The following is a 144,179-nucleotide window of genomic DNA, read 5'->3' on the forward strand; positions in this document are numbered from 1 at the left end:
CACACAATGAATAATAATGTGTCATAGCTGCAAGTAGTTAGAGCTTCCTTCTCACTTCTAGCACCTTGCCTAACAAACTCCTCTACTCCTACACAGTTTTGTGTCAAAGGGCTGGATATATTTATACACTTGCTCTCATCTAACCAAAGCAGAAATCCTTTCCATTCTAGAGCTTAGCATACAAAGTGTTCATCAGCATGGTTGCCCTATAAATATCCCACTTAGATACCTTACAGAATGAAATCCCAAAGGTGGGCATGGGTATAATACAGACCTAGCCCAGAGTAAACATGAATCAGTTTGCTAAAGAAGGAATGTATAAGATGCAGGTGTTTCCAGTTTTCTCCAGTAAGGTAGAAAAGTGGTACCTCAGATGTTTTCTCTGTGTTAGTATTAACATATTCTGGAACTAAATTTGGATCTGTGAGTACGTTGCCTAATGCATTTTCTCTTTGCATAGAATTGCCCAGTCATTATGACAAGTTTTTGTTTGTTTTGGGGTTTTTTTACTGACCAGCAGGCTTATGACTGACTCATAATCCTGCCATACACTGCCTCCCACCTAATACTATAGTGGCAAGCTGCTGGTTTTCTTCTGTTCAAAGGAAGTAAGAAAGAGAAATAAAGTCTTTTGAGAAATGTGATAGACACTGATATCTTGATATGATTAAGCTGACATGAATGGTGCTGACTACCTGAAAGAAATACTCCGTACCCCTGCAAGGTTACACATGAACCTTAAACATTTAGCATGTGCTATTTTCTGCTATATTAGTAAACAAGCAAACAGTGTTCTTGTTTGAAAGGATTTTAAAGATGGAGATGTATGGGAGTTAGGTGATTAATGCATTTAGACAAAATCTGTAAATCACAGGATGTTCCAATCCACGTGTTTAAGCACCTGAATACCTTTTAAAATCTATCCTAAAGGCTTTGTTTCTAGAATAAAGTCAGGTTTAGTGATGTTTTGATGTCATTCAGTAAACCTTGTATTGAAGAATTTCAGCAAGCTCAAGTTTTTATGTGCACAATAAGATCGTCTCATCTTAAACACATTAATTTAATGGGTACAATGCCAATGCTGCTCTGCCTACAAAGATGCAGAAAATTCTAGACTACTGAGTTCAAGGACCAGTCTGCATCTACCTCTTATTCCAGTGTATTCTTTTGTAGGTTTAACAAGTATTTATTTTGCAATAGTTACAAGCTACTTTATTTTAGAATAGATGAGAAATTTTCTCTGTGTTGTAAGTCACAGATGTTTGCAAAGTTCTTTTATTAAAATATCAATTCCTACAGTGTTTTGGCCATAAAAAAGTGCCAACTGATAACATCTAATCATTACCATATGTCGTGATAAACATGTATGTACACAGATACATAGATGTACCTGTATAAAAGGCAGAAACAAAACAATCCTTGATTCTGTGGTAGTTATGCAGGAAATGAAAGAGCTATTTCAACGTAATTCTGTGATTTTAATAACTATTTGCATTCTTAAGAGAATGTTACAGGAAAATACTTGTGGAAAAAATTAATCACTTTGGAACCATTTATTTATTGATTTTTTAAAATATCAGTTGATATATTTTCTTTGTTTTTATTTTCCTAAAAAAACTGAGGGGAGGGGCAGTAATTTCAAATAAACAAACAAACAAAAAACCCAAACCCAACAAGTTAACAAAATAGGAGTAGCTTGAATTATCAGTATTTTTTTTTTTAAATTTATTTGTCTTTAATTATCATATTTCAGGGGAAAGTTTTTAATATGATGTTGAAACAGCTTTGTAAGTTTACTTTTGCATTTAAATTTCTACTTTGAACCTAAATATCTCTTCTCTTCTAAATTTCCCTTCCAGAAAAGGTATTCTAGTAAAATGGACTGTATGTACTTTAGGACCACAGAGAGTTAATTCTGGCTTCCAGATCTATGCCTTCATATATGGAGTTATTAAATGTGTTTTCCAAAAGTGATGATTCATTTTAGCTGGCTCGTCTTTGGAGAACACATTTTAAATGGGGCTGGATTTAACAAACATTGCTGCGTCTGCTTTTGAAAATAAGGCCCACTTGAAACATTTTAAATGAAAGCCCATATCCCTTGACCTCCTGATTTTCACAAATGTATTTGTGAGCAATTTTTGGAAAATTTGAAAACTTTAGCCTAGTATTCTAGCTTTATCAATATAACCCCTACTTATTGTTCAAATACTATCAGTACTGTAATCTTTGATGCTAATATTACTTCTTGTCTCTTAAATTATATGTATTTTCATTAGCATGTTGAAGATAATTTCCACCATCATGCACAAAAGAGTGCAAAGCAAATGCAATTGGAAGAAAATGCAGTTTCAATCTAAGTAAGTGGAAAAGTGCAAGGAGAGAGAAATTGAAGGTCTGAAAAACAAACAAAAAAAGCAACTGGTACAAGTATTGACCAAATCGAGACCCCTGTGTATCACCTATTGGTGGGGTTTTTTTCCTGCTCCCAAACAATCCTATAATCATGATGTGCAGCTTCTTACAATATTTCATTCCTTGCAGGTTTTTTATCCTCTTCATCACCAGAAATAGTTCCCTTAACAAGAAACTCTTCCCTAGATCTTGATGATCAGATCTGATTCAGTAAGGTGAGTTTTGATTTAAAGCTGTACCATACCCACTGAGTATGAAGTTTGGAGAGATGGTAGAAAAACTGAGTCTAAAGTATCATTGATTGAAATAAAAAAAAAAACCAACATATATACTTTAAATAATCATTATTCTTGCCATCATTTTCACCACTTGTGACTGGAAGGATATCCTAACTTCTTATCAGGATTTCTAACATGCAGTCAATAAAGAATGAGAGATGTTCTCAACCACAAGTTCCTTGTGGAACTTCTCAGAGGATCCTATCCCATTGGGGACAAAGATGTTTATTTGTATTAAACCTATTTCCTCTTATTGTCTGCAAAATATAGAGTTACATTTTCCACTTGTAACCTTTCTAGAGCTTAAGTGCAAATCCAGTGCAAATGGGTCTGGATTATTCTTCCACCTATACTGCTGGAACTCCCTATTAAGGAATAATCTTGTATTCTCTTTAGAAGTGACACCATAGTGGACTGGACAGACTATTGGTCTGTTCTGGAGTGTCCAAGTAAATTCCAAAAGAATTTAAAGAGGCTTATAATTGTCTTGAAGTTTTTCATCCACCTCTTTAAGATGTTACTAAAAGACAATTAGATATTTCACATTTCATATGCTCTTTAACCTATGTACAATTTTTATGGGAATGTGTAGATCGAAGGGAGAGCTGAACATGGCCTGAGAAAATCTGGGGTACTCAAGGTGGTGATTGGTCTTTAACTTATATTTCTGTGCTGGCTTTGGCCGGGATGGAGTTAATTCCCTTCACTGTAGCTGGTACAGTGCCAGGGGCACAGTGATGCTTTCGTTGCTGTTAAGGAGCGGCTCAGTGTCGCTAAGGAGCGCCTGTAGCAGCCAGGGGCCTTCCCAGCTTCCCGCTCTGCCACGAGGGCAGGAGGCCGCGGGGGCGGGGCCACAGCCGAGACCGGCCAATGGGATGTTCATTCCCTACCGCGGGGCGCCGGGAGCAGGACATTAACGGGGGCCGGTGGTGTGGGGTGGTTGTGGCTTGGGGACTGGCATTGTTGGGTTGGCAGGTGGTGAGCAGTTGCGTCACGTGCGGTTTGTTAACGTTCCCCCTTCCCTGGGTTTTGCCTCTTGTTGTTTTCCTTTCCATTATTATTATTTTTGTTGTTATTGTTGTTTTATTCTAATTATGAAACTGTTCTTATTTCAACCCATGAGTTTTCTCACTTCTACCCTTCTGATTCTCTCCCCCATCCTGCTGGTGGGGAGTGAGCGAGCGGCTGTGTGGGGCTAAGTTGCCAGCTGGGGCTAAATCACAATTTCAGAGCACTTGTGAGTATAAATATGGTGCCTCCTGCCTTCATTTATAGCTAGGACCTATAGAATTCCCTGACTTTTTCATCCATCTATTTTGAGGCAAATTCTGTCAAAGTACACTTATATCACAGCAGGTTCAGGGATCTTTAAATTACTTAATATCAGGTATTGAGTGCTAAAGTACAGAAAAGAATTATAATTATTTAGTGGAGTGGGGTCCTACCCTCTCTGCTACCTTATATTTTTCCTGTTTACCTTGCCTGGTGTAGTGCACATCATGCACTGACACAACTGTGAAACTTTACTCTTCCTAGTCCAAGTAGTGGTGAGTCTGTCCTGTTTAACACGTTCAGTAAGTATTATTTTCATTTTACAGGTTGGGTCACAGGTGTGCAGAGAAATCAAATAATCCATCTCGAGATAATGCAGAAATTCTGGAAATACAATCCCAGTGAGTCCTGGCTATGCCTCTTTTGATGTCCTCATCACTGGCTGCAGTCCTGCAAGCATTGATGGTAAGAAAATAAGTTCTTATGTATGTTATGTTCATTATAGTATTTTGATCCATTTCAATTTAGATAAATCTGGAAAAAAAAAGTTTCTGTTCTTTTCCAATGGCCAATGATAAGCCAATATTAGTTTAAGAAGGAAAAAAAAAAGGAAGAGTTGATAAAATTCACTGTAAAAAGTACCTGGGGTTTTTTCACATTACCCATAAGAGCTAAGTGAAAATTTGTCTGATATGTAAATATGATCTCCAGATTTTGGGTATAAAGGATGCTGAAGATATTTAGTTGAAGTAGTTTATTTAAAGAGTTGTAAGTACCTGTAAATAGATCTTGAAAAGAAAAGTTATTTCATTGACTAATGTTATTTGTGCAATGAACTTTTCTTCCATTTTGCCAATTATCTCTGTCAGTCATCTCTTTGCATACAACTTTTCCTCCCCATTTTATTGAAAGTTATAACTTTCTTTAGGAACTTGTGTACTTAAAGCAAACTATTATATTTTTTGCATTAAAAATTTAGAAATCTGCTATGTTACTTTTTTCTTGGCTTAGAGGTTAAACTGACAGTCTTTTCCCCACACCAGAATTTCACTTTGAATAGATGCTAAACATGAAGACAAGGTAGAACAATATGGCTTGTAGTCTGTTTCTCAGTAATGTTTTGAAACATATATAGTTAAGATTTTTTCTCAATAAATGCAAATTGTATTTTCCAGTCACAATAATGCCACAGGAGTCTGATACATTCATCTCTATATCAGGATATCATACTCTTGATATTTAAAATTCACTGAAGAAAAAAAGAGTAAAGATATTATTTCCAAAGTGATAGTTCATTCATGTCCAAGTCTAGTTGTCTATATTCTTAAATTTTATGTTCTTAAAAATTCAATTTAAAAGAAACAGTCCTTCTTTTTCACTCTACTGACATTTTCCAACCTAAATGATTCTATGAATCTATGATTTACAAAACCAAATACATACTGGATTGGGCATGAATATAAAATGAAGCGCCATGTTCTATTCTCATCTATGCCTGCATTAATCTGGAGACACTCCATTGAAATCAAAGGACTTATTCTTCCCAATGGAGTGAATTTACAACAGTTTAATGTCAGTGGCGCTAAGTCCTAGAAAGGAGAGAATTTGTTTAGATTCAAATTCTAAGACTAAATTAGTGCCATAGGAAAATGGCAGAATTTGGGCAATTTTTCTCAGGACTGTTTTAGAGTGAAAACACCTGAAATTTTGTCTAAGCCATTTTGCAGGTGTCATGCTTGAACCCCAGCCAGCAACTAAGCACCGCCCAGCCACTTGCTCAGTACCCCCACAGTGGGAGGGGGGAGAGGATCGGAAGTGTGAAAGTGAGAAAACTTGTGGGTTGAGATAAGAACAGTTTAATAATTGAAATAAAGTGAAAAAGTAGTATTAGTAGTAATAATATAAAAAGCAAGTGATGCATGATACAATTGCTCACCACCTGCTGACCAACACCTAGCCCATCCCCAAGCAGTAATCACTGCCCCCCAGCCAATTTCCAGTTTATATACTGAGGATGACATCATATGGCATGGAATACCCCTTTGGCCAGGTTGGGTCAACTGCCCTGGCTGTGCCCCCTCCCCTCCCAGCTTCCTCTGCACCTGGCAGAGCATGGGAAGCTGAAAAGTCCTTGACTAGTGTAAGAACTACTTAGCAACAACTAAAACATCAGTGTGTTATCGACATTATTCTCATACTAAATCCAAAACACAGCACTGTACAGCTACTAGGAAGAAAATTAACTTCATCCCAGCCAAAACCAGGACAGTAGCTCAGATTTTTAAATACTAATTTCAGTCAAAAATGTTCACATTTTGTAGGAAGCTGAAAAACATGACCATTGCCAAGAACTGGAAATTGGAACAGGAAACCACAAGATCTTCTTTATTATTATTATTATTAATAATAATAATAGTAGTATTGCCCAGCTTTTGGTTTTTGCTAGGGTTACTACCCATTAAAATCATGCTTTGCAATTTGATTTTGTCATAGGATAGGAGTTTTGACATGTACTTCTTCCTAATCTGGTCTAATTAGTTTAACTAAAAATAGGTATAGGATGTGAAAAAAATACTACTGAAGGGCTACATGGCTACTGCTACAGTAAAGATTAAGAGTATTTCAGAGAATATATCTACAGTCTGTTTCTAACTAAATGAAGGTGAGTTAACAGTGATTTTATAAAAATGCATTTGTGTGTGTGTATTGTGAGGAGCTGTTTGTGACTCAGAAACAGTAAAAGCTTTGTCCTTCATTGCTTTGGGAATAACATTAGCAAAAAAGTGAAGATTAATGTTGATCTTCAAGATGCTGAGCTCACAGATAGAGTTTGGAATGGACTTCAAAATTTAAAATCACTTGAAAAAAGATGCTCTGTAAAATTGTGGTCAGCAGAAGTTTTGTCATTGACCTCAGTGGAACCAAAATTTTTCTGCTGGGTACAAAGGAAGCCTTTGCTTTTTTAATATGTAGTCACTTATTGAATACATGTATACTCTTAATGTTAAACTCTATGAAATGTTAGATACCCTAAAGTTATGCTACAGTAAATTTAAAAGTCATTACCAACCCTAAAGAGCAGGTCTTGATAGGGACATAATTCTGTAAATGTTCTAACACTAGCTCTGCGTGTGTATATATATGTAGGTCCTAGTTGGAATTGTAACACAACAGTCCCAAGAGCAAAGTTAGGAAAACTGTAACTTTTTTTGTCAGTAGGTTTTTTTTTTCATATTATTTTTCCTCAAAACAGCATTTGTTTTAGAAAAAAATCTCCTCTGCTAGTTCCGAGTTGAATGCTAGGCATGTAATTCTCCTAGGCACAGAGGTGAATAAGAGAATCTGAGAGCAGATTACAAAAAAATATTTTTACTAAATGAGTAAAAGGCTCCTTACTTTCCTTCTATGTAAATACTTCTACAAACTACTAAATTAGAGTGTCATAAAATGGCTGAGGGTGGAAGGGACCTCTGAAGGTCATCTGGTCCAACCCCAATGCTCATGCAGGGTCACTAAAAGCAGATTGCCCAGGACCATCTCCAGACAGCTTCTGAATATCTCCAAGCGGAAGACTCAGCAACTTCCCTGGGCAACCTATTTCAGTGCTCAGTGACCCTCACAGTAAAACAGTGTTTCATGATGTTCAGAGGGAATCTCCTGTGTTTCAGTTTGTGCCCATTGCCTCTGGTGCTGTCACTGGGCACCACTGAGCAGAGCCTGGCTCCATCTTCTTTGCACCCTCCCTTCATGTATTTGTAGACATTAATAAGATCCCCCCCACTGAACCTTCTCCTGGCTAAACAGTCCCAGTTCTCTCAGCCTTTCCCCATAGGAGAGATGTTCCGGTCCATCATCCTCACGGACCTTTTTTGGACTGTCTCCAGCCTGTCCATATCTCTCCTGTACTGTGGAGCCCAAAACTGGACACAGTATTCCAGGTGTGGCCTCACCAATGCTGAGTAGAGGGGACAGATCATGTCCCTCGACTTCCTGGCAGTGCTTTGCCTGGTGCAGCCCAAGATACCATTAGCCTTTGCAGCAAGGGCATGTTGCTGGCTCATGTTCAGCTTGGTGAATTGGTTGAGTTTGCTGTAATGGAAACACCAACAGTACAGGATTCAGTTCCAAAAGCAGAAATTCTAGAAAGTCTTTCTAGACAGTAGGTTGCTTTTCAATTATGGATTGTTAACATTGAAGATGAAAATTTGTAGAGCAACTGGTAGAACAATTCTAAACATGTGCTGCTAACCTGACTGGACAATGAACATACAGGAGTTCTGGGAATATGGTTCCTTTCAAATGTAAACACCTTAATGAAAACCACCATTCAGTTCCATCTTTACCAGAAAAAATAGATATTATGATATTGTGGAGAGACGAGTTTATTGAACAGTCACTTGAACTTCTGTGTGCCAAAATCATATGTACTGCAGTTTTACCCAAATTTTCCTGAAAGGCGGATATATTTTCTTTTACTTCTTCCAAGCCTCTGTGACCCAATAGAAATTACCTATGAAATAAAATTTCTCACTAGAACTGTAAATATCAGAACAAAGATATGTGAATATTAATGAATGAGGCAGTATTGTAGTCAGCTGCTAATTTTGATGGGTTTGAACCTGACTTTAGTGGTTTTCATATTAAAAACATTCAACATAATCAGAGAAATCACATATACAGGAAAATATGTACCATGAGCTTTGATTACATTACAAAAAAATCACAACCCCTGTAAGATTATGTATGACATGTTTTGTATAGTCTGAGATTTTTATGATCTTTCTTGAATCCCTAAATTAATTAATGAGCTTGATCCTAGATCTGTGCAGTCAAAAGTATGTTTGTCAGCGTTTTTTGTTCCCTTTTGAAAGTAGTAAGCTATAAGAGGATTCAAGTACTGTCTCCATATGCAAGCAGCTTCTTGTTAGCAATGCTTAATAAAAGCGAAGTAATAATATGTTCTATAGCTTCCTTTATGATTTCTTCATGTTTATTTAAAAGGAAGACAGGGCTGTCACTGAGCTAGAACAACTTGAAACCGCTTTTCACTTTACTTTGTATAAGCAAACTGGTTTGGTTTCACTCTTTTACTTAAACTTTGGTTATGCTTATTCAATTTTGAAGGTTGTCTACTCCTTTATCTACAGGTCAGAATTCTCTTTTCTTAGGCTTTATCATGTTTCTCTTCCAACAAATGACTGACAATTGTGAATATCTAGTCTCTTCCAGTGCTAATCACACAGAGAACTTTGGTTCTTTAAGTCTCATCATCTGTCAAGAAGGAAAAGGTGTGTTATAACAATCTGTTGTTGTCCATGTTTGTTATGTAAAGATTTCCCAGTACGTACATTTGAGTTTTGTTATCCTCCTGTACTGAGGATCAGGCAAGCTTGTACCATTATATGAAAAATAAAGTTCCTTTGCCTGTCCATGTTTAGTTTTCTTCACAGTTCACCCTTTTGAGTCATGATGATTTTGGTCCATAAGAGGAACCAGGACCCAGTGACCTCCACTGTGTGTTTGGGATTTTGTGCCGTAGCAGCAGTGACTATTCTGCAAGCTGTATGGTAGCACTGCCAGGGCAGCTCCCAGGCAGGGAGAAGACCAGGTAACAGCTGCTCTTAACACTTGGTGTCTACCTGAGTGTGCCCAGTCGTGGGGAATGGGCATGAAGGATAGCAATTCCCTAGTTTAGAAACTGACCAAAAGGACCCAGGATATTTCCTCTGTTTCACCTTGTCAGTTCTTGTAAAGCATTGCGTCATGTGTATCATCCAAAGATTTCCATGCTGCTTTCATTTTGAATTTCAGCTCACCATGCTGGATGACTTTTGTGAACTGTTATGCATGTTTTTCTTGCCCAGAAAACCTGCAAAATAAAAGATTGAAGGCAATATACAAACAGTATTGTTTGGAGGTAGCAACATGCAATGGTCTGCAGGAAAAAAGTCACACAAACAGTTCTGTCCAGTGCTAATGATACCCTTTTAACATTTGGTTAGTAAATGACTTATTGTGATAATACTAAAATATTTGTTTTAAATAGGTTTCACACATAGGTGGCGTGTGTGCTTGTAAAGCAGATAATACAATTCTATTTTTTCTTTTGCTTAGTAAGAGGACATTTGCCTTTCCATATAGCATGCAGTGCCATCTCATAAATATCACAAATTAGTTTGCTTTAAAGTTATGTTCTAAGAAGCTAGTCACTCTATATTCTATGTTTATTGGTTGATAATGCATAATTGGTATATTAAAAACAACAAACTTTGAGAAGATTATATCATAGCCTACAGCACATTACAGTCTTGGTACTGATTTTGTGTTTAGTCGCATCTATGCCAGCAAATATATTATCTTTGTGTGTGTATAAATATGGACATTTATTTAAGTGCTGGAATCAGTTAGAAATGTGTATTTTGATTACATTAAAAATACAGATTGTGCAAATTGCCATGAAAAGTGAAATATTGTTTCTATCCCCAGAGATACTCTAGCTATTGCAGGTGCTTGTGTCTTAGATTTTGGTTAGATCCCAAAAGCTGTGTGTCTTCTGGTTTTGATGCCCATATATATATTTAATTCAGTTACAGAAACCTTCAATTTTGCTCACAGGTGCTTTAATATTAGCAGGAAATTGTTGAGGCACTTTTTAAAGAAACAGTGGAGCGTATTAGGCTATGATGTTTTTATCCTTCTGGGAAAAGGCACAACTTCTTTGTGTTTTTTTGGATTTTAAGTAGAAAAAAGAAAAAGACTCTTAAGACATTCATAGGCCCAAAATATCCCAGTGGCATCAATGAATCAGATGGAACAAAGTAAGCTCACCAACTGAGAAAAAGGTTGTTATTTGTCAGAAACTTCATCTCTTATCACACTTTGCAGCTTTCTCCAAAAATCCCCAAAGTCTTTTTTAGCATTCTTGAAAGGCCATTATGTTTGGGTAATTCATTATTACTACACACTAAGTCTTTCACCCATTGTAGGTAATTTGTGTTTGCCATTGATTTCAGTGATAGTGAGATCAGATGCTAAATGATCTAACAGTGATTAAGGACCTGGTTCCAGTTGCTTAACTTATATCTGGTAGAACTTTCTCACCCGAAAGCCCGCTGAGTCAGTAGAATAAATCTGAAAGTCAATGTTAATGATTCAGTAAGTGTTATGTGACTGAACTCAGCTAGCTTATGGATTTTATAATTCCAGAAAAACTTACAATATGTCATATAACTTAAAAATTTATTTTATTTTCAAGTATGCTGGTTTCACACCAAATATGAAGGCTAAGTAAGGATACAAAACATAACTTGGCTATTTGAGAGAGGACTGAGCAAAGAGCTAGCTATATTATTGCATGCATGGAATAACTCAGAGTTACTGCTTAATATATGAAGTTTTCTATAATTACCATGAAAGCGCCTGACTAATTCTTTTTTTTTTTTTTTTTTTGGGGGGGGGGTTGTGTGGAGGAGTTAGATCTATAAATAATTTCTTTCTGATTTTGAGGGAGACAAATGCCAGCACATACATCATCCATATACCATTTCCCTTCATCTTGGAGAGGGTAGCGAATCTAACTTTATACAGGCAAAGTTTTCTGTAAAATATCTATTGAATTCAAGTCCCTGAAAAAACAAGACACAAGTCCAATTCTGAGCATTTTAGGCAACATACATAAGTACACCTAACATACCTTGTTAGTGGGTAAGTACATAACAAACATGTCAGTACTTTACTAGCCCAAATTAGGGAGCTGGTTTAGAAACCTCAAAAATCCTGATCACAAGTCATTCTAATCAAGCTGCAGCAGATTTGACAGGTGAGCCTAGATATTGTATTGTTCTGTTGCTGTCACTTAACAGCTCACTGGAGCCATCAAACCCACTGAAACCTTGAAGTACCTCATAGGGCCTCATAGAAAACACCTGCCAAAATTGAGTTTTAGGAAACTTGTATGTGTATATAAGTTTTAAACATACATTTACTTCTGTAATTAGAAAACAGATTGTCTTTCCATGCAAATTCTTTCCACTGTTACATTTTTTGCAAAGATAACTTTATTCCTTGTTTCATTTTATTGTCATTCCTCTGCATCTGTGGCTGGAGTTGGTACCTGTGAATACTGAATGTTCTGTACTTCTTTTGCAAAAACAACTTTATACCTTATTTCATTTTACTGTCATTCCCTGTGCTTCAGCGGCGAGGCTGGTACCTGTGAATACTGGTTGAACTGTCAGAATCAGGCAGGCTTTTAAGAAAATGAGTTTTGACATTCTTTTCCTTAAGACGATCCCTTGTTTCTCAGTCACTGCTTTCTGACTTGAAGATTTCTTAAGGTAGCCCAGCGTTTGTTCCCAGATTGTCAACCAGGTGGCAGCAGTGCCACGTCGGAGTAGCTCCCATACCCTTTCCCTGACATCAAGTGTTAATGCAATTGACCAATCAGTGCTAAGATGATGGGAGGTAATTGGGTAATTGTATTTTACTGATCACAAGCAGAGAAGGGGGGGGCGGGGGGGAGGAGAAGAAGGAGAAGAGGAGGAGGAAGAAGAAGAAGAAGAAGAAGAAGAAGAAGAAGAAGAAGAAGAAGAAGAAGAAGAAGAAGAAAGGGGGGGTGGGGGGGGAGAGAGAGAGAGAACGGAAGGGGAGAAGCAGGAGTGTAGCCAGAAAGGCTGGCCCTGGGACATTTGCAAATCCTAGGGTGCCACTGAAAGGTGGGGAGTAAGAGAAAGCCAGAGCGACAGAAAAGCGGAGCTACTCCCAGCAGCAACAGCATCTGTCAGGAACTGGATATATACATACATGCGTACGTACATGCACACACAGGGGGAATTCGAGCTGAAGCTAATGGGAGGGAGGAAGGGTTTCGGCTGTGCAAAGGACTATGCATTTCAGGGATGAAACTAAAAACTGAAGGAAGCGGTTGTGCTCCTGGGAATGTGTCATCTTGTAAGGGAGGCAGGAAGGAAGAAAAGGGAGAAGATAACTGGCATGTGGAAAAAGATGGGAGACTAACTCGCTGCTGTGCAGAAGGGAAATCCAACTTGTAGATCTGAAATACACCAGGCTAAGCTTGGAAATGAGATCAGACCTGCACTGAAATAAAGAAAAGGAGGAAAAGGGAGGCAGAGATTGGAAAGCTTTTATTCTTCTTCCTTTCTCTCATTCCCTCTCCCTCCTCAAAGAAGAAACAGAAGTTTATCCGTCTCGGTGCTGCTGGATCTGTATAGCTGCTGGACAAAAGGAGAGGAAGCTGAAATGAAAAGCAAAGGGTGCTTGTGAAATTTACAGCTAAGAGGACAAATCACGCCTCGCTGGGCTTCTTTTGTGCCCCATTGGGGGAGTTTTAACATCAGAAAGATTTTTGAGAAGTGTGGGGGCCAAAGGGGAGAGTGGGCGTTAAAAATAGCCGTCCCAAGTGTTTAAAAAAATAACAAGGGGATGGATTTATTCTTGACAGCTGGTGGGAACCTTGAATTTTTCTCTACTCCCTCCCTCCTTCATTCCATTTAATGTGAGATTATGAAAATGCAGAGGAGTTGGAGGGAAGGCAAAAGGATATAACGTGGAGTTTGAAGCGAGGAGAGGATGCTGATGCTGTGGATTGCTGGCTTCTTGCTGAAATCAAAAATCCAATTGCGCACTGGGTTGTGATTGGAAATCTAATCAGATCTTTGGAGAGGGGAGAGAGAGACTAAAACTTTATTGTTTTGACAGACACAAATAAAAATTTAAATGCAAAAGGAGATTCTTTTGTAAAGGAGTGAGGAGGATAGAGGAAAAGAAGAATGGGAATCCCTGTTCTAATGTGGAGACACACAGATTGGATAATTGATAGTGCAGCAAAGAAGGGGGAAGAAGAAAATTGCCTGGCAAGACCTGGATCTTAACAATCACAACAAAATTACATTAAAAGAATACAGATGGAGGGTTGCTTATAAAGAAATACAGCCATTTCTGTTCTCCAGAGAAAAAACAAATAGTGAGCAATGGAGAGCAGTACATCCAGAGAGGCAGAAAATCTCAGAAAAAGGAAACTAGGGAAAGGATCCACAGTGGAATGAAAAGTTTCAGAAAGGAGAAGGACCATTCATCATCTGCGAGGATTTTTTGTTTTTTTCCTCTTATTTTAAACTACTCTTCTCTGGTGAAGGCAAACATCAACATTACCACTACAGAAAAGTTGAAAGCCACAGAGAAAATAAAGGACAGAGAAGAAGAAAGGAAAATTGCTGGAGGGGGAAGAGTTCAGCAATGGGTTGGATTGGCACCTGTATGGACTGAAATTGCTGGGAAATTACAGTTGGATAACCTTTATTTTTATTTCCTTTCTTGTTTTTAAATTTGATTTGGTTGCTGAAATGAAATAGTTTTCTAACCCCTCCCCCACGCTGGTTTTTCATAACCACTTGGATTTCCGGCTGGATAGTCTTTGAGGATACAGTAAGTACACTTTCTATTTTATTATTTTTTGGAAAAGGAAATATGTCCCATTGCCTCTCTTCTTTCTTAACCCTCTTTTCTTGGTCTTTTCCCCCACCTGAATAAAGAATCTGGCTGGATTTTGATAATGGCTGGAGAGGGGTGATTGCGAAGGGAGAAGGGAAGGAACGAGGACAGAACTGAATTCTCACAGTAGCTCAAATGTTCCTGTTAGTAAAATTCTAGGCTTGGTAGGATGTTGCAGATGCCTGCCTCTGTGGTTCTGAGGTGTTTGTAAATGTTCACTAGCAAAGAAATCTTTTGAGAAAGCCCCTGCAGTGAGTGGGGGGTGCTGCCTGATTGCCCAGTCTGTACAAATGGATGCAAGTTGCATAGAATTGGATGCATGGAGGAGGTTTATTTCTTTGTTTAGTAAGTGTTTAAAATAGAGAAATGCTCTGATTTGAATGCTGGCATCTAGTCTGACATTGCAGATGAATATGGTCTGTTAAGAGGAAAATTTAATAATCAAGCAGGGAGGTGAAGGATGGCTTTTGGCGGGAGCTGGGGGCGGGTAGGACAAGGGGTTTTAATGGATTTTGAAGAGGCAACTCTGAGAGAAATGGCATGTTTTACACTCATTGCTAAGAAAAAACAGTAACAGGCAGAGAGAGGACATTCTCCTATTGAAGGGGAGTTTAGGAAACTGCTGTACAAGCCACCAGTGTCCTCCAGATCTCCTAGGAAATTCTTTGTGATTTTGTGGTGAATCCTTCAGGCTCCCCTAGGACTTTCATGGCAGTTGAAAGCAATTTACTTTGATTGACAAGCAATGAGAGGATACTGTGGTGTTAGGAGGTTTTTGTTATTATGCTGATAATGAAAATAATTAAAATGTGGCTTGTAGATGGTGGGGTTCACAGATTAGCAATGATGTGTAACAGACCAGTAAATGTCTCTCCCTTTCTGGAGAAATGTGGCGTGGGGGTGTGGAATAAAGGGAGGATAACATGGTGTTTGAAATAGAAGTCCTTGTTTTCCTGTGAGGAAGAGTGCCACTTCCGTCCCCTCTCCTGGTATGACTGCTTTGCTTGTAGATAGGGAGTTTTCTTTCTCTTTCTTCCCCTTCTCTCCTCCCTCACCTCTGTCTTCCTCAACCTTGGCCTTCATATGTAGAGGCTAAAGCTGGAAGTATTAGGCCCAAACTGGTGGAGAAGGAGAGAAACAGCTAATTAAAGAGGCATTGAGCAGATATGTATATTTTTTGGCAGGCAAGGTGCAAAACTAGCTTTGCCACTTGCTTTACTTTTCTCTAGCTGCAATATTCTGGAGGAGGGGAGAGAAGGCAGGGATGGGAGAGGTGTTAGTAGAGCTGGATTTTAACATTCTTTTCTGGCAGCATTTCCCTCTTCACAAGCTTCCTGCATGAAACAACGCAAACCAGAGCTCTAACTTCCCTGGATAAATACATAAATAAATATTAGCAGCATCTTTTTTTTCTCCCTTTCTCCATTCACTCACATCACTTTATGTAAACATCCTGAATCTTTTGGCATAATGGAAATAAGACCTTCTGCCTCTCAAATGTGTCCCATGCGCTTCTGTTTGGAGGTCATGCCGCTTAAACATTAGCTACTTCTAAAGCATTAAGATTTAGGGTGCAGTCCTGCTCCTAACGAAATCTCTGGGAGTTTTTGTTTCACCACCTGAACAAATCAGACCCTTTGTGCTGTTGTGTTTAGAAAAAGAAGGAAGCATGCACAGCAAAAATTGTTCCTTCCAGCTCCAATTACTCTCATCTTTCTCAGTATAGCTAAATCAGTTTGGTATGAAGTGCTTTAGCCTCATTTATTTCTCTGGGCACATTTCCTGGTGGGACACTAAGTGGTTAATAAGTTTGCCAGCATCTGAAAATAAGCACAAAACTCTCTTCTCCATTCCTTCACGTATCATTATAAGTCTGTGCCCTATTGTGGGCTACACTTACATCAGCAGTTGCAGTAATAGAGCAGCTAAATCTATGTTAAGCTGCTGCTCAGTAATTACTGAAGGAAAAAGAAGCTGGCTAAGGAAAAGGCATCTCCAAGCTTTTCCCTGGACTGCTGTCAACTGAACATATAAACAGAATATTTGATAGAGCAACTCCAGGTTTTGACAAAAGAAATCTGCCACAGGTGCCTCATTCATTTTGTACAATAACTAGCAGGAGGATTTTCCTGATGCAATAAGGAAGCACTGGGAAAATTTAGCCACCAGTTTGGGCTGAAATAGGCAAACCTTGTCAATGTTAAAAAGCTAGGGATGCGTGTCTGCTTCTAGAGAGGCAACAGTTTCACACTTCAGTGAATCATTCACTTAATACAGTCGCCGAAAGACAGATGGAACAACCCAGAGTTTAACTCATTCAATCTCAGACTGGGAACGACTATAGAATTTCTCAACATTTGAGCTGGGGCTTATCCAGAGCCCAAAGGGCTGATCATAACATAAATGGCCAAAAATGTCAATCCAAACATCCAGCTAAATGACAACAACAAATCTCCACAAGGAGAGGCAAGAGCTGGCTGTCTCTGCTACTTCCCTCGCATGTGCCTGAGCACAGGTGTATCATTCAGCAGCACATGCTGGTCTTGTGGGCTGTCGCTTCTTCAAACCATGGACAATCCGTTTGGTAATGACCCCAGGCAGCTGGGATTTTGGCACTGTACAAGAAACCATTATGTGTATATTTAGGCACCAAATGCTTGTACAGAAGGAAAGAGAAAGCTATATTGGAGGGTCCTACTGTATTTGTTCTTATTGTTCTCTGGAAGGTCAGATATCATGCATCTCAAACTTCAGGTATTCTTGGCAAACTGTAGGCTAGCAACGCAAGGGGGTAGCTAGTCCATGTCTTTCACGTCAGGAATGATTTGTACTAATGTAGAATAGGAGCAGGTTCAGTTTGCTGGAGCAGCAGATTTTGTGTCACAGTATCTCCCAGCTTGATAGCACTGACAAGTGAAAAATGGACTTTCAGATTGGTTGAGACCCAAGAAAGAGTGCTCTAGATGTGAGCCATCTGTGAGCAATTTTGTGGGACTGAAGGAAAAGGAAGGGATTCCCAAGGTGCTGCTGTGACTTCCTACATATAGGACTTAAAATTATTTGCCTGTGGCCTAACAAACTGTCTCCCATTTGACATGAAGATTCTTCCTATAGCAATATGAAAGACTTTGAAGGGGGCTCAGGACAGGATTTTAGCACATTTTGAGAGAGCTTTGTACTGGTGAAAACTCACAAGCCAAGCTGTTCAAGAGTGAAGTTACAATATATTCACTGAAGGAGTGCACTGTGCACAGCAGCAGTGTGCGAGAGCCTCCATCTCAGTCTTGCCAGTGTGCCTTCACTTCTGCTTAGAGATATCCCTTTTTTTCTGATTGCTAGTAAGGGAATGAGGAGAGAGAGAAGGGTGTTGGAATTAGTGCTACTTGCAGTCTGGGAGGAAAATTACTCTGAAGAAGTGCAGTTAGCCCCCCTCCAAGTCGTTTCTAGAGTAGTCAAGCTGACTGGACTTTGGGCTAGGGTGCAAAGCAGGGCCCCCGTTAGCAGGGGCCCTCCTTCTGCATCCCCATCTATCCTTTTACCAGATGCTCTATGAAAATCATAATGAAAACCAAGCCTCCTTCAGTTATAAAGTGCTACCCTGCAGGACAACCCAGATGAGAATGACTTAATAATAGCAGAAGCCACAGTGGTCTGGAGGGCAGCCTCTTACAGCATGCTCAAGTCCAGCAGCATGGGCAAGGAGCTCCCCTTAGAAATGATCCTGCCTTCACTTCCTGTAATGGCAAAAGACTTTGGGTCTTGGCTTGTGACGTCTTGGAGTGGTTAATTTAATTACATTGTTCAGAAAAGAGGGGTGCCTGCTATTTAGCTGTATTATCGCAGTAAGTTTTTCTCTTGGGGGATAGGAATGGGGATGCAAGAAGGGAGACAAGTGTGCTACTGGTGTGTTTTAATTGCAGATTCACAAGCTGCAGCATGTGGAAGTGAATTAACACATAGTTCATGGTAGGGGGCCTGGATACTTTGCTATCTGTTAGAGGAAAAGGCAAAAATCAGACGCTTGTGCATGCACACAATAAAAGAGAATCAGGATTTACATTTGGTATCCAAGGAAGCAAGAGCAGAATCCTGCAGGGCTTTCTGTTCATTGTTTAAATGTTGCCATAGCAATATCTCAGGGCACAAGTTACATGTTTTCCACTTCTGGAGTTGAGCTTTTCTTCCCTCTCTTTCTCTGTTTTTCTCTCTCTTGAGATACACAACAACCAGGGGTATCTCCACAGAACTTTGCACAACAACAGGAGAAGGTTTTTGAAGGCTGAGTTATCTGTTCACATATGTCTGTTTGTATGTTCTTCCCTGTCATTTGCTAATACGTTGGAAAACCAACTAGGAGGAAATTTTTGGATAGAAGTGGAGTGTGAGGCTCTTGTTGTTAGGACATCAAGCAAATTACAATATTTTGCGTAGTGGTGATATGTTAATTGGATAGCTGCAGGCAAGCAAAGTGTAGCAGTCGCTGACAATTAGAAACAACAATGAACTTCCCAGGACTGAATATATTCCTTGGGTAGATTAAAATGCATTTCAGGTATATACCAGAGCTGCTGTAAATTTAAATACTAATACCACTGTAAGAACTCTTGAAATTCCATTTTCACAGTGCTGAGACAAGATTTACCCTTGCTGCTTGTGAAAGGGAGAGAGAGGCAGCAACAGACCACTGAATAAAATCTCCCATAGTATTTGCTGCAGAGCTTGTACTTGTTATGTCAGGACTGTGGGGGAGCAATATAACCAGGAAACCACGAGAATTTAAAAGGAAACCAACCCACCCTCAAAAAAAGCAAAAATCTCCTGCAACAATGGTTTCACATGCATCTAGATAAAGCTTACTCAGAAGTATCACAACAAGATAAGTTAAATGAATGAGATTTTGTTTGCAAACCAGCGGCAATTCAGAGCATTTAGTAATGATCTTTGTGTTTGAGGGATCTCTCTCCAGTTATTTGACAGCTATGGGATCCATACAGTCCTGTGCATTAAAATAATCCTCAGAAATATAGATGTGGTTTCCATTCATGTTTATATGAATGGTATAGTATGAATTGACTTCTGGAACACCTAGGAGTTGGTGGTTTTCCTTCACTACACGTGTAAGAGTGTTTGCGCTGAGGGTCAGACCTAATCCTGAAAGCCAGTGATAGTAATTTTGAAAAAAAAAAAAAAAGTATTAGTGTATTTTAGATCCCTAGCACATTTTATTTTTGCTTACACACCTTTCTTCACTTTCATGTCAATAATGTCTTCACTCACATGGCATGTGAGTGAAGCCAAGCACGTAAAGAGCCTGTTTATTGATGAGGGGAGTGCAGCATGAGTAATAACAGTACAGGCTTCCTCACACTGTTTATCATTGTACCTCTGTTACGATCCTAAGCAAAAATTGCCTTAAGACCTTAAGCAGGCACCAATTCTGTTCATGTACATTGAACTTTCCCCAGCATCTTTGAGATGGCAAAAAAGGTGGTTAGCTGTGATGGGGACGGGAGGTAGCATGCTTCCCATGCATTGTACTACTGCCCGCTCATCAAATTACTGAAGCCCATCAGATTCCATTGACTTGACTGGAATTTGAAGTAGGGTGCTAGGGATGAAAGTTTCATCATTATAGGGTCTTCGTCAGCTGTAGACCAATAATTTACTCTCTTTTTAATCTCTAAACCCAACTATTAGTGGGCAGGTGGAAGAGGCTGGAATGACAGTCTCTCTGTAAACTGGTATAAGTGAGATTTCTGTCTTGCAGAGAAATAGTTAAAAGGTTTGTTTTGATTTTTATTCACTAATGCCCATTTTCTTGTTCTAATGCAGCACTGCAACATGTATGAGCTAGTCGGTTCTGTGGTAACTCTTCCATGCAACCAGTTTCATTGCTTTTACATTTCTTTCCCTTCTCATCTGTCATTGTGCAAAGATAAACGCAGTTCTGCTCCCACTGATCTCACTTGGAGCTTTAGTAATTACTTCAGCAGGATTGATCCTGCTTTGGTTTGTTTTTGTTTTTGTTTTTTTTTTTCCTTCTCCTAAAGGAAGTACAAAACCTGTTTTAGTTCCAGAAATAAACAGTAGGATAAGTATTTCTATTTACAGACATAAAAAGGTGATCCAAATACCATTTTGAATTAATGTGCCATAAACTTCTAAATTTCTAAATCTTCCATATTCCCTTTGCAGTACCTGATGATATTTCAGGTATTAATGCTTCTTTTTCATCAGTGTATAATGTAATAATTGATGGATTAACAAAGTAATCTGGGCCTTGTTGCTGCCACAGCAAAAACTCAATCTATATTAACAAACCCAGATATTTTGTAAAATGTCATATTTTAGGGCTGAATTCTCAGTCACGGCTAGGAGAATTTGGTGATGCTGTCGTCTCTGTGCATTGACTATTCACATCAGTAAGTGGATATTGTGACATTTTATAACTAGTTTACAAAAAAAAAAGTTATAGTTTACTTTTTAAAGGCTACAGAAGAGGATCTACAAGGACAGAAAAGGGTTAAGCTAAGGAACCATAGTTTTCCCTCCCTCAGTGCATGCAAGTTTCAAATGAAGTGTGCAAAAATATATTAAATTCCATGAGCTTTGCTAAAGGGCATACGTGTTGTGTTAAGGGTTTTTTTTTTACTTAGCTGTTTGGTTTTACAAGAATTTTCTCTGCCAGTACTCTATTTGTAAGCCCTTATTGGACAGGCAGGTTCTTCTACAAGTAGTTATATATTATTTTTCCAGAGGCAAGCTTTTTATATTTGTTACATCATTTAAAGAGCTGAGGTTCATTTTTGTTAGGGTTGTTGATGACACAGCTACTAAAGGGGAAGGATGGCGACCCCATTAGCCTTTCAGGCTGCTCATATGCAGTGCACAGTCTACTACTTCAGTAAGAGTTTTATTGTATTTAACGCCCATGTGAATTTTGACTGTATATGGTGCAGAGAATTAAAACCATAATGGATTTCTCTTTTGAACTGGAATGAGGTTGAAAAAACTCACCTTCAGTGAATGTTCATGTTGATATCCCTCTTTCTGTAATGTGCATTTCACTGAGTAGTCTGGTACTGAAAATTGAGTTATATACATTAAGTAAAAGCCTGGAGGTATCTGTTAAAGATGACTAAATCAAACCATAGCAGAGGACGATTTAGTCCTTAAGTAACTTTCCATAACATGTGGAAAAATAATTGTATTTTTAATGGGAAATTTCAGGTTTGGGGATATGTATGAAAATCCCATGCAGCAGTAATAGAATGTCATTAAGAGTTGTAGAGAAATATAGATAATAATTTCCTATCACAAAAGGTATTGTATCTGATTTCAGGCATTGTCTAGATAAGCTTTTTTTGTGGCAAAGAAAGATTAAGTTGATGATTACCTATAGCAAATGGAAGATAAAACGCAGCCAATGATGCTGCTTCAGAAAGACATATCTTCTAAACCTGAGGAAAATTATGAGAAAAATTGATTGAAGAGAACATATAAACAGAAGGCTGTGAATATAAACTGGACAGTTTCTAGGAATATATTGTTTTGCCAGAGGAAAACCTAAATCATAACAGAGTTCACATTTGACTATAAGTCTGTCTGATACAAGGGAAAATGAGGCCAAAATGTAGCATTTAAACCAAAATGAAAATAAACTAGTATATACTAGGTAAAAAAAGAGGAAAACAGATAACAACCTCTATTAAAATAAAGGTATAAAATTAGCACAGTTGATCTGATAGAAGTGTTGATGTTTGGTGGTGGGCTTAGGATATAACAGAAGTGGGGAACTATTACTGTACATATTGATGCTTTTATTGGAGACATCCTATGAAAAGTTACTGGCAGTAATGATTCAGAACTGACAGGATTATTCAACTAATATTTCTATTCTGTATCTGGAAAAATCATGATTAAAAATTCTTACCATGAAAAGTAAAAGCAAGTGAAAGGATATTGGAAAACATCTATTAGGTGTACATTAGATCAACAGTACTGTTATTCTTTTCCCAAAGGGTAATCCAGAGTATATGTCTAGAAAACATTCCAATGATACAAGGGTGATGAACTTGTGGTGATCATTGACCATTTAGTCCAACATAAATTTTAGGCAGAAATCCAGAAAATCCAACACAGGATTCAGCTGATACAGAATTAAGGCAGGGGAAATGTTTAATGGCAATAGTATGTTATTATGGGAAGTATTTTTTATCAAGCAAACAATCTGACTCTTTCATGATACCGCAGGGTTGGTAGATATAAGTTACCATGAAAATATAGTGCATTTAAACTTTGAACCACATGCATGGGATACTTAAGTAGCTTAGAAGTACTGGTCAGATATTCAAAACTAAGTATTGTGGGGAAATATGTTTGAATGGATTATAAAGGTATTGTAACTCTTTTTACAACATTTGTACCAATGATCTAGACAGATCATTGACAGAAAATTACGCTTAGCATAAGTATGGGGCCTCCAGCTGGCAAAATGACCTAGATAACAAAGGCTGTTAGGATGGGAATATGAGTGTAAACTGTGTAAGATAAGTGAGTTAACTGCGAAAATGTTTGCCCAAATGGATAATGGTAAAGAGGAGAATTTAAACAAAAAGCACCAAAAAGCTTATGAAACAAAGCTTGGAAAAAAGGGTAAAAGAAGCATGAAACTTTTTAAGTGTGAGTGGCTGGGCAGGTGAGAGAAACAGAGCAAAAAAACTTGTTTAACACTGACAGATGTTGCTCCATTTCATTGCAACCTTTGGCTTGGTCTGACCAAGCTGCCTCTGCACTGGATACTGTGAGGAGCCAGCATTCAGCTAGTGGGGTGATCACACAGTGTGTAACAAGCAGGGACCCACATTTTGTGAGTGCATGAGTGAACTGTGAGTGCTTTCTTCCCAGCCTGGGCATTAGCAGATAGCATGGGACCACACAGAGTTGGAACACCCATGTCTCAAAAGGAGGAGTTAGCAAGTAGGGGAGCCTGCACTCCCAGAACTGGGGATGTGCTTGTCACCAACGTCATCTGTGAGGATACCTGAATGGTATGACTTTGGGGGATCAATTATATAGTTTAGAAGTTTTTAGGTGTTTATTGTCATTTTGTAAGTATCTAGTATTGTGGTTAATCTGTCGTATTGCTGATCCTGAGCTGGCAGTGAGTGCCAGTTAATGAAATGTTGTTGGTTATAGTGATGTGATTTAAATCACATGAATTGAGAAATTTTTCTTAGCGACAGTATTGGCAGCATGGTAGATAGGACAGGCGTGCAGAGTGATTTTTGGATCCAAAATCTTATGTATAAGAAGGACAGATTCTGAAGGTATATCCTGTATGAGGGACATTCATCTGTAAAAGCAAGTCTGAAAATCATTTAAGGTCATAGCAGGCAAGAGATTCCACATGAGCTCCCACAATGATAGCATTAAAAAGGCTATGTCATACCACTGGATAAATAAGCAGATAAATAGAATAGTGATTTTAACAACGTCAATGGGAAAACTGGAATGCTGTTTACATTTCAATTTGTCCACATTTTGAAAATTATGTTGAAAAGAAAGAAGAGACACAAGAATACTCAGTGCTGAAAAAAAAAAAAAAAGAAAAATTCAGTGCTCAGATTTTACTCTATTGATTAAGAAACTTGAGAACTGTTGTGATTAGTGTGGGGGAAAATAGGTGTTTAAATGTTTTCTAATATAGCAAATAAAATTCTAAGAAGCAGCAATAGTTGGAAGCTGAAGTCTCATAAATTCAGATTAGAAATTAAGGGTAGATTCTTAATGGTGAAAATAATTCATGATTTTTAAAATTGCTTGGAGAAGTGGCATTTCCCTGTGTCTTCAAGTCCATGTACACAGATTGGATATTTGCGTGGAAGGCTGTTGTAGTGAAGTACGCATTATTGTGTTTTGTATATTGTGATATTCAGAAGGGCAGATGGTTCTGAGGTCCCTGTACCCTCAGCCTGTGATTCTGCATGTAGAATTAATGTACCCTGGCATTCATAACCAAGCTTCCAATCCCATCATCAACAAGCCCGTCTAGCTTGCAATGCATGAACACCCCAAAGAATTTCACTTCCCAGTCGATCATTTCCTCTCTGCTGAGTTTGTTAGCAGAAGGCCCAAGAAGTTTCTGGGTGATCTGCTTCTCTGTGGCACTCTGACTCAATCTCAGTACCTCAGACTTCTATCTCGTTAGTTGGAAAAACGTCTTTTGAAATCTGTTAATTTGTCAAATCTGAAGTGTTTTATAAAGGTTAATTTTGAAAGCTGTCCTGAGGGTGGAAAAAATACTCACTGTGCATATTTACTCATCCACTCAGCAGCCCATCCACTAACTTATTTGTGTGATCAAGATTCTACTTACCTTCGTAGTGGAGAGATTTGCAAGCTTTGAGTGTTGTGCTTCTGAAACACTGGCTTATCAGCAACCTGGGCCTCCAGCCTGAAATGTCCATTTGTTTAAGCTGAAACAGGAGTTCAACACCTAAATCAAAACCAGCCAAAAGGTATTGTCTAAGAGCTTTTTTCTAGCTTAGGCTTCCAGATATGCATCCAGATATGAACTTCTGTGATAGTTGGTCTTGGTGCCAGGCTTCTTTCCAAGCCTGAGATGGACTAAATATAGGGATGTCAAAGTTGGTATATCCTTCTCCCTGTTTCTCTCTGCTTTTTGGCCACTAAACATTGCTCTGTCCACATTTTTTCTTGCTGTGAATGGCTGTTAAGCATTTTAGACTAAAATGTAGATTTCTGTCTTCATAAAATAACTCTGCTTGTGGAGTTGATTTTTACATGTTTTCTTCTTTTGCTAATGTATGTACTTAGTTTGGGTAGACAGAGAAGAGGAAAGAATGAAGTTAGCTTGACTCTGCATCTCTGCTTAATAGCCTTTGGGTAGTGTAGGTTGCAATTATATGCAGTCACAGTGAGTTGTCTTCTCACATTTCTAGTTACTCTTCACCTGATTTCTTGGGCAGTTTGTTCTAAACTATTCTGAAAAAATTACTGATGGAAATCTAAAACAAAGATACATATTTTGTACTTACAAGTAAGGTTGGTAGTCACTTCCTCTGTTTAGTTCTGAGTTTCATAGTCCAAGTAAATTTTTTTGTGTAAACTGTGTTTCTTGCATTCAAGAGCCTTCCTGGAGTAGTGGACAATTTCATTGTTACAGCTGATGTAGTTAGCCTGAGAGGTCATGGCCTGTAAGAAAGTGTTCTCTGAGGTAGCAATGGGCTTTCCTTTGGAGGTTGCTGTCAGTTGCTATTCAATTGCTGTCAGCTACAAGCTGTTGACAGATTCTAAGGACTGGACATCTCAGGACATACTTCTTTCACCTTTTCTGAATACTCACCAAAACTGCAAGTCTTAAGAGATCTTGTCCTAATTAGTGCTTCCAGAGTGCATTCTCCACCTGTGATACTTCTGTTGTACCGGTGTGCAAGAGACATATTTTGAAGGGATGGGTTGTAACAATTATACTTTCTTTTTCATCTCTAAGCTTCTGTTACTTACTGCTCTCCACCCATGCTATATATATCAACTGCAGCTAATGAAAACAAAAAACAATGGTATATTCTTTGACACTAAATTTCATTGTCTCCCCATTACTGCTTAGGCTGTCACTGAGTAAGATAATAGGATGTATTCTTCTAGTAATGTGGCTTAATGAGACGCTGTTCAGAGTTACTGTGTCAGTGTATCCAGAGGAAAACTAAGACTTATTAGGCCTGATTCTCCTTGTGGCTTGTGTTGTCATTTATCACTGAGTGACATTGGAATTCAGACAATGCAAAATTGGAACTGTAGGATTTTTATGCTCTCCTAACAGAGGTGGAAATGGCTGTATACAAGATAGTGAGAACTTGAATCCTTTGCAGAGGGAGTCATGCCTTTGCAATACTGCAGGGACCACAGAAAAGGCTACTGACTTTTCAAATATTCCTAATTTCAGGAAGCTTAGGATGAGGTTAGAGACAAGGTTGTACTTCTGACCTTGCTATTTTATTCTATATTGTGCTCCTTTTTGCACCCTTTACTGTACCCGGGCTTTGGATAGATAATCTTACTTTTGCAGAGATTATAAAAATTAAGTGACCTCACATGCTTGCTTATGGGAGGAAACAATGTGGATGGCATGAGTATAACATGCTAACCTGCACTAAGTTTGCACTAAGAGCGCTGGCATAGTGGCTGCCTGTTAGGTTACATTATACAAAAGCAGTGTTAATACTGACTAAGAACATCTGTCTGGGTAGTCAGTACAGTAATAAACATTTTGAAAATTCATAACCTTCTTTAATCCTTGCTCTTTATTCCAGATGTATGTTCCAATTAGTGTGGTCATGGATTTTTCAAGGAAGAAGGTTACATGTCCCTTGCTGTTCCCTTATGGCTTCCACAGAAGCCAGCAACTTCCCCAACTATTGAAATCCTACCAAAGTGATCATCTAGGATAATTTTCTTGCACGTGCTTTATGCAGTTTCATTCCTTACATTTTAAATCAAATGAGAGATTAATTAAACATAGCTAAAATTTTGCATCATCATTCCATTAAGTTATTACAATTAGTGGCCATTTGGGAATTGGAAGAACAAGGCCTAAGTCTAGTAAATACTGTCTGGGATGGTCCCTTTCTCATTTCTCTCTCCCAGCCCCTTCCCAAATTCCCTTGTCAGAGGTTCATGTAACCACTTCTGAAACCATTGACGTACTGTGGGACCAGCCAAATGATTACAGAGGCCACATGGATTCAGTTTGCTTACTATGAAAACTAAATTTGGTTGGGCTGCTCCTCACTCCTTGAATAGAGTTCCTTTGGAAGTTGTCTATCAATAGTTCGTCCCCTCCCAGTGGCAGCAGAGTTCAGAAGCTCTTTTCTCGTGCAGAGCTTCTAAAGAACCCTTTGGTGCTAGAGGTGTCTTGAAGACTTGGACTATGACTGAATGATCATGGCAATTGGGAGAGGTGTCTGAGGACTGGAGGAAAGCTAACAGGTGCCTGTTTCTAAGCATTTCTCTAGCTCTTTTTAATGAAAAGTTTAAAAACTTGCAAGATACATTGTGTTCTTGCCAGTTTTTCCATGCAGATGAAGCTATGGACCAGAATGAAGCCTCACTGAAACTAAAGCAAATTCTAAATTGAACAAAAAAAAATGTACTAGAGGAGCTGCCAGATTAATTTCATTGGTATGAGTTGAACTACTTCCACTACTGAAGCTATGTGTTCATGTAAGTGTAGGTATGTGTGTTTAAGAGGGTAGATTGCCCTTGAAAGTTTTAGAGCACATTTGGCCTTATGACATATTAAAGTGATGATTCTTTGAACAGGTGGTTGGATTATAGAAAAATAGCAGGGAAATATATTTTTTTATATATTTAGGAAAATGCCTGCTTCCTTATATCTCTCTGTGTAGGAGGGAGACAGAAATCTCCACACATTAGTCATGTAGATCTCAGAAGAATTATAACATTGACTATATGGCAGCTAAGTAAAAAAGTAACTGCTTTGAGAAAGATTTAAGAATGAATAAGGTTTGGGTTTTTTTCAAAACAAGTAATGAAAATATCCTACACCCCCCAAAAGCAAGAAAAAATATCATATCTTGTACCACATCATTCCCCCTCTACCATTTCAAATGATACCTTTTAAGGAGAAAATGCAATTAGGAGAGACATTTAAATATATTAGAATGGACAAGCTTGTGTATCCTAGTGGTCACGACTAGAGATTCCTTGACTGTGATCTTTGTATAGTCTCTGACTCATTTTTTGAAACAAATAAGGCTCTATGTGCTCCATTTTTACCTCTCTGTAACTTAAATTAATTTTGCATATTGCAGACAGATCCTTCCTCAATTTATGCAACCAGGATGCTCTGTTTGTAAGAGTTCAGACATCAAAACCAGTTTAATATAATTTAGGAAGTGGGAGTAGGATTTAAGAAGAGGTATTGTGAACTTAGGCTTTCAAGCAGTGTGAAAGGACCTTGAATAAAAGGCATTTTCTAAGCACAATTTTTATTGCAATCAGTATCACTATACATAAACCACAGTGTTTCAGTGCAGCATAAGAGATGAAAACAACCCACATCTTTTATCCTTAAATATTCCATTAGTGAAACAATTCCGGAGACATAGGTCAAAAAACTTCTTACTTATCCTTCCATTTTTAAGAAAGGTTTTTCCTGATCTGCCAGCAGTTTTGTGATACCACTAACTATTTTATATTCAGACTGTTAGTGATTTTTTTTTTCCTCCTGACCTATTTTACCTCAGGCGTAAATTGAATTCAACAAACAAACAAACAAAATCGCCTTCCTTAAGGTTAAGCAAGATCACAAGCCTGCCAATTCTTACTCTTAAGAGTAAATACTTGTAAACATAAGCTTATTCAAATATTGCTTTGATATTCTAGCTCTAACCAAGTGAATATGGAGTATTCAAGTAAAACTTATTCAGGCTTTCTACATGTTTTACACTTACTCATTTATTTTAAATTTATATACTGGCATGGTTGAAAAGCATGGTGCCCAAACTCTCTTTTCCCTGGACGCTGTGAAATTTTACCTACTCTGTCAATGTTGCAGTTGTTCACAAGCTTTAAAGCTATAAAGTTCTTTTTGTCATAATTCACAATTTCAGTTGCTTCCATTTGACTTCTTGATGTGTCAGTTTGTTGTGTGTTTGGTAGATGAACCACTTAAAACTGCTAGATGAAAGGTTTCCATAGTGCCCCATGAATATATAGATTTCCTTTCTTCCTTGAACCCAGGGCATTGACTTCTTTACTTTGTCTTAATTGAAGGTTAGGACCAATTCAGTGTCAAAGATCTGGACAGCTAATTGCCAAGTATAATATATATATGCAAGTGGCTGTAAGAATTTTGGCTGTTAAGGACTAGGACCTGATGCAGCTAACCCTAACTTTTGTGGAAGGTGTTTAGTCATGACAATACTTGCTTTGCTTCTCTCATGTTGGATTTGCTTATCTAGTCATTGCAAACTTGTATGGAAAGGCAGAAAGTCAGCAACTGAGATTATGTATTGTTTTTGAACAGTAATGAATTCTCCAATATCCAATCATCACCTTTCAACCTACCCTCTATTTAGGAGACACTCATCCCTTCCCTCTGCAAAAGAGCAGATAGAGATCCTGGGAGAGTATGTGGACTTTGAAATATGACTCAGAGGTCAAGAGGTTCAGAGTCTCAGGAGGAGAGTGAAATTCACAGCTAACGACAATATACTGTGACCAACCTGCCCCTAGAAACCTCCCAGCACAGCCAAAGGGCTTGATGATGTCTCGATTTCTCAGACTGTCAGTTGCCGTGAGTTTGCAAAGGAAGCCATGTTTCCTACCAAATTAGAAATACTCTGAATAAAAACTCTTTATCTGAGAAAGGCTTAACAAGAGCAGATTTTTGGCTGAATTTAAGGCTCCTATCAGTTTCCAGTGTTACTGTTCCTATACATGAATCACTGCTTATAAATCGCAAATTCAGTAAAATTCAATTCAGTTAGATGTCTGGTATGGTAGGGGAAAAATATAGTTCCAGGTTTGTTTTTTTTTTTCTTTTTCTTAGAGCTGTCTGTGGAGGTAACAACACAATTAAGACACCTAAATCGATATCACCAGCGTACTTGCCTTTTCTTGGCACATTAGGTATCTTTTAAGAATTGTGTTTAACAGAGTCTTTGTCTTTTTGTTTTGAAAGGTGCTTTGAATAGCTTTGGCAAATTGCTTAATTATTTATTCATCTCATAATTTTTCAGTTTGTTATTCCTTCCCCCCCCAGCATTACTTCATCTTCTTTTAAGATTTTATATTAATTATAAAATTTTATATTAATTTTTATTAGAAGTTTACATTAATTCAGATTTTCTTATCAAAGCTTTGTGCATTGCTTAAATTCCATGTTGCTGGAGTGATAAGGATAGAAGTTATATATAAGTACCTCAGCAGTTAATGAACCGTGTAAAGGAGAAGTTGTCCACATGTTCAGAATTCATTTCTCACATTGGAGGCAGAAAATAGTCTTGGTGAATTTTGCAACAGGCTACTCCCACGGGGTCATATTTTATTAAACTGAATAAATTGGATGAGTCAGAGTCATGACTGTCTAGGAATTTAAAGAAAATAATTGACACTGTCTCTCAAACATACTGTATTTTTCTTTATTTTTGTGGTGGGTGTTAGGTTGACATGTCTGTATAAACTCCAGTTGATGAAGAGAACAAGATGATACTCTTTTTTGCATTTTGCTTTGGTTTGCATTCCATAAAGCAGATCTGCTTCAGACATGACTTTCCTACACCATATACTCCGTTCCTTTACTTTTCATCCAAAAATCCCTGACAGTGCTCATCAGTTTTTCAAATCCATCTAATTTGCCTTTTCTGTAATAACAGATTTGTTCCACTATTATGGTAATAGTGGATGTGCAACACTGGACTGAAAGTAGAAAGCTAAAGGACTGCTTCGAATTTTAGCATGGCAGGTTTCCCTCCACCTTCTGAGTCCATAAATGAAAATAATCATGCTGCAATGCCAAGAAATTAGTATCCGACCACAACTCCAGAAGGCTGTGAAAACAGAGCATTGCATAACTGTGATTCCACTGAATGGTATCATGATGACTAAAATTATCTAACATGGTGTTGCCTTTTTGTTCATATCTGGCAGGAATCAGGCTATTTCACCATGTTACACAATATGGTTTCTAAATATGGGTGAAAAACTAGAACAATCTTCAGAATAAGTATTGCCTAAATACAACAGAAGTGAATGGAAAATGCTGGCCCTAGTAAGTGATACATTCTTGCATTGAAACATGATCAGCATATCAGTCTTTAGAAGGAAGTAAGCTTCTGTTACCAGATGGAAAATAAATTAAATTGAACATTTCTCATCCCTCAAAAAGTTGGTGCCAGGGTAGAAATGTATACATATTTTAAAAATCCTAATCTGCAATGTTTTGAAAGAGCTGAAACTAAAAAATTACTATTAAAATGTAAATTTCCTTTCAAAGATCATTGTATTTTGCCTCATGCTACTGATAAACTTACCCAGTGTAAGTTTCCTAGTCAGTTTCACTTTTCTTTAATAAATGTGAATGAGATGTGAGTGAATGAGAGGCAGTTGTTATGCACCATGACTAAAAGCAAAAAGTGATGGTCCAGGTTCAATTCTCTTCAGAGAACAAGGGTACACAGGATTAGTGCCTTGGGACAAAGAATCCTCAATTTAAATTTTATGGACTTTGTTTTTCAAGTTTCTTTATTGCCAGTATTCCAGAAGGCATGGAATTAGCTACCACTATTATCTGTGATAGCAGAGGGTATAAACTGAAGTTCTCAAACTTCAGTTCTTTGGGTAAGACAATTAAACCTATACCTGAACACATTTGTTTGCATACATAGTCTGCCTTTGTGAAAGAATCTCAATAGCTGCAGTTCTCATGGACTTCAGCTTCTGGAACACCTTTAAAAATGTTCATTCCTAACATAAAGTAAATCATGTATTTCGTCAGACCTGTCTTTCAAGTAAAAAAGGATTAGTGTAGTTTGGTTTTACATTGGCTTTTTCAAACATTGTGTTGCTAGATTATATGCCAGTGTGCTTGAATAGATGAATGATCACTTTGCAGTCCTATGGTACAGGCTATGCAAACACTTATTAAATAGAACTAATAAATGTAGTTTATCTTAACTGTGCAATTGCCTTTATTGCTAGATCAAATCTATATATACACAACACACATACCCTACTCCAGTCCCGCTGTGTAAGAATATATTAGTGATGTGCACAACATTCCCATGATGTGCTTTATCTTTATTGCTTACCTGATTCTTTTACAAAATCTACTTCAATTTTGCTGTGATCAGAGTATTACGGAGAACATAGATAGTAAATCACTCGCGGTGTTAGTAACTCTCTGCTTTGCACTGAGCAAAATATAACCCCATTTAATATCAAATGTGCAATCAAGAAACAGCTGGGTTTCTTTTGCAGTGTCCCAGAGCTGGCCAAGACAGGTAAATTCAAAGTCATTTAGTAATTGTCCTCATTGCTTATAAGGATGCATTAGATCTTAAGTCCAAATGGAGAGCTGTGATACATTAAAAGAACCATTTCCCCCTTTCCTCCCTCATCCTCCAAATGCATTTAATATAGTGTTCGTTCTTGGAAAAAGTTGTCATTTTCTGTAATTTTTTTTTCCACAGCTTCTACTACTGTTCTGAGTGGTTGTACAAATAAAGTTGACTGAAGGAGTTCAGACTCATTAAGATCCAGTAACCCAGAGATACTAATGTTAAATGGTGCTCTTTTCCTAAAAGGCAAATATTTCATGCCTGCTTCTGTGTAAGGGAGTATAAGTGCAGCAAAATTTAGTACTGCTGTTACATGTATTGTCAATATTATATATGATTATTTGGCTAGAAACCTGTTGTTAATTAAAAACAAATGGAGTTACAAACAAAAAACACTTAAACTAATGGTAACTCACTTAAAATAACAGTAGCTTAGATATAGCTATAAAAGAAAAAAAAGTGTATTAAAAGTATAATTAATTCATGACCATAAAATTCATACCCATATGAATAACCCAGCCTGAAAATTCAAATTATTTTATTATGCATGACTTCACAATAGAGATGGGAGTAAATTAAAAGCTAGACTGAACAGTAGGGGAAAGAATATCCAAGAAGAATCCCAGGAAGGGAACTGATTTAGTTACAGTTCCAACTCAGACAATGCCTTGATCCATAAGGAAAACAATTTATTGCAATTTGTTTCATCTCACTACTTTCTTTACACAAGCCTTTCTCAGCTTGCTTTTGTGTTTGGAAGCAGTGTTAAGACTCTTTCTTCTATTCACTTCTTTTATCATCTTTACTGAAAAGGAAATACCTAGAGACTCCATGATCTTGATACGAGCTGCAGGAGTCAGGATGCTTTACTGGATCAGGAGTAGGTCTCTCTGCTGTGCAGGATTGAGCCATAGAAGAGAAATTCAAGCTGCTATAATAAGCCAAGTGCAAAATTGGATTATGAAGTCATTAGAGGCTGTAGTTGTTCAGCACCCTTTAGGCCCTTGGGAAAGATTATTAAACAAATGAAAATGGTTTTAGAAGTAAGTATTCTCTTCTTTCCATATAGTGATTATTATCTTTAACTTCTAATTATTGTGTATAATATTGGAGTATATCACATAAAATTTAGTTTATGACACTTATAAAAGTAGATCTGTGCCTATGTAAGAGCATTAAACCATGATTTTTCCCCTCCTGTGTCTATTGCTGTAAGTTGGAAGTTTAGATAACAAAAAGCTTTTTTTTTTTGCCTTTTTTCTAAGATTTTTGGACCTTTTTTCAAACCAGGGTGCCTAAAAAGACCCTTCAAACTACCTGAATTTGTTAACATTTCTAATTATTAATTTTTTGCATATTTTAAGTCATTAATTGATTTTATTGTGTATTTAAGAGAAAATATTTGTGAACATGTCTGTGCAAGTGTTTCTACTGTTATTACTTCATAGAATCAGGAAAATATTGTTTGGAAAGGACCATAGGAAATCATCAAGATTGCCTGCAGTGGGGCTATCACCAGCACTGCATCAAATTAGGCCTTGCTTTGTCTAGTTTAGTTGTAAAATCTTTCAAGAATTTCCCACAGCCCCTCTTGCTCCTGTGCTGTATCACTCTTCTAAGAGAGAATTTTTTTTCCTTATGCCTAGTCTTAAATACTATCCTGCAATTTTTGGCTGTTGCCCCTTTTTTGATCTATCACTCCTGAATAAAGCTTGCTGTGGTTATCTTTGTAAATTCCCTTAAATGACTGTAGGCTGCCAACAGAGCAGCACCCCTTAACCTCCTCTCTGCCAGACAAAACCAGCCCTACTCCCTCAGCCTCTCCTAGAAATGTGCTCTAGACCCTGACACTCTTGGTAGCCTTCCTCTGAGCCCTCTTCAGTTTCTGCACGTCCTTCTTGAAATCTGGGGCCCAAAATTTGATCCAGTATTTTAGGCGCAGCCTCACAAGTGCCAGGTAGATAAGGACAATTAATAACCTCCCTTGATGTGCTGGCCATTGTGCTCCTAACAATCCAGTATGTGGTTTGGCAAACTTGCACTAACAGTGGGCAACACTCAGTGAAAGTGCCTGTGTTCAGTCTGGCATCCAGTCTGTCCTCCAGGTTTTTTCCCTCAGGACTGCTACTCAACCTGTCAGATCTCAGCCTGCATTGAGCCATGGTGGTTGCAGCCATTCGCGTGTGTTGAGCTTCAGGATATTTCTGTTGACTCAGTCCCTAAGTTTCTCAGAATCCTCTTCTTCCAGGAGATTAAATAGATAGTGGCATTTGAAGATATGGTTCTAGGTTTAGATTGCTTCTTTCTAGATTCAATAAATTAGACTTCGTTACCCTTTTCACTAAAGAAAAAAATCTGTGATTTTTTAATATATGATTTTCTCTGTGTTCCTTAGTAGAATCACATAATTTCTCTGTTTTGCGGATGTATGTTGAAGATTAATGTAGTCAGTATTTTGATATGGCTGACCATTCCAATTGTAAGCATACCATCAATGGTAATTATTGTTGATACGTTTCAGCTGCTGGCAGGAATTGAGTGCCTAGGCCCAGGACAAGAGAGCAGAAGGATCCAAGAGCCTCTGAGACAAGTTAGGCTAAACCATTTGGCACGAGTCAATCATTCACTTATCTCACAATACCTATCCCAAGAGGTGGTAAGGGTTATGTGAATTAGAAGGACAAGAAAACCACCAAATTCTACTCAGAGTAGACTGCCATATCTTATCCTTTCTTTGCATCTTCAGGTAAAGTATTATTTCTATCTATTAATATGAGCTTTCACATTAGTTCTGTCTTGGTGCACTCAACACAAAATTGTCTCTTGTAGATGTGTCAGGTTTTGTTGTATTAGGCATGGAAAATATCAGGAAAGATAACTGGCATCCCTAAAGATTAATGTATTCAAGCTTTGGACTTGCAGTTTTTCAGAAATGCACTGGGCTGCACTGGAAGAAACCGCAGCAAAGTTTAACACACGACAGAATAGCTCATCTAGCCTGGTACATCAGAATGTATTTTTGAAATAGCCAGCAAATGCTTCTGCTTTGGTTGCAATGTCATTAGCAGGTGCTTGCTACAGCTAGACAATATTATTTGACTGTTTCTTCCTTCTGCCCCGAACAGAAAAAATGTATAGATCAGAGCTGAATAAGATGTTTACTAATTTCTTGTCAAAATTCTGTAACTAGTTTAAATTTTTAAAAAACATTTCTTCACATTTATCAGAAAGAAAGACAAATATTGTGGCTGGATTTTTTTTCTGCTTGACATGACTTTTAACTTCAAAGTTTCCTTTCATTGTATTACAAATAAGCAAAACCAAACTATCAAATATCTGTAGAATTCAAATAAGATTAGTGTTTCGTGGGGACTAGCAATACTTCAGTAATATTCTGTGTAATGTTTTTTCTGAAACATAGTTCAGCACATATAGCTTTTCAGGGGTATGCAGGTACATTTAATTCCAAGTACTTTTTGTAAGTTCTCCCCTCCAAAGTTCCTGCTCCATGCAGGTTCCTATGGCGCAAAGCGTCAGTCAGCAATGAGTTTGTGGCACTACACACTTTTTTTTTAACTTTCCTATTACCGTAAACCCTTTCTATCACTTCTTTCCCACACGTATGCTATGCAGCTCAGCCCCAGATATGCAAAACCCCTGCTACTCCATTCTCAAGTATGTCTTGAGTGCAGTCTGTCAATTGTTGATTCCCCCCAGATTATGCAGCAATTAAGATGAATTTAGTAAATGTGTGTGTGAGAGAGGGTGAAATAGATAGGTTTAAATCATGCTTTCAGACTATCAATCAAAAATATTATTCTCCTGGAGTTGAAACAGGAGGGATGATAAGAGCTCCTGAGAATTTTAGAAAAAAGTGCTTAAATTATGCCTCGCATTTTATTGTGTGTACAGAAACAAACTTAAACAGATTTGCATCCTTTAAAAGATCCTGGTCTTATGCACCAAACACTATCAGGTCACTTAAACAACTATGTTTTTATAAATATATTTCAGTTGCACAGACTCCACCAAAAGGCAGTAGAGGCTCTTAGATAAACCCCCACTTAACTATTTTATTACAGACCACAGGTAAAATGCAGGTTGGGCAAACTGAATAAAATGTGAAAATAATTTTTAATATTATTTGATTTCTCATTTCTTTCATTGGGACCAAAATCTTTGGTGTTTTGCTGAATGACAAGAAATTCCCATTTGTTAAGGTTGAGCATTGAGGGGACTGAGATAGTGTCTTGTATTTCAGACGCTTGTTGCAAGAGACTCTGAAAGTAGATAATGATTTTTGTATTGGAAAAAAATTATAATATAAACATTTCATAAGAGTGTCAAGGAGGATACCATTAGTGGAGAATTTCAATATTAGCAGCTATTGACAAAAATACAGTATTAGGATACAAGTGACTACCTTTGTATTTTCCCTCCTTTTGCCTTTGACATTTGAAAGTGTTTGAAAAAAATATATTAAAAATATGAATGTGACTAAAAAATCATAGAAATTCACCACACTTCCCCTTTAGCAGATACAAGGCATTTCAACAAAGATTTACAGATGACAGATATTTCTGGTATTTAAAATACAGTTTCATGGTAAAGGAAAAACTGTTTTAATTTTTTTGGAGCAAGGAGAGATAAATATTTATTTTCTTCTGTCATCAAAAGCTTTTGAATCCTACTTTCTAGACTTGTGTTAGCATTAAATCTCTCTTATAAAATGCTTGAAGGCTTGTAGGCTTGCTTTTTTTTTTTGCCTACTTTGGAAGAACCTTAGCCTACTCTTTGTGAATGAACTCTGTATGTGGATGTGGGGATGTGGTAAACAGTCATGGTACTTAGCATTTTCCCCAGCCCAACTCTTTCTTCATCCATTCATCTGTTTTTTTTTAAGGTCACTGAAGTACTATTGTGATAGGTGACCTTAAAAAATCATGTGGCTACAGAAAGCTAAATCATAAAAAAGGAGTGTTGAAAGCTGTGTCCAGATGTTGCTTAAAGTAGGTTTTCAGATATAAAGAGTCAAATATGAAAACATTAGGGTAACCATAGTGGTTATACAAATACTTCCTTTAAAGCAGAAGGAAAAGGAAGGGAAATGAGGTCATGTCTATTTTGATAACCCTTTTAAAAAGAAGAGGAAGGGAGAATGGAGACAAAAGAAAGAGGTGTTAAAATGCGATGCTCCAGAATGACTAGAAGAAATAATCTTAAAGACAAAAAAAGGCAAATATAGATGATTTAGCCTTCTGTGTGACCAGTATACAATTGTTTCTTGCTGTCTCATGCTTTGTCTACTCTGTTTCCAAATGTTCTCGCCTTACAGAATTATGTCCCTGTTGGATAGATTTCAGACTCATTAAACGTTTTGCTCTATTCAGCTTATTACTTTAATTTTATACTATTGTTATTTTCTTGGAGTTTCGTCCTCCCTGTACCATGCTAAATAAAGATTTTATTCCTCAACACCTGTCATCTTCAGATATTCATAAAATCTCATCTTTTTATTTAGCCATGTTAGACTAATCTGTCCCCCTAAAATAAGTTTTTCTTATCACTCTTTCATCTCTGAATATACTCTTTGGCATTATCATTTTGATTACAAGATTGCTAGACTTAGGGTGATTTTGCACCCATGATTGCATCAGAGTCATGCAGGGTACATGGTGAAGATGATGGACTAGGTTAGTGCGACCTATCCTGGTAAAATTTCTTGGTCATCCAATATTGCTTTGAATCTAATATTCCTTCAGGGGCAAGAAATATACATGATCAAGGCTGTGGTGACTGACAGTGTCTCCTCCTCGGAGACAATAATTTCTTGTCAGGGGAAAACAGCAGGGGCAAGGGACAGTCATTTGGTCTCCCTCTGCCCCGAAGGCAAAATTTGCTGAATTTGAGAGAAATTTCTGTTTTTGTCAATTACCTTTAAAACATTGTTCTACACAGTTTCTTCCCAGTGAGACTGCCATTAATGCAGCATAAATGAGATTGTGTATATCTGTATTAGGAATGCATATTTATTTTAAAGTTGGAAGTTATAAAGTTATTTAAAGCTTCAAACATACTTTATTTAAATTTTGATTAATTTAAATGAAAAATAATATAAGTAACAGCATAAGAAAACTTAGCAGTTCTATAGAATTCCTTTTATGAAATATTTCATGTATGTTCACTAATTATGATTATACAACTCCTTAGAAGTTGGTTAAAAATATATGATCCTTTCTTAAAGGAGTAGATTGCCCTACATTTTTTTAATAGTCTCTGTTGGGTGTGTTGGTAGATGAGTAACCAAGTTTAAATTCTTGCAAAGTCTGAATTTACAAAATGCTGCTGCTACATAACTTGGAGCTTACTGGGAGTTCAGTAACCTTGAAGTTCAGGCCATAAGGTTTCCATCACTGGGTACCTAAAATCAGAAGTTAAAAGAAGCACCTTAGTTAATTTCTTTTTTCAAAAAACCCAACCAGCCAAGCAAAACAAAGAAACAAAAAAAACCCTTTGGCTATACTTCAGCCCTTTAGACCCCTGGACTTGCAGTATAGCACCAAGGTATGATTACAGATATTTCATTAATTATATCACATTCTTTATATAATCATGATTTTATGTGTTCAGATGAAGAGTATTCATTGTGAGACTAATTGGCCTAAGCTGCAGTGTTTTTTCTTGTAGCAATATCTGTAATGTGATTGATACTTTCCAGAAAGAAACAACAAATTCAGTCTCGGCTAAAAAATTGAATAATGTATATATTTTCTATTCAGTAAATTGCAAAAGAAGGACAAAGAGTCAATGTTTTTTGTATTTCACATAAAAATAAGAGAAGAAAATAAATGAGCAGTGCATTAAACAAGTAACCCAAAAATATATATGCATATTCAGAGTATTGTGCTGCCATCCAGAGGGACCTTGAAAGGCTGCAGAAATGGGCTGACTGGAACCTCATGAAGTTCAACAAGGAGAAGTGTAAAGTCCTGCACCTGGAAAGGAACAACCCCATGCACCAGTGCAGGGCCAGAGGCCTCTTAAGCTGGGGGCTTGAGCAGGGGGTTTGAAGCAGATGGCTTCCAGAGGTCCCTTCCAACCTCATCCATTCTGTCATTCTGTGATATTCCAATATGCTGTTCTGTGTAAGCACTATATTAATGAAATTACTATGGCCCAAATTTCACTGCTCTCTTTATGGAACTCACAGTGACTATTATCATCAGGTCAGGCATTTCATGACAGCTGATGACCATTTGGAACAGTTGAAGCCATAAGTATATTTGGCCAGTTACAGTGGAGAATAGCCAGTCTAAACTTCATTATTGGTGTTCAGAACCATCATAATTAATTGAAATTTAAAAAGTACTCATATTTCCTTTTTTCCCCTCTTAAATCTTCTATGTCTCACAACTTTAACTTTCTTTTGGTTATATATTATATACATATATGCTATATATATACTTACACAAGGTGGGGTGTCAGCAGAACCACTAGCATGGACTTCCAGAGGGCAGACTTTGGCCTGTTCAGGGCACTGATTGAGAGAGTCGCTTGGGAGGCAGTCCTGAAGGGCAAATGGGTCCAGGAAGGCTGGGCTTTCTTCAAGAAGGAAGTCTTGCAGGCACAGGAGCAGGCTCTTCCCCATGTACTGCAGGATGAACCGGTGGGGAAGACGACCAGCCTGGATGAACAGGGAGCTTCTGCTGGCACTCAGGAAAAATAGGAGAATTTATCACTTTTGGAAGAAGGGGCAGGCAACTCAAGAAGAGTACAGAGACCTCATTAGGTCTTGCAGAGAGAAAATTAGACAAGCAAAAGCCCAGCTAGAACTCAGCCTTGCCACTGTTGTAAGGGATAACGAAAAATATTTTTACAAATATGTTAACAACAAAAAGAGAACCAAAGAAAATCTCCATCCTTTACTGGATGTGGAGGGGAACATTGAAGCTAAGGGTGAGGAAAAGGGTTGAGGTACTAAATGCCTTCTTTGCCTCAGTCTTTAACCATCAGACCAGTTATCCCCAGGGTATTCACCCCCTGAACTGGAAGGCAGGGACGGGGAGCAGAATAAACCCCCCATAATCCATGAGGAAGCAGTTTGTGACCTGATGAGCCACCTGGACCCTCACAAGTCTAGGGGCTGGATGGGATCCACCTGAGAGCACTGAGGGAGCTAGCAGAGGAGCTTACCAAGTCACTCTCCATCATTTATTAGCAGTCCTGGTTAACAGGGGAGGTCCCAGGTGAACTGGACGCTTGCCGATGTGATGCCCATCTACAAGAAAGATCTGGGGAACTACAGGCCAGTCAGCCTGACCTTGGTACTGGGGAAGATTATGGAGCAATATATCTTCAGTGAGCTCACCAGGCATGTGCAGGACAACCAGGGGATCAGACCCAGCCAGCATGGCTTCATGAGAGGTAGGTCCTGCCTGACCAACCTGGTCTTCTATGACCAGGTGACCTGCCTAGTGGATGAGGGAAAGGCTGTGGATGTTGTCTACCTGGACTTTAGTAAAACCTTTGCCACTGTCTCCCACAGCAACCTCCTAGAGAAGCTGGCAGCTCATGGCTTGGATGAGTGTACTCTTCGTTGGGTAAATAACTGTCTGGATGTCTGAGCCCAGAGAGTTGTGGTGAATGGAGCAAAATCCAGTTAGTGGCCGGTCACGAGTGGGGTTCCTCAGGGCTCAGTTTTGGGGCCAGTCTTGTTTAATATCTTTATCAATGATCTGGATGAGGGGATCAAGTGTGCCCTCAGTAAATTTGCAGATGACGCCAAGTTGGGTGGAGTGTTGATCTGCTTGAGAGTAGGAAGACTCTGCAGAGGGATCTGGACAGGTTGGATCAATGGGCCAAGGCCAATTGTATGGAGTTCAACAAGGCCAAGTGCTGGTTCCTGGATTTGGGTCACAACAACCCCATGCAATGCTGCAGGCTTGGGGAAGAGTGGCTGGAAAGCTGCCTGGCAGAAAAGGACCTGGGGGTGTTGGTTGACAGTTGGCTGAAGATGGGCCAGCCGTGTGCCCAGGTGGCCAAGGCGGCCAACAGCATCCTGGCTTGTATCAGGAATAGTGTGGCCAGCAGGGGTATGGAAGTGATCGTGCCCCTGTACTCAGCACTGGTGAGGCCACACCTTGAATATTGTGTTTGGTTTTGCATCCCTCAGTACAAGAAGGACATTGAGTTGCTGGAGCGTGTCCAGAGAAGGGCAATGAAGGTGGTGAAGGGCCTGGAGCACAGGTCTTATGTGGAGTGGCTGATGGAACTGGAGTTTTTTAGCCTGGAGAAGAGGAAGCTACCGCTACCTGAATGAAGGTTGTAGTGAGGTGGGTGTTGGTCTCTTCTCCCAAGCTACTAGTGATAGAACAAGAGGAAATGGCCTCAAGCTGCATCAGGGGAGGTTTAGATTGGATATTAGGAAGAATTTCTTTACTGAAAGAGTGGTCAGGCATTGGAACAGGCTGCCCAGAGAGGTGGTAGTGTCACCATCTCTGGGGGTGTTCAAAAAACATGTAGTCGTGGCACTTCAGGGCATGGTTTAGGAGGCATGGGGGTGTTGGGTTGACGGTTGGGCTTGATGATCCTAGAGGTCTTTTCCAACCTTAATGATTCTATGATATATATATATACTGTTATATATATGCACACACATATATATGCTGTTGCTATATACTTATATACATATATGACATGTACAAAAATAAAGGGAATCAAAAAAAAGCTTGCTTTGTGTGTTCAGTGTTGCAATAAGTTTATAATAGGCTATGTTCTATAAAGCAGCATTACCACATGAAGTAGTAGGTGGTAGGTTACTAACATAATATATATAAAACCCAAGGATTATAATTATTCCATTAGTGTTACAGTTGGAATTAATGCCTCTTCAGCAGACCAATAACCAGTAGGTGAGAACTGTTGTCACAGATGTGACTGTATATACCACGCTGTTTATTGTGAATGAGATTCTTACTGCAGAAAAGGTAAATGCTTGCTGGTTTGCCTAGCACATTACTTCTTAACTTTAAAAGATTGGTTTTTTCAGCTGAAATCAGGAGGCTTGGCCCATCATTGTATTTCTCTGAGCCTTACTTGCTTTGTCTTTATCTTGCTTTATATCACAGGATCAAGAAATCCAAGAGGATATTTTTCACCCAAATTTATTCTTGCATTTTTTTGTCCTTAAGATGATGGATGAGATTACTTACTGTATTTCTAAGTGGACTGTTGCTTTTATCATACCCTTCTCAGGCAGGAAACAGACACTTGTAAATTCTCAAAAGCTGCATTTGGGGTGGGGAGAGGTATCATCTTTTCTTAGATTTCTCTATTCTGCTACTGATCAAACTACCAGTTACCCTCACATATCCAACAGCTTAGTTCTTATTGGCTGCTTGGTAATATTTGAGTGTCATTTGAGTTTTTCTTTTTTTTGATTGGCATGTTTCTTTGTCATGCAGACCGAGTTTTCTGAGATACAGAGTTCCCAATATGTTCTAATGGGAGTCACTGGGAGTGCTTGTGTTTAATTTTTCCATCCAACTTCCTGTGACTGGGTATTCCTGATGGGAGTAACACAGTTGTCATCAACTTGCTGAAACTTTGTTTTCAATTTTTGTATTTTTAAAATTCCATTTATTATGTTTGCCTGTTATACTGATAGTTGCTTATATGTGTTGAATACGTATCTGAAATGGAAGTACGTGTTTAGACTTGGTATAGGTGTTTGTGTATGGATACAATATAGTTAAAATATCAGACAGGCAGATGAAATTAATAACTTTGATCTTCTGATTCCCAGTTTGGTGACCAGTCCACATGAACTTCTATAAAAATGACAATTTTAATACAGAGATTTCCTTTTAAAATGAACTTGGTTTTGACACTGTGATTGTAGTAAGTAGCTAACGGCTTGTTCTTCTTTTGTGCTAAGTATGCTTTTGTCTATCTGATTTTGCACTGAGGGTTTCTAGGACTGATCCTGAATAAACATTTTTATTAGGAATTTAATTCTGTAGAGTGCTGAAAATCTTCTCTTCCCACTGAATGCTACTGAAGGTTGCTAGGCACCTCAAAGGGTTAGTGACAATCACAGCTTGCTTAGCACATGGTACTACATATGTCACTTGCAATCTCTGAGTAGAACAGACTTCTACTGCTGTCACTATAGATTGTTCTGTGTGGTTTTGGTGTTGTTTTGCTGTGCTTAGAATGTGAGTCCATCCCTTATAAAATGGTAACATTCTATGATCAGGATGTCTGGATCCAGCAAAAAGAAGTCACTGAAGATGTAGGAAAAGGAAAGACTTGAGATTTTTGTATACTAGCAATAAAAATAGGTAGTCCCTTGAACATTCCATAGAAAATCTCTCCAGAACATCAAACCAGTCAATGACTGAGGCAGTGTGACAGAAATAATCAATCTTAATTTTCTTACCGGATTTGTTAGGTCCTTGTTCTTTTAATGTTGTTGTGACATGTGCATTCCCACATACTCTGTGTAATGCCAGCAGTGTACAGGATGCACTTACCACAAAATAAGCGTATCCCCAAAGCCTCAGGGCATTGAACTGCCCTTTTGTTCCGTGTAACCTATTGCAGAACTACTCACAGAATGACATGCTTTACTGCATGTCACCTTATTGTTTTATTATTAGCCTTCATAAAGGTCAGATGGGCCTGACTCAAATTCATGAAGAAACAATGCTGTACAAAGTTGTTTTTCCTCATTTTCCCTCTACTGAAAGACCTGCAGATTTTTCTGAGGTCTGCAACAGTATTTTTGATACCATGTGGAAAGCAGAGAACTGTTTTGAATTCATATTGTGGTAATCAATGAGATGTAAAATTGCAGCAGTTCCGTGCTGCCTAAAGCCTCTCCTGACAAATCTCGTTTGGTTTGTCAGAATGCATAAAGCACTCATAAGACCATAGCTTTAGCTCTATTTCTCTCTGATGTGAATGAGCACAGAAAGAAACCAGCTCTTAAGGAGACATTTTCATTTGCTTAAATAACCCTGTCATGGCTGCAGTACAGCAAAATCTTTCTACGCTATGCATATTTCTTAGGATGGGAATAGGAACCATTATCTGTATGTGTGATACAAAAGGGCAATAAGCCCATGGACTAGCTCAATAATTATTTCATTTCTGAAAATGTCACCCACACATAGAAAAAGTCAGTCAAGGTAACAGTCCGTATTTGTGACTACTTAGAAAAGTTACGTTTGTTGCTGTGCCACTGTCTGTGATCATCTGGAACTCAAGGAAGATACAATGTAAAATTTGCATCCTCCTTTTACAGAAACAGAGAACTCTTTCACCTGAAGTAAAATAAATTTTATAGACACTAGCATCTCTAAGCCTTTAAAAGAAATAAGTGGTCAGGAATCAACTGTATTAGAAATACATAAATTCATTTGGTAGTTCCTTAGAAAGTACTTTACATCATGTAAGTTTTGGAGGTACCTGGAGTATAGCATATGTAAAAAAAAACAAACATGTTTAGCCACAAAATATTTTTCCTGTGGGTGTCATTATAGATGGAGTGATTGGGTAGCTTAAGGCATTAGCAATGGGCAAGAATCTTCTTGTCTATGCTTCTGATGCAGATAACTACCGGTATCCCTTACTGATTCCTTGGAGGTGTTTATAAAACATTCTGTTCCCATTCTCTTTGCTACTGGAGCAAACATCAGTTTTGTATAATGGCATTTCTCTTGACTACCTTAGCTGATAAGCAAAGAATTGAATGAATGTTTGTGAGGTATTCTTTCTCTGCACTGCTTATTCTTTTAGCATAGACATTAAGGAGATTGCAAGTTTCTATCTCATTCTAGAACTGGTTTCCAGAACTATATGTCCATTTTCTTTACTTTCCTTAGTGTTGATTTTCTAATGAATAAATGTGAATAAAAAGGCAGCAACATTGCCATTTCCAAGCTTTCATAAATTGCTTTAAAATTCTTGGCAGCAACAAAAAATAATGATCCTGAACGTCATTCAAAATTGGGATTGTGTTGTAGTTTAGGGATATGTGTTTCAAGTATTCCAGCTACTTTCTCAACTAGCAAGACAGCAGAATATGAGTTTTTGCCTCATGACTGGATTTCATGGTCTAGACTTAGGAAAATGCAGGCTTTGGAGGCAGTAGCATATAATATCTGCCAAGAGGATAGGTGGAGAGCTGGATATGTTGGAATCACTCTCTCCATGTGATTGTGGCAGGACCTCAGTTGCTCTAACTCACCAATTGTGAATTCTGGGCCACAGGTTGGGGGGAAATGTATCAGGGAAAACGTGGAGAATGATCTGAAAAGAAGAGGTCTGAAATTCTTCCTGAGAGAATTTAACAGTTCTCTTAACCACTAAAACCAATCTTAGACAATGATGTGTCACAAAAACTATTTTCTCTGAACTTCTATTTCTGAAGTCTGATAATAGCAAAGTCTGTTTGGTTTGTATTTTTTAGGGGTTTTTAATTGCTTAGGTACAAAACTCTGCTTCCCAAGTTGAAATTTGTCCTCATTATACTGGATCTCAGCCAAGGAATAAATTTTATTCTCGAGAGCATTTGAAGAAAGAGGGGCAATAATGGGTTTTTTGTTTTTAAGTTTCACATTTGTAGAGTTATTTTTATAGCAAAAATCAGGTTTCTTCTTTAATACTTCGATACCTTGCTGAATTTTTGCTGCATGTAGATTGTAACTTGAATTAGTGGTTTGAATAGTTTAGAAAGTTCCGTAACTTTTTGTACCTAGGTGTATTCTTTTATTCTTATTCTTTGCACTCAGGACTTCAGTGCAGCTATTGTGGATTTTGTTATGGTACCGAATACAAGAGTATAACATGGTTCAGATTTTATTTTATATGGTGTGTTCTGAACTCTCTCCCCTGGTCCCGTGTTCATTGGTGCCAGACAAGTTAATCAGGTCTACAGCACAATTACCTGTTCTGTGGAGAGGCTATCCTATGAGTTCCTGTACAGTACAGTCCTGTACAACTGCAGTCACACAAGGTGTGATTATATTTTCTTTCTTTTTTACTTTTCCTAATCTTGGATAAAAATAGCCTTTCAAAGGAAATGTTATGAAAGTTCAGATAGAAATTGAAACAGTGGCGAAGCCTATAATCATTTAGGTAATATTTATAACAGTCTTTTTAGGACATCAAAAACACTGAAAATATGGTAGAGCTCAGTGAGGTCTTCTCTTCATCCTTCTCAAAGTATGACTAGGCAACCAAGAATAAAAAGCAGAATTTTTGTGTACTGTAGGTTTAATTGTGCTTTAATGTCTTCTTGAACTCTGTTCAAAAGTATTCATGCTTTGAATATGCTGTTAAGTAGAACATAAGTGTTGTTTTCTGGGGTATATTCCAGGATACTAATCAATATATTGTATCTAGTATCCATAGATACTTTCAGGTCTTTGAAAAATACTTGTGTAAACAATGTCTAACATGGACTGTAAAGACTAGAATTGCTATCCAGACCAGCTTCAGGTTACTGCCATTGAAGGCCTTGTACCTTTTATATGGGCTGGTTACAAAAGTATTAATCGCAAATAAAGGAATACTACTACCTTTTCAAAGCCAGATCACCAAGTTGTATGCTCTTTCTTTTCCTTCTAGCCTCAGAAGTTTTACAAATCTAGCAAACGTGGCTCCACCTCAGGCCCATGAAATCTAGCATAGACTTCTTTACTGGAAGAGCTGAAGTTCAGCCCATAAGTCTGAAGCAGGAATTGAACTGAGTTTCCCTGTTTCCTTGCAAATACTCTAACCACTAGATTATATGCAAAAGAGGAATGCTTTCACTCCTGGTCCTTTAAATAACCAGCTTAGTTCCCTAGGATGTGTGGGTACCCCAGACCTTTAATTATCTGAAGCAGAATTTTCATAGATTATTACACATGCATTGCACTGGATTGAAAAAAAGTAGACTAAGTATGAGTGTAGAATAAAAATAGGAAGAAAAAACTGAGGACATTCCTGCAAGTATCACAGTTCTGCAAGCAAAAAAGGGCGTTAATGTATAGATAGTTCAGGTAGAGCTGTCATTCACAGACAATATAAATTAATACTATGGATGGTAAAATTCCACTTGCAAAAGTTTCTAAAAGGCTGAACCAGATAACCTGCTTGCTAAGTCCAAGTCTGCTATAAGACTTTATAAGGCCTACTAAATGCTAACTTTACTTGACTCCAAATTTACAATCTGAAAATGCCTGTATTTTAGGACATTGCATTTTCTAGAGAGAAAAATTTACAAGTTGAGTTAATATATCTTAATAAGAACTCATAAAGCTAGGTGGATAGTGAAGATAGTATTTTCAAAAATGTCAGCTCAGCCTTCGGTTATGTTGGTTATGTTTGTGCCATTTTCTATCACTTTGTTTCATTTTGCTTGTGTGCATACTACTTTTGCATGAATCTGGAGTTTTGGAAAACTGAGATGTTGAGCTGGAACTGGTAGCTCCCTGGTAGAGCTGTGGTAACTATTCCCTTTTCACCCATCTGAGGGAACAGAACTAATTTTAAATTGGAGGTAATTTCTGAATCTTGTCCTTTTTCGAGGAAACAAAAGGATTTTCATGTCCTTTCCAGGTCTAAAGCCACGGTTTCTTTTCCCAAATATGTTCAGAGACTTTTCTGGCCTGTTTTGATCTGTTAAAGCTGGATCATCCATTCTGAACCACTAACACTGTACTATATAACCTATATGATCACTGACACATAATCTGTCAATGTATAAGTTTTCATTATTTTTAGTTATATTTATTTTTTGAAAATTATTGAAAACATCATTATTAGCAGAGAAATAAGTCATTATTTTATAAACAATTTACAGACAGGAAAGCAACTCATATTTTTAACTGCTTTGCTGTATACTAGTAGTCTACACTGTTGCAATAGCACTCAATGCAAATCTTTTGATCTTTAATCTCTAATGGCTCTACACTGATTCTTTTGTGGTTTGGTTTTTTTTTTTTAGTTTTGAGTAACAATTCCACCATTGTTCCTTGTTCTTCTACAGATAACTCTGCACTGTACCTCCCAGTAACACAAGCTTTTGCAATTTCTACCCAATATGTTGCAGGGAATATCAGTTATACATCAGTCCCTGTTTGTCAGTCTCCACGTTATATTCACCTCTTTTCATATAAACTTAGGAATTAGTTTACATGTAATACATGCAAATAGGTAGTGACACGCTGTTGATGTTCTTATCAGTGCTTTTACTTAGCACAATCTTGTATTTTCTTACTTGCTTGTTTATTAGAAAGAGGCAACAAGCTCTGGTTTAACAAATGGTATATAAAACCCCCTTTGAAATCCAAGTCATATATACTTTTATATGATTTATGAATTGATCTCTTCTTCCAAAGTTACTAGCAATAGAATGAGAGGAAATGGCCTCAAGCTGTGTCAGGGGAGGTTTAGATTGGATATTAGGAAAAATGTCTTCACTGAAAGAGTGGTCAGGCATTGGGACAGGCTGCCCAAAGAGGTGGTGGAGTCACCATCCCTGGAGGTGTTCAAAAAACATGTAGTCGTGGCACTTCAGGGCATGGTTTAGGAGGCATGGTGGTGTTGGGTTAATGGCTGGACTTGATGATCCTAGAGGTCTTTTTCAACCTTAATGATTCTATGAATTCAACATTTTGCACATTTCATAAGGAGAGAGCATTTTTTCTATCATATATGAGGATGTGTTGATAGTATGGTAAATTGTTATAGGCTGAAAATAAAATTTTAGTTCTATTAGACCCAATACAGATCTTATTCAAAACTAGTATCTGAGGATTTTGCTCTCTGAGTTTGATATTACTAAGTACTTACTTAACACTTCATTAATATTCTCCTTAAAATGTGTATTTCACCACAAATTTACAAACTTGTATAACAGTACGCTTCCTGCATGACTGCTGGACAATATGTGTAGTGTCTTAAAAATAAACTGTTTTCTGTGTAGCTCTATGGCAATAATTCGATCAATTTAGCAAGAATTCATAGGATCATAACGACTGCGTAGGCATGTGTTTTATAATGAGACGTACAGTTGTGGTATGAGCGTTGCTCCCTCTGTTGGATGGAACTGGAATTACTCAAGAGATGACCCATACAGGAGTTCCACCAGATAAATGAAGCTGTATTTACTTCCAAATTATAACTATCTGAGTTCTAGTTTGCCTCTCCTGTTAATTTCATAATAAGTCTTTTGTCCAGAAAAATTATGATCATAAAATCCCTGGATGGCCAAATGATTCATTAAGTTAAACAGTAAGCTATCAACTGAAGCTCTATTATTCTTGATGAATAGAGCTCCACCGTATATTTTGAGTTTGCAAAAGCATGAATATTTAATTATTTCTCTGCAGTACCTATTGAATGCAGTTTGCCACTATCACCTTGCTTTAAGACTATGTTTTATGACTTTATGACTTATGCTTTAAGACTTGTGAATTTCTGAGAAGACTTCCCTTTCCTGGAATTATTCTCTCAGGTATAACAATGACGTGTAGCTATGCACATATAGTATAAGACAAATAATTTTCTTCATTACTATAAGACAAATCATATTTTTTGTATCCTTCTGAAGGAAATCCGTCAGCTAAAAAGCAGTTGTCTTTGAAAAATCTTTCTTTTTGATACCTCAGGGAAGATTTTTTTCCCTGTGTGTAACACCAGCAAGTGATGTTACCTTTTTTTGCAATGCCTTGGGGGTACAAAGGGCAGAAAATAGATTAAATAATGGGGTATGACTTTTGCCTTATTAATATATTTGAAACTCTCTGTATTTGGAAACTCTCTGACTTGGGAAATGCATTGTCCCTAGGAAGTGTCCACACGAACTAGTGAGTAGAGGCATCCTGTAGCTTCATTCAAGCTGTTGGCTTCCATGGTTTGTTTTTGAAGCCGATTTTCATAAATTTGCTTTGAATTAATGTTTGAAAACTCTAGGAACTGGACATTAAGTAGGTAAAAGATTCCTAAAATGATGAAGGAATAATTATCTTTATTATAATGTTTTTATTGATATTATTAATATAATTATTAATAAAATTTTAGTTTTCATTTTCAAAAACAAACCCCAACATTTTTAGATCCTTTTAAAAAAATTGAACTTGTATCTTTCTGTGATTAAAACAGGGCTTTGGATCCCAAAATTACTTTCTGAATTTTTCTGTGGCTCTTGGTATTTTAAACTGTTGTCTTCCTTTTTTGTAGAGATGATTCCTCCTCCTTTGGCAATCCTACACTATGGTATGGCAAACTTCCTTGTAATTATTGCTAAGCTGAAACTAAATCAGATACACTAGTAGGGAGGGAAAATCTAAGTATAAAACTAAGTGTTCAGTAGAATTCAGTAGCACTCGACCTATTGCTTTGTAGACAAAATGAGTTGATTTTTCACCTAAGATTCACTTTTTTCTCTCTGCCCCACTCTCTGTTTCATTTCAGCCACACTGGTTTTAGTATTTGATGAAGTTGGCATTAATTTATTTATTTTGCTGTATTTAAAATGCTAGGCGACACTATCAAATGTTCTTCACTTCAGTCTCTTTTCTTTCTGTTTGTGAATGTCACACTGTGTTGTACAAACACAGCAGGGATGAAAGCTAACACAAATGCATATTTGTGTCTACGGCACAAAAATGTGTATTTATAGATAAACAAACCAGGTCAAATTTTTCATAGTAAAATAAAATTAAACAGCCATTTGTCAGATGAGTATCTGGAGACTATTATTAGTAGTCAGTAGAACTGATGATAAAATGGGGGGAATATTGGCCGGGGGAATATTTTTTATTACATTTTGTGTTTATAAACACACACAGAGACACTCACATTAAAAAGGACACTAGACCTGTTTTTCACACTGTACTGTTGCTCTGAAATGAATCACTCACAGCTTTGTGTTAGTTAGGCTGAATAAGACAAATAGTCTAGAAGATTGGTTCAACATGGATTAACTCGTTTATTGATTAGATGTACAAACACATTTCCATTCAATAATATATAAGTGAATTTCTTCACATAATAAAGCTGAGAATATTATTTTAGAAATTGGTATTTATACCTTAACTCAACTTGTTTTGGAGTGATAGCCATGCAGAATTACCTAATCTCCATCTGCTTAACTAAAATTCAGAAGTATAAAAATATTAGCATACCAGACATGCAACTATTCTTTGTTTTCTTTCCATCTGGCATTCCTGAAAGAAGAAAAATTAGAAGTACGGTATATACAGAAATTTTAGGTCTCATGCAGGAGAATAATCCTTACTCAGGATTTGACTAAGCTAAAAGATCAGGAAAAAATGTAGTTACGACTCCGCAGTAAATAATCAAGGCTTATGGACGTTTGGCCAGTTCCTCAGTGTAAAAAAGTTCTATTCTGATAGGCATATAAAATAAAACAGAGCTCTGAAATAGCAGAATATGTCAACAACTGAAGGGAATGCAAACTGGCAACACCTTTTCAAATTACCAAGAAAACACCAGTAGCTAGTTTTACTATGCAGTGAGTCAGCAGTAGTTCAGAGGTGAGGTTTAACTTAACTTCTTCATATTTATTGGTAGTATGGAATTTGTGTAAAGATATCTTTGTTTAAGACACTGTCTGGAGTAGCATTTTATCTCTGTACCATCTGAGGCTGTTGAAAATCTTATGTGGGCATAGCACACCGCAATTTTCCTGCTATATTGATTTTACCCTTACTTGTTACCTAATATGTAAATACACAGAGCTCACACAGATTTTACTAACATCTTGCAGGTGATTTGGATTCATAAATAAAAGCATCTAATGCTTTGACGTGCTTATCGCATGTCCTAGGGTATCCAAGTCTTCCACAGGAGCAGGCAGATAAGAGATACAATCTACAATAAACCTGTGCTCTTCTGGAATGGCAACTCAGGGCCATACGTAGTAACATTGAGTATCTAAAATAACCTCCTTTCTTTTGGCAGTTGAATGCTATGCTGTTAGTGATATTTATTAAAAATAGGAGGAACTGTGTAGCTTCTTGTTCTCTTCTGCTTGTTTATTTTATTTAGCACATGCTGCTGTGTTTGGTTTTTCTTTAATAAGTCTTCCTTTTACTGCAGCTTTTTTCATTCCTTTGCAATATATAAAAAATAACTTTGAGAATAGTTACTAAAGCCTGGTTATAACTTCAATGAGTTTGTGTTACTTATTGCCATAATAAATTTTTATAAAATATTTAAAGATTTTGGACCAAAATTTTATCAGTTACTGGCATAAGTCTGAAGTTAAATCAGTGTACTTGAAATGAGGAGCTGAGCATTGGGTTAATACTATTGATTGTTTTCAAAAGTTTTCTTGCAATTCTCCTTGGTGAGTTATTCAAGCAAATATTATACTATTATATGAACAATAATGTTCCTTTCATCTTAGTCCTAATAAAATTTCATTTTCCTTGTAACATCCTTTGTTCAAACCTTCTTTAACATTTCATTTTGTTGCATCTCTCTTGTCTTTTGAGGAACATAGGAAGGGACAAAGATGGCCAAAACTGCTTGCAACTTTTTTTTTCCCATGAGTCAAGAGACTTCATTTTCTCTAGTTTTTGCTTGCTTCCAAAGGATTTCCTTTGGTAGCTGCTTTGACACTATTCCCTTTTTATTCATTCTGTAGGAAAGCCTATTATAACTTTTTTTATTAAAATGTCTATTTGCATGTTCTTGAACTTATTAAACACAGACTTCTCACAAAAGTGAGAAAACAGACATACAAGTCTATGCTTCTGATACTCTTCATTAGATTTACTTTCAGAAACTTTGGCTTAATGTTGAAGAGCGTATGAAATCATGATCATACTTTGCAAGGGAGGGAGACACCACACACTCAATTTTTGCTTTAATAATGATACTCTGAAAAATACATATAGGGAAACTGCTTCTCAATAAGCAACTACTTAATTCTGAGTTTATTTGTATTACAGTAACTCTCATTTTGTACTCCTGAGATATTTGCTGGAAACTATGAACTTAAGTCATTGTGTAGAACGACAGAGGTAAAGCAACTTAGAAAATTGTTTATAGTGAGTCCATGAATAGAAGAATCCCATATCTTTGTTTACTATCAGTAACTTTTGTCCTTCTGTTTAATGAATCATTTTGCATCTTTCCATTTTTATGGATATTTTCACTGCTTGTAAGTTCCTCTAAAAAACGAAGCTCTTTTAACCGGTGGGTTATTTTTGAATAATTTTCTGTCATTCATGTTGTTGCTTATATTTTATTTCATTGGCCACTGCTATACCATCCAATATTGTTTTTGTTTCCTGTTACACTATAAAACGGATTTTTTTAAAAAATATACTTATTTCATACTATTCAATTTGGGGTAAATTAATATTGATGGCTAAATATATGTAACCACCAAGATTTACATATGCTTCCATAATCTTACATTTCCTGTGATGTTTAAAACAACCTTATCTTCATGTGTATAGCTCTGTGGATAAGAAACAGAAAGTGGAAGTTAGGAGATCTGTTTTCAGGTTCATGTTTTGTCACAGATTCCCTGCATGTTCCTTAATGTTAAAACACAGCTACACATCAACTTAATCATAAAGAAATGTAATGGAGTGATCAAGGCATATTGCTATGTCTCAAGACATATCAGTTTGTTATGTTGCAGGCTTCAGTTTGATCCAGAAGTAAATGGAAAGTTTTCCATATGAGTTCAGGATTCAGAAGTGGTGAGACACAAAAACCACATCACTGCCATGTGACCACAAGCTATGAACACTTGGCATGCCATTACCACATCATTTGGAAGAGCCTGTTAGGCTCTTCAGGACACATCTTGGACCATCTTTCTCTCTTTTTTGTGGCTTGGTTTCCCCCCACCCCTTTCTGATTGGGGGAGAGGGCTGTGTTGATCAGGGCATAAAGCATTTACAAAATGCTGTTTGAATAGAATTGTCAAGGAAATAAGTATTTGTTAATGTAGCGTAAGGATATTTTCTGTGGCGTCCTCAATTTTGCACTAATAATAAAGGAAAGAAAAAAAACTGAGGAAATACGCTCCTCAATGAAAAGCTGGTGGCTGGTACAGGGAGAGACAGTCCATAATCCAGTTTCAAACTACTAGTTATAATAAGTAGTCCCATGCATAACTTCCAAACTGTCCCCCTTTGAGTCAGACACAGCAGGAGATCAGTTTTAATCTCCATTTCCCTCCCGTGCTTGGATGATGCAGGAACTGTTGGTGACCCAGTACAGCAGCACAAACTCTGTCTCCATGTTAAGTAAAAGCTTCAGGCTGCATGCAAACAGGAGCTGTACATAAACACATAGTATTTCAGGGTGAAAAAGCTTATCAAGGAATCAAATCAACAGGGAGAGTAAGAAATCTCAGTGCCTATTACATCAAGAGCTTCCTACAGACACTCAGCTTTTGTCTCATGGAAAGTGGGATTTGCTTAGTTCCCAAGTGATTTCAAGGAGGTATGTACTTCTCTTTGCAAAACCAAGGACTTTGTCCTTCACTGAGACACTGAGGTGACATGTCTGGAGTCCAGCGGTAGAAGGAAGGAACAAATAGCTCTTTGCTTCTGTATCCTCCTTATAGACATTCTCATAAATAAATATATAAATGAAACCCCTCCAGGATTAGTATAGACTAAGAAAGCTCTGTGGAGGTTGCTAGGCAGCCGAGGCCAAAGGAATAGAAAGCAGGCAGGTCTTTAAAAAACAGAATCAGTGACATGGGTTATCTGGAGTCATCATTTACTCAATTGTCTTTTGTCATAAACAAGAGACAGTAGAATTTATTTTTCTTTAGTAAATGAGCAATGCTTTTAAAAGATTTTAAATAAAAGGTCTCTTTTGTCTCTCATTCCTATCAGTGTTTTCAAGCTATGAAATTACATGTATGATTATTATTTCTAATGTTTATTTATTCATTGACTGAAACAGGAATTTGGTGCAGTATATCCAGGCTATAACTTGAAAATGATTTAGCAGAGTACTTAATTGTCCAATTTTCATTTTCACCACAACATGCATATAAGACTAAATGAAGGAGGTTTCCAATGCTGGACGGTGTACCTTGCCCTCAAGAAGTGTCTGTGTTTCACTGTCACTAATGACAGGGAAAGAATTTCTACCACCATACCTGTATGATGAAGCTACCCATTACAGAAATATAGCAGTAACACATACCCCCTTCCTGTTACTGCTAAGCATGCAAAAATACAGGCATTTCCAATAGGCAGTGTTTTCATATGCAAGATTAGGTGATCACATTATTGACTAATTGCTGCCTTTGAAATCTCTGCTTACATTTGTGTCTTAAAGTATTCTTGAAATTAACTGTGTCTTCAGCAGCTGTATTATACATACAAGTATATTGAGGGGATACTCTAACCCTACAACTCCCCTCCCTTCTCAGATAGTGTAATGACAGCTCTATATCATTTTAGTCTACTTTAGTTATTTTCTCCTAATGTCTTCAAATTATGTGTCTAGAAGATTTAACTGCAGCATCATAGCTTTTCAATATTTGTTTCTTCCACAGGGTGGATGCTCTGGGGGGGTCCAGGCAGCTCTGTGGAACAGTCTCCAATGGGCTAGTAGGATGAGAAGGTCAAGGGGTAGTTTGGGAAACAAGGAGAAGCATCACCTCCCAAGACGGTAAACCTACCAAAAAGGTAATTCATGCTAGGATATTGTTATGCAGTCAGCTTTTCAGGCTCCAGGCATATCATGGCTGGAATGCATGGCAGAAAACTGGAAAGGAAAGGGAGCACATATCTTTGATAGTGTCTGGACTGTTCTTACAGAATCTCCTGAAAATCTTTCAAGAGCTTCTTAAACTGCACTGAGTTTCAACTCCCTTCCCAGTGTTAGGAAGAATTTGGAGGCTATATTTTACAGGGGTTTTCTTGTCTTCCTGTGGACCTGTTAGAAAATACAAATCACAAGTTTACAGTAACTTTCCAAGAAATTCCGTATAGGCCTTAAAAAGCACAAAAATGCCAGCTTATTAGCCATATAACAATTTAGCATAATTAATAAAATGTTGTTTCACAGGGGGAATTAATGGCTTTATTTTTAACTGTACATAATCTTGTTTGGTTGGTTTATTTCAATGTCACCTTCCAGGCTTAACTATTGTGTTTGTGGAGACTCACTTTCTCCCCTGAAGCCTTAATTATGGATGTTTTTGTTGCTAGCATTTCAGAAGTCCAAGAGAATGTGCAAACTAAAGATCTGTCATCCAACAGCATAACTGTAATGCTTCTTCCTTCAAGTTAGGAGGTAGAGTTGAGCCATGAAGTACCAGAACACTGAGATTACCTTCTGTCCCAACAGTTCAGCTATATGGTGTACTTCTGAGCCCAGTTAACTTTCAGTATGTCCATGATGTGCACACATTTATTGGTCCTCAGCTAAAATTAAGTTTGCTGAACAAACAGATTTTTGTCCACCCATCCTAAACCAATCATTTCCCATGGTACTTTATGAAATATCTGACAGGCTGACTTGCTGCTTTCATTTATTAATGTGCCTTAATATATGCAGAGTGTAAGAATATTAACAATGGAAAATCACACTGGTGGAACATAAAATGGGGTTTTGATGCAAAAGTTTTCATAAAGACCCATTCCCACATCTCATGAGACACCAAAAAGGCACAAAACATCATTTAATTCAGAAAGCTTTTTTCTTTGCTCAGGAGTATAGAAGTTTTGGCTGCTTGAATACTAGGTTAAGCTTTCAAATGTCGCTGGGAAATAACTTCCCTCTTGTTGCTGGTGAGCTCCCTCCAGCTCCCTGGCATTCATTAATTAAAACCATTCACAGATTCCACTGCTGCAATTCACAAAATGCTTCCATGCTTCACCAGGCTTGGCAGCTGCCAGAAAACAGGCCAATCTGCACACATATAACATTACTGAGAGTTATGTCTTTGTATAACCTGTAGTTGTGGTAGAGAGTCTAAAGCATTCCCCTCTGGAAAGAATAGAAGCTACTTGATTACATGGGAGAAGTTATTAATGCCTTTGTGACAGAAGAAAGGTTTGATATAGGAAAGTGAGAGTAAACATAGGTCTTGCTTCCTGCATTTATACAAATGGGGATAGTTTTCGGTTTATAATCTGCTTTTCTCTTCCACTCAAAGTTGTTGCTAATCAATTCGACCTAGGTTCTCCAGACCTCATTTCGTTTTCTGTTATGTAGAATAAATGAATTAACATCGCTTTTTGTTAATGAAGGTCCAGTAGTGCAATAAAAAATGCACCAGTTGGTTTTAGGTAATTTACTGTAAATAAAAAACAAGAATAGCTTGCTTATTTTTGGAACTGGTCTGAGATCCAGAGCATCTGGCATCAGTCCCTAGCTGCATTTCAGGTGTCGTCTTGGGTGCATTTTTCTACCTGTAAAATGGGTAGACTCTTATGGAATTTCTGTAATCTTCCTTTGTTGATGATTTTGTGATAATCCTTTCTCAAAGGGGGAAAAAGATCTCTGCACAAGAGTTAGCAGGGCTCCTTGAAGGAGCTTTAAACTGGATTTGAAGGGGGAAAGGGATAAAACCAGGCTTGCTAGAAATAAGCCTGGGGGTGGCACAATGTTTGAGGGATGGTGTGCTAGCAAGGTCCTTCAGGCTGTTCCGTAATGTGCTTAGTACACTGGAGCACACTTGAAATGCCTTTATACTAATGAACATAGCATGGGGAACAAACAAGAGGAGCTAGAAGCTTTGACCCAGTCCCAGAGCTATGACATCACTGGCATAAGCGAAACCTGGTGGGATGAGTCCTGTGATAGACAGTTATAGGCTCTTCAGGAGGGGTAGGCAGGGCAGGTGAGGCGAGTGGGTGACGCTGTATGTAAGGGAGTGATTGGATTGTATGGTGCTTACAGTTGGCAATGATATGGTTGAGAACATCTGCGTAAGGATGAAGGGGAAAGCAAATAAAGTGGATGTTGTTGTGAGAGTCCACTATCGACCACCCAACCAGGATGATACCAATGAATTATTCTACAAGGAATTAAAGGATAACTGTAGATCAACTGCCCTTGTCCTTATGGGTGATTTTAACTTCCTGGACATCAACTGGGAATATCATACCGTGGACATAAGGAGGTCCAGGAAATTTCTGAAGCACACTGAAGATAACTTATTGGTGCATGTACTAAGGGAGCCAACTAGGAAAGATGCCCTCCTAGATTTGTTGTTTGTAAACAGAGAGGGACTTGTGGGCAAAATGGTGATTGGTGGCTGGCTTGATCGCAATGATCACAAATTAGTTGAGTTTCAAATCACTGGTGACAGAAGAAAAACTGCCATCAAAACTTTGACCTGGATATGGGGAGAGCAGACTTCAGGCTGCTGAAAGAACTAGTTAGTAAGGCCCCTGGGAATCTGCTTCTGAAGACATTGGGGTCCATGAATGCTGGTCACTTTTTAAGAGCCACTCTTAAGAGTGCAGGAGCAGGCAATTTGGAAGTGTAAGAAGTCAAGTAAGCAGGGCAGAAGGCCAGCTTGGCTGAGCAGGGATCTTCTAGAACTTATGTGGAAAATGAAAATGTATGGACATTGGAAGCAAGGACAAGCAACACGGGAGGACTCCAGAGATGCTGTTTGCCACTGCAGGGAGAAAATCCATGCTGCCAGAGCTCGAAGAGAGTTCAAGCTGGCCAGCACTGTGAAGGACAACAAAAACATGTTAACCACAAAAGGAGGATCAGAGATAACATTGGTCCATTACTTGATGAGGTCAGTCACCTCACAGATAGGAATGTAGACAAAGCACAGACATTTAGTGCCTTCTTTGCCTCCATCTTTAACACTGATGATGGGCCCTGGGGCCCCCAGAGCCCCATGTTTGAAGACTGTGACTGGAGGGATGATAAACTTCCAGCCAGCCCTGAACTTGCGGCTCCAGCTGGATGCACTTAAATCTATGGGGCCAAATGGGATTCATCCCAGGGTACTGGGATAAAAGAGCTGGCCAGTGTTAGCATGGGACCTCTCTCCATTATTTTTCAGCAGTCTCGGGAGTCTGGACAGCTCCTGGTCAAATGGAAGCTGGCAGATGTTGTCCCAATTTTCAAGAAGGATAAGAAGGAAGACCCTGATAATTACAGGCCTGTCAGTCTCACTTCAGTGCCTGGTAAAATTATGGAGAAGTTCATTCTGGGAGTAACTGAAAAACACTTGGGAGACAATGCAGTCATAGCCAGCATGGGTTCACAAGGGGAAAGTCCTATATAATTAACTTAATTTCCTTTTATGACAAGGTCACCCATCTAGTTGACCAAAGGAAGCCAGTAGATGTGGTGTTTTTGGGTTTTAGCAAAGCTTTTGATACTGTCTCTCATAGTATCCTTCTGGACAAAATGTCCAGCATACAGCTAGACAAGTCCATAATGTGTTGGGTGAACAATGGGGCTAATGCTCTTTGATGTTTTTATAAATGATCTGGATGCAGAAATTGAATGTACATTAAGTACGTTTGCTGCTGATACTGAACTAGGAGGAGCTGTGGACTCCCTGGAGAGTAGAGAAGCCTTACAGCAAGATCTGGATAGACTAGAGTGCTGGGCAATCACCAACCATATGAAATTTAACAAGAGCAAGTGCCAGGTTCTCCATCTGGGTCAGGGTAGTCCTGGTTATACGTACAGACTGGGGGATGAGAGGCTGGAGAGCAGCCCTGTGGAAAGAGTTCTGGGTGTTTGGGTTGAAGAAAAGTTGAATATGAGTCAACAGTGTCCTCTGGCAGCCAAAAGGGCCAACCATGTCCTGGGGTGCATCAAGCACAGCATCACTAGCCAGTTGAGGGAGATGATTGTCCCACTCCACACTGCACTGGTGAAGTCCCACCTCAAGCACTGTGTGCAGTTTTGGGCACCTCAATATAAGAAGGACATCAAACTATTAGAGTGTGTCCAGAGGAGGGCAACAAAGATGGTGAAAGGTTTTGAGGGCAAGACTTATGAAGGGTTCACTTGGCCTGTTCAGTTTGGAGAAGAGAAGGCTGAGGGGTTGAGGGATGACCTCATCGCTGAAGGGCGACCTCATCGTGGTCTACAGCTTGCTCAAGGAAGGCAGCCGAATGGGAGGTGCTGATGTGCTCTCTCTGGTGACCAGTGACAGGACACGAGGAAATGGAATGAAGCTGCATCAGAGGAAGTTCAGATTGGACATTATGAATAGGTTCTTTACTGAGAGGGTGGTCAGACACTGCATCAGACTCCCCAGGGAAGTGGTCACAGCGCTAAGAGTTTAAGGAGCATCTGGATGATGCCCTTAGTCATATGCTTTAGTTTTAGGTAGTCCTGTGAGAAGCAAGGGTTTGGACCTGATGATCCTTACGGGTCCTTTCCAACCTGAGATATTCTATAATTCTATGAATCCTACCTCAGTGCCACAGAGAACAATTTAGATTCCAGGCTCTACGCTGGAAAAAGAAGTTACAACCCTTCAGGGCAAATATGGAAAGAAACTGAAATGAGATGACATTGTAATCTCTTTGTCTGCAACATATTAAATAAAGTTTGAACTTCTCCACCCCTATACTTAATGAGAAACAAGAAGCTTAATGGATTGATGTTTTAGTCTCTGATTCACTGTTTAAATTGTGTTTCATGTTGTTGGAAATGCCATTTTTACTGAAGGAAGGGGAAGATAAGAATGCTGTTTTAATATGACTTGAAATCTTGATGGTAAAAGGTAATTTATCTTTTCAGGAAAAAGCTTTCATCTTCACTGGAGTCTAATGATATTGATCTGAAATCAGTACTAAGTATATATTCTTGAATTCTAACCAGATTCTTCTTCTGGCGGGAACCATAATTGTTTTGTATTGTTCCAGCAAATGGAGCTCTTTCTGTGCATTTCTTTGGCTGCTCAGTTTACAAGTGGCTGCATTTTGCTGTTCTGGGTGATCTTTTTTTGTCTATTTTAAGATGGATGGTTCTAAATTTTATATTTGTGGCAATCACTGTGCCCCTTCAAGGGTATTTATAGTAAAGTCATAGTTGTCAATGCTGGGTTTTGTTTTGTTTTTCTTTTTCTAACAGCTAAGAAACCAGTTGCGTTCCATCATTTATGGAAAAGTTCAAACCTTTCAAATTAAGTGAAGTGTACACAGCTTCAGAATGAATTATGTTCGTAAGCATAATGAAAATCTCCATTTGAGAATAAGACATGTGTCAGAGTTTGGAATGGAACAGAAGAAATGAGATATTCAAATCAAGCCAGAAGTTCTTTTCACCTAACAACAATTCACATAGCCATGTTTAGAACAAAGCTTGTGTTTTGAGTGGCTATAGATACAGACCTGTGTGTGCACAGCTAGCTCTACAGAGCTGGTGATTGATAAGACTACAGTCACAAAGCATGTGCGTGCAAAACTGTGTAGGCGGTGCCCATTGCTCTCAGGCAAAGGAAGTGCTCAAGTAAGTAATTTTTTATACTCCTTATACATATAAATGAAAACTGGGAAGCTTCTGTTCAGTCTTTTTTTTTTTTTCCTTTTCACCAAGAGACCTCTAGGGTTTTATCTTATAAGAAAGAACCCTTAGACAGAACCAAAGTCAATAACCCTGAAGAGACAAATGGAGACAGGAGAACTTAGCAGCAATTCCTTCAATGTTTCACAAAAGACTAAAGACTCTGACACAACAAGGATAGACCATTGTTTCTCTGAAATTATCTGAGAAATCAAATATGAAAGAGATGAGTTACCAGGTAGCCTTCACCTGCACTACTCAATGCCATATACATTGCTCTCTCCACAGCTGATAACACTGTATATCATAAATTTGGTATGTTTTGTGGGGAAAAGTGCTGTATTCTTTTTGTTTAAACTTACTGGGTGAAATTCCTCTTTCATTAAAAACTGGTAGAAAAGCTGGCACCTTTAGTGTGTCAGGATAACAATGATTCAGTGTCTCAATTTACTTCTTTCTTCCTCTCTCTAGGGTTGGTTTTTGTTCACCTGCCACTTCTGTTTTCTATTGTTATTTCTCCATTATTATTTATTTTCTTACCAAATATGCTCCTTTTCCTGATTTCCCATTTCATTCCTCAAGTTTTATTATGATACGTGGCAGAAAACTGGTCACCTGATACTGAAGAATAGTTTGGGGTACTTTCTTTTTGTAAGACTGAATGTTCAGGAACCTTCCTCTGAATGTTCTGGTTCCTGTACTGTTCCAGGATCCTGTCCCACAATTTTTAACACTAAGTTTAGTGGAAATCTTGCTTTCACTACAGTAGAGTAAAACTGGTGGTAGAAAAGCTGATCTGAATACCAAATAGTAAAATTTCTTTCCTCGATTCCCTTGACATCTTCGGGAATTGCAAAGGTTTAGTTCTTGATTTGGCAACATATAATTGAGAGGTAACAAAAATTCAGCTCCAAACTACTATAAACCTCTTCTGACAAAAGAAACCATGTTAAAGAGGGGTAAAGGGGTGGGAAAGAATTTACTCTTAGATGCAGCAAGGAGATCACTCTTTATTGATATGACATTTGTACCTGTTGTAAAAGGTGAGGTCTCTGTGAGAAGTTGTTAATATACCTGAGATCCATAGCAGCTTTTGTTTATATCCAGTATCTGATGTAATATTTATTATCAAGATATTGAAAACTATAACAAGAACTGAATATTACCAAATGAGCAGCCAGATTAGGCAAGATGATTATTAAAAAAGCGAAGTGAAAACAACTTACAGACACAAGGTGTCCGACTGCAGCTAGAACTCCCCAGGACATTTAAACCCATATCAAAGGAGCTGGAGATGGAAGCTATTTTTGTGGAGTTTCATGAAGTGGGGGGAAGGGGCAGAATTAATGACTGTGGCCTTTGGGTAAAAGCACACTGAAAGAAATTTGCATGAGGGGTGTGGATGAAAGATAGCTGTAAGCATAGATTAGAACAATATTTTATGGGGTTTGCTTGTTTTTATTTTTTGCTTGCCATACTCTGTTTGCTTGCACCATGTAAATCCTTAACCTCAAGTTTTGCTAGGTATAGCTTGCTTTTTTATTTTTCATCCTGTCTTATGTTGGGGAGCAAGATGCCTCACAGTGAAACAGTAGGGCTGTCTGCATGCTTGAGGTAAAAAGTCAGAAGAATATGTATGCAGGTAGTGGAAAAGGAGCTGCACCTTGAGACACAGGTGCTGAGAGTGCTTCCTACTGCTCTGTTAAGCATCAGTATGGGGGCTGTGGCTGCCAAATATCAGCCTTTGGGAAGAAAATCCCTCTGGCAGAACAGGCCTCTGTTCTTCCTGCTTAGAAGCAGATGGCAAAGAGTTAGCCCACATCATTAGGCAGACCTGGATATACTGTGCCTCTTTAGGATGAAGATTACTTTAATCCTGTAAATCATTGTTCATTTCAGACTTACAGATATTTGAACTGACTTAAAGTAAAATAAAAATTCCTTTGGAGGGTAATCCATGCATTTTTTCTATAAAGCAAGTGAGCAGTACAAACAAGGATGATTTTATACAACATAACACAGAGTAGCTAACATAGGTGAATGAAAGCCAAACTGTGAATATATTTCTAATATATTAAAGCATTGGTTTATATTAGCTAAGTAGGCTATTATATATTGTCATAATATTATTTTCAATAGTTTTCTGACAGTGTTATATCAGTGTCTGTGACAGTTTATGAAAAGAGCTATATGAACACAGCATAAGAGAGAGCTATGCATTGTTCAGATGCTGCAATGAAGGAAGCAATATCTTTATTTAATCCTCTTGAGTTATAGCTATGATTTTTTTTTTTACTGGGCTGATGGCAAGACTATTTGACCACTTCACAGTTGTTAACTCCTATAGATACACAAAGTAACAGGAGATACCTCTCTGAACACAGTTAGCCTCTGATCAATACTTAAAAATACTGAAAATGAAAAACATCATAACCGAAATACATCATAATGATAATGGCAGCACAGTGCCCAATATATTAAATAACCAAGCAGCACAAAAGTGCTCAATTTCTCTGAATATTGCACTCAGAAGTGGGTTTCTTTAGGAAGACTTCATGTTTAGAAGCAATAGATACTGAAAGTGAGTAGGTCATTTGTTTATCTTTGCAACTCCTATTGTTTGATTATTATTCCAATTTACAAAGAAGCTGAGGCACAGAGATGAAGCGTTGAGGAAGTTAGTAGTTAGAACCTCTTTCCTACTGTCTTTGATCTGGAAATCTGAGCCTTTTTCCTCACGGAAAGTACCACTTAGTCTATAAATTCATTATCACATACCTTTATAGCTCTTTGAGGATCTGAGATGCTACAACTGAAAATCATCCTAACATGTCTAAACAGAGAGAAGCTGCTTTAGTCATGGGAGTTAAATACAAAGAGCTAGTGATGGTCCCGTCTTCAGTCCTGTACACTTTCTTAATAATAAAGTAGCACTTTTTATAGCAAGGGGTTAATAGCTAAGCTAGACCATATTGTCCAGTTGCACAAGCATCCCTATGTAGTTTTGCTAGGAATACTAAAGTTTCGGCACAGTCTGTATGTTTTGAACTGTAAGCAACAGATCTTTCTATTTCTCCTGTCCTGGGATCTTCTAAGTGCATATTAAACATTGCAACTAGTTGCTGAGTTCCACAATAATGGGTAATGTTGGCAAATATCCACTAGTGAAAGATCTGAGAGCCACCATAATCCATTCCTTTACTGCAGCTAAAAGTTGAATTTAAAATTACCAGCATGAAAAAGAAATGTTCTTTTAGTAGAAATTGTAATTTGATACTGAGTCAGTGGTTGTTTAAAAATGGAGTTTCAAAAAGAAAAGTGTCATGGTCCAAAAAGGAAAACAGTGAAAAATGAGGCTTGCACACCAAATTCTCTTAATTCCATGTTTGGGAAATTTGTCTTCCTTGCTATTTTGTTCTGTAATATTCCCAGGCTTTTTTTCTTCTAGTGGTTCTGTTTCAGACAGAATGCCACCAGGAATGTTTTTCTAATGACCTTTCCACTAGCCCAGTTAACAGGCTGATGAGATTCATATAACAGCTGAAGATTGCTAAGAAAATCTGAATAAACCAGACACACAGCCATTTACAATAGTTGTATATTTCTCCTTCTATTTCCTATTTCTCTTTGATTAAAAACACAATATGAATAATGTTTTAGAAGGTGAAAAGTAAAACCTGAATTTCATGGGATTTAATCTGATGTGTGGGAAATGTAAACCTAATCTTCTATTTAGGAGTGCTTTGTTTGAACTGACTGGCATGCATTTTCAATTCCAGTTTACTAAATGTGTTCTTCAGCTTCCTTCATTTATGGATGTGGTGAAGGAGGAACATTAGACATTACTTATCTTACTTGCCAGAGTTTCAGATTTTCCTGAGCCAAGTGTGAACAAAGAATTTCCTGTAGGAGAGCCTAATGTGGAATTTGGTGAGAATTTCACAATTAAAACTGTAAGCTATGCTGTCTGCAGAATGAAATCACTGGGAGACTTTATTCCATCATGCTTAGAAATGACTTCCTGAAAAAAGATACGATATTCTAGGTTCTCATAGGGTATCACATTATTCATTCCTCTGTTTTCAAGTTAGGCACACAGAAAATGTTGATACAAGTAACTATAATCAAGGAACTTCTAAAAACTAAATTAGGGATCATCCAGATGAGAAAATTTTATTAATATCTTGATAATGAAGGATATAGGCTCCAGTTTTAGTCTCAGAAGCAGATTTTGGTGTGTTTTTCAGTCATTTGTTACTCCTGATCTCTGGAGTCATTATAGAACAAACAAGAGAAATAGGAAAAAAATGAACATTTCTGAAAACAAAGCACTTTTATAAATATAGTCTGATCTGAAACCTCTTAAATCTAATGGAAAGGCACTCTCTGACTTTTGAGAAGCATGTTGGAGCTTTGCCCTAGTGCTAAATTGCCTGCCCATTCAGCTACATGAAGATATGTATGTTTGAATTTGGGGGTTTTTTTTTGTTTTCATACTAGCTTTTTAGTGTTGATTAAATTGTATTTATGTATTTTGATGATTTAAATGTTAATACAAATAAAACATAAACTTCAGAAGTGTTGAAAACAACTGAAATGAAGGAGAGGAAGGACTGACTTAGAATGCAGAAGAGCTATTTGTTGGTTATAATAGTTAAGGTTTATTTGGAAAATAAATACTGTTAAATTACTTCAATTCAGAAGGAGGTTACAGAGCCATTGGTGTATGGTGCTCAGAATCATTTCTGCCATGCTGTTGTACCAGGAATGCCATGGTTATCTCAAGTGCCCTGCAGATGAAAAGGACAAATACAGTTTCACTATTACATATTATGTTCTCTACTTGAAGAAGCTGAATATTCCCTAGTCATGACTATGAATTTAGCGCATGTAAGAAATTACATTGAATAGGATATGTAGACAACTGTATCGACCCTTATACATCTCTATACATACCTGTATTGATTATAATGAGTATTAAAATGAAACTAAATTTATGAGGGCTGTAAAACTTACCAATGGTAAATTAATTTGGAACTTCATAGCTTTATTATTTTATTCATACTTTAATCCTATTTTTATGGTTTTTACTATGTTACTCCATGACAATTGTAATAAAAGTGCACATACAATCCATTAACACCTCTACTTTTTACTTTCTTCGTTTTCTTAGACAAGCCTCACTGAAATAGTAATTTGCCATATTTCTTCACCTCCTTTTCCCCCCTTTAAAATGACTGTAGTTCATATTTAAGGATTGCTATGGTAGAAAATCGCTTTTATTTCCAGTAAATGTGGGAGGGATGGAATGGTTATATTGTATACATCTCATAAATATTATGATGGTCTCTTCAAGTGCATAATCATGTTTTAGTCATTTATTCCCTTATATTCACTATCCATTGAGACCTTGCCTCATTCATTGCACAGGATGACTTAAAAAAGGAACTGCAGACAAAGAAGTCTGGGATATTTTTTGAGTGCTTCTCTTTGCAACTGAAAGAACCTATATTTTTTTGCAAGTAATGGGTTTTAGATGTAATACATATACAATTTTTTTTCCTGCTATTATTAGGAAGTTTAAACTCTGGCAGTGAGTATTCAGAATTCTCCATCAAAACAGCTGGAGTTATGTACATGGAGGGGAAGGAGACTATCAAGTTGAGCTCAGCAGTGCACCTGAGAAACGAGGGTGCTTCCCTAGACTTTTTTTTTCCTGTGGCAGTAGGTAGTGTAAAGAGGAGGGATGTTAAGGACTGAACACTCCAGATGCCCTGGCTTGTGCTGCCAATTGCATATTTTACACTCTTTCCATTCCTCTCCAAAAGAAACAGGTATGCATTTATAATATAAGTTTTGTTTTGTTTTCTGCTAAGTTGGTACTTTTTATATAAGTTAAAAGGAGATTTTTTTTCTCCTTTCCAATTTTTTCCTCCCTCAACTCTGAAGAGATGTTTCTGGTCTCCTTTGATATACTGTTTCTCTCCTCCCTCTGCATATAATCAATGCTTCTCTATTTGCTTGGTCTTGTAGTTCTGTCCTTGCAAGCTTCAATAGCTTCATCATATTTGGTTCTGCTGAAGACCTTATGGAAAACACTGAAAAACATTCTTCTTGGAAACAATTCTGCCAATGTCTCATTGATTTAATTTGCATCAAATAATGATTTTTTTTGTTTCTCTTGTCGCTGACTCATTCTGTCCTTCTCTACCCCAGATATGTACAGTGATTTCCTGACACCCTCTCTATTCTGTCTTCCAGATCGGTGTTCTAGTTAGCAATTAGTCCTTGTCCTTGCGTCCCCTAGCTCTATTCCCATTCTGTCCTGAGGGGGTGATTCAGAAGCTCATTCTGCTTAAGTTGATTCTGTCCCTGTTGTTTGCCCCTACAACTGTTTATGGTGTTGCATAATGAAACAGATAGATTACAGATGTATTTTTTAAATATTCTGCCTTTATGGGGAGGCTTGTTATTAACCTGGGAGTTATAACTTGGTTCCCTGGAGATCTGGGCTGTGAGTCAAATTATACCAGCACAACCAAACGTATGTTCAGGGTATGGAAACATGTGGCTGGGGACACAGAAAACAGGAGCTTCCCAAGAAAGACACAGTTGCCAAGAGAAATGGCTGTGGAACAATGGTCTATTTTCTTTGTCATCTGTCCCCAGGTCTTTTATGTTAATGATTACATTTAGGCAACTTTCAGAAAGGTAAAAGCCCTTTCTAGCTCATCTGTGTTTGAGTGATCTCCACCAGTCAGTATTAACCAGTCCCTGCAGGACAGGAGAGTGAAAAACAACTCTGCTTATTGACTTTCTCATTTTGAGGGAGCTGAACTGTTTCCAGCAATTAAAGGTAATTTGAAGTTTTCTGGGAAGTGTAAAAATTAGAGTAAGTAATAATAGTCCCTCTTGTTTCCCAGCCCTGCAGGGATTAAGCTGTTGCTCACTGACAGCTCTCTTTTTTAACCTTTGTATGACCTCCAAGGGATTTATGACCCCAAGTTAGAGAAAACAGTACTAATCTAGTGCCCTTCCTCATCTCAGATGCCACCTTTCTGTGAATAAAATGTATAATATGCTCTTCTCTTTTGGAACACCATAATTCTTAGGAGAAATGCAACATGCAGTATTGATTTTACTAGATTTATGTCAGGAATGTGAAGCCATGCATAAAGCTTGTTAAGCTGTTGACTAGGCACAAGAAAACAGTAGATCGAAGCCCAGGATGTAAGATCTGATTGGACAGAACCTCAGGACCAAGGGATGACAAGGGATGATATAAAGATGGCGCCTTCTTACCTAGTGTTTGCTCTTAGCTGATCTTTGCAGTCTGTTTTACTGACAGAGACATGTGTTTTATAAAATTATGCCAAACCAGTGTTGCTATAAGAGGAGCTCGCTCCTCTTCCACTGTAAACATTATGACTTGTCAGGGATTTTATTTTTGGCAGGGATGATGTAAGGTGCAGTAAGTAAGTTGTTGGGCTGGCTTTCCAGTATAGTTTGTGATCCTGTTACTTACAAGACATGGGTATTCTCCCCATCAGTGGACAAACAAGACTGCAGTTTCTTCTCTTATAATTTTTTCCCCTTTTATTACTTACACTGGCCAGCAACAGGAAAGTTTCCTTCTCTTCTCTTTCCTTGCAGTCATACATAGATAGATAAATTTTCTGTCTTTATTTTAATAATTCTACATGTCATCAACAGAATGTCCCTGGTCCTCACTTTGGGCCTGTGTTCACTTTGATTACTTTGCTAATCCACCTCAGTGCGACGGCAACACACCAGTAATGACGATTAGAATCAGTGCTGTAGTTTTTGCTGCTAGCACAGTACATCTGCTGCTATAAAGGCTTTTTACTTTTTGTCTTTCTCCCTTGCTGGTGCCATGCTTTTGGCGGTTTAATGGTTACTTTGCTATTGAACTCCACAGGGGAACAAATCCCCAAACATTTCTCTAACCTCATCCAGAAAAATCTGAGAGCTCTTCTCCCTGTGTTCCCAGCAGGAGCTTCCTGCTTGCTTTTTACGTTTTGGCTACTACACACACATACTTAGGTTCGACTCCTTTGGTAAAAGCCAACCTAATGAGCTATCACAGCAGCTAATGGCAGTGCAGCCTCACCCCATTTCCCTATATAATTTTTCTTATCTACTTATGAAGTCTTTCTGCACTGTGTGATTAATTTTGCTAATCTCAGACTTTTAAATTAATCATTAATTATTATATTTGGCTATTACTCTGAGTATTTGAGATCTTCATGGCCTTGTGCTGTCCATACATTTTTACATCAGTGTACTTAAATATAGTGCTATAAGTTATTAATTGGTAAACAACCACTGAAAATTTACTTCACACACAGGTTATTCTGTAGAATACTATTGTCCTGGGGAATAACTGTTCCATCCCATTAAAATAATCTTGTTTCCTGAGACATCACATAATTGGGCAACAGTGGGTCAAACCCACTGAGGAATATAGACCTAAAATGCATGCTTAAATTCTTTCTCAACATCTCTCTGGAGCTGATCCCAAACTGGCTCCATCTCAAATGTTCTTGCTGTTATTGCTTATCACAGTAAATGCTTCCCATCAGAAATTCTAAGCTGTTTCCAGTGCTGCAAGGCATCCCTCAATATCAGAGTGTGGGCTTGGTATGATGAAATAAAGCATAATCACTGATTTCTTTTCAAGTTTTAGCAAGGTAAAATTTGATACTTATGTGATAGGACTATGATTTGATACAAGCTGTTAAATGGCTGGTTCAGTCATCCAGTATTTGCCTTCACCTTTCTAGAGAACAGGAGGGATTTTTCTTCTCTTAGATTTTACATCCTGATTTCTCTTCTGTCAGCGTGTTCAGTCACATAATATGTTCAAATAACAAATTAATTTGACAATTTCTGCTATTACAATCCATATGATGTGGAAGGTGTTCAGATATAACTTTGAGGGAACAGGAAAGAATCCCAAGAAAAATCAGAGAAAGATTAAACCTTAGGCCAAAGTAACCTCCTGCAGAGCATTATGCCTTTCCAACACGCCCCTCATCTTTGGACAGCAGTTCATGTGCCATTCCATTAAATAGCTAATTTTTATGAGCCCCAGAGCATTCACAGACGTTCCGTTGTACCACTTCAAGTAATAAGAACACCTGATACTGTGAGGGTCTTATTCTTATGTTCAGTTTCAAGTTATGAGGCTTTTGGGTGATTGGTGCTTTCCAAAATTCAGACCTCTAGCTTAGTGCTGCATTCCATAATTTTTTCTGTCTGGAGGCTTAGATATTTGGCATAATATATACGTAAGAGGAAATATTGGCTGCATTTTGAAACCAAGCTTGTAGAAAATGATTTTGAAATAATCTTACCATATGCATTTTATTCTCTCCTGTCATAGTGCCTGAGCACATAAAGCACCTGGACATGTACTTAATTGACAAGTTAATCAGTAGTGCTGCTTTATTCATGACTCTCACATGCAAAGAGCTGTCCATGAGGGAGTTAGGGCCTTTAAGACAAATGATGAGAAAATAAGAAGTAATATTAAAGACACTGTGTTTTATCTTTTCCTTTTGGATGAAAGAAGAAAAACTAATATGGAGACTGCTTGATTTGGTATTGGTGGCATAAGGGTAGCCTACTTTAATATGTGCCTTCAGAAAGTGTAGGGTTCTGAAGAGGAACTATGAAGATCATAAGCAGACTTATATAGACAATAGGCAGAAAGTAATCAATGGTGAATATCCACAATTGAATAGAATGGGAAAGAGTAAGCATAAGCATCTATACTGTTTCTTAAAGAGCTCTGTGATAATTTAGGTTTAGACTTTTGGAATTTTTAAATTTTAACTGCTTGCTTAAGTGATATATGTAGTGTGGGAGATGCAGTTACATTGCTGCAAGCATAGCTACAGCAAAAATATATGCTCTTGACAAATATTTAAAATGACAGTGGTGCATACAAGAAACTTGACAAGCTGTGAAAATTGGAACTATATCACTTCTTGCATGATATTCCAGGAACAATGTTAAAAGGAAAGAGAAGTAATCCTAATGAAACATGACCTCTCCGCTGTGCCAAATTACTATAAACTGAATCTGATTGGCTGCTGCACTGGTGACATTTTCTAATCCAATTTAATGGACTCCAGCACTTGCCTGGACAGCTGTTGAAACTTCCCATTGACTGCAACCTATGCCATCTTTTCATCTGCCTGTTTTGCATTTCAATTATCATCTCCACCTCATTTTGCCTCTTCTAATCAGGTGGGTATCTAGCAAATGTCTACTATCAAAATAATCCCAATATTGCATGTAATTTCCTGTGGTGATTCTATGCCACCTCCAGCTCACATTAGGCTCTTGTCTCAGTTAATATCTAAATCACACTTCACAGATAAAACTTGTTGTTCACTCTCCATGTTTTCCAGGCTCAGCCTGCTCATTGCTCCTCACTGAGATTTGATTCTTTACTGCACTTTTATTTAAATCTGTGATGGTCAAAATCCCTCCTCCATGCATAGAGCATACATTTTCCATACTATATTGTTCATAAAGGAAAGTTGAAGTCTCAGCTCTTAGTTTTCAAAAGCACCAAGATGCCTGTTTTCCTTTTACTACTGTTGTATATTATACAGTCTTAGGTATGTCACTTAAGTTGTCCACGCCTAAGTTTAGTTAATAAATTAATTTAATTTCCTGGCTTTCAGCCCAATATGTTATCGATCATACCATATCGCTGCACATAGTGCTTCATTTTGTGGATCAGAACTAAGTTATTTCACATCTCAGTTCTACCTCTAAGTAACAATTGTTTCTTGTGCATACATGTATCACAAAGAGAATTTTAAAGATTCATTATTCATATTCCATATGAACCACTGGAGTCCTTAGTTATAAAGTAACCCTCTTGAAAAAAATCTAGATTATTTTCCTTTCAAGCTTGCCTGCAGTTTAGAAGCATGTGGTGAAAATATGCTGTTTACAGGTGAGGCATACTTCCTCAAGCGAGTCTTAAATGAGCCAAAACATGTGCGGTATTATTCATACTTTTTGGAACCATGAAGTATTTCAAAGAGGGTACCAAAATCCCAACTTAACTTTTTGACCTTAGCTTCATGCTTTTTAGTGGGGAGAAAAAAAGCCCATACCATACAAGTGCTGTATGTGTGCCATTGTCTCTGAAACATAATTAAATCTAGGGAAACCTTATAACAGTGCAGAATACAAAATTATGACAGGAACTACTGAAGAACATTTAAATCCAATTGTAATTGTAGTTTCAGACTGATGCAATCTGATTTTCAACAGGTTCCTGAATTTGAAGGCATCATTCCTGTTCTGCTGAATGTTGTAGGTTACTTAAATGTCATAAGTGAAGAATTCATAAAATCACAGAATAGTGTGGGTTGAAAGGGACCTTTAAAGGTCATCTAGCCCAATCGCCTTGCACTGAGCAGGCACATCTTAAACTAGATCCGGTTGCTCAGAGCCCCGTCCAACCTGACCTTGAGTGTTTCCAGGGATGGAGCATCTACCATCTCTCTGGGCAACCTGTGCCAGTGTTTCACCACCTTCGCTGTAAAAAAAATTTTTTTCCTTATATCTAGTCTAAATCTACCTTCTTTTAGTTTAAAACCATTATCCCTATCCTATCACAACAGGCCCTGCTAAAAAGTTTGTCCCCATTTTTCTTATAAGCTCCCTTTAAGTATAGAAATGCTGCAATAAGGTCTCCCTGCAGCCTTCTCTTCTCCAGGCTGAACAACCCCAACTCACTCAGCCTTTTTTCACAGGAGAGCTGTTCCATCCCTCTCATTATTTTTGTGGCCCTCCTTTGGACCTACTCCAACAGGTCCGTGTCTGTCCTGTGCTGAGGGCTCCAGAGCTGGACGCAGCACTGGAGACTGGTGGGGTCTCACCAGAGCAGAGTAGAGGGGCAGAATCACCTCCCTCAAACTGCTGGCCACGCTTCTTCTGATACAGCCAGTGATGCAGTTGGCCTTTTGGGTTGCTGGTGCACGTTACCAGCGCACACCCAGCTTTTTGTCTACCAGTACCCCCAAGTCCTTCTCCATAGGGCTGCTCTCAATCCCTTCCTCCCCCAGCCTGTATTGATACCAGGGATTGCCCTGACCCAGGTGCAGGACCTTGCACTTGGCCTTTACCTCATGAGGTTCACATGGGCCCGCTTCCCAAGCAAATTATCCATTTCAATTTCCTTCCTATACTAAAATCTAGAACAGTTTTGTATGTAACAAGAATCTAGCCTCACACGGTAAGTTAAATCTCATATATAAGTAAAAAAATGGCTGTATTAAGTGCTTGTAAGGTCAGGATCCAGGAACGACATCCTCCTCCTGTGTTATAGCAAAACAGTCCATTTTATTTACAGCTTATTTATACTTCTAGCTTGCCTTAATTTCAAATTATTCCATTAGCAAGATCACGAGACTGAAGAAATAGGACAAATTAATAACTGGAGTGGCTTTTCAGAAAATTGCACAAGTTATTGGCATCATTCACAATTTGCCTGGCACCATTATATCTGATGTAAGATGACTAACTTTGTTAAGGCTGAAATATTAGCTGTAGGAGGGGCAGCCAGCTGAGGCTATAGTCCTCTACCCAACTGTTGCTTTATCATTTCTATTTATCAATCAAGAAAGGATTCCTCCACAATTAAAGAACATTTACTTATCTATATAAATATAGACATCACTAATTGTTGTGAGTTTATGAAACTAAAAGAACAGAAGAGGCAACAAGTTTGTAATATGTCTGAGAACAATATTAGAATTATTTGAAATAAGGGAATAAAATGGGGAAAATATTAATAGACTGTCAGAGAATAATACTTGTAATACTATAGTAGGAATTACTCTGCATATCTTTCATGCTCCTTTACAAATATTGGAAACAAAGTGTTTGCAAACTTTAATTAAACCTTCACTGCTCCACTGAGAGTTAACGTTTTTAACCCTGCTGTAATGAAAAGCTGTGTGGTAGTATATCTTTTATAGAGTTAGAAACTGTCTCCTAATCTTGAAAATGGAAAAAATTTGTGGACACAGCCTTATTTCTATATTTATATTTAACTTATAATAGTACCTCATGCATTTAAGTATTTACTTATGTAATCATATTAATCACTAAGCTTATATTATGATCAAAATAATTATGAAGTCAAGAAGTCTAAAATTTAAGAAACATTTTATAAAAGATGAGGATAAGTTTTCAAATCTAACTTTCTATCCTTTAGCTATATAGTTTGCATTCACAGGTGGCTGCTTGCAGGTGTGATGCAGGTTTATAGTAGGAATATAATTACCTATTTTTGACATGAGGTTCACACAGTAGTTTCACATGCTGTTGTTACCTTTGCTGTTGAAAGAATATGTGTGATATTACAGTTTTGAATATTTTTCTCAGCTTTCTTGTAGTTCGGGAAGCAAACAATGAAAGAATAAATAAGAGATTGATTTTATTTTATTTAAGATCTGTCAAGGCTCTGATTTCTGAGAGGGCTGATATAGCAGCATCTTTAATGGGTGCCAATGACTGGGCCTAGGCATAGGCATCTGCTTTGAAAATCCTGGCCCCGGTTAATTCTGTGAAAGTGCATAAGGATCGAGAGACATTAGATTTACTGTAGCCTGAACCTTGATCTTTTACATTTCTTTCTTTTAATAGCTTTGCATTAAACACAGTTACAACTATAAAGGATTTTTGTAAATTGAAAAATACTGTTGAAGAGATAATAGATATTTTAAAAATAGAGAGCTTGAGGAAGTGCCATGCAAGTGGTGGTTTAATTCCTAATCTTTTTTGCTCTGTTTTCATTATTCTCTATAGTTAAATATTAATAGAGTCAGTGCCACTTACGTAAAGTCATTCGTATCATCTTACTAGCCTACATGGAATTAAGGAAGAATGAACTTCAGCTCTTTAAGTAAGCAGGAGATAACAATGCAGCATGACACAGAAATGATTGAATTTGCCAGCAGTGTTTGTGCAATGCTTGCTAATTTACAAGGGCATTTTCAAGCGATTCAGTGGCAGGGATTCCTTGGGGGCAGTTCACTTGGGCACTGAAACTGAATCAACATTTAAATGGTTTTACTTTTAGAGTGGTTTAGAAAAATCATAAGTAAATAGATGTCTTCATAATTAATACAGTAACTGCAAATCATGCAAGGATCATTTGCTTTTCGAAATGAGAGAAAATAGTGTTCTCATTTGGCTGGGCATCTTCCACTCTGTTTGTTAGAACTGTGAAGAAATCTAAAATGCATATTGCTGGATTAAGACAAGACCAATTACTCATTGATCTGGATTAATCCACTTCCTTTTTGGTAGATAATGCATCTGCTGTGGAGGACTTAAAGTGAGCTGGAAGTCACATCTGAATTCTTCTGTCTGCTCTGCCACTGATGTGCCTGTACCAAGGCATCCCACCTTTCCCTGCTTTAGTTCCCCTTTGGCGAGAAACAGGAAAGGCAATTACCCCTTTCAAAAGAACATCCAAGGACTTAATTTTCAAGACATGGTGTGTTATTTCTACCCTATAAGTTATATATCCACCCTACAGAAACTTCTATTGTTCTAAAATATGACTGTTAATGTTTTGCTGCAGTGCCAACGTTTCAGTAGAAGAGCAGAAGGGAGATTGCTTTGCTCCTGTATTTGTACTCTGTCTGTGTATTTACAAAGAGGGATGTGCTGCTAAACATTTGCCATGTTGATGCAATAAATACCTGTGCTCACTTGATAGCTGTAAAATCTAGTAAAGCAAGAATTTTGGGACTGGATGTCTTTTTTTCTGACGGGAAGGAAGGTGACGTTCTGGCAAAGGCATAGAGTGGGAGCAAGAGACAAGTCTTCTCTTCCTGCCTTGTTGATTTCCTGCATGTTTTTGGAAGTCTAGACAATGTCAAATCAAAAAACCCTTTTAAATTTTTGTGAGGAATGGGTTTTTTTGGTAAACTGCTCAGTAAACATCTTCAATAAAACTGCTCAGTCTTCATCATTGCTAGTTGTCACCCTTGTGTCTATACTTTTTAATTTTTTTAAACTTTCTTACTCTACATAAGATTATATGTAAATAGTATGTTTACGGAGTACTCAAGGATTTAAAGGTCTTTCTCTTGCAAAACCTCTGGAGGGAAAGATGTAAAATGCAATTCTGAAAACCTCTAGGGAGATGGAAACCCCAAAATGGCAATCCCTTGTCATCAAAATGAGGAATAAATGTTTTTGTCTCAGGCTTCTTTCTAATGAGGTCTTGAGATTTTCAGCATTGCAAAAGGGGATCCTGGAATAACCAAAGTTGGCAGTTGCCTAAAGGAGCACACTGTTAAGACATAAAAGCAGCAATGTTTCTCTATTTATATATAGCAAAACATTAGAAAGTGAAGACATTGTTCTTGCAAAGGAGTAGTTCAGGCTCTATGGGATAAAAACTATTGCTTGACTGTTAATGTTGCTGTTGTTGCCTTTCTTACCTGCCCTTTCAATTCCTTGAGTTTTTCTTCACTGCCCTAGTTGTGCAGTAAAGAAAAATTCTCACAGGGTCTTTTGGCTGGATCTGGGTAAGGCCCCTCAGATTCTGCCAGTCTTAATAATTTAGAGCTTTATAGATTTACCAGATTAAGTTCCTTCCCCAAATCTCTGTCCTTGACTCCATCCAATAGACTCTGAAATCACTAAATATGCTAAACTTTTGGAACAACAGGCCGCTTCTATTTCTGAACTAATGCTTCTTTTTGCTGAGCTTATATTGCCTAAAGAAAAGCTGCATTTTTTTTTAAGTTTTTTTTACACATACTTGGTAAGATATGTTTTACTTCAGTTTTTTAACTTCAGACAAGGTCATTCAGTTCATTTCCTTGTAAAAATAACTCAAAAGTAAAACTAAAGCCAGAAAGGACTGCTGGGAATTGAGTAGCACTGATGATTAATGGCCTACTGCCTCTAAAAACTGCAAGTCAGATATGAAATTTCTTTGATAACATAACTGGAGTTTCATATTCTAGTTCATATACACACTTATATGCATACCTTCTTCCTGATGTACACGTGAACTTTCCATGGAAATTCTTGTTGAATGCTGAAATGTATTCAAATAAAGGAGTTATGTTGCAATTTCTGCTGCTGTAACAGCCTTTGGAGCATATGAATTGACACTGAATTTGACAGGAGGCTCAGATCCAGTGGCTAGATATTCCTACAATGGTCAAGATTCAAATCAGAGTACGTTGGTAATGTCTGGGCATCTGGTAGTAAATATATTGAACTAATCTCAGAAGGAAGTTGGTTTAAAACCAGCTGATGCTTCCCATAAGGAACAATTACCATTTTTGAAAATGTAATTAAAGATTACATTTTCTCTGAGGTCTGGCTTGACTGCAAAGTCTATGTAAAAACATAGGCTTTTACTGTTTTTCCTTCCTATTCTTACCTCCTATTCTATTCTTACTGAAGTGAATTTCATTAATCCTTTACTTTGGAACCTAATTTTATTTAGTTCAAATTTATACAACCATATTATCTATTTCAGTTTTCTGTTTAAGAGGAAGTGTGAGATCCATCCTACTTTGACTTATGGACATACTTCCATATGAGTTATTATGGGAGATCTCTACTGTACCCAGACAAATGGCTGCAAATCACCTTCCTGACAGAAGATATTTCCCTCCGTTAGAGGTTATGGCTACATATCCTCCATAGTAATCAGAAGTTTGAGAACACTCAACCAATTAGTGGATATGTGGCAAACTGTGTGAACAGCATTAGTAGCTAATTTCTTCCATTTTGGAGATGTCACTCTCTAACGTAAGGGGGAAACCGTGCTGGGCTTCAGGGCAATCTACACTGCAGCAATGTACAGTTGGTCACTAACCAAGAATGACACCAGGCAGAGCCATGCCTTAGAGATTTTATCCACATCATTAAACAACTGGAGTTTTGCCCACAAGTTAGAGCACAAGACTGATGCCAGTGACTTTGGGTCAAAGTTTCACTCCTGATTTATTGCATTGCATTAAACAAATCATCGTGCATCTGCCCTCACTTTTAAGGTCAATTTGTCAGCATTGTCATCGTGATTTGGACTTCCAGATGTTACTGCAATATACATAACAACTTTAATGAAAAATAATTTAGTTCACCTTTGCATAAGAAACATTTGAGTGCAAAGTATATATTATCCTTAATTAAATAGATCAGTCTTGAACCGGTAAGACCAACCTCTTATTGTTCAGATAGACCTAAACATATATTACATCTGACTCCAACACATCAATCATAGGCTGTTAAATCTGTTCTCAAAGGATACAGTCACTGCCTCAGTTTTATCATTTGAGTATAGAAAAAGTTCTATTAATATGGGGAATACAGTAGCTTCACCCCATCTTCTTTTCATTTTAGATGAGTCATAGAGATTAGCAGATGTATAGAGATTAGTCAGCTGCGTGTTTGTATTTTCAGAATGGGGCTAGGCCTTAATGAAAAAGAAAATGCTACTGGCTGTAGAGTTAAGAGAAAGCATAAGGCAGTTTCGCATATACCTTCTTGCAGCTCATTGCTTTTAAAAAAAAGGGGTTTGCTCTTGAACACTAGAGATATACCAGATCTATATGTCTAACTTTGATTATGGAACCATGAAGAAGACCAACTTAGATAATTCAGTCCAGATTTTATGCTAGCCTCATATGTGCTGAGTAAAGACTGTAGGAGCTGAGCAAGCTTGGCACTGAACGGTAATGTGAAACAGAGCTTATTGCTAAGATGCAGGCACTCCCAAGCCATGATCTTACATATCCAGGGCAACATAAGATACACAGCCAATTCTCTCTGCTAGACTCCTTTGAAAATCTTAGCTTTAATGTAATTAAGCAACATAGTGAGCTCCAGTCGCCTTGATGGTTTGAGTCTCATGCACCTAGCTGACAGTTTCACTGTGTTTCTGCATTATGTCTCTACTTTGATTAGGCCCAGATACATTTAATTAGCAGGTTGTTTGATCAATTAGATAATGAACCCTAAAGTCACCTTCTTGCTTAGATGTGCTTTGAACAACAATTTTCATCTTAGTGACAGCTTCTCTGGAAAGAAAAGGGGAGAAAACAATGTAATTAAGATGTGAGCGCACAAAAATGCCTATGTGACTCTGCAGCATAAAACTAAAAATACTTTGAACTCTAAGACATAGAAGACACAGAGTTCAGTGGATGTAAACTCTGAGGTTTTCAATTGAGTTATCATTTGTTTATATCTAAGTCTGTGCTGAATAGGAGAGAGATATTCGGAAGCATTTGATGTTGAATTGTCTTTGCTCCCACTTCATTGATTTCTCTAGCACCAGAGTTAGGCTAATGCTGAGTGGAAATTTAATGTTGTTTAGTGCCAGTGCAGTACAGTGATGAAATGCTCCTAAGTCTCTAAGGAACAGGTAAAACCAAAAACAAACAAAACAAAAAAGAAAAACACAAACCAAGAAAAACCTCCATGACCACTTACTAGAAAACACTTACTAGAAAAATTCTGAAATGTTGAGATGGAAATAAGTGGAAGTTCCCCTTCAGACAACAATTCAACCTTGTTGAATTAGTGGAATTGGGAACAAGGGTGGGCCAAGGTTCACCTTGGCTTGTGAAATTATGAGAAGGCCACATTATGCCATGCAATAAAAATAAATACTAGGAAAAAAAGAAAATGTAAGCTATTTCGAGAGGCTGGCTTATCTCCCTACCTTTAGGTTTTGCTCTGCTTCTGTATATGTGCCTTGCAATTTCAGGTGCTAGGCAATCTAGAGGGTGTTCCCCTGTATTGAATCTTGGGATATAAGTAATGAATTAGTATTTAATGCAAAAGCAGTTGCAAGGGCAATTGTCATGTCCATTTTTTAATAATGACTGTTACTAAATCAAGGATTCAAACACTGAGATAATTCTCTGGCTGACATCTAAACTTTGGCCAAATACAAAAACAAGGATCAATGGAAACAATTTTTCAGATGTTTAAAGTGATTTAAGAGGTGGAAACTTAGTCCAGAAGGGGTGGGAATGAGAAACTAGGATTTGTATGTGTGCACGTGTTCAAATATATGTGTCAATAGCTCTCTCATGTCAAATATTTCTATTCATTGTGTTTTCCTGTCATGAAGGTTAACTTTGAAACATGTTTTGTGGAGAAAGAAATCCACTGTTTTCTATTTGTCTTCTTATTTTACTGTGTAGCATTGATAGGACGTAAGCTGTTCAACAACAGAATTATTTCTGTTTGCACTAGTGGTGAATAGTGTGGAATCCTGTTATTATTTAGATATTTTGTTTGTACTGCAGTACTGAATGTTGTATTGTCTGGTAGAGTTCCACTGGAGATACTTGATAAAGCTTTTCTTTCAGGCTTCTAGACCACCTGTAGAATTGTTTATTATTTTGCTCTCTTACTGGAAAACATCTCCAATGACTCAACAAATCTTTCTATACTGCTTGAATTAAGACATATTTCTTGAGGTGTGGGTTTATTAAAAAAAACAAAACAACCTAGATTTGTTAAAAGGAAATTATTCATGTAACTAGCTGGTACCAGCAACATTAAAACATCCCACTTGGTATGCAGATACCAAACCAGTTAAGACAGGGTTAATTATATTCTCTTGACTCCACCACCATCAACGTTAAGTATTTAAGAGTTTTATCTTGAACATTATTCATACTCTGTGGGATGTGTTCTCCATTTTCTTTTTTGTGCTCTAGTCATGCACTTGTTTTCAGATTTAAGTCCCAAATTCATGCAGAAATGCGAAATCAAAAAGGTAAACCTCCTCATATCTAAAAAAGTCAAGCTTTTTTAATTGCTCTTTCAATTTTATTCTCATATCACTGTGCTATCTCCTTTTTCATTTCACTGGAGGTTTTCACGTAGGAAGATTAGTCCTTTGGAAGATCTGATCAGCATGTTCCTTATAATGTATGATGTTGCTAATATTTCTGGTCCCTGACATCCTTTCTTAAAAACCAGAACATAAGAATGGTCTTTCCAAGTCGGAACATAGATCCATGTATTTCAGTATCATTTTTCCTGTAGTAGCACATAGTAGATATGTAGGAAGGGATATAGGAAAAGAACAAAAGCATAATAATTTCTTGATTTACCCTACCATATTTTCAGCTTGAGACTTATTTGGGATGTTACTCTTGTGGTAATCTTGATAGTTTTTCATTCGACTAGCTTGACTCCTCAGTTTTTGATGCAAAGTCACCCAGGTAACTGCTTTTATCATGATTAATGCCTCTTAACATCAGGTGATACTGGTTCAATATCACCACAGAATTGTCTGCTGCTATTCTTTTTCCAGAAGGAATTATATGAACACACCAAAGAGCTGGAGCTGGTCAACTCTTTATGCTTCTTCCCTAGCTAGGTACTCTTCAGTCTCTGACTGTTTTCAGCTCAGATGAATTTCTGACCTGAAGTGGATTTATATTTAATAACTCTTATTGGATTGCTCTTCCAAATACTTGTCCAGCATCCATTTGTTTAACTACGTGCTTTCTGAAAAAGTATTTCCTTTTGTGTCCTGATAAATTCACTTTATACTTTCCAATGCTTGTATAGAGAGAAGCAGCAAAAACTGGTCAATTCCTGTTTATTATTTCTATATCATGGATTGTTTTATAGGCTGCCATTATTTTGCCCTCCTTTGTTTCTTTTACAGAATTCTAGTCCATTTTGTTGTCTCCCATATAGAATCTCTTCCATGTCTTTAATCACATCATCTACTGTTCTGAAAACTTCCTTCAGTTCCTTTATATCCTTTCTAAAACGTGGCAGAGTGTTCAAGAAGTAGGAATGTCAAGCATTTGATGAGGGAATGGCAATGTTTTGTTTTCTATACTTTCCCTAATAATTCCTGATATTAACGTGCTTTTTTGACTGCTACAAATCTGTTCTTGTAGAGTTATGCATTAACACTTCACAATCCTTCTCTGCACAGCTCTTCCCCTGCAATTCAGAATGCATTTATCTGTATTACCCTCAACCTCCTTCAGACTATCCCACATGTGCCCATCCCTTTATGCAGTAAAACTGGCTGGATTCTGAAACTCATTACTGCACAAATAAAAAATAAGAGCAAAAAAAATATTAATTGCAGAATGAACCTTACAAATTCCGTGTGACCTAGGAAGTCTGAGATACTGTTTCAAGCAAATGGAAGTGAGAAAAAAAAAAAAGATTCCTGAGCTGCTGAGGCTACCAACATTGCTTCTTATATAAGCCTTGGTAAAAAGACAGGCAAGAAGAAACTCTTGGAGAACCAGCTTAACCCAGACTTACAGAGCTTCACAGGAGCATGCTCCAGGGCCACCAGGTCCTTCACTCTGCAGTACGCAGAAGGATGGTCTTAGATATTGTCTCTAAAAAGGGCTGACTCACTTTCTGGGCTTCCCCTTCCACTTGGAAACCCTGAGAAGTTTGTCTTATTGCCAAGGATTTGGGGGGGAGGGGGGGAAAGTCTTGTAAAATTCCTGACCATCTTATTATTCAGCCCACTAAGCATAAAATCAAATCTAGGAGGTAGCCATTAACTTTCAAGGAAGCCTGGCTTTATTTTATTAAAAACAGCAAAAAGCAGTGGGTATTTACACGTGCACTGTAGCTGCTTCTGCCGCAAATCCCAGTATAGAACTGTGGCCAGCAGTCATTTCAAAGTACAGAAAACGTCATGACTGACTGCAGGACAGTAATATAATTTGACACTTAAAAATAGTATCTCATTATAAAATCATAAGAATTGTCAATAGCAGCACAATGAGTCACTGAGGCAGGTAACTCATTATCATGACCTAAATATAAAGGAAGTAGGAATGGCTCTGTTGAAGAGGAAAGATTAAGGTATCTTGAGGGAGGAAAACTACCAGCAGTTAAGTTTGAGGAGCTCTCTTTTTAAATGTTAAGCTATTTTGTTTTTTTCCATGCCATAATAAAGCCTAACCACAGAAAAGGCATGGACACTGCTTTGTGTGTAGAGAATCCTGGGAAACATTCCTGCTCACACAGTGTTACTAATAATAACATAAATTATTGAAGGTGACAGAATTTTTGTAGCTAATGCATGTGCTCTTTGCATTCTGCACTTTATTCAGCTTGGACAATGAATAAACACCAATCAGGTTTAGTTTCTGCAGTTCATGTGCCAACACAGTGCTGTGATTTGTGATCATAGCACTGCAGGAAACTGTTAAAATATAAAGAAGAATAGGTGGAAAACCAGGCAAATAATCTCTTGGGTTTGTATTAAATTTTCTGTTGACAGTACACTCTTGTAATATTCCTTTCTTTAATGGAAAATGTAAATATCTAAACAATACAAAATTTAAATATGTGTCCAGTGGATTTGATAATCTCATTATTAAGACTGACATCACTCTTCATGATTGTTCTAATAAACGAAAATTAATTTTTGTCTGTATGTAGGAAAAAGGCGTATTTTTAAACTGAGATCTTAAACTCTAGAGAGATTTATGAAAAAAGTAATTAAAAATGGTTTGCCTTTGAGCTAAAAAAAAAGTAGCAGTTACAAAAATAATTTTGTCAATCATTTCTATATCCTATTACATTTTTGAATGCTTAAATCCTATTTATTTATGTCATTAATAAACCACAACTTTAAAATAAATTTTGAGCATGCTGTGTTCAGGCACTTGAGCTTGCATTTTAAGGGTTAACTTCCTTTAGACTAATTAATAGCATTTGAGAGCATTGATTTTAATGAAATCACCTGGCTAGGGTAAGTGTAAATTTGTAGAAATGCTAGGTAACTTAGAAAATATAGAGTCAGACTTCGACAGCTGTGGTCTAGATAATTTTATTTTAGTTTTCTACAATTCTTGTATATCATATTTTGCTGAGTATTTCTGGTTCTATTTAAAGGATATTGCCGATGCAAATAAAGTTGCAGTGTATTCACACGTGCTTTATCTATATGCATATACATGCTTATTTTTAAGTTCAGTGCAGAAGGAAATGCCGTAGATTTATTTTTGGACTACAGTCACAGGAATTGGAATTGCTTCTGTGTGCCAGAAGGTTTTCCTCAACAACTTTACAACATGCCATGTCCTCTAATTACTCTTTTTGCAAAAGATGGCCATGCTCAGAGTTTCTCTGACTGCTTTATTCCTTGTTACTCTCTGCCTGCTTTTGGGGTATGAATACCTATCAGTACATGATTTTTCTCTCATATGCTGCCAAGGGAGGTCTCTGCTGTGCACAGCAATGTGTCGGCGATTTAAAAGAGTCCCTCCCTGCAGGAAACAGTAACACTAGAAATTATTAAAATGAAACCTAAAATGTCACCTTACACTAATGAAATTCCATCATCAGGCAACACAGAATTGACACTTCTGTAAGACCCCTTAAAACTCAGATTAAGAAGAGAAAATTAAACTTGAAATGAGAGGAAACAAACCCAGCTCTCTTCCCTGGCAAGAGCTGAGTACAGTATGTTGATTATTTTCAGACAAGCTGATCTCACACACAGTGACCCTAACTCAGCATAAAGAACAGCTAACAGCATGGCTTTAGATGGATGGCAATGTTACCTATTGTTCATCATCTTAAAAAATGAAATCTGTCTGTCTTGGAGCTAGCTGATCTGTAGCTTCACTCGTATGCCCCCTCATATGCGGGGAGACAGTTGAGGAACTGCCTTACTAGCTCAGCCTAGGGATTATTCTCATCCATTTTCCCATTCCTGAGAGTGGGCAGTACAGAGTGCTGCAGTGGAAAGTATATGATTCCAGCACAGATGGCAGTTATAAAATAACCTGTGCATAAGGGAGTTTTCTTTTAAATTCATCTGATTATATATATCAATGCCTGCTTGGAAATGCAGGGTTTTGTAGTTTTTTAATTCAGTAAAGTTGTGGGTTTAAGCCACTTCAGATGTTCCCAATACCAACAAACACACTCTGATCCCCACATTTAAATCTAGGTAAGGTTCATCTTAGTGGTGAATAGCAGAGACCACCTGCTTTTCTGGGGAGGGTGTCAGCACTTATAGAGGTTCCTTGGTTTTAGTGGAGCACAGATGTGAGAGCACAGCACTGGGGAACTGTTTCTGTGAGCTGCAGCTTTCCTAAATAAGGAGTTTTAAGCCTCCTGTAGGGGCACTCCTGCATCACTTAACAACACTACATGCGGCTGCACAAGACTGCAAAAAATATACATCTATAACATTTAGGCTGAATCCTGAGGTTGGAATCTTCAGCTGCTTTTAGGATCAAGTAGAAATGGGAACTTAACTTGGATAGTCCCTGCACACTCCAGCATTTCTCTCTCAGCTGCTCAGCTGCGTGTGAGAGTTTAGACGTAATTTTGCCTTGGGCTTGGAGCCAGTCCCTGCAACACTGAGAGAAGTGATAGTTCAGGGCTGCTCTTTTACTTCTTTTCATCACTGCTGAGTGTTGTTTTACTTTCCTCATTTCAGAAAGAAACCGATCATCCAGTGTGTGGGCTGTCAGCAGCTTCCTCCCTCTCTCATTTTTTTTCTGCAGTACAGCCTGGAGGGGACTGTCAGCCATCCACAATGTTTCTGCACCCTGGCTGCTCTGCCCCCAGCTGCCCAGCTTCCTCTGCCTGCAATGCATACCCATAAATTCCCCACCAGCAGACACGCCATTGCACACAGCGTGATCACTAAGGCAGCAGCTGAGGTTAGATAGAGAGATCTAGCAGTCTGCTGCCTACAAGGAGAGGTTTTACCATATTGGATCAGGTCACACGACCGTAAACTCCAGGATCTTGCTTTAAGCAATGAACAACACTTGATGTTTCAAATGAAGCTGAAAGCATCTAACAACTTAACTGGAGAATTGTGTGTGGCAGAAGAAAAGAGTTTATTTTACTGGCTCTGCATGCCTATGAAAAGAAAGCACAGCTACTTCTATTATAGACCAAAAAGCCATGGGTCCCTTCTGTGTCAGAGTTGGTCTTAGGAGCACTTCAATAATAATAACAGACTGTCTTTAGTTGGTCTGGGAAAAAAACATAGTGAGAGCCAGAAGGGACATGTACAACTTACTCTTGGTGAAAAACATCTTTTCTGTCTTTCCATCTGAATTTACAGACTGGTTGGAATTGTCCTGGCCAAACTAACAAAACTCCCTGAATTACATTCTGCTCAAGATAGTACACTGTGCTGTTAAAGTTGTTTCATTATATTTTAGTGATGATTGCAGGGCCACCGGTATGGAACTCTGTGTGTTCAGATCACAGAATCACAGAATGGTAGGGGTTGGAAGGGACCTCTGGAGATCATCTTGTCCAACCCTCCTGCTTGAGCAGGGACACCCAGAGCAGGGACGCATCCAGGCTGGTTTTGAATGTCTCCAGGGAAGGAGACTCCACAGCCTCCCTGGGCAGCCTGTGCCACTGCTATGGCACCCTTACAGGAAAGAAGTTTTTTCTCATATTGAGGTGGAACTTCCTGTGTTCCAACTTGTGCCCATTGCCCTTTCTCCTGTCATTGGGCACCACTGAAAAGAAAGAGTCCAGTCCCATTGTCCTGACACCCACCCTTCAGATATTTATAGGTATTCATGAGATCCCCCCTCAGGCTTCTCTTCTCCAGGCTGAACAAACCCAGGTCTCTCAGCCTTTCCTCATAGGAGAGATGCTCCAGTCCCTTGATCATCTTGGTAGCTCTCTGCTGGACTTGTTCAAGCAGTTCCATGTCCTTCTTAAATGGAGGGACCCAAAAGTGGACACAGTACTCCATATGTGGTCTCACTGGGGCAGAGTAGAGGGGGAGGATAACCTCCCTTGACCTGCTGGCCACACTCCTTTTAATGCACCCCAGGATACCATTGGCCTTCTTGGCCATTGCTGGCTCACGGTCACCTTGTCCACCAGCACTCCCAGGTCCTTCTCAACAGAGCTGCTTTCCAGTAGTTCTGCCCCCAGTCTGTACTGGTGCATGGGGTTGTTCCTCCCCAGGTGCAGGACCTTGCACTTGCTCTTGCTGAATTTCATGAGGTTCCCCTCAGCCCAGCTCTCCAGCCTGTCCAGGTCTCGTTGGATGGCAGCACAGCCTTCTGGCGTATCAGCCACTCCTCCCAGCTTGGTATCTTCAGCAAACTTGCTGAGGTTACACTCTATCCCATCATCCAGGTCACTGATGAATATGTTGAACAGGACTGGACCCAACACAGACCCCTGGGGAACACCACTAGTGACAGGCCTCCAACCAGACTCTGATCCATTGATTACGACCCTCTGAGTTCTGTTGTTGAGCCAGTTCTCTGTCCACCTCTCTGTCCACTCATCCAGCCCACACTTCCTTAGCCTGTCTATGAGGATGCTATGGGAGGCAGTGTCGAATGCTTAACTGAAGTTGAGATAGACAACATCCACTGCTCTCCCTTCATCAACCCAGCCAGTCACGCCATCATAGAAGGCTATCAGGTTGGTCAAGCATGATCTTGCCTAGGTGAATCAATGTTGACTACTTCTGATAAACTTCTTGTCCTCTACATTCCTGGAGATGACCTCCAGGATGAACTGCTCCATCCTGGGACAGAATCCTTTTCCAGGGACAGAATAAAGCTCCTCTGAAGCACCAATTTGTTGAGATAGTGGAACCCTGATAAGGATGTACAATTTCTTAATTTAATGGATTATAAAAGCACTGTCTATCTGTAGCTGTTCTTAGAAACTGATAGTGATTTCCATTTTTTAGTGATCATGTGATTTTGAAAAGAGTGATCTTTGCTGATTTTTATTGTCTGTGATAATTTTGATTGAATTGTATATGCTGGTGGTGTTAGTAAGATTAAAATGTTCTGTGTTTAATGTAATTTGAGTTTCAAAGTTTCAGAAGGACCGAAACCACGGGTGACAGACTTTTAGATGAAGTCTTTGATGATGTGGAGTTTCAGGAGGTCGTCTTAGTGCATGCTGAATCCCAGCTGCAGTAAGATGTCCATCTTTGTTACACCGCTGGCTATCTTTTCAAACAAAACACTAAATCCTGAACCTATAGTATTTTGTGGATGTAAGGATATCAAGTATGTTATAATAACTGTTTTTTAAAAAGAAATAGGTCTTCAACAAAGAAAGATTTTCCAAGTGATTCAATCTTAGAAAAGTTAGAAGTTTTTAGATAGACTGCACAGATCTTTGTTTCTCTATTGGTAGACTTGTTTCTTAATGCTGTTCAGTCCAAAGGATGATCTAGAACTCAAAAATTTCTTCAGCTACAGTAATTAAAAAACTGAGCTAGCAACTTCTTTTTAAAAAATGTACATTTTTTATTCACATAGGAAGATATATTTGCCAATTCCATGAGACACATTTGAAGGAGATTCTGATTGATTCTGGGGTCTGGAATGGAATATTTGTGTCTGGCCCAATACAGACACCACTAATTAGGAGAATGTTCTTTTGGTTCACTGTGCAGAAATTAGCTTAATTTCGTGAAGGCAAAATCTTGGGTCCTGATTTAAAAATAGGTATTGCTGATGTGCCACAGAGGAAAGCTCTTTGAAATGTCTCCTTGGGTACATGCAGTTCCCTGCATTTGTGCTTAGTAGTAGAGCTTAATTAGATTTCAAATTAATGGATCATGTGACTACCCTCAAACAAGGCTAGGCTAGGGTGAGTCAGTAGGCGAGTTAATTTCCTTTTTTGAGACCTTAATTCCAGTCTCTACATCTTTTTTTTAAGCATGTGTGTCTATGAAATATGTATGCTTTGTATGATTATACATATGTGTATTCACCTCTCAACTAACAACAGAATAGTCAGTTGGGTGAACATCCTTGGCAGGATGAAATAACATTTGTAAATGCTATTATTTGTCTGGAACCCCATGCTGCAACCAAGTATCTAAGGAACTGGTCTTAGCAGCTTTAAGGCATGATTATTCTATGAAATAGAAAATGGCAACAAAGACACTCATCTTCCCATTTCATTACCTCTCCCCAGAAGCAATTCTGTTTCATTTGCATGGCACAATATTCAAGTTGTTGAATCCTAGTCTCTCAGGACTGTCTCAAAGGATTGGTAATGGTTTCAGACCCCCTGCATAAACATCCATCACACACTATAATTCTGCACTTCCTCAGTTCCATCATTTTTCTTATTTATATTTGGAGTGCAACACTAGTAGGAACTTAAAAAGGGATGAGAATAAATTAGGAATAGAGGACATCACAATGCGATTCTCTTTCTAACTTAGAAATAGTTAATCTATATATTAGTCAGCTGTACCCAGTATAAAAAGACTTTTAAAACACCAGGAAAATTACAATAAACAATACAATAACAAGCTATGAAGAGTAGCTCTGGATCAGATCCTCAAAACTAGGTAGATACCTTACTCCTACTTCAGGAAATAAGCATTTGATTATCATGAAGCATGCTGGCATCAGTCCTTTAAGTTTCCAAGTATCTAATCTTAGCTGTAACTGACCCACAAGAAAATACATATGAGTGAAAGAGGATCAGGATGTAGCTTTTAACAGGGATGAAAATAATAGAAATCTTGTAAAAACTGAACAGGACAGCATTTTTTTTCTTCTAAAAATATATGGAGTATAATGAATCTTTTGTGGAAAGAAAGTGTTTTTCTAATGATTTTACTGGGGCCAGCATTTCCTCCTCAGAGCCTAATTAAAAATGATTTCTTTTAGATAGTGGTTTGGGATTATCTTTTAGGATGGATAAAACTCTCTTGTAAGGTCTGTAGAAATTAAATTCTTTATATTTTTATCCCCAGGCTCTGCAAAAAGTATTTCCAGGCTTCTGAATAGTTTATTATCATCAAAACCACTGTGTACATTTCTGTGTGTTGCATAAGAGGCTATTGTTCAGTAAATTCTATTGGCAGTGGTTTTGGAAGGGGGCAGGAGATGAAGAAAAAAATTTAAAAAAATAATAAAAAGAAGGCAACTTAAAAAAAGAAAATATGGCTTCTAGTTAAATTAAGATTATTTTTTTCTGGCAAGCCCTGTGTTTTCTGCATTGGATATCTATTTACCCCTTAAGTTACAGATATATCAGATGGTCAGAGGAATAATTAAGCATAAATCAGTGTTTCTATTTCATTCATAATTACAAAAGAGCATTCTTCATGTCTAGTTTGCTGGGGTGCAACCTTTTCAGTTGTTTTTTCACACCACATGAGTCAATGGCACTAATGAGCCAGATATGGCTGTAGTAATTAACTGAGATGAGCTGCTTTTTTTTTTTACTCTGACCCTTTATTGAGAAAGACTATATAACTCTATGATCTTGAGTCAGGAAGCTACTCTGCTGAGTTTCAAGATCAAATCAACTTCAGCCTAGACTGAGTAATGACACCCCCAGCATCCTTCAGCAGCAGGGTGTAGATTTATAATCTTCAGTATTGCAACACAAAAGTTCTGCTACATGTATTACAGGAGTAACTCCATTAGCTGTGTGGCACAGGACTAGTTTATTCACCTAAGAGTTGCAACTAATGGCAAATGTTACACGCATGGCTCAGCTTTGCTGTGAGTGAACAAGTGATAGGGTAAATAATCCCTAAACTGCTTACAAAAGTCAGGTTTTAATTCTATTTTTCCATAACATGTTTAATTTGTGAAGATTGATTTTTAGCATTGCTCAGGTACTGTAGGTGTCTAATACTACATGCAGGCAAGCATAGGGAAAAAAAAAATTCCCTTCAAGACTGACTTGTTTGGACAAACACCATTTTCATGTCCAGAAACCTAGAGTTCTACCCTATTAAGTGAGTGTGAATAATTTTCTTCCTACTCTGGCAGTTTGAGTTAAACTATAAAGTATATCAAAATTGCACTTTAAATGCATTTTGGACAATAAACTTCAGGTCTTCCATCAGCTATAGAACAATATTTGAAGTGCAGGTTCCAGATTTTTGCAGCCAGCTGCTTTGAGTAACAAGAAAAATTCCATTAGCTCATACTTCTCTTTGTATGAGTAAGAAAGAAATCAAACATCAAAGATTATGAGTACTGTTTTCTAATACAGTCCCGTTAGTTTTATACACTTTGTTCTAACTCAGCTGAAGTGCTGTCAGGCCTCATTAAGATCAAACATTCAAGATAATGGAAGTCTGTGATCTTCTCCAATATACGTTGTTAACTCACATTTAAGGTAGATCTGTAACTTTAAACAGAAAGGAGAGATTTCTGCATATTGCAGAAGAGAATGTGATACTGGTAAGGGGTATGGCATTTGCCTGAAGGGACAAGTGGCAATCAGCAATGTAACAGAAACATGTAGAATTTCCCTTTTGAAATCCTCTTAATCACTTCATTGGTCAATAGCACATGAGTTATCCTGGAATGAGCTGACTGGGCAAATAGAGGAGATAAAGTGATTCATTTGATTACTACAGTTCAAAACAACTGATCATTTAGTACCTGATCATGAAAGTAAACATGTTGTCAAGAAGACAATATTGGTTACACACACTCAAAAAAACCACCAAAAACCTAACAGAAAAACCCAACCAACCAACCAAAACCACCAAAGAAAGCTTGAAATTGGGACCTTTGAGTACCGATCCTGAATTTGTTTAATTAGGGTATGGCTTGGCAAGTCATAATTCATCAAGAGAGGAGTAAAAAATGGAATTTAAATACTTATACTCTGCACCTTTTAATGTCTTCATTACAGAGAGAAGACTCTGATGTGTATCAAACACTGAATTCCTCAACCATCATCCACACCTCCTAGAAACCTCCCTTTGCTTATTTCTTGTGACAGAAATCCAATAGTCATTGTAAAGGACAGAGACACAAAATGTTGTAGCGGATTTTTTTGATCCTGCTGTTGATTAAGTTCAAATGTTTTTGAGAAATACTGCATTAAATATAATTTTCACAATAATATAATGAACTAATTACCAGGCAGATATTAAAAAATTAATCTTCATTCTTGTTCATTAACAATGAACAAAGAGAGGTGGTATCTTTTGTTGTTGTTGTTTTTCTTAAGTGTAAGTCCATTCACCCCCAGTTGTCTGTCACCAGCATTTGGATAAAACTATAGAATCAGGAGTTTGAGGAACTATCTAAATGGATGCAGTGAGCCAGATCCTGTGCCACTGAAGCTACACTGATTTATACAAGCTGTGGGTCTGGCCTGTGAATTTTATTTTTGACAGTAAACACTATTAGAGCAGAGTCAGGACTTTCTACAGGCATTCTTCATGCTATAGAGCACTGGCTCAGCATCCATAAATATAATTTTATGTTGAATGACCTGATCTTCATGCACTGAATTGAAATGGAAACTTCCCATTAAAAGAACATTCCAAGATAGCAAAATTCAGTGTGTGTTCAGAAAAGAGAACTTTTTTCTCAGGGGGATGAAGAGTCAGGTTGAAGTATGAAGTCTGGCTCTCTGAATTTTACTTGTGTTACTGATGATTGTGCCACCATGTAATGGGCAGAGTGGCATGGCCAATGACCTTCATAAGGCACAAATTCTTCACAAGGCTGCTCCCTGGGATAGATTTGCTAGTTCATAGTAATGTATGAAACAAAGAAAAGCCTGAATGCCCAAACTAATCAATAGCTATCCCTTTGGAGTTTGTGTCCAGCTATGGACCTTGCATCCACAATATATAGAGAGAAATTAAGTGAAAGTGGTTTTGTTGCAAAAGGGATTGGCCATTATTCCTTGCAGTCTGCAAGAAAGGTGCAGCAAACCCATGTTTGAAATGCTTGAATCAATAGTCTGAGAATCAGAATTTCAAGAAGAGTACAGTAGTAACCCTATACCAACTTTCAGGTGTACTGTCTGCTGTCTGCATTGTCTGTTCAGCATTCACTAATGAAATTATTCCTCTGACTCCCTGGTATGGTCTTACTTGGCCTTTCAGTAAAAATTGGAAGGTAAAGAATAGCAGTGAAGAGCAATTGAATATGGTCTAGTAAGTGCCTTTCTCACTCTTAAGTACTGCTTGTTAAATTTCATTTTGAAAAATGAAGCTGAATTTAGTATAAATGTGAGGGATCCTGGTGAGAAGAAAAGCACCCCCAAACCGTTAAAGAAAAAAATTTGTTCTTTTTGCTGCTATGTAATTTTGAAATTACTTAGCAATTTGTGCTATACTTAAGGAAAAAAAAATTGCTGACAACTTGGACACCAGATTGCAGGTAAATGAAATTTTAAAAGGAGGATTTAGTACTCTTTAAGAATGAAAAATGAAGTTTGCAAGTTCCTGGCAGACCCTTAATTAAGTTGAAAGGTGTCTTGCTATGCTACTATTATACATTAAGGAGAAACTATTAAGGCTGCTTTGCTTGCACGTTACATTGCTGGGCTACTTTGTGGAGCAGCAGCAAACTTTTCCCCCTTCAACATCTGTAAAAAATTATGGTAGGATTTTAATACAGCTTTGCTCTCTTGTTCTTGTGGTTACCTATAGAGAGGACTTTAAATCCCAGTATTTGCCACCGAGCATTAATTGTTACCTGTTTTAAGTAAGAAAAGAAGTAGCAGTTGCTGAAGGCAGTCTAAACAGCAGATACTGAATGTTTATAGAGCCATCAAATGATGCCTGCTTTTTTTGCAGTATTTGTCTTCACTTTTAAGAAGAGTTAAGATAATTCATGGCTAACTCTTTCCCAAGTAACCTCTCATGCCCTGGCTTACTCAAGACAAATGCCAGGGATAAGACAGACTGTCTAGCACATGCTTCTGCAAATACTGATAGATAGATTATCAGTATGCTTATGTTACTGTTGACTAAAGGATCTGGAGTACTAGTCTGCTCACATTGCATGCCTAGCTTTCTGTCTGCCTTGAAAAAAATCCGTTGTATCTGCTGAACAAGACAGAATGTTGCAAGAAGCTAATTTAGCAATTCCAAAAAGCAAGTTGTTCTTCCAAGCTAATCCTACAGCAGTGCTCTAGTGCTGTTCTGACAGAAATACTGTTCTCTAACATGATACAAGTGAATGAGAAATCCACTCCACTTGGAGCCAAGCCTTCTTTCGAAAGGCACTTTCCAAAACAGTATGGGAGATTATCCCATTGTTGTTGTACGTCAAATTTGAGCATAGATATATACCCCACATTTCTAGAGTTTGCCTTTGAGTTAAACTGAAGATAGCAGTCTTCAGTATTTCTTGATATAACATGGTAAACTATAAAAAACCTGCTATGTTTCTCTCCAAAAATAGCTAGATTTCAGTGGAGAGTAAGGTAATTCTGATATGTATATAGGTTGTTTGTCAACGTAGGTTTTAAAGCTCTCAGGGAAACTTCTAGATAAAGTTGGGGTATAACTATAAGCTATTACCATCTATTAGTCAACATAACATTTCCTAAAACCCATGTACACCAGACATAACACATTATAAAGGTTGGAGATAAGGACCTCTCTTCATTCATTGCGGGGTATGTCTGCTGTTTCTATTTCATAGATACCATTACAACCCTATATTTCACGGTACTAAGGAAGAAAAGAGACAAAAAGAAAGGAGATAACTTATTATCTAGAAAAAAGAGAGCTTATTCTTTAAGAACTAAAACTAAATCCATTCTTATTGTATGATTACCATTCTTTCAGCATTTCAGCAATCAGAAGAGAGATCTTTATTACACAGTTTAAAAAAAGCATTTGTCTTATCTTTACTATTTGGAGCCTATTTTATAAAAGCTGTGTTTTCATAGAATTGGCTATCCGTACCTCCTGATATTCCTCAAGAATGGATCAGTCTAGTTTAGGGGGTAACAAAGATCACAAACTTCAGCTGGAATAAAAATAATTCTGTTTTCATTGACTTGAATGGAGCAATGCCAGTTTATTCCATCTGAGAACTAAACTAAATTTGGCCAATTTCTGTAGATTTGCAGAGAAAAAGATTGTCTGCACACTTCTGGAATGGAAATAATTATAAAGAAAAGAAGCCACAGGAATGTGCTATGTATATAACTTTATTTTTTCCCCTTTTATCAGAGCCCTAGAGGAGCTCACATACAAAAAAAATTTTGTTTTTTCCATCATCCCCTCCCTGATGATAATAGCTTGCGTTTAGATCTAGGGCTGCAGAGTTAGAGAAAGTTCTTAAATCTCTGCATGCTCCATATCTCTGATACCCAGCAGCAATCCTGTTTTCCATGAAAGTCTTCTGAGATTTGGATCCCAGTCCAGAAATCAGGTCTAGTAAAGGAGATCTCTGTGCTTCTGTGTGAAGAATGTGAGGCATAACTCCCTGTAATCTTTGCTGGTTCTAGCTGTTGTTATTACATCTTGTAACTTTCTGAGCTTTCTTAAGTATTGAGCACATGGACAGCAATATGAGTAAAGAAAAGGAGTTGTTTCTCACAAGATGCTGGAACCCGGGTTTTTAAAATATTCTTGCAGATCAAGGGCAGACATTGACTGCCTATTACTTCATAACAGCTGCCATTAGGCATGCTTGCACAAGTAGCTATAGCTGAAATTTCAGATAAATAACAAAAGCTACTCTACAATTAATTACGTCATCTTTCAGACTTTGTAAGGCAAAGCAATACTGGGGATATATATATTATAGAGTTGGTATTTAAATGCAACATTAGTACTTACATTTATCATTGTTCTTAGCAGGCTGCAACCACATCGAACTGGTGTGAAATACTCTGGTGAGACAGTGCCTGATGATGCCAAAAGTCTTCAGAGGCCTGCTTCATGGGAGGGCTGCATGCTTAATTTTTTTGTCCACTTGAAGTGCTTACATGGCCCCCTGCTAATGACTGCCTTAAAATATTTAACATACTTATCCTCATGCATCATTCTGGAGTAGAAAGTATAGCTAAGAATCCAGTAAATGGTTCTCAGCGAGAGAGATCTGAACATATTAGCACTTTTGTCATTCATTTATATTTTTGATGTGCTCAGGCTGGAGCAATAATTAGAATTTAAAAATTCAGAAAATATTTTCCTGATAGGAAACAAATAGTTTTTTTAGAAAAGTGTTGAACTATATTTTACAAAGTGTATTAGGTATACCTATGCATGCATAAATACATGTATTGGAATGCAAGCTTCATTGGCTGCTTCATGTTTTGATATTATCTTTAACTATATGACCAGATCATATTTCTCCCATAATAACTCTGTGTCTTTCAATGTACAGAATAAAAAAACCCTACCTGAATTCAGTACTTGGACTTTTATCAGTAATGTTCTCCTTTTTTTGTAACTGTTTGTTACCATAAGATATGACAGCTGCTTTAAAGCTGTGTTGAGCGTGGCTGTGCAACTTTCAGTGACTATACTATAGGTTTATCTAGCGTGGAATGGTAATGGAATGGTAATGTAAATGGTTAGAATTTTACAAAGTTGTAAGAAACTGAAAACAGCCTTTCACAATGGCAGATGTTGGACATCTTTAATAATAGGTGATATCACTGCTGTCTGTGATAAACGTATTTGTGTTGCTATACAAGTCAGCATAGTAATGGAAAGCTTTACTGTGAACAGGCAAATTTATATCCTTGAATAACATCAGCTATCAAACTTATTCTACTTTGGACAGATAATTTTCAAATTTGTTTTGAACCTTATATTGACTCTGTTGCTATACATTTTTGAAGTAGCAGAGAATTTTCTTGGAATCTTAAGAATCCAAGATGTTAATATATTGACATTTTTAAATATTATATTACTTTTGTTACATAGCATGCTTTCACATACATGAACTCTGTCTTTTTAGCTCAGCTACTACTTTTCATGTTATGTGACAGTTTTAATTAAATGAAAATGAGATTTCCATCTCCCTGAAAACTGTCCTAAAAGAACAGCATCATAGCCCTGGTGCTTACATCAGCAATAATCTGCACTTGGCTTTCTATAGCAAATTCTTATTGACATTCTTATTGATGGAGCCCTGACTCCACTGAAATCAAAGACAAAACTCCCATGGGTTGCCACAGGAGTCAGTTTTTACCCATGATTTTCTCTCATGGATCTAGTTAAAAATGGAAGTCTCTGGTGGGCTCATGAACATAGAGCACTGAAACATCACTTCGCAGTCTGTACAGCTGAACAAGCAGGCAACATTGCTGATAATGGATATTGTATCCTGTTGGTTAACTTGAAGCAGATAAACAGTACTTCAGTAAAAAATGATCATTTGCTAAGAAGTATATGGCAGCTTTCCTGGATCTGATATGAATTTCATATTGATGTAATAATACTTTGAATTTGGCCAGTCATTTCTATAAGCAGGCTATATGTAGGCTACATAGAGAAGATATTCCATTGCATAAACATATATTCATCGATTTAAAAACCAGTGAAAATATGAAGCAATATTTTATTTCTCTCTATAAGACTTACCACAGTGTAACATTTCAGAGAGATAAGGTCTTCTCTCTATCATTTATGATTCTTGGATTTATGGGTGATGTGGATAGAAAGAATAACTCATATAATATACCACTGTTTCTCACAAACTTCTTTGGAGCCTTTGATTTTCACCAAGCTGCATTCAAAGCTTTCTTCGTTAATGATAACTTTTCCAGGCAGATCTACATTATCAGTTCTGGAATCAGTCCATATATTCTGTGAAGATGCACTATGATTTGGATACCTCAGGAAAACACATTGGGATGGATGATATGGGATTGTGCTAGTGCCTTATTTCAGTACATATAGAAACAGAATGCTCCAGTATTAACAAGTAACTTCAGAATGAATTTAACATTTGAATAAAATTAATACAGGGTAAAGTAAAAATACATAATTATTTTTGTTTGCAAAGTTCAAAGTAGATGACACAGTTATAAAATTTGACTTAGTTATGCCTCTCTGATTTTGCTTCAGGTACTTGGCTAAGCTGCCAAGACAAAGAATGCTTTTACCTCTTAGGGTAAAATTCATATATAGTCTTATCATATTTATATCATTATTATAGTCACATGTGTGACCCTATGACTGTGCTTTATACAAACATATTTGGGGGTTAATGCACTCATTGTTGGAATTTAGTAATTAAAACAGTAATTAGTCACTTTAGAGTGAAACTGGTTTTGGAGTCTCCTATTTTTCAAAAGTACTGTGGTCCATGAAACATCATCAGTCCCTTACTAGGTAAGAAACAGATGTTTGTGGCAGAAGGACTGACATTTGAGAGGGTATGGTTATTGCAAATGGGAAAGGTGGATTTCATGTTATCCTGGACTGGTGCAGTGGTGCCAGAAGATACTTTGCCTAGTGACATGCGAGACAGTTATAAGCCACTTAACTATTACCCTCTTCCCTTTCCTTCTTCAGCTAATGAGGATAGTTCCTGAATGTGAACTGTTGTTCTTTTTCAAGTGATTTGCATCTTCCTAGTTGGATAGTCCCAAATGATAATGAATTTGAAATGTCCCATTTTGTGACTTGTACTGTTCTATGGCAGGAATTTTCTTTCACGTTGTTTTAAACATTTATATTTAAAATCAGTTCAGGGCTTGTCAAGAGCCTGTCTGATATGCAACTTATATGAAAGCTGTCCTGTGGCCAAGGATCAGAAGATCATAGCACATATATTGGAGAGCCTTGCCAAGAAGAAGCTTTGAGAACAGTTCACAGGGAAAGGGTGATGGTAGGTCCCCAGGAGTCCCTGCCCATTCCCATTGTAGGAAAGATTGGACTGGGTCCCAGGTGATCCATAGCAGTGTCTGTGGCCTGTTCTCTGGGTAGAAGGGAGGAACTCTTCTCATGAGATGTCCAGTTTCAAGAAGGAATTGCATAGTAAACGTCATAAATTGTCATTTCAAACTCACAATGTATTTCTTCAAATTTGCCATCTATAGTATCAACAGCTTGTAGCAGATACTTGATAATACCTACCGACCAGAAGAGCATCTGAGTATAGCCCTGTAAGAGAGGAATGAGAGAAAGAATATGCAGATGAAATGATAAATTTCTGGTATTTAATGCATTTCTGGAAGATGCACAAATATTATGATAAGAAGAGTAATACAGGAATCGGTGGAATAGGACAGAACATTTTCTAATATTTAATCAAACTTAGTTTTAAAAGTCATGACATGTTGGTCTTCTGAAAATTGATGATCACACCCTTTAGTGTGTACACAAAGTCCACATTCTGGTGGAAATGTGATTCAGGAGTTCTGGGTCCCTGTCCTGCCTCTGCTGCTGACACCTTTCATTATAGCGTATCCACCTGGACTCTTGTGGACTGCTGTGGGCAAGATTCATCCATGCTCCACTCAGACGCAGACTATCTCTTTGTGCTCTTAAGGCCAGGCTGGAGTAGCGCTGTGAGGCATACTAGCTTGGGGTCAGCAACAAGCTAATGGTTGCTACATGGCTGTCAACTGGAGCAACACGCATTGCATCTAGTCAGCATGGAGTATGATGATCGTGTTTGCAAAATATCATGTAGATGCATGCTAAATTTTGGCAACTGATTTAATCCATTATTGCTTCAGTTTCTTCAGCCATAAACTAGAATAATATTACTTATATCCTTTCCAGAGACCTTGCGACAATGTGTTTATGTTTGAAGTCTTATTAAGGTGATCCAGTCAAGGATGGATTGTTGCCAAAACTCCCATTTTATGCAAGGGGCCCTGAGGCCCCTACAGTCATACTACTCCCAACAACAGAAGTATCAGGTCAACGTTTGTTGTTTAGATCCAGGAAAATACTTGTAAGTAGTTGTTATAGTCCCCCTGAGTCATCACATAGTTTCACTCTTAATTTTATTTCACTAGCTACCTCCTAAATTGAATCAAAACATTTTCCCACTTGTAATATTTAAAGGCGTACAAATACTGTATGCAAGAGCACCTGTGACCTATTCATTGCCCAGCAGTGATAGATCTGGTAATAATGTGGTTGCTACTCTGGCTGTGCTGCACTTTGGTAACACCTAGGGTTTAATTGAAATACACCCTGACCTTGGTTTTGTTCATGAGGCATAGAATGGACATAATTACTATGAATCTACTGAGGGATATTATGGCGAAATGTCGTATTACTAATTTTGGCTCCTTACACCCTTTTGGAAAAAAAAAAAATCACAATCTCAGTAAAAAACAATGTGCTGCAGTTTCATGGAAGTCCTAAAACAAGTAATTTTCCAAAAAATTAACTTCTTATATTTCTCTGTACCTATTTTTTATCTCAAAACACTATCACAGTATGATAATTGCATTGCCCCTAACAGTTTCATATTCTTTCATAATTAAATAAACAGCTTGTAAATTGCAGACCACAAAATGCTTGTGTTCCACTCTTACCTTAAGGGGTTTCCATAGTTACCAAGGACAAGAAGTTTAATCATCATTTGCCAGACTCGAGGCTATTTTCAGCCTTAACTTTTTATCTCACGTCTCTTTTCTCTTTCTCTCTTTGTTTATTAGCAGACTGAGGGAGTAATTTGGACTCAGTTAGCCACTACAAATGCAATGATGCAAAATGGACTCTGGTGCTTTAGCGTGTTATTAGCGGCGTATGTTTCTCCCAGAAGGTATTTTAGAATAACGCGTGCTACCAATACAGTCTATAGTTACAAAGGTTACAAAATACCTATCAAGGACTTCTCCAACTCAACATCAAATAATTTAGACCTTAAAAAAGGAAAACACCTTTCTTGACACAGCATTATGGCATAGAAATATTTAGGCAGATACCTATTTTAATGCATACCCCAAAAAGCATTGGTGCAGATTTTGCAGGAGTACTTTAATAAAATTCCCTTTCATCTCTCAGTCACCTCTGTTTTACATAGTACAAAATGCATTTGGAAAAACCGCATTTGTTACAGCACAAACATGATTTTTTTATGCCACTGAAATGGACAATCCTCTGACTTGCTAATCTCAAAATAATCTTAAAATCTTTCTAAATGACTTGAAATTTTACCAAATCATCTCTGTTGCCAAAGCACAGAAACTGCTACTGATCTACAACTGCATTATATGTTCATCAGAGTAAAATATTTCTGTCTTCTAGTTTATACTGAGGTCAATGGCTCAGCAAGACTCAAAGGACGATTTGTATGGGTACCAAGAATATTCAGTGTTAGCACATTCAGTAGACAAATGCAGATATTGTAATTTAGGAAAGGATGTTTGGGGCTTTAAAAACTAAGTTCCAGTTTTCTAAGATTAGAATGAAAATTTCTTAAGGGCAAATATATACTCTAATTGCCAAATTTTTTTGGGTGCTTTTCTTTGCACTGGCTACATTTGCACATGCATTTTTAGACTATGTGGTGTTCTAATTTGACATTTCCTACATCATTTTTTATAGTTTATGAGCAGGGAGAAAATTTTGGAAGGAATCGGGGCTAATAACTTAGATTCTGTCAGCCTTGCACTTTTTTCCCTTTGCATCTTTTAAAAGACAGAACATTTTAATGTTTCATATACTTAACCTGCATATTTTTGCCTGCTGGTTTGAAATCCTGTAGTACATTGTTGAAAGGGATGTAAATTTATACAATTTAATGCTTCAATGTAGAAAAAATTATAATATTCTACCAGTCCAAAACTAGTTTTTTTGAAACGAAGTATCACTGTAGTACCTTTAAATAGATGCTGTCTTAAATCACCACTAGTCTACTAAAAACAAATAAATACTACAGTCTTTCAGAATAACAAAGAAATACTACAGTCTTTCACCCAGTATGAAAGGAATGAAAATTGCATTGTTTTGGAGCAGTGCTTTAGAACATCATACAATTTTTTATTAAGGATTGTTTTTATACTAATTTTGTTGTGGTTCATGGATGCCTTGTGAATGGGCATCTGTAATTTTGATTTGATAATAAACCAAAAAGGGATTAAGAAAGCATCCTTTCAACAGTTATAGATATACTGTGCTTAATTGTTGCTCACTGAGGTACTTCTGACATAAGACAGTGAAATCCTGAAGGTGCTTGTATGACTTCCCCTTATATCATTGTTGGCACATGACATGTAGTGACATTTTATTGTAATTAAGATAATTTTGTTATAGCTATTGTAAAATTTCTTCTGTACAGTTGCCTGTTTCCTTTTACATAAATATCTGTCCAGAAAAATATAGAAAATGAAACAAACAAAAAAGGTTCAGAGAAACTGTGTTTTATCAACTGAATTAGTGAAGTGAGAAGAGCAAAATGGGACTTGAATAACCCAGGGGATCAGTAATGAGGTAGAAACCCTTTTTACCTTTACGTAATTGTTTTGAATCGAGCCCAAGTCAATACAGAACAAAGTTCCTAATGTTTACATGGGGTCTCAAGAAAATGAATCCAAATTAACTCTGAAAAGGGACTAGCTAAACTACATTACATTCTTTTATGGACACTCTTAATTGAAATTACAGTGGCCTTGATTTAATTTAGCTTAAATTAAATTCTAAATAAGAGTGTCCACACAAAGATTTAATGCAATATAATTAACCCACTTTAAAAGTTAATTCCAATTACATTTCTAAAATGTTTCTGAGTGGACTAGCACTAAGCTCTATTGTGTTGGCTTTTGTGAAAGAATTTAAGTTAGTTCATAATGAATAGTTCATAGATAACTCATTCATACCGCTGTGAGCAGTCTGACCAGAGAATTTAGGACTGTTTAGCCCTCTTCACCCTTTGGGTGACATCCAGGGAAAGGTCATTAAAGAAGCCAAATAATTCCTCTTAATAAAAATAAGTATGTCCTAAAGAAATATCCATTACGTATTGTCTGATGTTTCCTATGATTTTCCTATAAAATTAGCAAATGTTACAAGTTGTACTGAGGATGCAAAGTGCAAATGAAGCTTGGGATTAAAAGAATATTTATAAATAAAGGGATATACCACACTGATTTAGTTTAAAACACTGTGAAATCTCTTCCTTTCCAGCTCAAAGGCAAATATTTTTGACTGGACTGATGCATACTAGAATTGTCATTTTTAAAATGTTATTTCATGTTCATTTCTGTTAATGAGAAAATTTTAAACCTTAGAAAGACATGAGACAGGAAACATGCTGGAAAATGAGGGGTGTGAAATAAAGCTGTTTTCTGTATAACAAAATGAAAGAAAAGAAGAAAAAGGCAGACTGGATCAAACTCATCCTTGATTGAACTCCCCTGAAATCAACGGTGATTCAGTAGGATTGAATATGTCCAATCACATTTAGATCTTTCAGGTCAGTGTCTTAGTGATTCAGCTGGGTCTTAAAAGGGTTGCAGAAGAGAACCAGGAAGTATCTGTTTTACAGCAATATCCACTCTGCCTCCTACACTTACATGCTTTAAGGGGCCATAGAAAATCCCAACTATGTCCCAGAGTGAAGCAGTGAAATGCGCAAAGAGGAGAATAATTTGCATTGTGAATGTTTTGATTTATCTGGTCTCATGAGTAATCAGTTTGCATTGCAGGGCTGCCTATCTAGCCCTCTTTGGCCTCCACTGTATTTAACTAAAAATAAAATAAAAACCAAATAGATAAAAGCTGCTGGGCTTTGAAATCTCCTGGGATTCTAAGCATTATTTCAATGGCTTCCTAAACTAAGACTTTTAAAGTTCTAGAGCAGTGAAAAGGAAGAAAATTATTTGGAGGAAAAGATAAACAGCTATGTAGTTGCGGTGATGGGTTTTCGCTGTAAAACAGTCTGTTTAAAAAAACCCGAACACCTCAGACAGGAACCAATCCATGAGAAAAATAAAAAAATAAGATTAGGAAGAGAAAGATATGAGATCTACTATAACCCAGTTTACTGATTTTGCATGATGATTATTGTAATGCTTTATTAAGAAGATAGCATGTGTTCCTTTATTGGTGGCAAAGACATTCAATGGAGAAAAAGAATGGTGTCATTGTACTGTATATGAACAGGGAACAGCATGCAAAGTGTTTGTACTTCTCTTGAATTGAAAGCTCTAGTCCTCAGGGGTTCAGCCAGGTGGAAAGGAATTTCAGGACAGAAAAGGCAGGGAGGGGAGCAGAAGGGTATGGTGAGTGAATCCCTAGCAATGTGGTTCCAACAGCCTAACCCTTCTCAGCCATATGGGGACATGCATCTGAGACTGCAGGAGCATTTGCAGAGCAGATGTTGGTAGAGAATTTCTGACCCCAGTGGAGCTCCCCGCCCACAGCTGAGTCTCTGTTCTGGGAACAGGGCTTACGATCATGTGTTTCAGTATTTTGTGGAGCTAAAGCAGATTGTCTCCTGGTATCTACACCGAAATTCCCTTGGCTTCCTCTGCTGGCATTGCTGCCAAAATGGGATCAGTCTCAGGCCCTGAGAGCATTCAGAGTTCCTGAAAAGAGAGTCAGAAGAGTCACTTCTGCATAAGGTCATTCTGGGATTTAGACCTATTTTTATTGCCGTACTTCATGCTCTGTTCTATACAAAAATTCTCCGGTGCTGATACTACTGGAAGAGACTTCCCGGCATAATTAGCTGCTTGATGCACCTAGCTCCTCTTCATATGTTTGGAAATCTGCCATTTAATTTGCAACTATAGAGTGGCTTGTTTACTGAAAAATGCAGACATCTTTGCAAAGGGTTTTTCTCTCAAAAACCTCTTTAAAGGGGTGCGATGTACAGCATACATAACTGTATCATATAAAGTGAAGCAAAGATGTGTTTTCTGAACGCACCCACATATTTGTCAACTTGAAAAAAAGATGTAAAAAGTTATCTGAATGCTCCTCATGCTGAATTTTTGGCTGAGGAAAAGTTGTGATGATTTAACTGCTTTAGTTGAGATTTATCTGTGATGTACTTGTGATGATTTAATTTTACTGTGATAGTTTTATCACCCGATATCTGATAGATTCTGCCTATATTTTCAATGCAGTGACGTATAGCATCACATCTGATTTTTTAATGGAAGATATACAGCACCAACTGAAGTGTGTTAGATCATATTGTATCATAAACCATATATTGGGATAAAGCCATGGCCTTTGCACTGCACTGCTCCACTGCTGAGACACTGCTGAGTTATTCATCGACCCAGAGACTAGAGAGAAAGCTAAGTATGAGTTGCCAACAGCAACTAAACTGCTAGTGATCCAGCTAAGGGTCACTGGAGCTTGGGAAAATATCTTTGCCATCTGCCATACCTCATTAGGCAGATCTTTGGGAATGGTGTAGAAGTTCTCTTTTGTAATCAAAGCCCACCATTACAGGAAAATCCTTCAGAAATCAGAGTGAGTGTAGTCACTTCCTCCTGGTAAAATAACAAAGAGAGATCAAAGCACGTCAGACCTAAGACCTAATTACAAAAAAATAGAAAAACCACTCGTGGGTTCCATTACAATGGCCATAAGGAAGACATCGCTGCATACACATTTGGCAAAGTTACCTTTCAGTAGCATAACGACTGCATCCTTCAAGCTGTCCCTAAGGAAAGCTGCACTGTGCATATCTGCAGAGGTAGATTAGCTTTGTCATTCCTTGCTTTGTCTTTGGCATTGGATCTTAAGAGGGCAATGCTATTTGCTCAAAGGAAAATGTGAAGTACATCGAGACTAAGTAAGTATCAGATAAGCTATAGCAAGGAGAACATGCATGTCAAATGTCAATTTGAAAAAAGCTTTTTTGAGTTCTGGGGAAATAGAAAACAAAACAAATAACTCCATATATGTATATGTATGTCTCCATGGTCATGAAGAGAATATATATCTCTGTACTAAAATGACAGATGATATATGCTTTGGTAATTAGAGCAATGCCATAGACAGACTTAAGGTCATGTTTGGAAACATATTTGATAATTGTACAGTGTCTGGGGAACTGACTGTGCAGTAAGGAAATTCTTAGCAATTTAAACCACATTTTCAATCTATACAGCAGAGGGCACTAATGTTATTGAATTGACCATAAAGTTTATATTTTGGTACTAGAGAAATGACGGGGGAAAAAAATAGCTTAGAAGACAAAGAGTTGTCAACAAAGACTAAAGAAGCTGGTTGATGGTCTGTGTTCCATGTGTGGATTTATAAAGCTAAACCTTCATGCGTCTCTAGCATAACAGACAGATATTGAATAGCAAATTACTCCAGCATGGAGTTCCTGATGGGTCTTTATATAAAGCCCATTAAAATATTTCCATAATGTTCTTCAAGGATTTAAGTGAATTTTCCACTGTGTTTTTGTGCTGGCTAATTTTTTCCAGGATATTTTCAGGGTGTTTGTGATTTAAAATTACCTTGATGTGAAATGACTGCACCAAGACTTCCTGAATACTTAGGCTCTGAGTTGTGGAAAACCAGTATAAAAGAAAGGACCTTTTTAGTACATTCCTACTGCCACTAAGAATCTCACTGCAGTATGTTAGACTCTCACAAAGCTCACCAGTGGGAAGTGAAGTCTTGCAAGCCATTGCCTAGCATATTTTCTGCTGGTCATGCTGGCTTTTTTGAATTGTCAGCTCCCCTGTACTTTAGCAGCACCAAGCCCACTTAGTGTGGTCTTATGCTAAATACTGCATTTTTCTTCCTGCATTACCAAAGAAGAGGGAAAAAACTTTAGTAATGTAAATAAATCCAAAGTTAAATCAAACGGTGGCTACAAAAGCTAAAATTTGCTCTCCCTGCCTCCCAGAAAGCGTTTCAGAGGAATGGCAATATAGATCTGTATTAACATATTAAACAAGATACGGCTTAGACACAGAAAAATCAAACACACCAACACATATGAAAACTTATCTAGAACTTTCCATCCACATCTCACAAAATGGAGATCCCATCTTCAAAATTATACACTCACAGCAGCCCATAAGTAGTCAGTGATCAAGCTTGTATTTGAAGTAGAAACAGATTTGTATTTTGCAGAATTCCCTGAGGGTCTTTGATAGGTGGTAGCTCTGAGGCATATGTTTGATTGGGTCTTCCCTAGCACAGGAAGACTGGGGGAAGAAGTAAACATAAAAGCCACAGGCAATTTTGGCCTTCAGCACAAGGAAAGAGCTGTTCTGTGTGACTGATTAATTGTTTGAGTCAATAACCAAAAATGGGAGGAATATAGGGAATTTATTTTAAGAAGATGAAACAAAGCCATTTCTTTCAAAAATCTTTTTGCAACTAAGACAGGGAAATATTTTGGTTTGGGCTCAACAATTTTTGCTAATCTGTCTCATAACTGGATAATTTATTTGTTATAATGAAGTACTGTATTTAGGGAAAATGTTTTTATCTTTTTTTTTTACCCATGGAGCATATGTATAGTTATGTAAAAAGGAAGATTTGCTGGATAAAGTAGTAGGTGAAGGGGATGGTGGGAGGTACCATCAGGTGCAAGAAGTGGGGACAGGAGGGAAGTGCCTTGCAAGTGCTTGCATCATGGTTTGGCATCCTCAGCTTTATGGAGGCTGGTAGAGAAGCAGCTGAAGGCAGTTTATGCCCACACTGGCTGTTGTTGAGGGCAATTGCTCTCTCACAACTTTTCTTATTTTTCCTATACTTCCTTGTTCTACAAATCCCATAGTTTTCCTGGTCCTCTGGGGTATCCAGGATACAGGAATTAGAACGGAAAGTAGCAAAAAGAAAGGTAGAGAAAATGTGTGGCATCCTGCAAAGCTGACCTTTAATAATGAATGGGTCTGAGATAGAACACAGCACATTCCTGTATCTCTACAAGCCACATGTGCTCCCAGTGCCACACCAGCCATACAAAGATAACTGGCAGCTCTGAAGCTGTAGTGGGCTGAGTTCTCATCTCGGTTCCAGTGAAGACAATAACATTGCACCAGTGAAATGGTAAAAGAATCAGTTTGGTGTGTTTCTGTAACTGTTTCATTACTTGTTAATGGAATTCATTATTCAGTCCAAGTCCCTAGGGGACAAGTTTTAGAAGAATTTAAAAAACAATAAAGGAAAGAAAAGACAAATCCACTGAATAAAAAAACACAGCTAGTGACAAACAAAAATGCTAATACATTCACATTAACTACCATAGAAGGTGAAAAGGTGATTAATTACTACTGCACAGCAAAATTCATGGATCACAGATCTTAACTAAGGAGCCTGAAATTTATATTAGACTCATTGATATAATTCTTTTGACCACAATGGGCAGATTCTTCTTTATGGCAGTGTAAGAAAGATGGGAGCTAGGTCCTTTTCACCCCCTTGTTGCAGATAGCTTTACTATCTTTTGGATTTTTGATGTAAGAGATCTTGAACTTTAGTGATTAGTTTGAGAGTATTTCTCCACATATTGTGTTTAACACATCTGAAGAGATAAGTGACCTTGTCAGCCTGCAGTAAAAAGGAAGATGTGTACAGCAACTACCCTTCATCTAGCCTACTATATTATCCTAAACCCATGAAGCCAATGTTCCAAAGTACAGTTGTTGGCGGAGGGAAGGAATGGAGACATGACAGCAGTAACATCTAACACTATAGCCACAGGGTTCTCCAGAGTCAGATGACAGAAGTGTAAGCCACAGAGAGAGAAGTTGGGTGACTTGCTCAAGGTTGCAAAACACATTAGTTTCATGAATCTTTCATAACAAGAATGATGTTTTATAAATATCACAAAGCAGATCAAACAGATTCAGCTCAGACTTTCCAATTCTCATTCACAGGTTTTTAACCATTATATTGGCTTTCTCTGCAGTAAATTATTAAAAGTGAGATGAGAATATTTGCTAGCTCTGAACAATTATAACAATTTTTTTTAAAATGCAGAGATGAATTCTCAAAAACACATTGAATATATAATTAGAAAAAAAGTATTTCATTAAATGAATTTCTGTGAGATGCAAGTCAATATATTTTTTCCTGTCGGTTGTTTTTTGTTTTTATTTATTTATTTATTTTAAGAAATATAGCTTTTTTTTACACAAAACAAAAAAAAATCAGGGCCTGGAGTGGAAAACTGTTGCCTTATAGCATTTTGTTGTACTAAATGAATGTATTTTGCAACTGGGTGCTTTAGGTTATAAATATGCTTTAGGCTTACTGTAATTTATAAGTCTTCACTTTTGGCTGATTTATAGGAAACTTCATTAATTACTACAGCAGAGGGACCTTGCACTTGCGCAGCAGATTGAAAATGCACTGAGGGCTGGGGGCTTTAAGAACTACCATAAATGAATGAGCACTGAAATTCTTAAAACGGTAATGATAATTTGTAGTGTAAAGGTCTTTTCCCCCCTTACACTGAGATCTGTAGGAGTTTTTTCAGAGGTGCCAATGAAACTGCCAACCCTGAAGCTACAGAGATATTTTTCAACATTTAAATGGCTGTTCTTATTTCTGTGTTCAGCACACATTTGCTAATGGCTTTTTCTCTGCTGCTGGTGCCAAACAAAAGAATTGAGGAGGAAATATAATGAAATTGGATGATGCAGTTTACCGGTAGGGAAGAATTGATGCTCAGCGTGTTTCTTTTGTATTTTTTTCTTTTATTGTGAAATAGGCAAGATCTTGCCATGACCTGCTACATCCAGTATTAAAAGCTTTAATTCTAGTTTAACTCTGATGCAGGAATCACATTTGTATAGACAAAGATTTTCACCCATACAAAACAGGAGTCCTCACTTGCTCTTCATATTATCTGTTGTATTGTCTTATAATGTGTCAAGAAGGTTAACACCTTGAATATTCTAATGATTCCTATCTTACTCATTTTTGCCTTTTGAGGCCCTTGTCACTTCTTAACTCTAACCCTCAGTAAGAACATCTCTTTTAGGTATCCACTGTGGTTGAACTTGTTATCTGCCATCCAGCTACATGAGTTATACATTGGAATGAGCAGGAAAAGCTGGTGCCTGGCTTTTTCTTGTCTCATTGCCAATTACAGCTTACATACATAGCTGGATATGAACATAGGAAACAAAATACTAGAATTTCTATAGCTATTCTCACTACAGAGTTCCATGAAATTGGTGGAGTTGACTGGAACGACTTGGGAAGTCTTTGTTTAGAGAGCACACTTAAATATTTGAGATTAATTTAATGTTCTTCTCCCTTCTTTCTTTCAGGCTATTCAAACTCCAGAGAGACCAACACCAAATAAATTATGAATGTTGAACAAGATGACCTTACATCCACAGCAGATAATGATAGGTCCTAGGTTTAACAGGGCCCTATTTGACCCCCTGCTTGTGGTGCTGCTGGCTCTTCAGCTTCTTGTGGTGGCTGGTCTAGTGAGGGCTCAAACTTGCCCTTCTGTCTGCTCCTGCAGCAACCAGTTCAGTAAAGTGATTTGTGTACGGAAAAATCTGAGAGACGTGCCAGACGGCATCTCCACCAACACCCGGTTACTCAATCTCCATGAGAACCAGATCCAAATCATTAAAGTTAATAGCTTCAAGCATCTGAGGCACCTAGAAATCCTGCAGCTCAGCAGGAATCACATCAGAACAATTGAAATAGGGGCTTTCAATGGTCTGGCCAATCTCAACACTTTGGAACTCTTTGACAATCGTCTGACCACTATCCCAAATGGGGCTTTTGTATACCTGTCAAAACTGAAGGAACTGTGGTTGAGAAACAACCCTATTGAGAGCATCCCTTCTTATGCTTTTAACAGAATCCCTTCTCTCCGGAGGTTGGATTTGGGGGAATTGAAAAGGCTTTCATACATCTCAGAAGGTGCCTTTGAGGGTCTGTCTAACTTGAGGTATTTGAACCTTGCCATGTGCAATCTTCGAGAGATTCCTAACCTCACCCCACTTGTAAAACTGGATGAGTTAGATCTTTCTGGGAATCACCTGACTGCCATCCGGCCAGGTTCTTTCCAAGGGTTAATGCATCTTCAGAAATTGTGGATGATACAGTCCCAGATTCAAGTGATAGAAAGGAATGCTTTCGATAACCTTCAGTCACTTGTAGAGATCAATCTGGCACATAACAATCTAACACTGCTGCCTCATGACCTGTTCACACCACTCCGCCTAGAAAGGATCCACTTGCATCACAATCCTTGGAACTGCAACTGTGATATCCTTTGGCTCAGCTGGTGGATTAAAGACAAGGCACCCTCCAATACTGCGTGCTGCGCCCGTTGCCACACACCTCCCAGTTTAAAAGGAAGGTACATTGGTGAGCTGGACCTGAATTACTTCACATGTTATGCTCCAGTCATAGTGGAGCCACCAGCAGACCTCAACGTCACAGAAGGCATGGCTGCAGAGATGAAATGCCGGGCATCAACCTCCCTGACCTCTGTATCTTGGATTACTCCAAATGGATCTGTTATGACACATGGGGCGTACAGAGTTCGGATTGCTGTGCTCAGTGATGGCACATTAAATTTTACAAAGGTAACAGTGCAAGACACAGGTTTGTATACATGCATGGTGAGTAACTCTGTTGGGAATACCACAGCTTCTGCCACACTGAATGTGACTGCTCTGGATAACCCTGGTTACACATACTTTTCAACTGTCACAGTAGAGACTGTGGAACCTTCTCAGGATGAGGCACAGACCACAGAGCAGGTTGGGCCCACACCAGTTACCAGCTGGGAGACCACTAACATGACAACCTCATTCACTCCACAGAGCACAAGATCAACAGAAAAAACATTCACCATTCCTGTGACAGATGCAAACAACGGGATCCCAGGAATAGATGAGGTTATGAAGACAACAAAAATCATAATTGGTTGTTTTGTGGCTATCACTCTCATGGCTGCTGTGATGCTGGTAATTTTCTACAAAATGAGGAAACAGCATCACCGGCAGAACCATCATGCTCCAACACGGACTGTAGAGATCATTAATGTGGATGACGAGCTTACAGGTGACACGCCCATAGAGAGTCACTTGCCCATGCCAGCAATAGAGCATGAGCACCTAAATCACTATAACTCTTATAAGTCTCCTTTCAACCACACAACAACAGTCAACACAATAAATTCAATACACAGTTCGGTGCATGAACCGTTATTGATCCGAATGAACTCAAAAGACAATGTACAAGAGACTCAAATCTAAAACATGACATTATGGGGTGGGGGTGGGGACAACAAAAGATGGTTTATAAAACAAATGACACAAATGACTGGGCTAAATCTACTGTTTCAAAAAAGTGTCTTTACAAAGAAAAAGAAATTTATTTATTAAAAATTCTATTGTGATCTAAAGCAGACAAAATTATGTGTATTCCTCAGAACCTGTTTTTGCTGCACTTATTTACCCTCCTTGTTCCCTTTTTCCTCCCCAGTCTGCCCCAATTCCCATTTTCCATACTTTTCATAGGAGATCTTGATTCCCTGAAAGAACTAGCGTAGGAAATTTTGTAAGAATTCTGTTACACTTTGGGAATTTTTATGGTGAATTCTAGCTGTGAGATTCGGTCTATTTTGTCACTTTTTCTCTTTTTTTTCTTTTGTTTTCTCATGCCCTTTTTGAAATTATTCAATAGGAAATGGAATAATAACCACAACTTTACAAGAGAGAAAAACAAACAAGCAAAACTTTTTTCCATGTAATGTTTTGCTCTGTATTTACCAAAAGCAACACTCTGTGAAAAAATGGAAAAGTAAAAAAAAAACAAACCCAAGAAATTAATTTACTTGTGAAAACCTACAAGACCCATGAACTTTTAAACAATTCTAGAACCAGAATTTGTAGTTCAAACACTAAACTAAGATTATAAATAAAATATTGGTTTTTTTCTGTACTTGGATATAGCTCATTTTTAGTGTGGCTTTAAACATCAAAAGTTTGTTAAAATTCTTATGATATTCTGCTGTGATGGTCCAAAATACAATCCTTTTAAAGAGAATAATTAGACCATTTCGGATCATTACTGAAGAATAACATAGTTTTCATTTTAGTTTATGTAAGCAGCATACTGGCAAACAAGGGTGTTTGACTTTTAATGCAAAATTAAGATTGTTCCTTCTAATGGTGTTTTCAATTATCTCTATTATATTGCAAGATACATTTCAAAATGCCAGGAAAAGTTTTGCAAGCAGCTCCAGTTATCACTGAATTTATTAGACAAAGCTGAAAAGTTTGTTCTGTTCTTATTGTTATTTGTTACTGTCAATAAGAAAATCCGTCTTCATATCAAAGCTAGTTGGTTCCAGTTCAGTTGTTCTGGTACTCCTAAACATAAATATGAAATATCTTTAGGTTTCTATAATACCTATAATCAGACCTGTATCCCTATGTGCGAAATGAAATCAAAATGATGTTAACAGAAAAACTTACAGGAAGAAGCCTGAGGATTTTGATTTAAAAACATAGAAAGAACAGTCAGCCAAATCAGAGGAGAATGTAAGTTACTGTAATTTGCATGACAATTAGATACCCCGTAGAGGAACCAGTTTATATTAATTTAAACTCAGACTTATTTACCAATAGGAAATGTACACCCTTTTCCTTTCTGTTTATACCCTTTCTCTGGATTTGGCTTATTGGTTTAGGAATGGTGTATACCTTGCATGCTGAAAGCTAAAATGAAGGCTTTGCACAAGAAAACCAGCTTCAGGACACTGTTCTTCCAAGTAGAAGTTCTGCCGAATTAAACTACTTTATGCATTGACAACTGAATAGAAGCATTCTAAGATTATTTAGATTAGGAAAAAGAATCATATATATAATTTCAGAATTTCTGTTCATCTATTTTCTTCCTTAACTGCCCTTACTGTGAGTTTTCAGAGACCTGTGCCAGGTAAATAATGTTCTTAGTTCTTATCAAAATCTATTTGGAGCTTTCTAGTATGCAATAGCATGCAGGATGAAGACCCTACTGAACAGTACACGTCTGTAAATTTAAGAAGGAATTTCTGCTAGGTTGAGGCCGTAAATGTCTCTTGTTGGATGCAGAGTTCTCAAAGTTGCAAATGACTATTGTAGTAAGAAGGCCTGATTTGAAGAGGACACAGTGGAGATAGGTGATGATGAATCACACCCTGCAAGGAGTCTGATAAGCATAATACAGAATTAAACCCAAAGTTCTATAATAATCTCAAAGAAACATTTCACAAGTCATTATCCTTTGATGTACTACATGAAAAATAGTACCTACTCTGAGGGAATTTTAATAGAGGACAAAGATGGACCTGAATGTAAAATATTGCAGTTGTGATTCCTAGCTGTACCTATTTCTTCAAAGTGATTAGAGCATTTCATTGATGATTTCTTTTAAGCTGCGTGACAGAGTCTGTACAGAAACACTGAAATTACACGTTGTTATTTGTACTTTGCCTATCTGGCTAGTAACATTTTGTCCATGGCCAGTGCTTACCTGAAAACTGAAAAAAATTCTTTCAAGGAAACTGAAATCTAGGTCATCTGTAATCAACAGGTTTAAGTTAAATATTATGGCTACTCTCTAACCAGTATTTGTGAAAGTCCTTATGGTCTCCATGGTTTTATAAAGAGGTAGTTTTTATTAACTCCTAAAGATTATGCATAAGAGGCCTTTAAGGGAAAAGGTATAGCTATTGCCAGTGGGACACTGGGTCAGTGACAATCATTATTCCTCTTTGGAGTAGAGGAAATACCAGAGTAAAATAATATCAGTTACTGCTTTAAACAATATATATATTCTTACTGAGTGTTAACCTGTTTTTATTGGCTAATCAAAAAATCAGATATTCCTGCTTGTTCACAATAAGCATAAAGAAAAAGCATTTTGGTTGTTTGGTTGGGTGAGTATATATGTGTTACGTGGAAACCATATTAGTTATGATTTTTCCGACACCTTCCCAATCCTTCTTGGAACCACAGAGATTATTTCTGACTCCTTTCTACTTCTATAAAACACCCAGTACTTTTGCAGATTAATTAAATACCAGAATATCACAGTTTAAAGTATGAACTAAGCTGAGCAATAAAGTGCGAGGAGTGCTGTGTGCTCTTGTTTTGGTGCTCAAATCACATGCCAATGCAGCCTGTTACTGCTCCAGAGGCTACAGTGATAAGAATGAAGCCTGGATCTCCTATATGGCAGAGCACAAATAGTAGAAAGCTCTAATAAAATTTCTCTTGCAGGTGACTACATTGTAGATGATGTGTGATGTAAAAAATTGTGCAAAAAAATTGTGATCTTGATTATGAGCTATCACTTTCTAATGGGCTGATGAGAAAGGATGAATTAGTCTTCAGTTCATCTGATGGAATTTGAAGATGTTTGCCTGCTGTCCTGTACAAATACAAAGTGCAAACCATTTTCTTTCAGGAATTGTCATAAAGTTTTACAGACCTTGCTGTATGCAGAAATAACATGTGAAAAGCAAAGCAAGTGAGTTCCATTTAATTCGCCATAAAAGATGGACATTTTATTTTACTTTGAAAAGGGCTAAATATATGAAAATTATTACAGTAATTGTATTTTTTGCTAAAATATTCTAATGCATTAAATATTCTATGTAATGGTTTCAAGATTCCCTGTCACCACTGATGGCATTATAGGTTGATCACAGCATTAGAGAAAAGATAACTAAATTAATATTGCACTTAGTTGTACTAGCTTCATAATCTTGTGAAAATACTTCAGAAGAGCTGTTATAAGCTTTTATATGTCATATATGACCATTACTGTAGTGTTTTCAATGAGGAGAGTGGAAAATCTTTTCAACTTATTTGCCCTTCTCTAAAGTTTATATTCCATTTTTTACATGAGCTAAGCACAGAATTTTTGAAATTTTCACTTTTTTCCTAAGTCCAAGAGGTGAAGGTCTAAGAAATGTTAGGAGCTACCTTGTAATTTCATACCAAAAGAAGTAAATGAAGAAATCATTTATCCTTATCTTTAAGATATAATAAGAAGAGTTGCGCTTCAGCATCTAGGTTTCTGTTTCTCTTACTAGAACTATCTAATGCATCTTTTCCTCATTTCTGCAGGTGTTGCCAAAAAAAATTTAATTTCAAACATGCATCAAAAATTCAATCTACAGTTAGTCTGAAGGTAATGGTGGACATTTTGTTAGGGAGCTCGTATTTTATATTAAGACTGTAGTAGATTAACACCCAGAGACATCACTACTGAAATAGTAAGGGTTCATGAGCAGGGGATGGGCTTCGGGACATTCTGGGAAACCTACCCAGTAAATCTGCAATTTCTGTTGGCCCTGCAGCCTCACTCTGTAGTAGTGCCCCATGGAAACACTGTGGTTGTGTATTGTTTGCAGCTGGAAGAGAACAGGGCAGGAGAGCTTTGGGTTGGGAACAACATTGTCTGCTCACCACTTAAAAGCATAAATGCAGAAGTAACCATGGTGTAATAGCTCAGCTTCAGACATGCAGTGTATGACTACAGATGAAGGAATTATTTTTTGGTTTTCATGTTATTCACAAGTATGTTTTAAAGCTTAGTGCATACTAATTTGAAAAATTGAAGAATAAAAAAAGTCACAGACCTATAGTGTAAGTTTTATACAAATGGGAAAGCCATATGTTGACAAAATGCTAATGCTGGTTTGAAGGAGTCTGGGAAAGTTTTTCCTGTATCAAGGACTCTATAAAGACAAATGAGATCTGTACTTCAATAACTACATGCTATTTGCTTCAATAAGAATAAGTCGTTATTTTCTTAGGCGAGATCTGTTAAACAAAGCATTGTGTTTAATTTGTCTTGGTTCTAGTCCTTGCTTTCATACATTTATAAGTTACATTTAGACTGTCTGCTAATTGGAGTGCTCTTTGAAGGGCTGAATCAGTGAACCCTGACTGACTTTCATAAGAGAGTTTTCTTTCCTATACTGTAACTCCAGTGAGGAATAGAATTTTGGAATGAGGAGACACTGAAATGATCACATCATCAGATGATTTTACGGCTATCTTTTGTAAAATAAGAAAGGGGAAAATAAAGCCTGTCATTTTTGAGAACTCTGAAAACCAAATCTTATGTGAAAATAGGAAACATTAGTAAAAAATTAGAAGAAATTAGAACATTACTGGAATTGAAAGTAACAGTAAGATGTAATGATTAAAGTAAGAAGTGGGAGTCATATATCCCAGAAAATCTTTACAACTTTCCTAACACAATTTCCAAATTCAAAAATTTGAGTTACTTTTCTGTGTATCATTCAGCTTGTGCAAGGATTCTGGCTGCCCTATCCATAGTTTTCTGTTTTCTTCTTAAATTTCGCAGTACATGTATGATGTAATCTGGGCTTTCGGCTCTGGAACATTTTCCCAGAGATAAAATGGAAGGGAATTCTCTGCTAAGTCATCCAAACTCCACCCATTGGAGCTTCATGTTTAATACTCTCTGGGGCTTTTTTCAATCTACTTGAAATGGCTTGTGCAGTGAAAGATTCCTTAATTTCTTTGATCCTCTACTACAATAGCAATATATGATTCATATCCTAGTTTGGAAAAGGTGGTTTTGCATGGATTATATTTTCATCAAATTTAAAATATAAATTGCAATTGTATTTTATTTTAGTAAAATTTTTGAATTCTGTTGACTTGAAAAGTACTTTCGTTCCTTTTACTGTAGCTCCATTAAACACAACTAAATTACCAAAAAAAAAAAAAAATTTAAAAAAGAGAAATGACCTGTTGGAATGCTATGCATGCACACATGTGTCTGTATATGTGTATTATTTAAAAAGTGATTCTACAGGTGACATTAAAGGAAAAAAAGAAATGTATATAAAAAAGAAAGATGGAATAAATGAGCTGAGAGAGCATCTAGTAAAACAGAGCTGGAGTTAGTGGACCACAGAATTAATCCAACCCCTACGACTAATTTAATTCTGTAACATGTAATTCAATTTGATTTAATTTGCTCATTTAATTCCTCAAAAGGACAGTTAGTTGTCTGAGCAAGGAGGTGGTAATCTGAGTTCCATTTTTGACAGTACCCACATGATACCAAGCAGGTCTTCCTTTTCCCTGTCTTCCTTGGCTTGCCATTTCTGTCTAGCTATTCAACTATCTTCTTGAGGCACCCATCCTGTCTTGGGATGTCAATGGGGCAAAAGACAGGTCAGTGTTGTGTTACTAAGTAGAGCATCTGCAGGTCTGGGTACTAGGTGTTTAAGCCCGCTAACTGGTAGACAACTCGTCCCTATTTGATACTGCAAGGCAGTTTCATAAATTATTTATATGTTTTTTAATATTGTATATAAGATAGGGTTGTTGATCACCTGCCATATGTTAATTAACTATCTTTCAGGTTAAAATAGTCTTCCCCTCCCTGGGAGCATACCTTTCTTTGTGATTAATTATTTGATCAAATTCTAAAGACTATAAAAAGATACCAAATTTATAAAACTACAATTAAAAAAAAAACCAATAAAAAACAATGATCTCAGATTCCTAGAAAGGAAATGCCAAAACAGTAGTTCTCCCCCCTCCTTTTTTTTTTTAGTTAAAAACAATTTTTCTATTTGACTTGGCAAAATCATCAAGGCCTTATCAGACTGAATAAAGCAGAGGCAGTGACACGTTCCATGGCTTTTGCTAAGACTTCCATGACAGAGGTTATTTTGTTCTGTCAATTTTTTTTTTCTTTATAAATTCTATTGCCTATGTCAGCAGTGTTTCCATCAGGATGGATATGAGTAATTATTGTTGGAAATATTGTCAGCTCTGGTTTCTACCTGGAGAACCATTGTCTCTGGGTGTTTATCTTTTCACCTCCCTGCTGATTTCTGACACTCCTGTGGGGATGCAATCAATTCTGTACTGAAAGGGAAGCTTTGGCCCACCTAACACAACAATGAAATAATTAAGGGCTGAACAAGGCAAGGAAGAATAAAATAAAATGCAGTGGTAATGGGGAGAGAAGAGTCCTGAGAAGATAACTAAGCATTACAGGGAGAGGAAAAAAAAAACATTACTACAAAGAAGGAGGAAGTTGAAAAGGAGTGAGAAGCTATTATCTCTTTTCCTCCCCTCCTTTTATTCTCATTTCATGCATTTTGTTTCCAAGCTGTACTTGGGTATACTGGATAATAGTTGAACACACTGATGAATGCATTCTAAATAAATCACACTGGAACCTGTTTGAGGGTTTATTTAAAAAGTTATAAAAGCAACAGTCTTTAGGCTTGTATGGATCAAACCAGTCTCAGAGGACTATTTAGGATGTTATGATATTGTACTAAGACACTAAAAGATTATTGTAGCAAGACTTAAGCTGGAATTCTGAAAAAAACCAATTCATATTTTATGAGTAGAAAATAGTTTCCCAAGAAATAAAGTAAAATTTGCATTCTGGGAGCACCCACTTGGCAATTTCTGCATGTAAATATAATTCTAACATTGACCTCTGCTGATTTTAAAATTAATTCCTTAAAATGAATCTGGAAGAAGCACTGAAATGCATAGAATGGACAAGGATGGTAGTAGTGAAATGTTTAATTTAAGTGTTTTTAATTATGAACTGAGAAAAGGCTTGTTGGTACATTTTCTCCCCTTTTCTCCCCTCAAGGGGGAATAGCATTTTGGGCTGGATAATACAAGTGGATTAGAATTTTGGAAAAAAAAGAAATATACCTTGTGAAACACCTGGTAATTTGGTATTATGCTTTTGCTTTTTTCTTTTAAGTTGATTTTTCTTGCCTTTACAAACAAATATAAGTTATGGAAATGAAATGGTAAGATAGAAAACTGGACTCTATGATGAAGTTTGTGAAGGTGCAAGATTTATATGTCCTTACTGTTTTCTTAATTTCATTCTAATTTGCTGTTCAAAAGTGTAGGAAGCCCAAAGAAGTCCTTATAATTTTTTTTCATGATTCTTCAGTTTTAGGATATGCTTTTTACCGCCACTGGTCAAATAAATTTTCTGTGGATTTTGGTATGTTTCGGATCAGAAGCCTTTTTCCTTGTCTCTATTTATAATTTCAAGTTTTTTGGTATCTTCAGTTTTTACTCCATATTTTCTCAAAAGCTGAGTCTATTTTAATTATATATTTTCTCCATGACACAAGGCTGTAGGATCTAAGTCTGCATTGCACTGCTACATATCCTTCCTAACTTCATGGCGGTATTTGCTTTTCTTCACTACCCTTTTAGCATTATTTGGTGTTATCGCTCTTTGTGTCTAATTGAGTCAGTCCATAAAGTCATTAGGCATCTTTCCTCCACGCAAACATAAAGTGTTGCTATTAGTGGAAGCGTGGAAGAGTATGACTGTCCAGCACTTTTTTCGAAGCTTATCAGCAAAACACTATAAACTCAAACTTTTCAGGCTTCTATGGCTGTTGGAGTTTGGCTGCAGCAAATCAGCAGAACAGCCTGACAGCTGTGACGTAATTAATCTCTTGCACATATCTTAACATAGGCAGATGTTATCTCTGAATAGGAGAAGAATACTCTGTCTCCTCTGAAGTTTGTTTGACAACCTTAGTAAAAAGGAAGCTGATTTTTTCAGTAAGCTGTTTTCTTATTTAAATATCTGCAACCTACTGGTTTAGATTTCTGGAACTGTATTCATGTGTGGTTGATGGAGGTGCAGCAAGACTGGCATTCAGTTAGCATCACTGAAAGATTGGATCAACCTGTTTTTAAATGGATTTTCCTTCCACTGACCATGGTTTATTATGGGTACTTTTTTAAACAACTGTTAACTACTGATAGCACGGTTATGGAAGCACATTACTAGGAATGATGCCAAAACTTTACAGTTGTGCAAATTCATGGCATCTAATCTATGTAGCTCTCTGTTGCTCTATTTTAATTTCAAAGTTGTCATCTGACATGTACTGTTATAATGGTTCAGTAGGGGAAATCATCTTGTTTTTTTAAAATGTTATTTAGGTTCTGAGAGAATTGCTGGGCTGAGAAGCAAGTCCTTCACTGGGACAGTGTTGATTTTGACTTTTGAGCTTTGACTTTAAGGGTGTACCAGAAGCGTGTGAGAAGTGTTCAGTTCCTGTGTCTGCTCTCTTGCGACCAGTCTTCTGTGACAAATGCAGTTCTCTATCAGAAAACTTACCCTAAGATACAAACTCTATCAGACACATTGCAAATAGATCACAGTATATTTATCAGGGGGTAATAAAGATCTCTTCCTCCTGAGTTTAGCTTTCTATACCACCACCTCCTTGTGTTCAGCTTTCTGTATCTTCATTCAAGTTTCCATCAAGTGCTCTATCTTAGTGCAGCTGCAAAGTGATTGATAGCTAAGAGCCTGTCTTTAGAGGGTAAGTCATGCAAAAGTGAATGAGTTGTCACTATATGTCTGTTGTTCAGATACAAACTGGTCTCTGTCCATCCCTTACAGAAACTTCCAATAGTCATGTTTCTCTACAATCCTAATTGATAAGATTAATTCTTTTTATTCCATTTCATTTCTCAGGGTGTTTCCAAGGAATGGCACAAGTAATGGCAAGAAGAAAGAAGTTGGTGATTTTGCTTCCAGGACATAGATGAATCCAGATAATGTTTGTGTAAAGAGACCATGAAAAAAACTATTAGAAGAAATAGATCAGTCAAGACACAAAATATTAAAAACAAATATAAATTCCATTCTGTATTGTATACAAACACACACACACAGAGATAGATAGATAGATAGATAGATAGATAGATAGATAGATAGATAGATAGATAGATAGATACATACATACATACATACATACATACATACATACATACACCCTCTTGTGGCTCCGAAGCTTTTCAGCAGGTCTGCTCTGGAAAGCAGTGCAGATGCAGTGGTGATGCAATGCACTTCTCGTTGGGTGGCTAGCTGCCAAAGGGCACGCATGGAAGAGGAGGAAAGTAAGACACAAAAAGCTTTCACTAAAAGTTCTGGTGTGGTCAGGGCCCTGCTACCCCTGAGGTAAGAGTTGACCCCATGCATACAATGCAGGGAGTCTGGAGGATCTGCTATACAACAGGAAAATATGTTTACTTATGTATAAATGGGAGGAAGGTAAGACTGTACCAGGCAGTTCAGAGTACTCTAGATTAGGTAACTGGAAGTGGGAGAAAGTGAATGCCTCTGTAGTAATTCTGGCTTTGCCACTGGTCTATGTAATCACCGTGTAAAAAGCCCTTTATATGACTTTTTGAAGCACTTTCCCCATTTGCAGATTATGTTGGGAAACACAAACGCAAAAAGCAGCATGAATGCTGGTCATTACTGCAGTTGCTCTTTTTGCTGAGGTTGGACACTTTTTTCATTTGTGTTTCTCAAGCGTTCAACACTTCTCTTTGAGAATTTCACATGGAAGGGTCAACAAGTCATGGTCTCCAAGTAAAACACATAAAAGTTCTTACGGTGTTACTTGATGGATATGTCATGTTCTGTGCCTGTTGTGCATCTGTGACAGGACTGCCAAAGTCTGCAACTAGTGACAGCACATTCAGGTGGTGCAAGGCGAGACCAAATAACGCAACACCCTCTTTGTTTCTCTTGTAGCTTTCTCAAACATGAGCTTTGGGAGAAAGGGCAAAACAGCCAGCATTTTCTATCCTCTAGGAAGGAAATGAATGGGTGCAGGAAAGGTACAGGCACAGGTACGTGAAACAATCAGAAGAGCCACAGAGTTGGGGGGATACACTTCACCTGTGGGAAGCTGTAGGAAATGGCTTCCTCTCATCCTCCCAGAGAAAGGCTTCTTTTGAGTAAGTAAGCTTTTGCAGATTGTTGTGGGTTTTTCCTTTTAGGAGCACATTCAGCCTTGTCTGTTTCAACTTTATCTTAAATATGGACTGTAAAGTGTTTCATCTTCAGGAATGTTGATTCAACTAAAGGACAGAAAGCCTTCATGGAATGGAAACAACACAGCAAAGAACTAGGACTTAGCTCTGTATAAACAGAGTGGATATTCATGCTGATAGGGGTAAGGAGGAATTGCTGTCCATTACTGCTTCACCAGATCTTTCAATGAGGGTCTTTCAGGCAGTTTACAAACACGTATTCACAAACCCCTTCCTCCAAATCTGTTAGAGGAGGGAAGTTGCCATAAAAAGGTGTCTGAGTTGTTTCTTCCCAAGGTGGGAGTGGGGTCAGTGCCTGGGGCAAGGGGAGCTTTTGCAGCCAGGGGCAGAGCTTTTCCCCAGGGAGCAGCCGGGCACCTTTGGGGAGGGGAGGCTCTTGCAGCTCGTGGATGGAAAGAGAAACGAGCTTGCTGACACCCTGCAGGGGTGTAGCACTGAGTGCCCTTCTGTGATGGAAAAATTGCCAGGAACTCAGAGGTGCCGCAGAGTTTGCAGCTAGCAGTGAGTGCAGTGCACAGTGAACAAGGGGAGGAAGACTGATTCATAAATAATTCTACTTTCAATTCTGTTTGCTTTCATTTATTTAGAAAACTATTTTAGTTTATATACATATATTTAAAAGTGTTTGGCTTTTGTGTTCCCTTTCTCTGTGTGAATGCTGTACTTCCTTCCTTCTGGGCCTTAGTATATATGTTTCCTACAATGTATGATTATTCTTTTGTTAACATTAATGTTTTTTCTAAGAAATAGTTGGAAGGCTTAATATCCAAGCCTGGGTCTTTATTATTGGCACTAAATCTCCAAGCTCTCATTATTGATAAATCATGTGATCAAAAAGGTGTTTTTATTGTTTATTTATTATTCTATTTTACTCTTCAAGGCTGAACATAATTATCTGAATGCCTAGTGTCCAACTCCTTTACTCGAGGTTGAATATATTTCTCTAATAAATTTATTCAAGCACCCTGCTTCTTCAAGAGTATGTTGTAACCTAGCACACAACAGCAGTATGCAGTAGAATTGGTATTTTTAAAATTCAGTGCGGTTCTGTCAATTAATAAAGAACACAGAAGCAAACCAAATATTTCCTAACTCTAGCATTCAAATGCAAAGATGTACTTTTTTGCCAGTGTTAGCGACCCAAACATTGCTGCATTCTTCCAGTTTATGAGAACTGAAGAACAAAGCTAACAAGAACTATTATGTTTTCTTTTTTTTCCAAAATAGAAAGGCTAAGGATAAAAGAGCAGTATAAACACTGAAGGGTATGTGTGATTATGAAGTGCATAAGTATTTAAAAATATTTTAAAATACTTAAACGATTATTAGGGGGTAGACTCACTGAGTAAATCTCACATAACCAGAATAGCTTAAGCATTCAAACATATTTTTTTAACCTGATGTTTAACCTTGTCACATTGCTACTGCTAGCAAATAGTTCTAATGCCAAGGAAGTCTAATGAGGCAAACTTATGTATGAAAAAAAGTAAAATACGTTTTTCTCTCTGACCAACTTATGAACTTATGATAAAATCCTGATGTGGAGACCAGTGGAAAATTTGATTTTTTTTGTCTTCTAATACTGGCACGGTTGTTTATTTCCTGAGGGGGACAGAGGGAAAGTGTATATTCTGTAGCTCTCTCTTTTACTTAACAAAACAACAAAAAAAGCCACAACACCAAACAAAAACAAACAAAAAACAAACAGAAATGAACTCAGAAAAATGTGGGGGTTAGTGATGTTCTCTGAGGTGCCACAAGTTTGTCTGGCTCTCAAAATTATTTTCTCAAGGCAAGGTATAAATGTGTCAGCAAAATCTTATCAAGAAAAATATTTTTTGAACAATTTAAAAGTCACTAACAAAGTATTTCACAGAATCCCAGGTTGGAAGGGACCTCAGGGATCATCTAGTCCAACCTTTCTAGAAAGAGCACAGTCTAGACAAGATGGCCCAGCACCCTGTCCAGACGACCCTTGAAGGTGTCCAACGTGGCCGAATCAACCACTTCCCTGGGAGATTATTCCAATGGTTGACTGTCCTCACTGTGAAAAATTTCCCTCTCGTGTCCAATCGGAATGTCCCCAAGAGCAACTTGTGTCCATTCCCCCTTGTCCTCTCCATGGGACTCCGTGTAAAAAGGGAGCCTCCATCTTCTTTGTAGCTGCCCCTTAAGTACTGGTACATGGTGATGAGATCCCCTCTGAACCTACTTGCATTGGTGTTCTGACTTTTAAGGTAGGAGAAATGGATTGTATAATTAAAAAATACTTTTTTTTTAACCAATAATAATCTAGACAATAATGTATAAGGAAGTATGGTTTTGTTGTTATCATTGTCCATGTGGGTTAAGACAGAAACGACAAATTTCTGTGGGGAAGACCTGACTTTCACAGTATTTCTTTTTAAGGAGAAATGAAAAATTCCCTGTGGTTTTATGAAACATCTCAGGGAACCTTATTTTCCTTATAGTTATGCATTCTGGGGATTTGGGGGGTGGTGGTGGTGGTGTTTGCTGACTTAGAGTATTCTGATATAATTTTATTTTTTAATGAACAAAGCCTTTTGATGAAAATATGTCTCAGTCCATGAAGGAGAGGTCTATGGCTGCTGAACTGTGAGAAAAGAGACCTTCATTACAACTGTAAAATATGAGGAGAAAGCCTTATCTTGGAGATAGCTACAGAGAATAGATTATAAAAAGGTTTGAGAGCAAGTGACGTGGTTGGTATGATGGGAAGGAGAGAGCTGTTACTGTGCTGCAGGCAGTGTGCATACTGGGATAGGTGATCTCATTAAGCATCCATCTGATGTAATCATGCTGTTGGTGCTGGACAATGTATTTGTTCTTTAATAGATTCACAGTTTTGAGGTACATGATATCTAACAATATCAAGTGTGTTCAGTGCCTGTTTGAGATCCTGCTTTTTTTGTTTCATTCATTGTTGCCCAGTCCTGCAATGCTGGATCACATTGTTTTTGCTTTCTGTCCCATTTCTCTTGTGAGAATTGGGGTCCGCTGACCAAGGCTCTGGCAGTGATGACTAAGTAGACGTGAAGATGGGCACACAGATGTACAGACTGACAGGTGATGTGCTGATTTTCCTTTTCTTTCCACTTAGAGCCACAAGTGCTGCTTATGAGCTCAAATGAAACTCTGCATGTCCTGAGGCAGAAAAGCTGCCAGGTGGGGAAAAATGAGAGGGCAGATCCAGTGGCTAAGGAGGAAAAAGGGGAAGATGAGGTCCTGAGTGGAGTGAAGCACACATCTTAGGAAGCTGGAAAATAGTGTTCTAGAGAGAGTGAAGGCCTGCAGGAAACCAGATTTGATAGTCAAAAGGAAATTAGTGAAGGTGAAGGAAGAAATCTGCACTTTCCTCCTTTCTCTTATGGGCCTCATGTTCTAAAAATTTCAATAGAATGTGCTACCTGATATGATAGTGATATTTAATCTAAAAGAGTCCAGATTCAAATGTTATCACCTATTACTGCTACAGCTGGCTCTGGCTTAAATGCTTTTAAGATGGCTAAGTCAAGTCTGAACCAGAGAACCTTAAATAAGTAGTAAATGAAGCTGCAGATTCTAAATTGATGGCTGGTATATGTGACATCGGTTGATTTCATTTGGATTCAGTGCATCAGCCCTGGTTGTGAAGTCTATATAAATAAGTTTTATGCTATGAAGAACATGCTTTTCCTGATATAACTATCATCTGTCTGTCAGCCTTCTCCAACTGCTTTCTTGCCTGTAGGATTTATTAACTGCTTCACATACTTCTCACAGTATCACAGTAAATTAACAAAAAAGTCCACAGCTTGAGGTCTTAGATTAAAAAAAGAAAAAAAACAGTGCGTGTGTGTACGTGAAAAGGAGACAGAAAAGTGGGTGGGTGAGTGGGAAGCAAAATTCTGAGGTTTCCTAAAATTCCCAGAATTTCCTGTAGGAATTTCTCATGCTATTATATCCAGAAAGCAGAAAAGATGCTCACAAAAACAATCGGTGCTGAACACTCTCCCCTCTGGCCCCCATCCCCAAGTAATATTTGTTTTCCAAGATGATTTTCCCTTAAAAAGAAATACTTACTCAGGGTTATGTAGTTTGGTCTTTTGGAATCAGACTCTGGCTGCTCAGGCAACCATGACCACATTTTAAATTGCTTGATTATTTTTCTGTGGGGGATGACCGTTTTATTGCCTGAAATAACACAATTATGTTGCATTCCTCAAAGCAATGGCTGTCACAAAGAGTAGATAAAGAAATAGATTGAGCTTGTTTTAAGTACATTTTGGAAGATAATTATTTGAGGATGCAAACAGGAATTGTGAGGCAGTACCCAAGAGATTTGAAATCTCACTTCTGAATAAATAGTCAGCACTTAGAATGCATTCAAGCTTCTAAGATTATTAACCCTCTTTTGTGCTGTAGGCCATATCGTCTAGAAGCTATTAAATTGCACCTATTTGCCAGTGAATCAATCTAGTTGCAATGTAGACGAAAGATCATAGCTGACCCATCAGAGAATATAACGAAGAAGAGTTGAATTATGCAGTAACTGAATTGTGCTGTGAAGAGCCACATTCACCTCTGATTGAAATCCAGTAAATTAAATCCGTATGTTTGTTTGAATACATAAGCATGTTATACCTTCCCTTTTGTAATAAATGCACAATGACTTCCAGTAATAAAGCCAGGGTGAGCCTATGGTCCAGATAGGAAGATATAAGAAATATATTATTTATGCATGCCTTGTATATTGAAAATGGTTCTCCCTAATCTTTTTAAGAAAGTTTCATTTACTTTTCCTCCCAGTGCTGCAAGGAGTTTGCAGTTGGAGTTTGAAGGGGAGTAGTGCCAGACCAGGTCTGTGATGAGGGCTGTCATGCAATTCCACAGGTATTGCATAGTCTATAGGAGGGTTACAAATGTTCAACTTGGCTTGGGGACGCTATTTCCAAAGAATTAGAAGAATTGATCTTAAGGGCATATAATAAATTTTATTGGGGGTGTGGATTTTTCAAAGCTAAAAATTAAAATTCCCACCATTTGCAGAAAATAGTTACTGCTTGGTCTCCAGTACTTCAATTTGTTTATTTTAAAATATTCCCTACTAATAAGGAATTACAGAAGAGAAAAAGAGTCGTTCCATACAGCATACACCTTTAAGCTGCAGCAAAGCTTTTTGTTCCCTTACAGTTATCAACATTTTTTCCCCCACCCTGCATCCCACTCTCAAATTCCAGTTTGGCTGTTAAAATATTTTTTTTTTCCCCTTATGTATTTATTTTTGCCCCTGTACATTTTTAGTTTCCTGAAACTAATATAGCTTGAAATGTTTATGATTAGAGTTGCCCAAATTAGAAAGTTTACTGCAGACCACAGTTTCTGATATGTACATGGGAAAAAACTAAGGATGTGATATATTAAATAGGGAAACAACATAACATTGGGAAGTATCAACCAAATGAGAAATGAAGCCCTGCTAGGACTGCTGCATTTGGGTGGTTAGTATGGGAGATTGTTAACCTAGCTTTGAAAAGGAACTAGAGTGAGAAAGTACTCAAGCAAAAACTGAATTCCCAAATGGTATGCATTTTGCTAACTCTATTCTATGAAGTATGAAGTTTGAAGTCAGGATGGGAGAGGATAGGTAGAATCATAGAGAAGGTGATGAGACCCAACAGCATGAGATCATGTCTGTGGTCCCACTTCCAAGAAGCAGGCAACCAAAATGTGGAGAGGCATAAAAGCACAGGAAAGCCAAGGATCTCTGGAGGAAAAAGGTACCTTGTATATAGCTCATTAAAACTGGAATAGCGGGTCTAAAAATATTACTTTTTGGTTTAATAAAATATATTAGATAACTTATGAGGAAGTTTGGCTTCATAATGGAGATAAATTATGGGGTGATTTTCATTGGCAATATAAATTTGCCTCTCAGAATACTGAACTTTACAAACTTTTCTCAAAATATAATGTTTGTTCTTACTTTTTTTTTTCAATGGACCCAACACCAGAAAAGAGTAAAAAAAAGCATATGACATTGTCTTCTTAGAGTATTTACTTTTGATGGCATATTCTGTTACTAAAGTAACTTCCAATGAGCTCCAAATAAGTATCTCACTTCGAACAATCCACTGAACTGTTTCCAAGTTTTTCCTATCATCAGAAGTCATAAATGAAATCCTATTACTTACTTCTGAATAATCCTTGTAATAAGTGGCTTCAATTTAAAGGAACATATTATTCAGACTTAACCCTTAATGTGAAATGTAAAATATTCTATCACATAAATGCATTTTCAGAAAATGTAATTGAGTGTGCAGTCTTTTTCAATCTTGACTCCTAGCTATGGCATGTACTGTGGGTGGTTTACTGGAACTTGCTGGAAGTTTTTTGTTGACTATAGTAAGATTTGACCATTTTGTAGGTTTTACAGTTTTTTTATCATGTAGATAAAATGCTGCTCTCTTTTGATTTAGTAAACTTACTCTTGGAGGCGATTTCTGTTCTCTGAGGATTATGTTATCATTTAAGAGCAGTGACTCTTATCAGTATTTTATGTGAAATTTACCTCCTAGCTGTCTTACAGTATATAGTGGTGAATTCCACCTCCAGAATATATCCATCTAGGTACATGGACATAGCAATGTTCATGCATCACACATGATGTATGGTTTAAATATAATGATTAGTACTTTCACCCTAGAAATCTGTTAAGGGTAATAAAATAGGGATTATGCCTAAGGAGATGTAGACTTTTTTTCAGCTTCCAAATGAGAAACTGTGTAATAATCAGTGTCTTTCGCATCATATGTTCTGGAAGAACCTGGGCTGGATCTTGCATTCATTTACATTACTTCATGGATTTTCTGGAAACAAGAATCAGTGACGTATTGTTTGGATCAGTTTTTCTTCAATTAAAGGAAAAGTTTAAATGGAAAATCAAATTATGATGAAGTTAAATCACCACATTGACATAGTGCTTCTCAAAACCCCTTGACAGGTTTCTGCAGTTTCTGCACTGGAGTTAGAAAAACCTGTGCTGGTGTGAGCCCCAAACACCAGAGCACTGTGTTGCACAAATAAATCATGCTTTCTGTATTTACATTGCTTTTCACAGTGCCACTTAGGCAAAACATTTCCCTGGGGATCACTGAAGTTTTGTTGAGTATTTGGTGCTTTGTCTGTGCTAAAGCCAGACAGGCAATACCGGATGACGACGTACTCTGCACACAAAGAAGCAGTGGGCACTTATGTTTTGGCACAAGAACTTTCAAAACCTTATGCTATTGCTCTCCATTTGATATTTTGATGCTGATGCAGATTTCTGTGTGCAGATTCTCAGAATGTCTGCATTGAGTATGTCTACTGACCTCACAGGAACCCCACTACTTGAGGATCTAATCCAAATATCTTATATGTAAATTACCATCCACTGTTTCTCTGTTGTACATTTTCAATTTAAATTTTGCTCTGTTCCTCCTTTTCTATGAAATAATAAAGCAGGTCATGGAGCATCATCAAAAGTTGGATAGGCGTTCATGTCTATTCTGAGTACCTGCAATTATACACCTCCAGGGTAAGAGAACTCTGCATCATGATCCCCTTGGCAACAGCAATCATCCACACAATGCATAGTTTACGTCATTCCCAGACCAGAACCAGCTACCTAGGGTCATATATGAAGCACAGAGAAACAATTCAAATTACTGCCAAGGATGGGAGAAACCAGAAAATACAGAGGGGTTTTTTGGTTGGTTGTTTTCTTAGGTAAATGTTCCTGTTCCTGATTGTCATTTAAAGACATTGAAGACTGCAAGATGGTAGGGTCAATAAAATTATACGTCACGTCATTTTAAAAACACAATATGTTGAATATTAGGTTCTTCTGCTAAATAATGTGCGATCAGACTCCTGGGGTTTGAAAACCTTTGCTGTTCTGAGTTGTGTAGGAATGTTATTTTAGCTGCTTATAGTGTCTTCAATAGCTAGGAGGTAAACATATAATCCTGAGCATGGGACTTAGATAGCACTTACATGTTGTTTGGTATCATTGCTGTTTGCATGGTACAAACCTCCTTTTTGGTGGTGTTTTGTAGCCATCGTCCCGCCCCCCCCCCCCCCCGTTTCCTGATTGTGCCACGTGCTGAGTCCAGGTTTGTGGAATGGAAGAATTCTGCCACTGATGGTGGTCTTAGTGAGCAGAGATAAAAAGTCTAATAGAGTTAAAGGGAATTCTGGAATTCCTTATAAAGAGATGTGATGTTTTAGTGATGAAGTGATGGGTTGTAACAAAAGCCAGATGACTAAGTGTTATGTTAGCACACCTCTTAGAAAGTCTATGATTTGCAGGCAGCTGCCTAATTTGCACCATCATATGATTTCCTAACGTTTGTCTGGGAGAGAGCAAGGGGCTAATCATGGGCTATAAGTCTTTTGGAAAATGTGTCTTTTTAAGTAAATGCCTGAAGTAGAGCATGGAAGACTGGGAAGGAGACAAGGGTCTCCAGGCTCTCAGATGTTGTGATGTTTAATGGCAAGTGCTGTACCAGGAAAGTCACAAATTAGTTTTGAAGAGAGTACTTCTGTGGAGAGGAAGAAGGTGATGAGTATGATACATGTATACCTTTTCTAATTGAGTAATAGAACTGGTATAAAATCTCCCTTTCTATAACTATAGAAAGGGAGAATATTCTTTCTATAACTATAGAAAGGGTGGTACAGAGATTAGGAAACTTTGACATTGCCATTGTAACTCTTTGTGGCTATATCATGAAGGCAAAAATATGCTGTGATCAAATTTGTTGTGGGCGGTTGATGTCTTTAAACACATGCATGTATTTTCTCTTTTTTGTTTCACAAAGGTGCTGCTGAATCCTGCTAGAAGTGAAAAATTACATGCACACGCATTATTTCTCTGTTTTCACAACACTGAGATATTCTTAAATGAAGTATGATGAACATATATGCACAAACATATGTACTTATCTGTGATCTATTACATCTGAAGTTTCAAAACATGTTTGACATATCAGCTATTGAATAGCACATTGTTCATAATGGCCTCTTGAAATTCTGAGAAGGTACATAATGTTCAGATAGAGGATAATGCAATTTTTTAGCAGACGGCTACATATGATATCCCCATGGAATGTACAGAAGAGGCACCATGGCTTTGTTCTGACAGACTTCTTTTGTGGATAGCACACATACACACACACATTCGAGATGTCATTTTGCCATCAGCTAATGAATTCCGATTTCTGTTTTTGCTAGTTAACAAATTACAGAAGTTCATGCTCAAACCCAAAAACCAGTTTTGGGCTGGCTTACAAAATCCTTCCAGTTACCTAGCAATGAGCAGGAAGGATGTGGGGGAGCAGAAGGACTCTGAGTCAATACATGGCAGCAGCCATGTCAGTTCAGCAAAGCAGACTTCATATAGGTTGCTGTATTTATCTAGGTAGCTCTGTAGAATTAATATTGTTACTGAAACACAGTAACTGCGGGTGTTTCGTGGTCTGACACTAGCATCTTCTTACATGAACTCCCTAGAGTGGCAGCTTCTATGCCCAATATATTCTCAAATCTTTAGAAGAAGAATAAAATAGCAGCAGAAGGGGAGGGTGGCAAAGCAGAAAAGCAGAACAGATCATTTGACTGCAGACTAATTGGCTCTTATAAAATATGCAAGGATCTATTTTTTTCATGCCTTTTAAAGGAAGCATCTTGTACAGAGGAAGAAAATTCTTTTTACAGTTTATCTGCACTAGGAATTTTAAATATATTTCCCAAGGACTTAATCCATTCAAACATTTCTGACGGCTGTGTCTGAAAGGGAGAAAAAAAAACCCGAACTAGTTAATTCAGTGGCTGCTTATAAAATAAATTCTGATGTTAATATGTCCAATAAAATTATTTTCCTATGAGTGTTTGAGCATACCCATTAGAAAGGGGAGAAGGAAACAGTTATGGCACTGTTTAAAAAAAAAATTATATGATATTTTCCTGTTCATAAATTCATTCTGTAAATGTAGGATAATAATGTTTCTTTTTAACATCTACTTTTCTGATGTCCCTTGTAAAGGCCTCAGGACAAGGGTTCTTCCTTATTATTGTTGCAGAGATCCCTAGCACAGAAGGACCCTATTCTCAGTTAAGTAAAAGTTTGAAAGCATTGATTTGAGCACTAGGAAGGATTTAATTATTTTAATTTTAAAATAAAATCTTAATTTTATTTAAAAATATACACTTGTTAGTTCAAATGAAAAATACAACATACTCAAAGTTCTAATTAATTCACTGACATTGGTCAGAGATTTTCTTTGGCAGAATTAAGGTTAAGCACAAAGAAGAAACTAAGCCAGTAGAGTTATTACCCATAGTCAGAAAAAAGAAAATCTATCCATTGAACTCTGAATGCTTTAAAGGGGGAGTGGGGGTGGGAGGAGGGTCTGTTGTGTTGTTTTCTTTTTTTTTTTTTTTCCTATAAACAAGGAAACAAAGGTAGATTTTGGTATGAACTCCTTTCATTACAAATGTGGTTTTCTAGGGAAATACTTTAGTCTGATAACTACAAATCTGTATCAGGTTGTTTTATTTTCCTATTCATAAAATTAGCTGTATTATAAGCATCTTTATCATGAGACAGTTTGACTCAGCAGGGAGCTGGTATAGCACCAGTGTGACAGTGTTATCAGTGGAAGACCAGGATGCATGCAAAACACTTGAATCAATGGCTGAGTGCAGTGTCTGTCCCACCTGATGTAGCTGCTGCCTGAATATGGTCCTGACTCGCTTTCCTTTATTATGAACACAAGTTATAACTTGTTATTAGTGTATTTCACAGTAGTGGGAGAGTGCCCAGCATCTCCACAAGCTGGAGGTACTATCTTTGAGTCTTTGCTTTCTTTGGGACCCCAGCCCTACCTGTCATTTTTCTCTTTTCCCACGTATTAAACAGTATGAGAGAAATTTATCTTCTTGACTACAATTAATGGATCCTACTGCTTAAACATTTACAACTTCTTCAGTATCAAATGTTTGACAGTTATTATAAATTATTTAATGAGATGTCATAAACTAAAGATGCAAGTGATCCCCTCTGATTCTCCTCCGTACCATCCTCCTTAGCCTGCTGCTGTAAAACATTAAAAATCTTCATTGTTATGTGTTAATTGGTATTAATGGGGTTAATCTTTGCAAAGTAGAGATTATCTTGCTTTAGTCAGACATTCAAGGGAAAACTTAATTAACCATAGGCAAAAAAATACAGAAATATAGAAAGACTTGCGTACTGATCCAACCTTTTTCCCTGTTACATAGTCACATGTGCTGATGTTGGGCTGCATTTTTTATTTTCAGAAGCGGGTCCCAAAACCAGAGCTGCACAGTGCCTGCATCCCAGCAAGGAGGCATATGTTTGAAGGGAACTCTGATATTTTTATTTATTTCATTTTGCTATCTTCACAATTTCTGAAAATCTATGAGGTGAGATTTTTGTCTTACAAATGCAAAAGACGAAAAGAGATAAAATAAGGTGCATTATTTATGTGAATTATTCAGCTGGTCTGCTAGATAAATATAACCATAATAGAAGGCTTAGAAAAGTTTATCCTATCAGAAGTGAAAATATGATTTTATTTAATGCAGGTAATTACAGAATGGGGTTTGTTGCCAGATACAGATATATTTGCTGGAGATAGATAGCATGCCTTCAAAGGGAGAAGTAGTGATTGTAGAATATTCCCTAGTCAAAAAACTTTCACACATACTTGTGCCTTTTGTGGCCCTTTTCATGCCCAGTCTTCATAGCCTCAATGCTCACTAGCTGTTGGTTTGGATTGTCTGTCTTCACCTTGTTATTATCTGCATTCTCTTTTCTAAGATCTGCAGCCTCTAGTGACTGGAATTTAAGAGCATTTCTGTAGAGTTTCACACTGCAGTCAAGCTGATTGGATCTTTTTCCTTGATGATTGTGTGAAATTTCCAAGTATAGCTTATTTTCTAAAACAATTTTATCTTAGTAGTTGTTTGGGAAGCTAATTGAAGCTATGTGTGTGATTTAGAAGGAATAGTGCTGTTAAACTAGTCTTTAATGTGTTGCTATTTATTCATTAAACTATTCAGGGTCAGCATAAGGCTTCTACCTCTTTCCCTTGACTTCAGTACCCAGTGTGGAAGAGATCTTTGGGAGCAGCCTCAAACTGGTTTTTGTCAGTTGGCTTCCCATCATTATGGGAAGAGCCTTCAGTTTGCTACTGATCCTTTACTTTTTCGGGGCTTTCATAAATATGGTTAAGTTCCCTTGCTTCTTGACAGCTAGGAGATTTAGAAGTTCCATGTTAGCTTAGAATTTAAGTAGGAATCTGGTTTTATCAAGGCTATTAAAATAATTTTTAAAGAGCTTCCAAAGTCTGATGAGTTCAGAGATCAGGTTCAAAAATCATTTCTTGTGATGTATAACAGTACTTCAAATTGAATAGAAACAAATAACAGTTAAAAAAATCTTCCATCCATTATGTGCAATAATGATCCAGATGTTCACATCTGATTACTTCAATAATGGCAAGTTCTATTGCTGTTACTAGTGCCTTCATGTAAAACTGCGGTATTTTATTGTTTTTTTCCTTTGAAAAATCTGGATATGGAAAGTTAAATATTAATCTGGATATGACAGTTCAATGTGAACTGTGATTTTATATTTGTTAAGATTTTTGAGCAAAAATGCAGGTGTTAAATATGAATGTCTGTGGCTTTCATGCAGAAGGGTGCTGGAGAATTGAGTTACAAAACTTGTCCTGGTTGCTCCTGCAGCCATTGCCTTGATCCATATTCAACTCTTACTACAATGTCCTTTTTGTGGACTATTTGTTTGCCTCCATGCAAAATGCAGACACTTTTGTGTCAGATGCTTGAAAACTATTTGAAAATATAACTTATTGATTCAAAAGAAGAAAATGCTAGATGCCTATATATGATAGACATGCAAGAGCACACAAAGAAATAAAATCAGCTGTTAGGGGTTCTTATGCTGAGAAACTAAAAAGCCCAGGAAATGTAAGTACAGAAGGAATATATACTGTGTATGCACATAGGTAGTTCCACAAAGTCAGAAAATGGCAACTTCCTCTATAACAATAATGGGAAACAACTCTTTTTTTTTCTTACCCTGCATTTTCAAAAAGTTATAATACACAATTCCAATTTTTACCAAGAACAGGACAATCTCAGCGTGAATAGAACTACATATCTATCTCTAAATTACCGTATACTGGATGCTACAGGAGATAATTTGAAATTAGTCCTTACATTCTTTAGGATTCTACAAAATACCAGCAGTCAGAAAGTTAAATTTGAATCAAATCATTTTTGTATAAAGTACAAAATGCTGAACATTATTTTCCATTTTTTCTTAAGTATTAAACAGATTTTTCCCCAAATTCAATGTTATTGCTCTAATATATTCACTAAATATCTCTGTGTGCGTATTCAGAGATCCAGTTATCATAGCACTTTTGAATTAGTGATTAAAAAGCAGCTGCATTTAGCACCCACCCCACAACCAATAAAAAAACCACCTAAGAGGTATTTTGCCCTTGGAGAATAATTTGCTTCCTGTGCTCATTTTGATGTTTTTTAATACATTTGCCACAATAAACAACTGGTTGGTTGTTTTGAATATATTCACAAAAACAGTAGGCAAGTAGGATTTTCCTGACTTGTAGAAATGGCCATACTGTTTAACCTAGTAGCCTCTTTTGGCAAAGCTAATAGAAGATGCCTGGGAGAAAAATATTGTTGGAAAACAGGAAAATAATGGCAGCATAGAAAAATGTTTTCCCCAAGCTCATGTTCTAAGATACTTGTAATCTGCAGCTTAAGCATCCCAATGCCAGAGGTTGCAACTGCATTGTGTTAATTATCTTCGATGGGCCTTATTTCCATGAACCTCTCTAACCACCTTCTAAACACATTTGGATTTTGTAACATCCTGTGGCAATGTGCTCCATAACTTAATTATATATAGCGTGAAAAAGTACATCTGTTTATTTTATACCTGCTGCCTAATAATTTCATTTAATGCCTCCTGGTTTTTGTCTTATGTGGAAAAAAAATAAACATGCCAGTTCTACCTCTTTGTGCCATTCATGATTTCACTAGATTTTCATATATCTTCTTCATTGACCCTCCTCAAAACTGAAGAATTGTCTCATTAATCTTTCTCTGTTTCCAATCAGTGCCATACTTCAGATCATCATTGCTCCCTTATCTTTTCTAGGAAGTTTTCTAAGAACTGTTCTACATCTCCAGTATTGTTAAGATGAGGCAATGAAAAAAGAAAATAATATTCCAGGTGTGGATCTAACATGGATCCATACAGCGGCACAACAGTGCTTCCTGTTTTCTCTGTGTATTTCCCAGTCACTTTGAAGGTCTGTTTGCATTTCTGATTGCTGTTGAGCTGCATGCTTTGAGCTGATGATTTCAAAGAACTACCAATGCTGACAAGATTTTTTTCCTGAATAGCAGCAGATCCTTTGGAGTCTGTTACTGTGTCTGTTTAGTTCCTTCCCCACGTGGATTACTTTGCATGCTACTGCTAGTTTGTCTGTGCATATTCATAATTCAGGTTGACTACTGATTAATGTTGATTTCTATAAAGTGGCTGTGTGACCCCAAGGAGATGCATGCATTAGACCCCAACAACTCATTTTGAGTAGGCTGCTGAACAGACGTTTCATGAAAATTACTCCTGCTGTCTGTTCATTCTGCTAATTTCAAACCAATGTCACAGGAGTGAAATGCTCTGTATTTTGTTACAAGTCCCTGGACTTTACCCGGTCAAATCCATTTGTGATTCAAAATTTATTTATCTTGAAAGGTGTGCTCTGCTTCTTACAGAGCTGAAAACAAATAAGGGATTTATACATTTTTTTTTCCACGTGAGTCTAAAGCACAATAAATTAAAAAAAGTCACCCATCCTGCTGTCAAGAAACAAACCTATTTGTTATTTACAGATACCAAACTGTCAAGTGAAACTGTACTAATATCTCACCACAACTTCATGTACACATGTAAATTAGCATTAAAATAAAGCTTAAGTTGATGTTCCATTGACAAAACCCGGTTGGCAACTGTCTGAGTGCCCTGGGTGTTATTCAAGACCCTGAGCCCAGCACAGGGAATCTAAGTCTTTGAAATTATTTTTACTCTCTGAATGAGGCAAAGAAGCACTATCTGACCTGAATTTATGATGAGTGTTGCTTATCAATGTTAGCATTGATTTTCTGATACTAAATAAAACTGCAGGAAGTAGCACACAATTGTGTTCCCAAAGGTGTGTTGGCATGTTCTGCTACTTTCTATTATGTGCATTTAGGCTGCATTGCTTTAATTATAAAAAGTAAGATCAAAAGGCTTTAAAAATATATAAAACCAAAGAATTTATAAATTCAAAGCTCTGTCTCAGAATAATATGCTGCCACTGTTTAACATGTAAGTACCTCTTAAAATGCATTATGCACTTGCTCCTTCTTCACTGCTTTTAAAACACTCAGTCAGAGTTTTGAAGTCCCACTGCACTAGACACCATTCTCCAGAGTCCTGAGTTCACCCTGTAACAAAAATAAGTCTACCACCTGCTCCTTTATGTGAAATTATCTGCCTTTCTGGTGTTAATCATTATAGTAACCAAACATATCACAGCATTTAAATAGTGTATGTGGCAGGGAGGTATTATCTTCTTCCACTTCACAAATGTTATTCTGAAGCAGTGTAAAGTATCAAGAAACGTAACCCTGGCTGTTGTGAGTAAGCCCAAAGCTTCTGAAATCACCACCCTGGGATGACCATCCTCCAGCCCAGGCTTGAAGCTGGGAGGGACCAAGCATAGAACTCAGTAAAATACAGAATATACCAACTAACTTGGTCTTATTGTCCAGCCATCCTTCCATCAGTGGAGCTGAAACTTTAAACAGGTGGTAAACGTTCTCGCTGACGTTGGTAACTTAGATTGGAACTGAGAATGAGATGAGACCTGGTAACTGGATCTATAGATAAATGGTAAAGATCAGATCAAGCAAGTAGTTCAGTCTTGCAAACACTTACGTAAACATGTGATCAGTCGTCGTCTTATTGTGAATGGTTTCTGTAAAGCACAAAGGCTCCTTTGGGTGAATTCTGAGATCTTACTGTGTAGGGACTGGACTTGCCTTCCGCACGTTTGATAAAAATTCTCTTTCCCTTTCATTTCTTTCACAAGGTTTCTATTTTAATAGATTTCATATTAGCTATACTCAACATGACCGCTTAGATTAACAGGGTTTATTATATCAAATATTGTGTACATTTGTAAATCGCTTAAGGAAATTCATACTCAGGGAGGGACAAAATCATTAGGAAACTGGTATCTATAAATGCAAAGAGGTAAAATGTGTGTTTAAAATAAAGCCACAGTATTTTCTTTTGTAACTTCAGGATCATCTGTTATCAACAATTCCCAAATAAATGTGTCACACTGAGATAAATGGGAAGTAGGGTGAGCTAGTTCATTCTAAACCTTTATATGACTCAAACCTTTTGTATAATACCTGCTTCATTATTGATGGGAAAAAGTAGAATAAAACGGGCACAGTCTAATACTTTTGAGAAGTGGCACCAGAACTCTTTTTTATTGTTAATGTTTTTATCAGATTTGTGATAAATGAACTGGCCCCTTTTTACATGTGCAGGCTTCACTGTGGTGGTAGATTTAGAGGCAGTGGCATGGTGTAACACAGAAGGACCTGCATGGCAGTGGCAACTACTGGAGGTGTGCAGTGGAGAGCTACATTCTGAACAAACCCTGCCAGCTTATTCTTCTTCCTGTGCTCCAAGTAAGAGTCTGTTGACTGAGCTCTAAGGTTTTACCATAATTTCCCTCTCTGGGAAGGAAAGAAGCCTTGGACAAAATGCTGGAATTCCTTTTATAGCTGGCATCTTTCAGTCAGTCTTGAGAGTTATCACAGGGATACCAACAGTGATAATCTGCAGTGTAATTGGAAGTCTGCAAACTCATTCTGTATTAACACAGTGGCCTAAAGTACTTTGGTTTTGCCAACACTATCAAAAATATCCTTGCCTTTAGCTGCTTGAGCCCACTGAAGATCAGTGACCCTGTACTCAGGACTCATGTGGCAGCAGACTGCTTAATATTTTGCACTGTGTTTTCTGGCATTCGTCAGAGGTTGTTCTTAATAGGTGTTAAAACTGGGAGGCTGTAACAATATTCCATGTCACTACTTAGTTATATTTTTATTACAGTAGATGCATCAGTCTAATTTTGTAAATCTTTTCTCCTCCAAAAGCATCCCCAAATGTATGTACTGAGTTTTATAAGTAGTAATACATAGACTCTAAGATAGATCTCAAGTCCTCTAAAAGTGGTTACAGACAGAAAATGTCTATATGCAGTGCAGTTTTACAGACAGGCAAACTGAGGTTTGGCAGGTGAAATGAACTGGAGAGTAAGCCAGTGACTAGACAGCATGTATTCTTAGTTCAAGATGAAATAAGGTAAAAAAAGATTATGGTGAGTTCCTCTATATTGTAAATATGGACATGTGCGCGCGCCCACACACACACTAAGTATAAATACACACACAAATATGTACATATGAATCTATACGCAAGAGAGTCTCTCCTGAGGTAAGAACCATTCTATCAAAAAGTTATAAAACTCCCATGTTCCTTCACTATATAATCTTTTCATGAGTTAGGTGTAGTGCAGTTAAACACCACAATCTGTTTGTGTAGCTACACATAAACAAAATGCTGGCACAGTGATAATTAACCTTACTTTCACCCCAGATTTAAATTAAGTAAATGCTTTGTAAGGGGAAACCTGTCTCCTGGCTTGCCTGCTTTACGGCTCCCTAGAAAGGTCTGTTTTCTTCTGCAAATATAAATCAAAAGGACATAGATCCTGAGCTGTTTGAGTCAGTGGTATCTTTAATCAATTCAAAGAAGGTCATACGAGTGTTTCTGCAGTACCTACGACAGATGATTTAACTAATAACCATTGGAGCCAATCACTATTCATCATCAGTTTCTCTGGGGTTTGTGCTGTGCAGAAGAAACAGCAGGTTTTCCTATGCAGCTCATTGAAGTCATTCTTGTTTGCCCATTAACCCCTATGACAGCACAATATTAAAGCTATCCCAAGAGTAGCATGTATTTTTCAGCACGTCATGGTTTTTTGGAGTAAGGGCTTGTCTTTCTAAGGTGAATACCTTATTATATTTGAACCTACAGGTAAGGTGGGAACAAATCTTATTGGAAACCAAAGGTTTAATATCGCTAAAAACCAATTACATGGTTGATGTAAAGAAGATACATACAATTTCTGCTCAGGAAGTATTTGGATTTCATTACCTAAGTCCTGAGCCACTGCAGGTATGATTGACTCGGATGTAGGACCAACTTCTTAGCTGACACAATTTCATTTACTTCAGGAAGGTAGGCAAAATTCCTGCTGAAATTTTGGCCTCATATATCATGAATAAACTCTGTGTGCACCTTCTTTGGCTTTTGAAGTATATTTTATCATTCTGTACTGAAAAGAACTGATAATAATGTGATCTTAGAGGGTAGAATGTCATGGCTGCAAGGTGTCAAGCTCTCATTTTACACTTCCTCTATAGCAACTTATTCATGACTTTGTTGTGCAATGCAATCTGGACATCGCTTTATATCTAACCCTGTTATAAAAGTAGATAGTGTCTTTGTTACGTGGAGATCTCTGATACAGACTTAGCTTACCCTGTCATTTCAATTTCGGTCATGAATGTGATTTTAAAGACGGTCTCTCAGTCAGTCCTGGTTTTAGAGTACATTCAATCAAAGGATGTCCTCCAGGAGGAAACTAGTAACTCCAGCTACTGATGGGTGCTCAATCCCTGGGACAAGGCTAGAGTCAGTCCAAAGTAAACCCTGTTTGTAATGTCACTGTGGATGCTGAATCCTCAGCACCAACTGTTTTGCTCTACAGAGTCTGCTCTTCTTGCCAGCGTAGCCTGAGAGCCCTAACGAGATCACACCCAGTGGGACATTGATATAGGGTTTTAAATAGATTTTTGAGTGATAAAAAACTTCTGACATGAACAATACTTGAGACAATGAAAATCAACATGAATTTCACAAGCTTCCTTTAAAGATAACACTTCATATTAAAAAGTGTTGCAGTAGCACTGTAGCTAACAGAAGTGCTGAAACCATACTGACAAAATGAATATCGTAAAATATTTTTAAAAAAAAATCATAAAGCAAATCCACTCCCAAGTTTTGTCTGAGGCTGGACACTGCATGCTGTGCCAAATTTTCTGAGCATGCATTGTTTTTCTCAGACAGTGATAATCAAACCACTTAATTGAGGTACATTATTGTTCTATGGAAAAGAAGTTGTTTGACAGTTTCATATATTATGTAAGTTGTTTAAACATGTGGTAATATAGCTTCAGACCTATCAATTTTTAATCATAGTCAGATTAGATTGTTCCATGAAGTGTATTCCAACATGGGGGAATGCAGTTAGAAAAGACTGTATCCTGTCAAGGTGAAGCAGCTATTGAAAAATCGCGTACTGTTTCAGACTGTAGCAGGCAAAATAGTTTCAGAACCAGCAGAGAAGTATTGATACCACTGTACAAATCACTAATAAGAATGTATCCAGAGCAAGTGTCCATGACTGCTGAATCCAAAGAAGAGCAGGTAAAGACAAGAGTGAATAAAATGATCAAGAGAACAGGGAGCCTGTTTTACAGACTAGAAGAGCATGATGTTTAGCCTCATAAAACTAAGGCTGAGAGAGGAGATGATTGCTCACTATGAATGTAACTGAAGATAAACGTCAGAGATGAAGAAAGCTGTTTAAACTTGAGGACAATTTCAGCACTAAAATAGAGATATACTGGCTAGGAGTGAATTTATCCCATAAGGAGGTTGGAATGAGGCTTTCTCATGTTTGGAAAGGAGAAGCAGAGAAACCAATATAGCTGATGTAAAGATAGATCTTAAATTATTTATGAATGAGAAGCCACAAAGAAGTCACCTGTCAAAGGAGGAGCCCAAGTTAAATGACCCCACAGAGACCTTCAATTTTCCCCTCTTCATACTTTAGAGGATAAGGACAGTCTTGAGCTACACACAACTTCACAGAGCTTTCCTTGTAAATATGTTTTTTCTGTAAACATTTGTACCAGATTGCTTGGAGCCTCACAGAGCAGTAAAGGATTTATTCAGAATTCACAAAATTTCTGGAATCTATGTATAAATTGGAAAATAATATGATTGAACATAAGTGTGTCATGTAATTTGATAATAAATGATGATATTAAATGTTTTAGGGGGCTTAAACATTTCAATCTTCTTATAAAGAATTTTAATTCAACCATGTACTGTCTATAATACTCCTCTGGAACTCTCAGAAAAGGTAATTAAGTATGTGCTAATAGAAGGATAGTGATGAATATCTTCCTAGCAACT

General features: G+C 37.5%; 1 protein-coding gene across 2 annotated transcripts; it reads left to right on the forward strand.

The window, feature by feature from the left end:
- Positions 1 to 12,596: 12,596 nt before the first annotated feature.
- Positions 12,597 to 113,960, forward strand: LRRC4C (leucine rich repeat containing 4C). 2 transcript variants are annotated; one of them, XM_064452316.1, is made up of 3 exons: positions 12,597 to 14,408; positions 56,142 to 56,274; positions 111,050 to 113,960. In XM_064452316.1, exon 3 carries the CDS (start codon positions 111,092 to 111,094, stop codon positions 113,006 to 113,008), a length of 1,917 nt encoding a protein of 638 aa, XP_064308386.1. In that variant the 5' UTR covers positions 12,597 to 14,408; positions 56,142 to 56,274; positions 111,050 to 111,091; the 3' UTR covers positions 113,009 to 113,960. The 2 variants fall into 2 exon arrangements, with proteins under 2 accessions (XP_064308386.1, XP_064308387.1); XM_064452317.1 differs by lacking the exon at positions 56,142 to 56,274.
- The last annotated feature ends 30,219 nt before the right edge of the window (positions 113,961 to 144,179 follow it).

Source organism: Phalacrocorax carbo, chromosome 5 (assembly GCF_963921805.1).
Source record: "Phalacrocorax carbo chromosome 5, bPhaCar2.1, whole genome shotgun sequence".
NCBI classification, from domain to species: Eukaryota; Metazoa; Chordata; class Aves; order Suliformes; family Phalacrocoracidae; genus Phalacrocorax; species Phalacrocorax carbo.

Excerpts from the sequence above, each read along its gene's own strand:
- LRRC4C (XM_064452316.1), top strand. The coding sequence starts at position 111,092 with ATGTTGAACAAGATGACCTTACATCCACAGCAGATAATGATAGGTCCT.